Genomic DNA, 130,152 nt, shown 5'->3' on the forward strand with positions numbered 1-130,152 from the left:
CAAGCAGATCCCCATCTCTGACCACTGGAGCCAGAACCTCTCCCAGTTCTTCCCCGAGGCCATCAGCTTCATCGGTAGGTGTCGCGGCGCCCTGGGCGGGGAAGGCGGGGCGGGCGCGTCCAGGTGTGTGCGGGACTCTGGGTGTCATCCTCGCCTGACTGGGTACCTCTGGGCCTGTCGAGGCCTGCGTGCGCCCTGCATGTGCCGGCATGTGCCCATGGGCGCACCCGTGCCTGCCGTGCGTCACCGGAGCCCTCGGGGTTGAGCGGTGAGCCCCCTGAGTCCTGGGCGCGTCGCAGCCTCTGCTGTCCAGCCCGGGCTTTTCGGGCTCCGCTGTTCGGGGCCGAGCAAGCTGGAACATCACCGCTCCAAGACCTCCCACGGGTCCCGCTGGCTCTGCATCACGCCTCAGCACACGTGTCTCTCCAGGATGGGGCTGTCACGGCGCCTGTTCGGGCTTTACTGTGTACCTGAGGGGGCTGCCTCGTGGCCTGCAGCCAGAGGCCTACTCAAAACAGGCAGCTGTTGGAATGAGGGTCCCCGGAGTGCCTGGTGGGGCCCCAGATGGTCCCCGCAGCCGGGGGCGCTGGTGCGGAGCGTGGGGTGCAGAGAGAATGTGAGAGGAGGCTGACGAGGGCCTCCCCCGGGGCGGCGTGATCTGCTCTTTGGCTTAGCGCCCTCTGAGCCCCTCCAGCCCCACCTCAGCTGACTCCGGCTTATCTCCGACCCCCCACCCCGCTTCCTCCTCAGCCAGCTGGAGACCCCCCCTCCACCCGGGCGGCAGGGAAGGGACGCGGGGTGAATGGAGACGGAGGGTTCTCTGAGCCCGGTGCTCCTGCCCAGCCCCCGATGGCAGGGAGGCAGTGGCCAGGGCAGAGTCTCCCGCTGGCGCTGGCGGCCCTGTTCCGCGGAGGGCGTTTTGGTGTCAGCTGGGCTGGGCTAGCTTTAATAACAGGAAGTGGGAGGCTTCGCTGCCTCATCCGCTTACTGGGAACCAAAACTAGGTGCCTGGCTGGGAGGGAGGGAGGGAGGAAGGAAGGAAGCCGAGGCCTGGGGGAGGGGCTGGGGCTGCCCGGAGCTTCCCCGCCCGGAGCAGGAGGGGAGCAGGAGGACCTGGACCCTGGGGCCATGGCCCTGCCTCAGTGCTGTCGTCCCCCCAGTGAGGGAGGGGAGTGGAGGGGGATCCTGGATCCCCCAGGGCTGAGCCTGGCTTGTGGGTGTCTTTATCCTTCTTGAAGACCCCTCTACACCTGGGGAGGGGACAGAACAGAGTATAAGGGGGGGGCACATTACCCCCCAGTTGGCAAGTGAAGGACTTGAGGCCCACGCATCATAGGACTCAGAGGGACTCAGTGGGACCAGACCCAGCACCAGCCCCCCACTGCTCAGCCACACCCTGAGAGAGCTAAAAATAAAGCCAGCGGAAGCGGTTTCGCTTTGGATCACTCGGGAGTGGGTTGGGGGGTCAGGCGTTGCCATATCCTGATGTGTCACCGCCGGGGGCTCGTCTCCGCCACCCCCTTGCGCCCCAGATCTCAAGGTCAGACCACACAGTTCCACTTGAAGCCGAGGCATCTGCCTTCCCCTGCTGCTCTCTCCCCGCCTACTCCCTGAGCCTGGGTTAAGCACCTACTGTATGCTAAGCCCTGGGCACCCTGCAGTGGGGGTGCGGAGGGGAAGCTCTGGCCGGCGCAGGCGTGAGCACCAGAGGAGGGGCCCTCCGAGGACCCGTGGGTCTATGTGCGGGAGTGCACCAGCGGAGTGCCGGCTGTATGCCTGGCTCCTGGGGGGCTCGCAGGCAGGGCGGTGGGGACCCTGAGGGCCCAGGGCTGTCCCTTATTAATCTGTGCCCCTCGTACAGCTGCGGCGCGGAGAGGGAAGGAGAGATGATAAGATGGAGGTGTTCCGTGGCCCGACCAGAGCTGCTGGGCTCTGCTGTGGGCGAGGCAGGCGTGTGGGGGGCCGGGTGGGGGCGGGGCGGGGTTGGCCACACTGGGTCGGCCTCTGGGCCTGCTGGGGGGCGGCTAGTGAGTGGGTGGGCGGGCCCACTGAAGCACACGCCACTTGCGACAGCCCCGGCCCGGCCCTTGTCCCAGGGCCCGGCTGCTCAGAAGCAGGACTAGCTCGCCAAGGGCTGCTGGGCGGGCCCGGCCATGCTCCCTTGGGGAGGGGGTACCCCTGGGGGGCCCCGGGAGGACGAGCTCGCTGTGGTGGGTGCCGTGACTTAGGGGGACTCTGTGTGGCCTGGAGCTGGCCATTTTGCCTCTGTGTCCGTTTCCTCGTTTCTAAAGTCAGCTCACTAGTAGCCGTGGTGCAGACGACCCAAGAGGGTGCCAGGGACGCCCTTGGCTCACTGGCACGACCGCCGTGGCAGCGTCAGGACTAGCCGTGGTCCTCGCGGTCACTCGGGTCCCGGCAGGACCTCTGCGCAGAGAGGGCCCATTCTGCAGATGAGCAAGTCGGAGCACAGGGACGTCCAGTGACGGCACTACCATGTGGTCTCCCACATGGTCACGCCCTTGACCTTTACCCCAGGTGCTGCCCCCGCCCCCCCAGCGGGGGACCCCACCGGGTCTCTCGGGAGTCAGGCGGCGCCCTCCGGTGACCCCGCCGCCCTCTGGGTCCCAGCCCTGCCCGTGGCCCCTTGGAGGAGGCGCCCGCTGACCCGTGCCCGTGTGTTCCAGACGAGGCGCGCTCCAAGAAGTGTGGCGTCCTGGTGCACTGCCTGGCGGGCATCAGCCGCTCGGTGACCGTCACGGTGGCCTACCTGATGCAGAAGATGAACCTGTCGCTCAACGACGCCTACGACTTCGTCAAGAGGAAAAAGTCCAACATCTCACCCAACTTCAACTTCATGGGGCAGCTGCTGGACTTCGAGCGGACGCTGGGGCTGAGCAGCCCGTGTGACAACCACACCCCCAGCGAGCAGCTCTACTTCTCCACGCCCACCAACCACAACCTGTTCCCGCTCAACACCCTGGAGTCCACGTGAGGCTGGGGGCGCGGGTGGGCAGGGGGCCGGGCCCTCCGCAGGGAGCCCGAGGAACCCGGCCATCGCCTGCGCCCCGGGGCCCGGGCCACCGGGCGGCTGGGCCGCCCCACCGTCCTGGGGCGGGCAGAGCCCACAGCTGGCTGCCGCCGTGTGCAGGACCCCGGAGAGGCAGGTCCGGGGCTACGGGGGCCCGGTGGGCTCCCCCCACCCCCAGGGCTCTCCTTCCTGCTGACGCCCGGCCAGTTCGGCGTTTTTTTAAAGACACCCACGGACCCCAGTTTACCTTCCCCTCTTGGCAGGTGAGTCCGAGCTCCCTGGAGCACAGGCGGTGGTCACGGTCTTCTCAGTTTTGTTTTGTTTTTTTTTTTTTAATGAAAAGTGTTATTTTCAGGCACCATGCAACCGTGGATTGTATAAACCAGTATTTCATCCCTTTCTTGATCTTGCGAGAGAGAGAGACGTGTTCTCAGTTCTGTTTTTTAAAAAGCAATTACTGTTGGGGTTTTTTGTTTGTTTGTTTGTTTGTTTCCTTTTTTTATTGGGAAAGACAGACTCGGTGTTGATCTTGACCAAATGCGTTTTGCACACGTGTGAAGCCTCTGTGTCTGCAGCAGGCCCTTTTCGAGGGGGGTGGGCGGCCCGCGCCATCTCCTCGTGGGACCCCTGTCGTGCCCAGGGGCCCGGCCTGGCGCCAGCCTGCAGTGGCCTGCGGTGACGGCTGCAGGTTGTGCCAGGCGGGCCGGACGAGTGGTCTTTGCATTCTCTGCCCTGCCCTGCCTGCTCCGGTGGTCCCTGCAGACTACCCCCCTCAACCCCAGCAGGAGCCGGGCGGCTTTGTAGCTGCCCTGCTGGCACGGGGCCTCGGGGGGGACTGTCCAGCAGTAGCATTAGCCTTCCGGGCTCGGCCCCCCCGAGGGCCTGGGCCCCGGGCCCTTTTCTACACAAACCCACTACTTCTGTCTCTTCCTCTCTGTTCCTTTGTGACCGAGAGCGGAGGCCCCCCCCACCCCCGCCCCCGCGCGTCAGGGGAGGCTCCGGGGGTGGGGGCCTGGCCCCAGCTGTTCCTTCGGTTCTGCTGCCGCTCCTGGCCCCCTGGTCCCAGCGGAAGCCTGCCCCAGTGCCCCCGTCGCCCATGCCGTCCGCCGCCGGGAACCTCGTCCCCCTGGTGCAGCCCCTGGGCAGGCGCAGAGGGCGGGGACGGGCCGGCGAGAGGGCGCGAGGCTCTGGCCCCCGAGGCCCACCACCGGCACCCACAGAACAAAGCCACGGATTCCGTTACCCTCCTCCGGTTGCGTTCCTCCTCCAGCCCCGGCTCTGCCAGGGGGCTGGGCTGCGGGGGCCGGGCGGGCGCGGCCAGGCGGCCCCCCCCCTCCCCGAGCGAGCCGGCGCCGGCCCCGCTGCATCTTACCTCACGGGGTTGTTTCAGGGATTCTTCAAGGCAGCGGGTCCACAACTTGCCACATTCGAGAAATTGACAGAAGCTTCCGTGCTGTACGTGGTTCTCTTTCTCTCTCTTTTTTACTTTTAAGAAGAAAAACCCAGAAAGATGCATCCGCTTTGTGTAAATGAGAGTATGCCAAGAGCGCGGCCAGTTTTGCTTTATGATGTGTTATGAAGGAAAATTTGTGACCCTGCTTATGTACACACACACACACACACACACATACATATATATATATATATATATCCCGGACCAGCTACGGGACTTTGTTTATATTGCAAATAAATATTATTTTTTCTTTAAAGTGAGTCGTGGTGTCCGCCGGGGGCCGGGGGCCGGGACGCTGGGGCCCACGTCCCCGCACCTGTTTTGTGTGAGGCGACGCCAAGGGCCTGCCGGGCACCTGCTCTGACCGGTCAGAGGTGCCCACCACCTGGAGGAGCCGCCACGCCTCTGGTCAACGCTGGGTGTGGGCATTCCTCTGGGCGCGCCCGGCGGGCCATCGGCTTTCTCTGTGGGCTTTGCGGATCAGTGGACGGAAGGAGCTTGGAGAGGTTTCATGGACCGAGGCCCCAAGGACGGGCCCCTGCTCACCCAGAGTCACCGGAGGCTGGCAGCTTAGACATCGCCCGGCTCGGGCCCGGGGCGCTGCCATGCTCCGCCTCCACAGCCCCTGGAACCGGACCCTCCGCTGCTCCTGTGTGTGCGGGGGGGGGGGCGTTGCACATTCATCGCTCTCTTCCCCTGCCCCCGCAGCCTCTGGGACACCGGTGGGACACGCAACAACCTGGTCTGGGACAGGTCGGCCTGCTTTGCTCCCTTGGAGCGAGGTGGCCTCCGACAGGCCCCCAGCCTGAGCCCGTTTCCGTCCGTCCAGTGGGGCCGGTCGCACGCACCTGCCCGGTGCTTTGTGTGTTCACTGCCTGGTCGGCCTGGGCCCCCCGGGGGAGCTGGCGCCCGTGCAGCCCCTCTGGCTCCCGGGGGGAGCCGGCTCCCGGAGCTGGCAAGGAGGCAGAGGGCAGGCGCTGTGAGCAAAGGGGCCTGGGTCTGAGTCCCAGCCGTGTGGGTGCCGGCACCTCGCCCCTCCCGCTCAGGAGGGGGGACCTGCCGTGCGGCCGGCAGGCCTGGGGAGGAGGGGCGGGGGGTGCTTGCAGTGTTGGCAAAGGGGCCGGGGCCACTTTCACTCTTGGGCTTCCTCAGGGCCCTGGTCCTTCTGTGCCAGGGGTGGGAGAGGGGGTGGGAGGCAGGGCAGGCAGAGACTGGGCCTTTGTTCCCTCTCCCCGCCCCGGGTCAGGGCTGGGGAAGCCCTCCGGCGCCGGCCGGGGGCTGGGCCTGGGCGGGCTGAGTAAGTGCCTGGCAGTGCCAGCATGCCCCAGCACCGGATGGAGGGAGGCAGCCCTCGGGAGCGAGGCCACCCCCACGGGGCCCTTGCCAGGCTGGTGGCCTCTCTGACCCCCGGTGTCCTCATCATAGAAGCCTGCACCTCCACAGGTTGCTGCAGCTCCAGTCTGGCGGGAGAGGAGGGCCAGTCCCGTCTGGGGCTCACGGGGACCTGGGGCTAGGCCACGCCCACTCTGGACTGCTGTTCGCTCCCTGGGGTCCCGCTTCTCGCCTCTCTGGGGTCCGTCTGATCTGGCTCATGGCTGTCTTGGAGCTTGTGCCCCACTCCTGGCTCTGCTAGCCCCCCACCCCGGGTCCTGTGCAGCCCAGGACACCTCTGGCTGAGGCCACGGCCATTTCCAGTGCTGGCGGGGCGGCCCAGGAGTGGGCGCTCGCCCGAGGGAAGCTCAGTGATGTCATGTAGGGGGGCAGGGGGGCAGGGGGGCGGGCCCTCCCTTGTCCTCTGATGAATGAATCAGGTGCCACAGCAGCGGTGACTCAGCCAGGCACAAGAAGGGGCTTGCAGCACCCCGGAGCAGTCACCTCGCAGGAGGTGACGAGGAGACCACGGAAGGTGGGAACATTTCCTTAGGGCGGGCCTGCTGGGAACCTGGGAGCAGCCCTTGGGAGAGCCGCCACCCCCACGGCCCCTCCCAGAGCGCAAACACAGCCGTCCCTCGAGAAGGGGCGGGGGAGGGGGTGGGCATCGGGCACAGAGCCCGAGATGGCCCTGGCCCCTCCCCAGCCGCTGCCGCTGCCCGGCACACTCAGACCTGCCCTGACCCTGTCTGCGCGGGGCTGCCTTCCACACCTGAGCAGGTACGCTGGCAGCAGCAGCCCCGGCACACAGCCCTTCACCAAAGAGAGCCTGATGGGGACCCAGGTTCGTCTGGAGGAGGATGCCAGCATAACCTCTGGGCACCCCGGGAGCCTGGGCAGCATGGCGGGGCATCTGGTCTGACCTTGGACGCGTTTACCCTGCTTGTTCTGGGCCTCAGCTGGGCACAGCCCGCTCACTGGCCCCCAGAGGCCTGCTGGGGTCACCCCAACCCGCTCCCAGTGCCCAGCAGACCCGAGTCCAGGGGGTGGTCGGAGCCCTCCCGCTCCCCCCAGCCCATGCGGACGGGAAGAGCGAGGCGCAGAGGGGGGTCACGGGGTGAGACGGTGCAGAGCGAGGCTTCCCCACATCCTCCTCCCCCTCCATCCGGCCGGGGGCCCCTGCCTCGGTCCTGGGAAGAACCAGAGACTCACACATGGCCGCGCACCGCACCCACACACACGGCGCCCTCATTTCCGAGACAGAACGAGCCCACACAGGTCTCCCAGGGACGGAGCCGCCACCTGGCTCTGACTCCAGCCTCCCGTCACCGGGGCGCGGCCTGAGTGAGGTCACCTCCGCCCCCGCAGGGCCGTGAAGGACCATCATCGCCACGCTCCCCAGGGAAGACGGGTCCTCGGTCCCATCGTCTTTGGCTGGCCCGGATGAGCCCCGACAGGCCACAAGGGATGCCAGCCCTTCCCCGGGGCCGCCCACTGCACACCTGCAGGGGCCGGCGCCGGCCCAGCCCCCTCGGGCCCTCCAGGCCCACACCCTCTCCTCTACCCGATCCTGCCACCCCTGCTGCAGGCAAAGGGGCCGCTGAAGCCCCTTCTCCGGGGCTGGACGGGCCGGGGACAGCCGGGTCATAGTCCAGGGCACAGGGTTGGCGGGGTCTGGCTGTCACCAGAAAGATCCCCTGCTGCCAAGTGGAGAACGGCCCGAGGGGCAAGTGTGCAGGACAGGGGACAGGGAGGAGGCCGGGGTGGCCCCTTCGGGGGGACGGTGGGCACCGGCCTCTGTGGCATGGGAGGGCCAGGGGAGAGGAGGACCAGCGAGGCCGGAGCCTCTGGGAGGAGGGGCTTGAGGTGCGAGGAGAGGCCCCGGCTCGCCTGACTCCCTGTCCGAAGGCCAGCCACCGAGCCGAGGAGGACGGTGCGTCTCAGCCGGGGCCTCCGTGGGCTCAGGGTGGCGCCGTAGCCACTGGTCCAACTGTGCCCAGCCCCTCTGTGGCCGGGCAGCCGTCGCTGCCCTGCCCCGTGAACTTGGACCAGCCCGCTCCCCCATGCCGTCCTCGGGTCCCCCATATGCACAGGCAAGAAGTAAGCGGTGGCCCCGAGGGATCTGGCGCCCAGCCCGGGGGTCCAGCTGTGTCCCAAGGGCTGGACAGCCTGGCACTGTAACCCAGGAGCCAGTGCCGCCCGAGTGGAGGAGGCTGGAGTCCAGGGTGGGGGCCTGGGTGGGGGGCCTCGGGCCGGGCCCCCTGAGGACATTTGTCCTGGCCTCACCTGCCCAGGGAACTGCCCCACAGGGGCCCTTGGCCCTGAGGCTCAGAGAAGTTTAGAGTCCTGACAAGCCAGAGGGCCCCCAGGTGAGCCCTGGCCCCTGGTCACAGGGGCACGGGCCACCCCTCTAAGCTGCCGGCCCCTGTCTGGGGACGGTCTGAGCGTGGGTTCAAGGTGTCCTCCCGGGGCCGCCGGCCAGGCCAGGCCAGGCCCGGGTCTGCCCCCTCTCCCTCTGTGTCCTTGCTCGGCCCCCTCCGTCGCTTGTCCCAAGTCCCCCCACTAGCCCTCTGAATCCCTGAGCCCCGCCCTCCTTGCACCCCGACCTCGGTGAGCCGGGAACCGAAGCTGGCTGGGGGCTGCTGCCCTTCCCTTGGGCCGGGAGCCTAGCCCGGAGCAGGGGCTGGGCTTCCTGGTGGGGGAGCGGCAGCAGCACAGGCCCGGTCACTCTGGCCTCGGGTCCTGGAGGCAGGCCCCTGAAGCGCTGTCCGCTGCCCCTGGGAGGGAGGCAGGGCGGGCAGCGGGACACGGCGGCCTATCACCACCCCCGGTCGGCGACTCCAGGGGCAGCGCCCTTCGCAGGTCTGGCCCTTGTGCCCAGAGGTGGCGACTCCGGGGCACACGCCTGGGCTCCGTCTTCCCGGGGGGGCTGCCGAGAGGGAGGCAGGACCCTTGGTCTTGCTGTTCGGCGGTCGCTGTGGAGGAAGCGGAGGCGTCCCTCACGGCCGCCCTGCCTGGGAGCAATGCCGCTGCCAGTTCCGATCCTCGGACACCTCCAACTGTAGTAGGGGCGATGATAACACGTGCGCACACGCCACAGCGGTCTCTCACACACACGTGAGAGTGACAATGACACGTGCACGCTTGTAACAGTAACAACACAAGAGTAATAATAGCGTGTGCACACACGTAACAGTCATAGTAACACACACAGAAGAGTAATAATCTCACACACACACACACACACACACACACACACACACACACAGGGCCCTAGCTCCGGGGCCTGAGTCCCGCTGCCTTGACCTGATAAGCTCACGTCACCCTCCCAGCAGCCCCTGGAGCAGGAGCCAGTCACCCCGGCCAGCAGACAGGGAGCAGCAAGCCGGGGAGGGGCAGGGCTGGGGCCCGGCGCGGGGCTGGCCGACTCCGGAGCCCCTGCTGGCAGCTCACTGCCCGGCCTGAGAGAGGGCGGCCCTGGGCCTCGGAGCCCGTGACTCCGCCCAGTCCTCATGCCACCTGGGCCCCCTCCCCAGGAAAGCAGCATCTGAGGGAGGAGTGACAGCCCCCTTTTTGGAGGGATCGGGCTGCACCCCTGGACCAGACACGGAGGCAGAGAGCTGCCAGCCGCTCGGGTGGCGGGGCGGGGGGGGCGTGGCGTGGGAGGGAACGGCGGGTCAAGGCCGTCCTGCAGTGCACGGGCCGGAGGGGTGGAGACTCAGGGTCCCCCGTGCTGACAGGGAAGGGGCTCTGGGGAGCCCCCCAGAGGAGGGGGCATCTGTCAGCGAAGAACCCCGGCCTTCCCTGCCTCCGGGCCTTTGTATACGCCCCTTCCTCCTCCTGGAACTCTGCGCGTCACCTACCGCCTCCTTCGAGCGGCCGCCTCTGCCTAGCTCAGGGGTGTCCGGCTCGCTTTCACCGGGGGCCACATCAGCCTCGAGGTTGCCTTCAAAGGGTCCAATGTAATTTTAGGGCTGTATACGTGTAACTATTCCTTAAGGGTTAAGCGAGAGCTTGGTGCTGCCCCCGGGCAGAAGCAAGGCGTCGGTCCAGATGCAACAAAGTGGAGAGCCGGATTCAGCCCGTGGACCTTGTGTTTGCCACCTGTGGGCTAGCCCACATGCCTCTTCCTCCAGGAAGCCTTCCCACCCTCCTCCCCCAGCTGGGGCTCTGGTGCCTTCTCCGCACAGACCTACCCACCCTGGAGGCCTTGCCGGCCAGGGTGCTGGTTCCAGCTGGGCATCACCGACCCCTGGCCACTGCCCGGGCCACCTCTGGGCACTTGCCCAGCTCTGGTTGTCAGGCCTGTGACCTGTGCCCACCACGGAGGTGTTGTGTGTGTGTCTTCACATGCTCAGGTGTTGCTGATTCTGCGCCTGCTCAGGCCTGGGTGGTGCCCAGGAGGGGGCACCGGCCACCCCGCCCCCTGCCTCTGTGCCTCCCGTGACCACCTGCCCTCCCTTCGGGTTCCAGAGAAGGGCCCAGCAGCTCCCGTTTATAAATATCTGCCACTGCCACTGCTAAGTGGAGGGGTCTGGAGGCCACGCTAATTGATTAATTAAGCCCTCTCGGTTAATTAGCTCCATCCCTTCAGGGAAAAAAGCTGGAGCCGGAGCCAGAGCCTCCTCGGGGCTGGGGGAGGGTTTAATTGGCCTGGGTCAGGCCGAGCCTGGTGCCAGGTGTAGGGGGGCGGGGGGGGGGACGGGGAGCCGTGGAGGGGCGTGGTGGGGTGTGGAGAGCAGTCCTAGGTGCGGGAGCCGTTCAGGCGACCGGGTGGGGAGGAGGGGGCTGGAGGCCCGGCCTGGACGGGCCTCTCCCGGGGACCCCTGCCCAGCCTCGAGCAGGGGGCACAGGGTGTGTGGGGGCACAGAGGAGTGGAGACCAGACCTGGGCAGGCCAGGCAGTCTCCACTGGGGAGACCCCAGAGGGCGAGGGCCCCGAACGGCAGGCGGCACGGAGCTGGGCTTCCCCCGGACCCGGGCGGCCATGGCAGGTTTGAGGCCGAGGAGGGGCCTGGTCAGGTTTGGCCTTTGCAAAGGTCCGGGGGGCAGCTGCTGGGGGCCGGATATGTCGGGGGCGGGTTGCAGGAGCCGGGTGGGAGCCTGCTGGCAAGGAGGGGGCTTCAGGTGTCTAGAGAGAACCGAGGCCCATTTGCTGAGGGGGCTTGTGGGAGGGGCTGTCCAGCCTGGGACCGGCAGGCCCGCTGGTGCTGCGTGGCCGGGGCCCACCCTGTCCCCCCCCTCTGGGCCTCTCTCTGCTCGTGTCTGCAAGGTGGGGGAGGTTTCCTGAGGCTCCAGCCTCCAGAGGGGAATGTTGCCACAGCACCCCCTGCCCCCCCATTTGTTTCCTTGCCCCGGGACAAAGCACCTGCTTTGCCCCCCAAACTCCCCGTGGGAAGGCGCCGGCCTCTGAGGCTCACACGTGTGTACAGAGCAGAGCCCGGCCCCAACACAGGGCTCCCCATGCGGGCTCCGCTCTACCCTGAGGCCAGGCTGGAGACCGGGGGGCTCCGGGGGGCACCGGGCACCCCGGGGAGGCGGACCTCTGCGCGCAGGCTGCCCCAGGAAGGGGGCGCTGGCTGTGGGCGGGAGCCGGGAACCCTGGCCACTCCGACCGCCACGGGCGGCAGGCAGGGCCGCAGCCTTGGCACCACGCCGGCCCTGGGCTGGTGCTCCAGCTCCTGAGTGGCTGCCCAAGTGGGAACAGGGACCCTTTCATGTGACGCCTCCTCCAGTCACAGCAACTTTGGCGCCGCAGGACAAAGGGGCCGTTTCATCGCTGTCGGGTTGGACCAACAGCCGCCCGCCCGCCCGCTCGCTGGAGCCCCTTGGCTGCCTCCCGGCCCAGCCCGGGCACGGAGGCCGGCCACCGGGCCAGCCCGCCAGAGCCCCGCACCGCTCCCCATCTGGTCAGGCCCCGTGTGTCCCAGAGACCCCCCTGGCCCTCCTCACCTTCCCCTCCGGGCGCAGCCCAAACTGGGTCCACCATGAGGACGCAAGCTCTGCCCCCTGCCCACCCCTCCCACCCCAGCCTCAGTCTCCCGGTCTGAGGGGAGGGGCCAGGTGGGGCGGCCTCCCTGGCTCCACTCCCGGCCGCAGCCCTGAGGGTTTCCACTGGGGCTCCTGCCCCCAGCCACGGCCGGCCCCCATGCGAGCAGAGGGTGAGGGGGGGCCAGCCCAAGGGGTGGGGGAAGCAGAGGAGGCCCCTTAGCTCAGTCCCCCCCAGGCCCCTGCCTAGCCTCTGCTCCTGGCGGCCTTCCGCGGTGCGAGCCAGCTCAAGGCCCTCTTTGCTCGTCCTGGGGTCAGCCTCAGCCCCCCACGGGCGCCTGGCTGCCCGGAGGCCGGGAGGGCAGGGCTCTGCCCAGACTGACGCCCCCCCCGGCACACGGCCCACCTCCACCCCCTTCATTAGAGGGGCTGGCAGCGGAGGCCCTGAGCCCCATGCTTGTTCCGTTGGCCACTTGGCAAGGGTGCGCTGGAGCTTTCTAAGAGGGAGAGGGTGGCTGCAGTCTGGGGTCTGAGGCAGAAGCTGCACCTCCTACCCCCTTGGGCAGAGCTGGAGCAGGGGGCAGCCTGGGAATGTGGGCATCGGGGCACAGGAAGCAAGGGCTGTGGGCAGGGTGGGGCCTGGTGGCGGATGCCCACAGCCATGGCCCGCAGGCAGCCATGGGGTTCATGAGTCACCACCTGGTGGAGGGCAGGTGGCTCGATTGGCCGGGCCCAGGGGCTGGGGGTCGCCCCTGGGCACAGCTGCACAGTGAACGGTCCTCCCGGCCAGCTCAGGAGGGTGCTGCCCTCTGGGCCTGGGACAGCACTTCCAGTTGGGATGGCGGGAGCTCTGCCCCGTCTGGCTCTCTTCTCTGGACCCCAGGACTGGGCCAGATGGGGAGGGGAGGCTCTTGACACTGGGGCAGGGGAAAGCCAGGGGCACGCAGGTTCCCCAGTTTTCCCTCTTCTCGGGTGACAACCCCGAGGCGCACGGGGTGAGGTGGCCCATCAAAGGCGCGCAGCAGGTGAGCGGCAGGATGGACACTCAGCAGGGGGCAGAAGGAAGCCGGCGGCTGGAACTGTCACCGCTGGGACCTGGGCTCAGGGCAAGCACCGGGGTGCTGAGCCACTTGGCAAGGGTGCGCTGGAGCTTTCTGAGCGCACCCTTGCGCTGGGCCGTAGCCGAGCAGGCAGAGTGAGGGCAGCAGGGACGCGGGGCGGTGCTGCCCGGGGCGGCAGGGCCGCAGGGCCGAGGGGTGGGGGGCGGAGCCTGTCCAGACTCTGGGATCCTCCGCCTGGAAAAGGAGGACCGCACTGCAGCCACGCCGGCTGGGCCGGGGTCCCGCACTGCGGCTCTGCGTGGCTTTCCCTCCCACCCTGGTGGGGGTGGGGGGCCAAGGGTAGGCTCAAGATCCTGCACTGGCTCCCTCTAAGGAGAGCAGCCCACAGGCCGCTCCCCTGGGCCTCAGTTTCCCCATCCGTAAAGGTGAGGCAGAATCACAAGGGCTTCCGGGGGCGTCCAAACTTTTGGCGTCTCTGGGCCACACCGGAAGAAGAAGAGTTGTCTTGGGCCACACATTAAATACACTGGGACACATAATCATAAAAAAAAATTAATAATGTTTTACCTAAGTTTACGATTTTGTGTTGGGCCACGTTCACAGCCATCCTCTGGATGCCCCTGGGAGGCGCCAGCGGAGCGGGAGCCCCTCGTTCCGGAGACCCTCCCCCGGTGTCCGGGAGGGGAGACACCCGAGGTCCGCAGGGGTCGGGCAGGGTGTCCCGGCAGGGTCTGGGGCGGGGCCTGGGTGGCCCAAGGCGGGGACACGAGCCCTCTGCGCCCTGTCGCCCCCGAGTGACCGCAGGTTATCTCCGGCAGACAGCTCCTTCCGCCAGCGCTGCCCTCTGGCCGCCGCTTATCTCCCTGACAGACGGCCGAGGTCCTGACGGAGGAAGAGCCGTGTGTCCTTCGGAGCCGCCCTGCCAGCAGGGCACGGCCGGCTGAGGACGCCTTGGGCCTCCTGGTCCGGCCGGTCGGGGACCGGGGTCTGGGCACCGGGAGGCCAGCTGCGCACTGCCGCACCCTCCGGCCTCAGGCCCTTGGGGGCCCTGGCCCTGTCTTGGGGACACTGAGGGCTTGTTCTCGCAGAACACTCACCGTTTTCTCCCAGGGCCCTCACCCCAGCCCACGCCCACGCCCACCCGGACACACCCCCACACCAGGACACACTGGGCCTTGGCCTGGCGGCGGGGAGGGGCTGCTTGGAGCCGTGACCTGCACGGACGCCAGGCGCACCTGGACACAGAACCTGGCAGGGGCTGGACGTCACAGTCGGCGTGGGCAGGCTGGGCGCGGCAGAGCAGGCGGCGAGCCTGTCCCTTCCCAGCTCCGACAGCAGCTTGCACGCTGGCCCCAGAGCCGCAGTGACCGGCCCAGGCGCCCTGCGGAAGGCAGGAGCCTCCAGGGCCTCGGATGGCCTAGGCCTCCGTGGGGAGCAGCTGCGCTCAGAGGCCTGGCAGTCACCCGTCGCCCAGGACGCGGTGTCTCCCCTTCCCTCTAGCTCAAGGCCGAGGGTCAGTCTTCAGTCTGCTGATCCTGCTTCCCTTTGTGTCTTAGCCTGAGCACAGGCAGTCCGTGTGTCCAGGTGCCAATACGGGCACTGTCCATCCCTCCGTCCGTCCGTCCACAGTCAGTTCCTCTGTGACTCGGCCACCCCTGGCTCACAGTGGCCTAAAGACGTATCGGTTGATGAATGAATCTTGGCTTCCCACACATCTGTAATATCCTGGGTTTTTGACCCAAATATATTTCATTGTTGGGTGACGAGGCGTTTCCCAACACATGGGCAGTGTCGTGGCTGTTGCTGTCACCCTGAGGAGCAGCGTGGGGGGCTGCAGACACAGGGACTGGGGTCCGGCACGGTCTGGAGGCTGGGGAAGTAGATTGGAAGGCTGAGGAGGGGTCAGCAAGCAGAAGGGAAGAGGTCCGTTTCCAGGCAGAGAGGACGGCGCGGGAGGGGGCCAGGGGGCCAGAGGGACCGTTAGAGCCCGTTGGGAGCAGGGCCCACAGGGGACCTGGAGAGGGCCCTCCAGCGAGGCCAGGAAGAAGGTGGATTGCAGAGGGTTTTACTCCCCAAACCTGGAGCTGCGTTTGCGGGGACAGCGGAGGACACAGGAGCTTCTGTCCCCTGCTGTCACCCTGTGCCCACTCAGACCGCTGGCAGGGGGCAGGCCTGCATCCGATTCGTTTCTGAGGGCGCAGTGGCCGTGCCAGGGCCAGACCCACGGCAGGGTCTATGCAGAAACCCGCCGAGTGAAGGGGCACCCTGGTCCAGAGGGCCAGCTGCCTGCGCGTCGATGCCCACAGAACGGCCTGTCGGGCCCTGCCCACTGGCTCGCGTTCTTGGCCAGGCCGGGCCACGTGGGACGTGCTGGACAGCAGGCCAGGTGTCCAGGAAGCAGGTGGGTCCCCTCCTCACACTCCCAGGTTGGCCACCAGCTGGGGAATGCCTGTGCCCCTCCCCCCCGTCAGGCACTATCCACCTGGGACAGGTCAGATCCAGGGCCCGGCCCAGCGGAGTCCACCCTGGCCCCAGCCTCGCCTCAGGCAGAGGAGGTGAAGAAAAGCGGTCCAGGGCAGGGCAGGGATCACCATGCAGTGACCCCCGGGGGAGTGGGCAGAGCTGGAGGGCAGCAGCACCACCTCCCTCCCGGGAAGGGCTGCGCTGTGCAGGCTCACCACGGACAGCAGAGAAGCAGAGGGCTCTCCGTCTCAGCAGTGTGCAAGACCAGAAACTGGAGGAGCTCCCGGAGGGTCCTCTCCTCCACCCGGCGGCAAGAACTGCCCCCCCGAGCACGCCTTGCTCCCCTGAGCCCCCAAAGCCACCCCGCCCCATTCCTGGGCTGGGTCGTCCACCCCCCAGACGCAAGGCCCTGCCTGTGGCACAGAGTGGCTGTGCTCAGGGAGGTGAAGCCGGCCTTGCCTTCTCTGCGCTCGGTACCACACAATAACTGTATTTGTGCTCAACATCGACGATAGTTTTCTTCAAAGACAAAAACACGAGAAGTCCCAAACCAATTAGCACAAAGCCTGGGAAGTCACCTCTGTTCCAGAACACACAGACACATCAGCACGCCCCCGCGTTTTCCTCGCAGGAACCCAGGCGATTTCTCCAAAGCCCTGCGGCCGTCTGGAAGGGGCCCCTCCTCGGTACAGCCCCCTACTTTTTTTTTATGTACCAGGAGCCCTCAGGTAGGGCTATGGGCCCAGCTCTGCTTCTGCACACGCCCCCCACCCTCCCCCACGGCCCTGCTCCCCACCCCCTCGTGCCCCTGAGGAAGTCCCGTTCCCCCGGCACGCTGACCAGGCCCCAGGTCTGAAGGAACCAGCGCCCCCACCCCCTTCTCGATGCCCACCCCTCCCTCTCTGCTCCTGGCCTTTGCACCCGCTCTCCTTTCCTCCTGGAACAGTGTTCCCCTCTCTTCCCTGGCTAAGGGCACTTTCATCCTTTGGGTATACCCCTTCTTCCAGGAAGCTCTCCCTGACCTCGCCAGGGGTTCCCACTGACCCCCGTGCACCCCCACCACCAGCCTGCCCACTCTTTCCTGACCCTGCCTGGTCACGTGTCTGTCACCTCCATTGTTGAGACACCTCAGTGTCTCAGGGCCCAGAGCAACGCCTGGCACAGATCATGCACCTAGAAAGTGTTTGTTGAGTGAGTGAATGACCCCCCAAATGCCCTCAGAACTCTGGGCTGGCCTAGACTAGACCTTCTGGTTCTAAGCTCATTGTCAAACCCCAGACGGCACAACTGTAAGCCTGGATGCTGGTCTGGGGATCAGGACCGGGGGATCCCTGCACCCCAAGGCAGGAGGAGCGTGTCTGTGCCCAGAATCCTTTCCCAACACGGTCCTGTGGTTTGGGGACAGCCCCCCCAGAAGCCCTCGTGAGCAGGGAGCAGGGAGAGGAGCTGGGCCTCCGTTCCTCCTCCAGGGCCCCCGCGGGGAGGACAGGAAGCCTGTGGTCTGGGAGGCGAGTGTGGTCTGGGGTCGGGAGGGGGCTCTGGGTGCCGAATGGTGCCACACTCTCAGTGGAGGGAGCGTCCCCTCCCTGGGGACCTGGGGCCTCCGCTCTCAGCACAGGCCACACAGCTCCAGGGTAGCCCCTCAGGCCTGGGCTGGGGTCCCTGGGGAACATGGGGGCCAGCCCATGCCAGGGGAGGCAGGGAGGGACAGGCCTGGGGTCAAGCTTCCTTGGCACTGACTGCCCAGACGGATGTGACCTTGGGTCAGCGGGACCCAAACAGCACAAAGAACTGGCATGGGCCACCAAGCACGAGGGCCACATGGCGAACAGCTCCCCAGGGTACCCCTGCCGGCAAGCCCCGCCCTTGCAGCTGTGCGGGAGCAACCCCGGGGAAGTGGGGGCTGCTGTCATGACCTCCCCAGCAGCTCCGCTCCCCAGCCACCCCCACCCCCACCCCGGCGCCGGCTGCTGCCTGCGCCCAGCCCCAGCAGGACGGGCCACCGGGCCTTTCCAGCCTCTGCACACCTTTCACCTGCTCCCCTGTGGAGCCCTGTGTGACCACCAAGCTGGACGAAGAGCTGCTTCTGCATCCCACGTCCCCTGCCCCCCACTCTGTGACACATGGGCTCAGTGAGAGTGGGACCTGCTCACGGTAACCTCGGTGGCCCAGTGCCCGGCCCAGGGTCCGCTCAGCACAGCCGCCGAGACAGGACAGGCACTCCGGGCTGCGGGGGCAAGGTGACCAGTCTCTGGGCCCCCCGGCCTGCTGGTCTGAGGCCCCGCCCCCCGGGAGGAGCAGGTGGGTGACTGCAGGCGGTGGGCTAGATGGTCGCCATGTCCCTGGCAACGTAACCCCCCTGCCCGGCCTCCCTGCTCCCCCAGGCTGCAAGGCCGTCTGCCCAGGGGTGAGAAAGCAGGGACCGGCATGGGGCTCGGGACCGCAGGGGCAGGCCCCGGGGATGGTCGGTCGTGGCAGCCAGGAGAGGCAGGGGGGCTGACAAGCTGGGACCTTGACAAGGGGACGGGTGACAGGGCCTCGGGGGAGGCGTGAAGGCTTCGGGGGCAGCAGGTGAAGTCCGGGGCCCCCGGCCCGCCTGGGGCTGCACCCGCACCCCCGCCGCGCCCCCTGCCCCCCGACTTGTGCTCGGCTCCGACCGACCGTCTGTCACCGGGGCTGCTGATTCACACGCTTGCCCTGCTTTCCTCTTCCCAGCTAATTATAGCTCCTGCGTGTCTCTCCCCCAGGAAAATCGTCTTAAAAAATATACCCCCAAGCCAGCTGTAATTAATTTGGTGAGCTTCCCCGTGTGCGGTTTAGGCTGACTCTGAGGACAGGAAGGTCCCAGGCGTGGGGGTGTCGGGAGTGGGACGCAGGGCTCTCAGCCCAGCCCCCGCCCCACCCGCCGTGCCCCTGGGGGGAAGTGTAGCCCCAGCCCCGGTCACGGGGACTCCGCTGAGCACTCCCGGGGGCCGGGCACAGTGCCAAGAGCCCAGCTAGGCGCGCTGACACTCGGCCCCCCGACACCCGCCGCAGCAGACCCTGCTGGCCCCGCTCCGTGCGAGAGGGGACCCAAGTTCAGCCCTTGCCAGAAGCTCAGGGTCACGTGGCCGCCCACCGCCGCCTGCCGCCGCCCGCGATGGGCGCAGGAGGAAGCCACAGTGCCGGGAGTTGGGAGCGGGGGAGGCCCGGGCCCAGAGGCTGGAGCAGCGGGGGGCCCGGGGCCGTCAGGACCTCCGGGGACAGCGAACAGGCGGCCCTCGGGCGGGCCCCCTGCCTGCCCGCGGAGTGACAGCAGTCCCCCTGGACCCGGGCCAGGGCCGAGGCTGCAGGTGCTGTCCGGGTGCCTCACGGGGCCCGAGGAGCGGGTGTCGGAGCAGATGGCCGAGCAGGTGTCCCGTGGGGAGAGGAGACTCCATCGGGACGGGGTGCCGGAGCCACAGTGCCGAAAGACTGACATAACCCGGGACTGGACCGGAAGGAGTGGGACAGACAGAGGGACAGACAGAGTCGGAGACCGAAGGATGGAGACAGACCCAGAGAGAAGACAGGGGCTCAGGGTGGAGGGCTGAGCTCAGAGGGGCGGCTGGGGCTCCAGCCCTGGGGTGGCGGCGGCGGTGCCGGTCCGGCCAGGGGGCCAGAGGAAGACCCCGGCAGCAGCTAGCCACGTCTTTCCCGGGTGGTGACGAGCGGTTCGCGTCGCCCGCCTGAGGCCAGAGGACTCCCGCTGGGTGCTGCAGAGCCGCCCGCCCCCTGGCTGCCCGTGTGGTTACCTGTGGGTATGTGTGGGGGGAGGGGCAGGCCCAGAGCTCCCCCGAGACCAGGACACCCGGCAGTCTTCTCTGTGCAGGACAAACCCCCACACCCCACTCCCCACCAGCCATTGGGAAAACACACTCCTAGCAGCTCCCAAGGCTGAGGGTCTGCCCCCTCCTCAGGCTTCTTGGGCAGGTCCCTTAGCCTCGGGCTGGACCACATGTGCCCCCAGACCCCCAGGATGGGGGTGCTGCCCCCCCCACCAAACACACCGGGCCGGTCAGGCCGGGCCCCGGGCAGCGCAGGACGTGCAGACAGCCTCGCTAACCACGGGCAGGGCAGACCGCCCCTGGCTCCTCCGACACCTGACCCGGCCGCGCCTGCCTCGGGCCAGGGCCCCGTGCCCGGGACCGAGAACCAGGCAGCTGTCGGGATTTCCGGCCCAGGGGGCCCCCGGGGCTGACGGCTCAGACGTGCTCGTCTGGACTCTCCCAGCCACGTCTGCCCTCGGCGGGGCCCTGTGTTTGGGTCCGGGAGCGTGTGTCAAGGGAAAGGAGGGACAGACAGCAGGAAGCAGGTGGCCCCGGGTGGCTCTGAGCCCAGACGCCTGGCACGGCCCCCAGGATGTGCCCTGGAGCCCCAGGAAGTGGGGAGGAGGCGGCTGCTGCCCCCTGGGAGGGGGTTCATGGGTGCAGGGGGAAGGTGTGCAGGCTGCTCCTTCCTGGTCCAGCCGCCCCAGGGGGCTGACTGGGCGCTTTGAGTGAAATGCCTGCTTCATGGGCCCCCCAAACAAACCACGAAACCTCGTGTTGTAATGATGTAACGACCCAGGGTGGGGTCTGGAGCCTGACAACGCGGATCGGCCCAGCTCAGGCCCGTGTTCCGGGCGGCGGAGCCTCCGTTCCCGCATCTCCAGAGTGACCGTCGGTCAGCGTCCCCGCCCCAGAGAAGGCTCAGACCTGCTCGGCCGTGCTTCGGGAGGCCCAGCCCCCACCGGGGCTCCAAGCTGACCCCTTGAGGACTCCCCTGGGAAGAGGAGACAGTGGCCCTCAGCCCCCAGCCCCACTGCAACCTGGGACAGACCCAGCTGGGGTCTGCAGGGTGGAGGCATGGAGCCAGGGCAGCTGGGCGGTGGTCCCCCCTGGGCAGGGCTGAGCACCCCTTCTTGGGTCTTGGAGCAGCGGGGATTGCACTGACCGAGTGCCTCCTTGCTCCCACCTGAGATCCCCAGGGCTGTCCCCTAGGGCACCCCCACCCCGGCCCCGGCCCCCTGCCAGGCTGCTCCGACCAGAAGGGAAGGAGCACGCCTGCCCACCCCCACCACAGACCGTTTTTAGCCCCCGAGGAACTCGGCGTCCTCCCAGCAAGGGTGCGTGGGTCGCAGCCGGGTATTAATAGCTCAGCTGGAGGAGGTGACCGAGACTTTCACAGCCAAACCCTGGAGGCTTCACGCCCCAGGAGGGCAGGGCAGCCCTCCGTCTGTCCACGGGGCCTCTGCTGGCTCTTCAGCCGCCTGTCCCCCAGGGGGTCTCGCACTCCCTCCGGCCTGCAGCCCTTCCCACACGCCTGGTTCCCACCTCGGCTGGGTCCCCTCGTACCCACCCCCCGTGGAAGGGGGACCTCTGGGGTCAGGGCGCCAGTGGTGGGTGGGTGCCCTGAGGCTGGCCCACGACCAGGGCCCGGGGGAGACGAGAACAGAGAGGCCTGTGATAAGCCTCTTCCCTGGCACCCTGAGCCTCGTGCCTGCTCCGCCCCCAGCTCCCCCCACCCGAGGGCTGCTCTGTGGCTTGGCCCCAAATACCTGTGCTCGCTGGGCCCAGGAAGGGGGAGAGGCAGCAAGCCTGGCCGGCAGGGCTGAGGCCTGGAAGGGTGCCCGGGACAGTGCTGCACCCCCGTGGGGGGGCTGTGCCACCACCTTGCAGGGGCAGCTTGGGAAGTGGCCTGGGCGGTGACCGGGCCCCAGGAGGGTGCCATTCTGCCGCTGGGCCCCACCCCCATGCCAAGGAGGCGGGAAGAGACCTGAGTCCACACCAGGGGTCCCACACCCCTGCCTCGACCACCCACCCCCACAGCTCTAGCTCATTGCCCCCCCAGCCCCCAGTCTCAAGGACAGACAGAGGCCATGTTGATGCAGCGAGATGCAGACAGAGGTGGTGCCAGCGTCACCCAGGTGTCACAGCCCAGCAGCCGAGGCTCTCGTCCCAAGAGCGTCCAGGCCTCCCGGGCCCGCTCTGGTGGCTCTGGGCTCCAGCTCTGCTCTTGGTCCTTATCGGAGTCAAGTTCAGTCCCCGGCAGTGCATCATAGGCACCCTCTGTCCCTGGTCCTGCCGCAACTCACTTCTAGGGAATAGGAAGTCTGGTCCTGACCTTTGCCCTCTGATCCTGCCTCAGCCTGGTCCTGACCCTGACCCCAGACCCACCTTGGCTCTCCATCCTTATCAGGTTCTGAGCAAGGGGCGCTGCCCTCAGACCCCTGACTCCAAGCCAAGTCTGGGCCTCTGACCGCTGGACAAGACCGAAACCCGCCCCTCTGACCTGGGACCCCCGCTCCAGCCTTAGGCCCAGGTCCGACCTGGGCCCCACCCCCTGACTCCCACCGCAGGCTGCGTCCCGAGCCAGCCCCAGGCCTAGCGGGACCAGACGCCTTTCCCTTCTTGAGCCTGGGGCCTGGACTCGCCCCGGCTCCCACCTGGAGGAGGCCCCACGAGCGGCTCACACACACTCAGCCGCCTGGACCCCGGGTCTGGAGCTCGCTGACCCGAGGAGCGCGTCCCAGCGGGCGGTGCGGCACTCGGGCGAGCAGAGGCTGGAAACGTCTGCTCTTTCTGGGCCGGATCTCGTTGGCTCGGACCGACCGCGCGGGAAGCGGAGCCCGCGGCAGAGGGGAAGAAACACAGACGGGCAGCGGACCCCCGCGCACCGGGACGCCACGGGGCGGGGGGCCGGAGCCCTGGGTAACCTGGGCTGGGACCACGCCCCTGGGGGGCGGAGAGACCCGCGTGCCCACCCCGCCCAGCCTCCGTCCACGAGGCCCCGCCCCAACGCCTGGACCTCGTCGGCTTTCCGGCTGCGGAACGCGTGTCCCGGGCAGCTCGAAGCGGGTTCAGGGTCTGAGCCCCGGCCGTCTTTCCTGCAAGCAGTGTGACTGGGCCGTGCTGCTCAGCCCCGGCCTCCGCCTCCAGGAGCCTCGGCGTCCTCGTGGGGAAGCCGAATGTGACGCTACCTCCTTCTCAGGGTGCCGTGAGGACAGAATGCAGTTGTGGAGGCCGGGCCCCGCGCTCGTGCCGGGCACCTGGCCGACGCGCACAGGAGAGGCTACTGTGTGTCATCGCAGAGCGCGGGCCAGCTGTCCCGCTGCAGGGAAGGGGCCTCCCTCGGCCGCTCCCACACCGGGCTCTGGGGGACACGGTTTGGGAACCCTTGGCCTAGATTCCAGGCTGCCAGAGGGACCAGAAGGAGCACTAGCTGACGATGACGGGGCCGGGACCGCGTGCGATTCGTCAGCACAGAATTAGGTCACGGAATTCTTAAGAGGAGCCACAGAAGCCAAAAAACCCCAGGGCCGGAAGGCACCCCGCTCCCCCAACTCCCTGGGCCAGGGGTGGCGTGGAGCGGCCCAGGAAAAAGGGGCTCCTGCCCCGGGCAGGCTGGGTGCCCGCGTGACTTCGTCCGTGTGCCCCAGAGCCTCCAGAGGGGGCCCTCCAGCTCCACCACAGTCTCCAAATCCCCCATTTCTTGGGGATGTCCTGCTTCCCCACTTCTACTCGGCTCCGGTGTCCCAAAGGTCTGGCCACCCCTAGACAACCCCTCCCCAACACGATGGCCTTGACGGTCCCCTCCCTGGGCCAGGGCCCAGCTGCTGGTATCCTGTGGGGTGAATCGAGAGGACAGACCCCCGCTGGCCTCAGAATCCAGCGCCCTGCAGAGTGGGCCCTGGGCAGCCTGGTGACCACGGGCCCTGGCCCCTCGGGGCCTCCTTCTCCTCCCGAGGGAGGTAGAGGGGTCGGCACTGTAGGAAGACGGCAGGCGCGTGAGCTGGGCGCCCACGGAGCCTTGGCCATTTGACGGCCGTCATCTCCAATTCAGGGACAGAGAGAGGGTCAGGCGACATGCCTGAGGCCATGAGGCCAGGACGTGGCCGCAGAAGGATCCGGCCTGAAGCTGCTGACCTGAGAGCTGAGGTAAAGAGGGTGGTCCTGGAGGTGGGGCGCCCCTCCACGGGCGGCAGCAGAGACGACAGCCAGCACATCCCCCCCACCTTGCGGAGGGTGGCCCAGCCTCCGGCCAGCGGGCCGAGCACCACCCCCGGGCCTTTCCCGCTTGACCTTTCCGGGTGGCTAATGAGGGCCCGGGCACCACTCCGTAATTGGCCTCATTAGGCGGCTGGGACTGCCCAGGGGACAGGGTGGCGGATGCTGGGCCCCGTGGGGACAGGCCAGACAGCCTCCCGTTAATTACCTGAAAAATCAGACAATTAGGCCTCCTGCCACCAGCCTGCCCACGTCCTGCTGGTCCCTAATTACTGACGGCTGCTGAGCAGGCTGGCAGTGACCTGGATTTGGATGGAGGACCGGCCACTGTCACCGCCCCACCCCCACGTCACCTCCGTCCCCGGCTGCACCTCAGGCACGGAGAGCTGGGGCGGGGGGCGTGTCTGCCAGGGACCCTCCCCGGAGGTCCACCTGCCCCCGTCCTGGACCCTCCCTGCCCGCTGTCTCTCCCGCCGCAGGCAGCTCTGCCAGAGAAGAGACGGAAGCCCGGAACCCGCGGGGATGGCTGGGCTTCTGAGGGAGGGGCAGGGACCCAGAAAGGGGGGTCCAAGAGCTGTGGGGGTGGGTGACGTGGCCGTCTCCCCCTTCTGCCCGGCTCCTCCAGGAAATGAGACCTGGACTTCGTTCAGGAGTAGAAACGGCCAAGAAGACTCCAAGCCCAGAGGGTGCTGGGGGCGGGGGCCTGTCCCCGGGGACTGCCCCCTCGCAGAAGGGACACCAGACCTGGGCACAGCACACCCACGGGCGGTCTCCGGCGCACAGAGCGGGGCCTGGTCCGGCGGGGGTGGCCCAAGAAAGCCCCCCAGAGGCAGTGACCTGCGGGCTGAGGCCGCTGGGACACATGGTCCAGGCCTGGGGACCAGCGCGAGGGGAGGGCTGGGGTGGATCCTCCTCCGCTGAAAGCAGAGACAGGGGCAGGGCACCGGGCAACGGGGCTGGGGGGCAGTTAGGCTGGGCCTGCCCCGGAAGCAATGGACAGGGGAACTGGACGGACACGGTGGGGTCTACAGCGAGGCTCAGAGGGGTCAGGCGAGGCAGACGCACTGTCCCCGCTGCCCGGTGGCTGCCGCTGCCACCTCCGTGGATGGGCCCAGAGGAGAAGGGCCGGCCAGGGGCTGTGTGCGTCCCTGCAGGCTGCGGTCGGCAGCCCGCAGGAAGTTCCTGGGCCGCCCCCTCCCTGACCCGTTTCCTTTCCCGGTTCCTGTGCTGAGATCGAAAGTCTCTTCTCTCATTCCCCTGGGGACCTGGGAGAGTCCCCCCGCCACCGGCTCAGAGGGACACGCCCTGTCCGGAGAGGTCCAGAAGCTGGGCCGGGGTCATGCAGCCAGCCGTGCGGAGTGGGCCCCAGGGAGGCACCCGCCCGGGTCTTCCGGGGCAGACGGAGGCCCAGCCAGCGAAACGTGCGCCGCGGCAAAGTGCTCGACCTGCAGACGCTGTGCCATGTGCCACCTGGGGGACAGAGCTCACAGGCCGCAGGGGTGGTCGTGGGAGGAGTGCGGGCCTGGGATGCCAGGCCTGGAGGCTGTGGTGCGGGCCTCGCCCACACCGGCCACCTCCACCTCCTCCTCGAGTGGGGGTCTCCGGACCCCGCACCCCATTCTGAGTCCTTCCAGAGTCCAGGGAAACGGGGAGGCACGCACTCTGCGGGGGACACCTGGAGGCAAAACTGTGTTGGGGCCCGGGGTGCCCTTTCTACACGTGCGCCCTGGACAGCCTTCCCCCGAGCCTCAGTTTCCCCATCTGTCCCACGAGGCCGTAGTGGGGCCATGGAGGAGTGGCCAGGAAGGCTCTGGGAGGGGTCTTTATGGTGCGTGCTGGACCCTGAGACTCCGGGGGGCCGGAGGCCAGGAGCTGAAACACAGCTAGTGGGGGCTGAGGGGAACAGAGCAGCCGAACCCCATCCTGTCCATGCCTCCCCACTGGTCTGGGCAGCTGACAATCACTGCGTAGTTGCCCTGTGCCCCCCAACCTGGCTACCCGGGCACTCCCTCCTGAGCACATCCCTTTGCGGTGTGGTGATCACTGGAGGGACGCAGGGCCTCCGGACTCCTGCCACCTGCTCCCCAGGGAGTCAGAGCCCCGTGGCACACTCACCCGTGGGCACACACGTGGGCGGCCAACCCTGTAGCCCTGACTGCCCACCGCCTCTGCACCCAGCTCGGCTCACCGGTGGGGAGAGCAGGTGGTGCCCCGCACTGCCGACGGGCACTGTTCTCACGGCCCCAGGCCTCCAGGCCCTGCGGGGAGCCCGGCTCACCATCCTCCCGTTCTCACGAAGTGTACTCACGTGGCTCAAGGGTGTACACCTTTCTGAGCAGTCGTGCCCCCTCATGGAGGCTGGCGCCGTGCCTGACACACACAGGGGTCCTCTTAATGCCCGTGGGAGGGACAGCGGACGGGTGGCTGGATGGACAGCCAGGTGACCTGTCCAAGTCCCCTCGCCAGTTGGTAGCAGACGTGGGACTTGAGCCAGGTCCTGGGCTCCACGCACCGCCCGTCTTACCCTGAGCACAGCCTGGCCACTCAGCCAGGATCCCCTTGAGGACGTAAGGGGATCTGAACGCCCCCATCTGATCCCTAACCTCTGGCTGCCCCCCCACCGGCAGCCTGGGTGCCCCTGGCCCGACCAGGGGTGGGGGACGAGCTGGAGGAGGGCCACACTGTCTGGGCCAAGAGAATCCTGCCATTTGTCGTCGCCTCCGGGGTCCAGAGCTGGGCGGAGGGCACAGCAGAGAGAGGAGAGGGAGATGGAAAGGAGCCCATCACATCTCACCGCTGCCACCCAGACGCAGTGAGGGGACGTGAGCGTCCGAACCTCCGGGTGGGAGGCCCTTGGAGGAGGCCGGCCGCTGGTGGGCGGGGGCAGGGCAAAGGGTGTGGCGGGCCAGAGGCAGAGCCTGCAGGCCGCGGGTCCCCAGCTAGCGTCCTCCCACCTCGCCGTGCAGGGTGGGGTCAGCCAGACCCAGGGGGTGCCACCCGCCTCGGGCCCTCGGTCGGCCCCTGAGCTCTGGCAGCAGTTCGCTTTCTCCTGAGGCCCCAATGTCCTCGTGCAGAATCAGGCGAACGGTGAGGTTACAGGAAAACAAAACTGTAGGCAATGTCCCCAGGCACTGTGGGTGCTCCCAATGGCGGCTACTGTGTGTCCCGGTTCTCCTGCGGGGGAGGCTGAGGTCTGGGGAGGGGAGGTGATACCCCAGGGGCACTGGCACCACCAGGACAGGCACTCAGAGCCCAGGGCACCCCCGGGGCGGGGCGGGCAGATCCGGCAGGGACCAACCGGGCGGCTGCACCCTGTGGTCTCGGCTTGGGGTGTGCAGGAGAGCCATTCGCCTCGAGTCGGGCTGGCTGAGCAGGGCTCCCAGCAGCCTTCTCCACCGGCCGTCCTCAAGGGCGAACCTGCCCGCCCCTCCCCGGCCTCCCACCGGCGACCCGCTGCCCGAGAGGCTCGTCCAGGCCACACTCTCAGCCGGAAGCCCCTGCCGAAGGTGGCCAAGCACACATCCTGGAGAGGATGGAGGTCGCCGGGTGGGCGACACCCTCCCGGCCCTCTCTCAGGGCCGCACCAAGGACAGTCTGCTCCCGGGAGATGGCGACATGAGCTGAGCTGCGGGGTCAGCGCCCGTGGCCCGGCAGCTCTCCCGCCAGCGGACCGCAGGCTCCCCTGTGATCAGGGTCACGGGGTCACAGCGTGGCATGTGGAGGCCTGCACCCCAAGGACAGGACTGGAAACCGGTCCTCTCCTGGGGGAGGAGCTAAGCACCAGCAACGCCCCCTCCAGCTCCAAGAATCCCGATGGGTGATCGTGGGCGCCTCACCTGACGGTCTGCAGAGCATGGCACCGCACCATCTCCCAGGCGGGGTCTCGGTGGGCTTCTTGCCAGGGTCTGCGGCTGGGTGGCCTCCAGTGCTCACCCTCCCCAGCATGACCAGGGCTCTGGGGCAGGGGTCACCGTCATCCTCATTCTGCCAAGGCAGGTTGAAGACCCAGACAACTCGGAGCCTTGCCCGAGATCCCACATCCTTGCATGGAGGCGCCAGGCCTTGAACTAGGCTCAGCCTGACCCTTGAGCAGCACCCCTTACTGCTGCCAAAAGCGTGGGAGTCCCGGCCACTTCTCTCTGCTGGGCTGGGGGCCCCCCTGGGGGCAGGTGGCACCTCAGAGGGCCAGGGCTGTGCCAAGGGTATGGCAGGCTTGGGCCTGGAGCTGGGGAGCAGGAGGCGGAAGTCACCACCCAGGACCCCCGTCCTGGCTGGTCCTGGCCCTTCACCCACAGTGCATCAGGCATCTCGGCGTATTGCCTCTTGGGCTTCTGCAAGCACCGCTGGCCCTCCGACAACATGCACCTGCCTAGGACCCGGCCCAGGGCCTCCTGGGCCAGCCCCAGCCCCTACTCTGCTCCGACAGGAGGTCGCAGGAAGGGCCCTCAGAGCCCTGCACAACGGGGGTGACAGGGAGCTGGGGGTGACAGGGAGCTGACGCTGCGTCTCCAGGCAGATGGAGGGGGTGGGGCCGGGGGAGGGCGTCAGCACGCCCAGAAGTCGTGCTTAAGTTTGCACTCACGCAGTTTTCAGAGGGGGAGGCAGGACTCGGTGCCGTGTGGTGGGGGAGAGAAACACGGAGACAGGGACCCCGATCTGAGCCCCTGCCTGACCCACCGCTTGCGTTCAACAGTGCGGGGCAAGTGTGCCCGCCCTGAGTGTATGTGGGGGTGTCCTCCTCCCAACAGGCGTCGTGCTGGACCGAGCCCACTGCCACCGCCCCAGCCAGGCTGGTCCCCCTCCACGCTGCGAGTCCAGGGTCCAGGCTGGCCTTGACCCCAGCTCTGCTCGGAAACTCTGTCCTCAGGGGGAAGACCTGGATAGAGAGGCGAATGAGAGAGGGCCACCTGCCCTCCCCTGCCCTGCACCCTTCCCCCCTCCAAGACTCCTTTTCCGTCTCCTCCCAGGGAATCCCTTTCCGGCTGCTGCAAAGTTCCCCCTCTCCGCCCCCACAGCCCCCCGGCCCCGCCCCCACGCCAGGGCGGGAGCGCGGCAATTCCAGTTATTTTTAGCCGAGCTGCATCCTCCAGGAGCTCAAGTCAAGGGGAAGCCACCCCCGCATCCTCGGGAGCTGCTTGCGGAAAAGGATCGATTAAAACCAGCGCTGCCAGGGCCCGGTGCCAGGCGGGCAGCCGGCGCTGAGACGGCCGAGCCGACACCGGGGCCTCTCACCGGCTGGCTTCCCGAGCTGGGGCCCCGTTGCTGGGGGGGACGTCCCCGCATGCCCCGCACTGCGTACTCAGCAGCTGCTCCTCCGCCCCCCCCCCGGCCCCATCCCCCACCGTCCCTGCCCACGGAGAGCAGAGCATCCTCTGGACACCCCACTCTCCCATCCCTCTCTGGGCAGGGCTCCTCCGGGGTAGGCGGCCTCGGGGAGATTTGGGGGGTGGAGAAGGACCCCATATTGCCTGCCTGGCCTTCTGGCTGGTTCGAGTCTCCTCCGGGGGCACTGCCAGGTGCCCACGGAAACCGTGGGCCCGGCGCAGGTGAGTGTTTGGTGCAGACGGTCCCAGAGCCTCACTGCCAGCTGCCGAGTGGGTAGTGCCCTCCTCTTCCTCCTACAGGTGAGCCTTGAGTGAGCAGCGGCCACCCGGTGTCAAGGCAGGGTCTGAGGTCACTATGCTGGTGAGTGTCAGAATGTGCACCCCAGTCTCCGATGGCAAGCCCTGCTCCTTTAGCCCTGGCTGTGTGGCTCAGTGGATTGCCTGCCGCCTGCGAACCAAAGGTCACTGGTTGGATTCCCAGTCGGGGCCCGTGTCTGGGTTGTGGGCCAGGTCCCCAGTAGGGGGCGTGAGAGAGACCACCGTACACTTATGTTTCTCTTTCTCTCTCCTCCTTAAAAAAACAAAAAGCGTGCTCCTTTAACTCCTAACGGACATACACAGGCTTCACTGTCCGTTCACTGTCCGGCCCGGCCCTGAACCCTCTCTAGGGGAAGACACCCCACCCCCCGGGGATACCCAACCTGCCCGAGAGAACCTCCTGAGAATGGGAAGGCAGGGGCTGGAGCCTCAGGTAGGTACGTGGGAGAATGGGTGAGCAAAGCGGGGAGTGAGGAGACCCCCACAGAAATCCCCCGACAGATACCGAGGGCTTCCGGCGGGCGGGGCGCTCCCGCTGCATCCTCGGTCCAATGCTGCCCCCGTGTGGGCCGCGGGCTCACACTCCCCGCTGCGGAGGCCGCACCACCCCGGGCCGGGAGTGGTGCGGCCCTCCCAGGGAGGACCAGAAGCCGGAGCTGTGAGCCATCCCCCAATTGGCTGCGCCTGCGAGCCTCCGCCTGGACCGCCCGCCCCCTTCCCGGCTGCCACCGCCTTTCCCTCACCCGGGAGCTGCGGATCCCTCTCCTGGGGGGAAGTGAACTTAAGAGTTTATTTGCCAACTCTCCACCCCGTATTGCAACCTCCACCTCCAGCGATTCGACCGTAGCTTGCACACCCCTTGTGTCAGGCCCTCGGGGTCTCTGATGAAACAGTCTGACTCTGATAACCTCGGGAAGGCAGACTCAGAGCGGGGCGATGGGCGTGCGGCTCCATTGATGCTGCAGAGATAGGTACGGGCTGCGAGCGCGGTCCCAGGCAAGGGGGAGCAGTGACGGGAGGGAGGACCTGAGGGGACTTGCCCAGCGGCCAAAGGGGACCAGAACCCGAAGTACTGCCATGCTTTTCAAAGTGGGGAAGATGGTAGGGCCAGTCACACGTAGGAATGACTTTCTCTTTCTTCCTTGTTTCCTTCCTTTCCCCCTTCCTCTCCTCATAAGTGAAACTTGATTATAGAGGCTCTCCTGTAACCTGATTTTATTCATTCAGTCGTAATTTGTGGACACTTTTTCCTGTACAGGAAAATCCTTTGCAATCCCCATTTATTTTACACATTTAAAAACCTTAGTCTGAAAGGGATCAATAGCCCTGACCAGTGTGGCTCCGTGGGTTGTGCGTCATCCCACAAACCGAAAGGTCACAGGTTCAATTCTGGGTCAGAGCACACACCTGGGTTTCGGGCCAGGTCCCCAGTTGGGGCGCATGCGAGAGGCAACCACACATGGGTGTTTCTCTCCCTCCCTTTCTCCCTCCCTTTCCTTCTCTTCTAAAAATAAATAAAATCTTTTGAAGAAGAAGAGAGGTCAGTAAACACCAGCAGATGGCAGAGGAGTCTCTGATGCAAAAGTGGAGGAGAACGAGCCCTCGGTCTAGAGGGCTCCCCCACGCTCTGTGAACGAGCAGCTCTCACCCCATCTCAAGGCCCCGCGGGGTCTGTCTCCGCGTGCCACCCTCTGTGGTGTGGACCTGGGCGCAGCCGAGAGCCGGACTCAGCTGTTTCTTTCTTGGCACCCGGCCACTCCATCAGCATCCGAGCTGAGCCTGCCCCTTTCCTCTTAACTCACACCTGCCAGACTTCCCTCCCCCAGCTCAGGAATGCCCCCGTGAGGTCACCTGCACGTCCTTCCTCCATATCTTCCTTCCCCTTCACTCCCAAACTCTGCACCGTCCATTTCTGTCTCTCTAGGAACCCGCCCGGCCGAGGCATGCCCATCCTGTGGGTGTTTATTAAGCGCCTGTTGTACATCGAGTGCTGTGCCGGGTCATGAGAAAGTGAAGGTGACCGAGCCGGTCCTGAACTCGTGGCACCTGCGCCAATGGACACACCCACAAGTACACAAAGGACATAGTTAGAGTCTGGGAATGTTCTGAGGAGGAAGCAAACAGATTGTGAGAACACTGAGTCTCTGGGGAGATGTGGCAGAGGGTTCTGTCTTTCCTGGCTAGGGTGGCCCAGGGAGGCCTCTCCAAGAAAGCACAGCGCCCAGTGAGTAGGGAAAAGGCGGGCTGGGGGAGGGGCAGCAGGTGCAAAGGCCCCGGAGTGGGAGCAAACTGGGCAGGAAGGGAGGAAGCCCACGGGTGCAGAGAGAAGTAAATGGTTGCCATGGTTAGGAGAGGTAAAGAATTTCCCTCCAGGCCCGGCTGGTGTGGCTCAGTGGATTAAGCACTGACCTGTGGACCAAAGCGTTGTGGTTCAATCCCCAGTCAGGGCACATACCTGGGGTGCGGGCTAGGCTCCCTTGCTGGGGTGGGGGGTGGTGCGAGAAGCAACCACACACATTGATGTTTCTTTCTCTCTCTCCTCTCTGTCTAAAAATAAATAAAATATTTTTTTAAAAGAAAGAAACTCAGCACTTCCAACCTAAAAAAAAAAAAAAGGATATCCAATGCAAGGGGAAGTCCATGCAGACTTCACAGGACATCTGATTTGTCTCAAAAAGCGCGCTCTGGCGCCCCCTGCTGTGTGGGGAATGAACTGTAGCTGGAAGAGGTGGAGACAGGGCAACAGTGTCAGGAGGCAGCGCTTACTCCTGCTAGATGTCAATGGGTGTATCACACCTAACGCATCTAAAAAGAAACGTCTGGATTGGTGACCCACCCCCCCAAAAGCAAAGCAACAAAACCCCTCTCTTTTCCCCAACCTCCCCTATTTCCATAAACAGCATCGCCATTCACCCAGATGTTCAAGCTGAAAACTTGGGGATCACCTTGGCCTCCCTCAGCTTCACCCCAAATCCAGTCTATTCTCTTTCCTCCCTTATTCAGTCCTCTCCTTTTCATGCCATCCCTCTCCCATGGTGTCTGCACCCCCCTCCTCTCAGCCCTCCCTTTTCGGAACCCCTCACAGTCCACTCTCCATGCTAGGGGAACTTTTTTAAAAAAAAATTTTTACTCATTTTTATTTTATTTATTTTTAGAGAGAGGGGAAGGGAGGAAGAGAAACATCAATGTGTGGTTGCCTCTTGAGTGCCCCCTACTGGGGACCCAGCCTGCATCTGACCTGACTGGGAATTGAACCCTCAACCCTTTGGTTCACAGGCACTCAATCCACTGACCCACACCAGCCAAGGCTTATCTATTTATTTTTAGAGAGAGGGGAAAGGAAGGTGAAAGAGAGGGAGAGAGAGATCCATGGGTTGCCTCTTGGAGACCTGGCCCGCAACCCAGACTAGAGCCTGGACCAGGAATCGAATCCGCGACCTTTCTGTTGGCAGGCCGGTGTTCAAACCACTGAGCCGCACCAGTCAGCCTCCTCCCCGGGAGTAGTTTTCAAAAACGGGGATCTGTTACGTCCTGCCTACACATCCCCCTAGTACTCCCTTCTCCTTCAGGCCTTTGGTGAGACTTGGGCCCAAGAGCGTGCTCCAGGAGGAGTGAGGGTGGGGACGGAAAAGGCAAGACCCATAGGGGCCGGGCCGGGCTCGTAGCACCGCCTTCCCATCTGACTAGTGCCCTCTCGGTCTTAGGAACCTTTCTCCCTGGCGCTGGGGGAAGCTTTTTCAGTAGGACTTTCCGGCCTCTGCGACCTGTTTCCCGTGTGGCACCGCGGCCTCTCTCTTTCTCTTCCGGTCTTAGGCGCTTCGAGAGCCGTGGGCTTGGGTGAGTGCTGGTCGCGGAGTATCCGAAGCCATCTGCGACTCCCGAGCGGCGGCGGGGCTCCAGCCTCGGGGAGGACAGGGAGACCGGCTGGGGCTGTGGGGAGCGGAGGCCGCGAGGCGGGGTCAGGGATTGTCGGCTGTCGAGCAGATGGGAGGGAGGGAGAGAACGCGGAATTCTGGAGTGCGCAACCTTGTGGCTGGGGGATGTTGGTTTGGGGGCACCATTGCCGGAGTTTGCGGGGCCTGGAGGCGGGTCGGGCAGGTGGGAGGCGCAGATGCCAGGCATCTTGCTGCAGCCTCCCGGCTTCTGGCCTCGAGTTCTTCCTGACCGGGGCGGCGGAGGGAGGCCCCGTCCCGAGCCCGCAGCCCTGATCGCCGCTCTCGTCCGCCAGGTGCAGAGATGGCCAAGTCCAAGAACCACACCACGCACAACCAGTGTAAGTCCCTCCGGCCCGGCTCCGTGGCAGCCGCAGACCCTGGCAGGGATCACGGGGACCGGGGCGGAGCAAGGGAGCGGGATTCTGCTGCGGCCCTGGGCTGGCTCTGGTTTTAACCGGTAGTACCTTTGGGGGTGTAGACTTAGAAGTCAGGGGTCCACTGGGGCACCCACGGTGCTTTGCAGTCAGTGATGCGGGGTTTCCGGGATCTCAAGAAAACCTCTTTGGAAGGAATGGCTGTCCCAGGCTCGGCAGCTGTGATATTGAGTGGCATTGCTGGGGGAAACCCTATTTTGATCTAATCCCTCCCCGCCCCACAGCCCGAAAATGGCACAGAAATGGCATCAAGAAGCCCCGATCGCAAAGATACGAGTCTCTCAAGGGGGTAAGTGTGTGTGTCTGGCCGCAGCTGCCCTGCCAGGGCCCTGCTGGAGCCTTTCTCACGTTCTGCCAGGCCCACAGGAAAGCTGTATCTGGCCTTTCCCAGCCCTGGATGTAGCCCCTGGTCAGGTGTGACCCGCCTCTCAAAGGCAGTTTGACCACCTCCCTGAGCCAGGGGGTTCTGAGGGATGCTCTGAGAAGGGGGGCGCTGTGGGGGCTGGGGGCTGAGTCCTCTCTCCCTACCCCTGGTCTGTGTTCTGCCGGGGGGATCACCAAGTCTCTGAGCCCTGATTTCTGCGTCTTGGTCTCTTGCTCTATCTCATTTGCTGTGAATCTGTTGTGCCAGGTTTGGTCTTTAGCTCACGCCTTCCTAGAAGGGGTGGGGGGTGGTGGCCCTGCTGCAGGAAATTGAAGCTCTGTCACCTGGGGGCTCGAGGAGGGGTGGCCTTCATGTCGTCTTTTCTCCTGCGCTGGCACTTGAGTGCTGCTGGGCTCTGGGCGCACGGCCCTGAAGATGAGGTCCGTGTACAGCATTCTTGGCGGGGGGGGGGCGGGGGGGGGTACTGGCGTCTCTGCAGGTGAGTCCCCAGGGTTGGTTATTTCAGCATTAAGGTCGGTCCAGTGCTCTCTGGGCCCCCGACAGGCCTCTGCCGAAGTCCGCTGTCTCCTGGGTACCGCTGTGGAGGGGGGCACCAGGGGCAACTTGGGGGCCCATGTGCTGCCCTCACAGGTGCTGCGCCTCTCCTGCCTTCCAGGTAGACCCCAAGTTCCTGAGGAACATGCGCTTTGCCAAGAAGCACAACAAGAAGGGCCTGAAGAAGATGCTGGCCAACAACGCCAAGGCCATGAGCGCACGTGCTGAGGCTATCAAGGCCCTGGTCAAGACCAAGGAGGCCAAGCCCACGATCCCAAAGGGCAGCAGCCGCAAGCTCAGCCGCCTTGCCTACATTGCTCACCCCAAGCTCGGGAAACGCGCTCGCGCCCGCATCGCCAAGGGGCTCCGGCTGTGCCGGCCGAAGGCCAAGGCCCAAACCAAGCCCCAGGCTGCAGATGCGGCTCAGGCTCCGGCTCAGGCCCCCAAAGGTGCTCAGGCTCCCAAAGGTGCCCAGGCCCCCAAAGGTGCTCAGGCCCCCAAAAGCGCCCAGGCCCCTGTGAAGGCTCCGTAGTAGCCTCTGTCCGCCAGCGTGAGGACAGAAGGACTGATGCGCCCCCGGGCTGGGGTCCTCCTGTGGTGTCTGTGCAAATAAACCTGAGGCAGGGTCTGTCCGCCAGCCTGTGTCTGTGATCCCGATCCCAGGACTGGGGCTCAGGTTCAGGTTCAGGTGAGGTCAGTGCCTCCATTTTCTGTGGGAGAGTTTGTCCTCTGGCTGGCTGGCGGGGTGTGTGAGATTGGTGGCAGGGGAAGTAGTTCCCTGGGATAAAAGGGGGGGCGTCTAGTGAGGAGTGGTTGGTGGTGGGCTGGTGGGGAACGGGGGGCACCCGAAACAGCCTCTCGGGCCTTGTCCCTGGTTCGGGAGGGGGAAGGGGTCCTGCTGAAGCACCCTGCACGCTGGCCTGGGGTGTCCCGACTTGGCCACTCGGCGTGCCTGGCTGGCGCCTGCTGTCCCGGCCTGGGCTGGTCCCCGGGGGTGGAGGAGAGACGGGGAAGCGCAGCTGCAGCCGGATCCTGCAGAGGTGGGCGCGCTCCGTCCTGGAGTCTGGAAGTGCGGCGGACGCGCCCTGGCCAGGGGGTGGCGAGCGGGAGCGCCGTCCCATGGCGGGAAGGTTGCAGGTTTTACTCCTGGTTCAGGCACGTACGGGAGACAGCCACTTGATGGCTTCTCTCTGCCTTTCAAAGAGCAGTGCGAGGGTGTTCTCAGGTGAGGGTTTTAAAAAACGGAGGATTTTTGGAGAGCTGGGTGTACGTTGTTGGGCAGTCTGTGCCCGTGTGCAAGGGACCTGACCAGGCCGCTGTCACAGCAGCGGTGAGAGCAGAGGTTTTGCATGGCGCCCCCAGTACCAGCACTGGACGCTCATCTCTGCGGTGGGACAAGACACCTGCAGATCCGGGGGCGGGGGGGATTTACCCTCCTTTCTGAACGCAGGAAAGGCTGGAACTCAGGAATCAGAAGGAGAGTGAGCAGGAAAGAAGGCCCGGCCCGGCCTGGTGTAGTAGCTCAGTGGGTGGGACATTGGCCCGTGAACCTAGAGGTGGTGGGTTTGATTTTCGGTTGGGGCACATGCCTGGGTTGCAGGCCAGTCCTCCCCAGCTGGGAGCGTGTGAGAGGCAACCAACCAATCTATCTCTTCCTTTCTCCTTTCCCATCTCTATAAATAAACAGAATCTTTTTTGAAAGAGCCTGGGGGGCTAACCCACAAGCCACCTCAGGCACCGCAGAGCAAAGGTCGGGTGACCACCCTGACCCAGCGTCAGGGTCAGGGTCCTGTACCCTCCGCTCTGCCAGCAGGTGCTGCTGGGTGGGAGGAGCCTTCGGGGTTTGGCCCTGCACCGACTGGGTGCCTCCCCACCTTCCCATGTAAAGAACGAAGATCAGGATTGTGAGTGAGGCCATGGGGGGCGGGGGTCTACAGAGGGCCCTGGTGGGGCTCACCATTGATTGGTCCCCCAGAGCCTGTCATTGCTGTGGTCAGCGCCGTGCTGCGCACATGCTGCCCTGCTGCAGAGGACCCCGCAGGCCTGACCGGCCCACCTGCTGGAGGGCCGGCGGGAGTCCGCAGGAAGGGCAGGGCCGGTGCTGCCGTGAGGGGGTGGGGAGGCGGGTGGCCCCCCAAGGCTGTCGGAGGAGCACGGACCTGCCCCACACTGAACACGGGAGTTACAGACTTCCCCACGTGGGAAATCTGGGGTATTGGCAAACTTTTTTTTTTTTTTAAGACTTTTATTTTTAGCCCTGGCTGGTGTGGCTCAGTGGATTGAGTGTCTGCCTGTGAACCTGGAGGTCGCCGGTTAGAGTCCCAGTCGGGACGCACGCCTGGGCTGTGGGCTGGGTCCCCAGTGGGGATGTGTATGAGGCAGCCGGTCAGTGTATCTCTTGCACATCGATGTTTCTCTGCCTCTGTCTCTCCCTTCCCCTCTTAAAAATAAAAATTTTATTTTCAGAGGGGAATGGGGGTGGGGGGGAGAAACAGAAGTATTGGTGAACTTTTCTCTCATCACATTGCGTAGTTACCAAGGGGTGCACGGACCTAGGAGCCCAAGCCGAGGCTGCCTGTGAGAGCAAAGATATCAGCCAAACACGTCATTGCTCTTGGGGTCTCCGGCCCTTGGGCCACCCGAATCAATGTCTCAGTGACCCCAGCAGGCATAAGCGGGGCAATGCAGCAAAAACAGCGAAAGCTGCCTCTGGGATTTTAGTCCCAGTTGTGGGAGGGGGTGGAGACTAGGTACACCCGGACCAGAGTAGGGCTTGCAGTCCAGGGTGGGCGGGACCCCACGCCTCCCTGGCCAGCTCTGCGGAGGTTCCGACTCCCACCCTGACTGACCAGCCTGCCCATCCTGGGCAGAGGAGGGCCGTCTCCAGAGACGCCTGGCCACCAGGCCTTTTGGATGCCACAGCCTTGCAGAGCTGGCGTCCCCGCCTCAGGCCCTGCAGGCCTCAAGGGAGCTGGTACGCCAGTGGCTCGGGCCAGGGCAGCCCGCCCACCTGGGTGGCAGTTGGCATTCGACCGTCCACTGATGGACGCTGTGTGGGTGGGAACAGGAACACGTCGCAGCAGCCAGTGGGCCGGGTTACGAGCAGTCCAGCTGGTCGTCACACAGACCTGGGCCTGACCGTGTACTGACAGCTGGGCAGTGCTGCAAGGACTGGCTGGGCGGCTTGGCCATGATCATGGGGCACCAGGCCCTTTTGTCCCTGGGCACTGGGGTCATTTACTGGAACCTGCCACGGGCCATTCTCCCTGTTGGGGCAGTTCCCGGCTCTGGCCAGGGAGGTAATAATGCTCAGTGCTGAGTGGGGCCCTGTCACCCTAATGCAGCTGCGACCCGTGGGGACACTGTGAGGACTGGCACGCACACCATTGAAAGGAAGGAGGTCGGGGCCGGGTCTGGCGCGTCCCCCTCCTAGGCACCTTAGGACAGAAAGCATCGCCTCTCTGCTCACAGGCGTGTGCCGCACAGCCCGGCCAGCTCCCCGGGGCTGCGCTTCCTTTGCCAGCAAAGAGCAGGCCGTGTCTCCCAGGCCCTACAAATAGGCCTTTCCGACCTCAGGCCCCCACACTCGGGTGTCCAGTTCCGGGGGGGGCCCCTGTGCCACCACCCAACCAAACATGGGGTTTGGTACCAGGTGAGGAGTCTGCTAACGAGAGAAATCTCAAGCAGACGCCCCAAGTGACCCAGCCCCAGCCCAGGCGGCGTGTCAGTGCGCCGGTCTGGGTCCTGGGGAGCGCGGTAGAGAAAGCTGTGACTGATCGTTGGACAGCTTTTTAAAATCGGCCCTTTTTAGCCCTGGCTGGCGTAGCTCAGTGGATTGAGCACGGGCTGGGAACCAAAGTGTCGCAGGTTCGATTCCCAGTCAGGGCACATGCCTGGGTTGCAGGCCACGGCCCCCAGCAATCTCTCTCTCTCTCTGTCTCTCTCTTTCTCCCCCTCTCCCTTCCCTCCCTAAAAAAAATAAATAAATAAAATCTTAAAAAAAAAATCGGTCCTTTTTCTTGGGCACATCCGTCTTGTTGCTGTGGCCTCTGTGTCTCCTGTGTGGTCAGCTGGTGACCACACGCACTACCTCCCTGCCACTGAGGCCCCTGGCTGACCACTGAGGGCACCTGTGAAAGCGGGGACACGTGAAACTGTAAGAGCCAGTGCGGGGGCCTGGAACGTGGAGACCGTTGCACGACGTGACTGCTGCGGACCGCCACGCCGGATCCAGGCCCAACACTCCCAGGCCCAGTGGGCATGGGATCCCTCGCCTTGTGCCTGAGACAGAACAGGCAGGGTGGCCCTCGTCGCCGGGTGCAGACCCCCGCCTGGGTGGGGCAGGATGGGCGTGCTGAGTTAAAGGTCGCAGCAGCCTGGGGTGGGCGGTGGTGCCTGGAGCCACGGGGACGGTAACAGCCTGTCCCCAGAGGAAGCAGCATCCCCGTGCCGTGAATGTCCCTGCTGTGAGTATTTCAGCGGCCCCTGTCCACACACAGACTTTATTGTTGGTCAGGGACACTGGCGGGGGCTGGCGGGGAGGCTCTGGGGCCAGAGGCTGGGGGCGTGGGCTCAGCCTTCATCTGGCAGGGCGGGCACGCTGGCCAGGGCGGGCAGCAGCCGTGCGTATATGTCCACCCCACGGAGGAACACGGCCTCGTGCAGCCGCTCGTCGTGGTCGTGCAGCAGCACAGGTGTGCGGTTCATGGGGGAGAAGCCCAGAGCCGGGACCCCCGCCTGCGGGGGCGAGGAGGAGCCGTTAGGGGGAGGGCCAGCGCCCAGGACCACCCCCTGCCCAGCCCACTGCCGGCAGCTCACCGCGCGGAGGTAGCGGCTGTCGGTGGAGGCGGGGAAGATCTCCGGCTCCAGAGTGAGGCTCCTGCAGGGGCAGAGCCTGGTGAGCCGGGGACGGCAAGGCGGGACCGAAGGGGCGGTGGAAAGCAGAGCGGAAGGAGGCAGCTGGGGGAGAGAGGGAACGGGGAGAGGAGGGTGGACCAGTGCGCTCACATGTCCTTGCAGACCCCGCTGAAGGCTGCCCACCAGGGGTCCGAGTCAGCGGTGGATGTCACTTGGGGCTCCGTCCACTTCTGGGGGGAGGCGAAGGACGGCAGGATCAGGACGGGGCTCGCATCCGCCGCTCCCCCAGCACTCACCGACCTGGAGGGCTGGCTGGCCGGCCAGCCCAGCCACAGGCAGGCCCTCCGTCCCTCCCTCCCTCTCCACCCGCCCGCACCCAGCCCAGCGCCCTTCCTCGAGATGACCCTCTGTCCCCGGCCTCTCGGGCCATTCAGGTGCTCCACTCACAGGCCTCAGAGCACGAGGCCCCACCCCCTCCCGGACGCCGTGATTCTGCTTACATGAAAACACCACTCTACAGGGACTTGCCTCGTGTCCCCCCTCCCCACACCCAGCACTGCGAGGACGAAGGCCCGAGTGTGTCCTCTGACTCCCTGGGCGTTGCCCAGCGCCGGCAGCGGCCTCCACAGCCCGTGCTCGTGGGTGAAGAGCAGGCACCTCCCAGGGCCACGGCAATGCCCGGACACTGCTGCGTGCAGGTGCACCCAGCACACACCCTCCAGGGACACCCTCCCCACAAGAGGGCGGAACCTGAGCGAACTCGAAGGTGACCCCCTGGCCAGCCGCCTGGCACCAGCCCCGCAGCTGCTCCTCGAAAGCCTGCGAGGAGGGAGATCAGTCGACCGCTCAGGATCCCCTGAGCCTCGGCAGGACCGAGGACCCGGGCTCCCTCCTCCAAACCCAGGTGGCGGTGGCACCTTCATGTCCACATCCGGTGCCAATCGGAAGTCAAAACCGACGCTCATGGTGGCCGGTACCACATTGAAGGCCACGCCGCCCTCTAGCTTAGTCAGGTTCACGGAGGTCACGGCCCCCAGCTTCAGGTGGGGGTTTGACTGCAGCCTGCAGTGAGTGGGGGCACAGGGACGGGGCAGTGAGGGGACATCCCTCCAGTCCGGCACAGCACCCCCCCCACCCCCGGTGCCCGCCCCTCCCGGCCCGCCTCACCTCCGCCTCTCCTCCTCCCGGAACGCCAGGACAGAGCTCACGACCTTGTGCTGGGAGGGCGAGGGGTCGGGTGTGGCAGAGGCCCCGGGACAGAGCCCCGAGGACTCCCGAACCCCCGCCCCGAGAGCCACCCACCAGCTTCTCGGCAGCGGTGTCCTCAATGAACCTCGAGCCGTGGCCGGGCTTCCCAGTGCACGTGACCCGCACCCCTGGGCAGGTCAGGGGAGGGGGCGACTTCAGCGTGGGAGACGCCGGGGAGGCACTCGGCCCCGGGGTGGGCCTGCCCCTCACGCCGGGCTCCTCTGGCTGGGTTCTGTCCTCGCAGAGCGCACAGCGAGCTCTGGGTGCGGGGCTGGGTGCTGCCCCCAGAAGCTCTGGAACGGGAGGCCCCGGCAGGAAGGGGCTGGGAGGCGGAGGCCCTGGGCTCCCTCCTGGCCTGGGCTCCCGCCTGCACAGTGACCCCTCCCTCCAAACCATACTCACACCAGGGGCTCCGCTCACTGTAGAAGACGGTGAAGGCCTCAGTGGGGTTGGCCAGGCCTGAGGGGGCGGGAAGGGGGTTCAGGGGGTGGAGTGGCTCAGCCCCCTTGCAGCCTCCTCACCCCCGCTGGCCACTCGGCGGCCCGCCACCCCGCTGACCCTCGTCCAGGGCGAAGCCAGCCCTCAGGGCCTTGAACTCGGGCTGCTGTACGAACAGCTCCATGCCTTGGTGACCCCCAATCTCCTCATCTGTAAAAGCAGCAGGGACGTGCGATGAGGGGGCCATTCCCCCAACACACCCTCCATCTCCCTGGAGGTGCCCGTCCCCGAGCCCCTCCTACCGGGCACAAAGGTCAGGTGAATGGTTCTGGGGAAGTGGCGGCCCTCCGCCTTCAGCCTCCTCACAGCCTCCAGGTACCTGAGGGGCGGTAAGAGGGTGTAGGCCAGGCGCTGAGGGAGCCACCAGGTGCTTGGGCCAGCAGGCCGGCGCCGAGGGCCCTGGGCCCTGCTCTGCCGAAGCCTGGCAGGGGACTCAGGGGGAGCCCTGTCCCTGTCTCCCAACTGCTGCCCAATGTCAGGGGTCGAGATGTTCCCCCGCCTTGAGGTCCTCCAATCCCAGCTCTGGTGCTGGGTCATCCCAATGGGCCCGTGGGACACTGGGGGGGCCTGGGGACGGGGGACACTCACTGGATGCTGACACACTTCATGTCCTGGGCACCCCGGGCGTAGATGTAGCCCTCGGCATCCTTGAAAGCCTCGAAGGGGTCATGACTCCAGCACTCCTGGGGGCGGGGGTGGGAAGAGCGCCCGAGCCCCCAGTTCAGTCATCGCTCCTCCATGCTCAGCTGCGGCCCCGCCCGGGAGCCCACCGGAGGGCTGCCAGGTGGTGGTGAAGGGGGCAGGAGAGGGCTGGGGAGGGCGGTGGGCGGCCACCCCCATCGCCGTGTCCCACCCTGGGCAGGAGACGGCTGCCGGGCAATGGCTGCTCCAGTGCAGTGACGACGAGTGAGGTCGAGGGTCAACGCCAGGACCTCGGGGGACCCCCAAGGTGGGACAGGGGCCGGCTCGTCCTTGTCCCCTGCACCGCGTCCCACCCTTCCCGCCCCCGGCACACGCACCTTGAAGACAGGCACCACATCCGTGTGAGAATTGAGCAAGACGGAGGAGAGCGTGGGGTCGGTGCCGGGCCAGCTCAGCACGGTCACCACGAGGCCAGGTGCCACCTGGAGGGGCAGGCGGGAGGCTCAGCGCAGGGCAGCGGGGCGTGCGGGGCCGCCCCACCCCGCACAGGGCCCGGGGCTCACCTCCACTTTCTGGCAGCCCAGGCCCAGCTGGCGGCCTCTCTCCTCAAGGAAGGCCACGGCAGCCCCTGTGGACAGGGGGTGTCTTGGGGCGGCTGCTGCTGCCTCCCCAGGACGCCCCCGGCCCAGGCAGAGCACGGGGGCACATCCGGAGAGGGGGGCAGACCCCCAAGTGGGCTGCTGCCTCAACACTGTCCCACATCCCTCAGAGACACCTGCGTCTCTGCTCCCAGGGAAGCAGGTATTTTTGGCCAATCAGTGGCCCTGTGTGGAAGGCCGGGGGGCAGTCCAGGGTTGGAAGCTGGGGTTACTGTCGCCCTTAAACACGGGAAACGAGCGCAGAGCCAGGAGAGTCACCCAGCACCTCCCAGAGGGAAAACCACAGCAGGAGTTCGGACCCACGCACAGGGATTCCCAGCCACCGAGTTTGACTCCAAGAGGGCCTCGGCCTTTGTCCAGCCCCAGCAGACTTCTGGAGCCTTCCTCTTCCAAGTGGTCCTCTTCCCCGTCTCCCCTCCCCCATCCTCAAGCCCAGGGGAGGGAGGAAAAGTTGTTTCTTAACTAGCTACCAGCAGTAACTTGGAAGAACAGCCTTGGCAGGAAAGGGCCCTTCTCAGCCTGTATGGGCTTGTGAGCAGCCTGTGGACTCGGGGAAGGGCTGGCCGGGCAGAGGCACCACTTAGGGCAGCAGAGCGGGGCTGAGCCGGGTGACGTGAGTCCGAGCCCGGTTTAAAGCTCAGTCCCCGCTCCTGCTGCCACCCCCACCTGCAGTCACCGGAACCGCCGCGTTCTCACCGTAGTCGGGCTCGGGATGGACCGTGCGGATGCGCAGGTACCGACGGAAGAGCGTCACGGATGGGTGCTCATCCTCGCGACCCTCGCTGGCCATGGCGCTGCGCGTGGGGAGCTGCGGGCAAAGCGAGTGGCTGCCTACCCCTCCCGGCCGCCGGACGCGCCACCTGCGCACGCCCTGCCCCCAGGGCGGTTCCCCGCACGCCCACCGGGAGCGGACACCCTGTTTCGGAGCCCCAGTAGTTTCAGGCGCTATGCTGGTCACTTTGAACACACTTCCTTATTTTAGCCCCCCAAGAGCCCCATGGGGTTGTGCCTCTGAAAGCCCGCTGGACAGAGGAGAGAGAGCGCCGAGGCTCAGAGAGGCGCAGGGACAGCCAGGGAGTAGCAGAGGCAGGTCTGAACCACACATTGGATCCCGCCGCCCTCCTCAAAAAATTTCTCCCCGGTTGCCCGGATTTCATGCTAGGGAGCCCCAGATCCCCCTACCCCTCTTCAAGGCCCCCCCCCCGCCCACCTCGCTCTCCTCTCAGCACCCACCCGAAACCGTGAGCCGGACACAGGGTCCTGCGAGGTCGCAGGCTCCGATCGCTCCCAGCCCAGCACGTGGCTGGACCGGAATCGCGGGGCGGAACCGAAAACTGCGAGTACCGGGGTCTCCTCCCGCCCTTGGTTCCAGCCTCCACCCAGTAACCCCAGGCTCGGACCTCGGACGCCGCCCAGGAGCCACCGCCTCCGCCGCTGGCGGCCCGCTGCTGCGACCTAAGAGCTCCCGGCGGGCTTCCACAGGCCCCCGCCCGCCTTGGAGGACACGCCCCCTCCGGGTGGCCCCGCCCCCGGGCCCCCAGCTCCGGGTGGCCGCGTCCCCGGAGGGCGTTCTTTTCCGCAGCCTCCGGATTGGACCAGAAGAGACAGGGACCGTACCGACGCCGCAGCTGGGTTCTTCCGGCGCTGGCCCTGTCCGCCCTCTGCCGCGCCCTGCTGGCTGGCTCGGCCCCCTGGGAGGACAGGGGACTGGTTAATTTTTCCCCCAGCCTGCGAGCTCCAGGAGCCTGGCCCGCCTGCCCGCCGGAGTACGTCCCGGTCGGGGCAACGAACACACCCCGGACTACATGCCACGAATGAAGGAAACAGGGGTGCACAGGGGCTCGGTGACCGCGGGGTGATCGCGGAAACCAGCCGCAGTGAGGGCCAATCCGACAGTGTGTATCCGTGGGCATGACCACGTGTCTGACAATACACGTGTGAGAGGGTGGTGGGGTGTGACAGCCGCTGTGTGACAAAGGATGTCACGGCGAGAAGATGTACTCGTGTGCTGTATGATAGTGTCGGAGGCGGAGAAACTCTCCCAGCAGGTGGCACACGTGACTGCCCCGTGCCAGGCTCCCTGGGTCGTCCGCAGCCACCAGAGAGGGAGGCTAAAGACACAGGTGTCTCACTGGCCACCCAGGGGCAGCACGCAGGTGTAGCTGCTCACTAATGCACCCTGTGCCCGGCTGCCCTTTGTACTCTCAGCCAGTTCTGTCCCTGCTCCAGGGGCTGAGTCAGCTTGGGAAGGGCAGGATTAAAGACTTTAACCTCTGGGTCCATCCCAACCCTCCTGGGGTTTAAGTGTGGGCTGCTGACCCACACATACCCCCGGGGGCAAGCAGGCCCCGGGGGTTCACCAGTAATGCCATGTTAATTGTTAAGCCACACTCTCCACCCCCACCTCCGCACATCCTGCTCCCTTGGGCCACAGACCCTGCATTTCTGATGGACTCAGCTCACTGCCAGGCCCTGGGTGGCCCGCCAATCCCGGCGGTCACGCGGCGGAGGAATACCACCCCTCCCCCGGCCCTGTGCGCTGAGAGCTCCACACACCTGGACTTGTCCAGTCCCAAAGCTGCCTTCTGAGCTAGGTGTTACTATTGATGGGGGAACTCAGAGTTAAAGATTTTAGCCTTAGCTCTAGTTGATAGGCTTAAGTGATTAATGCGTGCGGAAAGCTGTATTACAGAAACTGGGATGACCTCAAGCAATTCAGGACGGAATTGTTGATCTGCAGAAAAAGAAGTCCTAGGAAGATCGCTGTGGGACTGCAACTTTTCTCCCATTCACCTTTTTTTCCAAACCCCTTTCTTCTTATAAAAAGGCCAGCCTGACATGAAGTGTTAAGATGGTTTTTGAGGGCATATAACCTGCCGTCTTCTCGGGTCACGGCGTCTGAATAAAGCACCTGTAAAGATTCGATCCCCGTCTCTGCTTATTGGTTCTGGTATAGACAGGCAGCACGAACGCCGATTTTTCCGGTTTCACTATCCTGTCCATTTTACAGATGAGAAAACCGAGTCACAGTAGGGAGGGCAGCTAGGAAGTAGTAGCCCGTGTCTGTAGCCTCCCCTGGCTGCTGGAGCCTTCCCCCAGCTCCCAGCCAGGAGGCAGTCCCACAGTTGCCTCCCACGCCCCCACCCCCCGGGCCCTCCCCCGCCGCAGCAGCACCAGGAAACAAGATCCGTCACTCCTTGGGCATGACAAACACGCTTTTATTTATTGTACCTGTGAGATGAAATGAGAGGTCCTGCCTGGGCCTGGCCCTCTGGCCTCGGCCGTCCGGTCCCAGGGGCCTCCCTGCTGAGGGACTGGTCCGGATCCTCCAAGCTAAGTGGGCGAGCTCAAGGCAGGTGGTCAAGGAAGGCAAGGAGGACAAGGTGGAAGTCTTTCGGCTTGTGGAGGTAGCAGGCGTGGCCTGCGTCGTGCAGCTTCACCACCGAGTGGTTGGGCAGGTGGCGGAGCTGCCGCAGTGACTCCCGAGCCAGGACACGGTCCAGTTCCCCGTAGAGGATGAGAGTCGGGGTCTGCAGGGCAAGGTGAGGGGCTGTGAGCCTGCAGCCTGGGGCGGGGGGGGGGGCGGCCCTCAAGCCGTCCCCTTAGGGAATCTTCCCCCAAACACCCATCTTGTCCATCCAGACCAGGGGTGGGGCCGTGTGTCCTCCAAGTGGGACCTGAGTCCTTTACCCCGTGTGACAGGGAGCCAGCACCCCTGGAGACCCTCCTCCCAGTACCTTCACCGCCCAGAACTGTTCCTGGGTGTAGTTCTGTGTGGAGGCAGGCGCGATGGGCACGAATCCGTGCAGCTGACGGTGGTCTCGCATCAGGAAGGGCAGGGCATAGCGGCCGCTCAGCGAGGGGCTCACCAGCACGGCATTCTGCACCTCCAGGTCCCGCAGCGCACGCCCCAGCAGCTCGGCCCGCCCCGCCTCTGTGCTGGCCTCCTTTGAAGGCGCTGAGTTCCCAAAACCTGGGAGCGGCAGGAGGCACGGGCTGAGGGGGGCTGGGAAGGAACTCGGGACTTCCGTCCACCACGGTGGGGGACAGGGGTGGGGAGCGGTGGAACACGGCACACGCTACCCTGAATTTGTGCGTGTGTGTGTGTGTGTGATGTCATAGGCCTGCCAGAAAAACATCTCTCATTCGTCCTATTGGCAAAACTAAAAAAGACCGACAACATGCAGAGTTGGGGGAGATGTGGGGACAAGGGCACTTCCACCCATGACTGATGGGAGGGTAAGTCCGGACAGCGGTTTTGGAGGGTGAGGTAATAATAATTGTCAGAATGCGAAAGATGAGTGTCCCTTAACCCGTCAATCGTCCTCGGCAGCCGCCGCACAGAAGTGGTTGCCCACAGGCTCCAAGAAGCGCGCCCAGAGATGTTCCGGCTTCCGGGCCCAAGCCCTTCAACTGACCCCGCGAGCCCCAGTCAGCCCGCATATCCGCCAGCAGAGGGATGGCCAGACAGAAGCCGTCCGTCTGTCCCAGGGCACGCACTGCAGGCAGGAGGGCTGCGGTGCCTGGCATGACCCACGGACGTGGTACAGGGGAGGGGACCGGGCTGCAGACCGGCCCTCGGGGCAGGCAGGGCACCGGTCATGTTCGCAGCCCCCATCACACCCTCCTGCGTCTGCTCTGTACCCCTAAGGCTCTGGCTCCCCAGAACTGCTGGGTGAGAGAGGGAGGGGACTGTGGCTCGAGTCGCTGAGGGCATCGCTCTTGTTCAATTTCTTTAATGATAAGAGCGATAACACAAATCATCAGACAGCTAAAGAAACCAAACGCTCCTGGTTTGTCATAAAAAAGATGGTGAGCTCTCCCCATGCAACCCAGGGAGGCCAGGCAGGTTTTGCTCCGCGACATGCAACAGTCCACACAGATTTACAGGGTGAAAATAAAGGCACAGACCTTTAGCGTAGCCACCTTGTACCACGACCGGCCACTGCTCGTCCAGACTCTGGGGTCCAGATGCCCTCCGGCCACGTCTTGGGGCTTTCCTACCCCGCTAAGCCCTACCCTGCTCCCTCGGACCTGCTGCACCCTGCCCCCCCCAGACCCCGGGGCGGGGGCTCTCACCTGGGAGGTCAAGGGCCACAGCCCGGTAGCCCCTCTGCGCCAGCAGCTGCAGCGTGCCCAGCTGCTCCCACGTGTGGGAGTTAAAGGCTTTTCCGTGGAGCAGCACCACCTCCGCCCTGGGGGCGCACAGGGCAGGGTGGGTCCTGCGGATCTGGCAGTGGCCTGCTTTCTTTCTAGGCTTCTCCCACTGCCCTCCCAGGCCCGGGCACCCCGAGTTGAGCCAGGGTCCCACACAGGCACTCCCTCGGGCCTGGGCCTTCCACTGGTCCCTGAGGTCAGCACCCACCTGCGTGCCCGGTGGAGTGGGAGCACCTCTCGGTAAAAGATGGGGGAGTTGCCAGGAGTGAGACCAGCCAGGATGGTGACATTGGGGTCCCCCCAGAGCCAGGAGGTCTGCTCTGGGGGGCCCGGCAGCCCCACGTAGAGCAGCAGCATGAGCAGCAGGCCCAGGCCCAGCAGGGCTGTCTGGGGCCGGCTCATGGAGGTCTGCACCACGGTCTGGGGGGAGGAGAGGGAGAAGGCTGAGGTGGAGGCTCCATGAGGCCCCGGGGGCCCATCCCCAAACCCCACCCAGAAGGCCTCAGCAGAGGGAAAGCTCGGCCAAAGAACCCTTTGCCCTGCTCCAGGCAAGGGCCTGAGGGTTCACACCGAACTACTCCACGCGCCAGGGCAGCGGTTCGGGCACCCCACTGCGTGAGGAGCGCCTGAGACACCCCCTGGCACCCAGCATGCCCAGTGGCCACAACTATCATTGTGCTGGCCAAGACCACTGCCGTTCACGGAGCCCTCAGATGGCCAGGCCCCGTGCTTGGCCTGCCACCTACGAGGGCCCATGACTTCACACGGGAACACGGGGGAGCAGGTATGATTACAGGTCTGTTACACACGAGGGGACTGAGGCGCAGGGAGGTGGATCCTCTTGTTCAAAGTGCAGGGTGCTAGCAAGCAGGGGAACAGGGATTTAAACCCAGGGCGGGGCTCCTAACCACTGGGCCACACTGGGTTTGCCAAGGAGAAAAGCTCGGGGCTGGGAGGCGATGGACGAACCAGACCTTCCGGGCTGGCGGAACAGCGGTGGTGAGGGTCGCCAGAGGTGGAAGGCTCAGTGTGGAGAGGCCCCCCGGTGAGAGCATGTTTGGAAATGGTCCTTGTTATCACACTGCGCACAATAATGCGAAAGTCAGAGTGTGTTTTACCATTGATGGGAGCTTGTGCTGGAGCTCCAGCCCAGCTGATACGAGGTGGGAGGAGGGCACATGGGGGATCTGGAGGAGAAGTGGGGACACGCGGGTGGGGGTGCAGGCAGGGACAGCCTGAAGCCTGGAGAGACGAATGCCACCCCCACCCCCAGCTTCACGTCAAGTGACCTGCTCCACGGACTCCTCCAGTCCAGGTCCTTGCCAGCCCAGGGGCAGACCTCAGGGCCAGGACCCAGACGGGGATGAGCCAGGGCTTTGAGACTTTGCTCTGCCACTCCCTGGCCACGAGTCTTCAACTGGTGGGTAAAACAAGGAGGATACCCCCGAGGCTGCCGCTCCACGCTGCACCCCCTCCCAGCCAGCCTGAGATTTCCCCGGCACAGTGGGCTTGACCAGGGGCTGGCCTGGCACCACTTCTCGGGCCTGGGAGGGGCACCCCTGCTTGTCCCCAGGTTTCAGTAAACACCTCTTTCCTGAGTGCCACCTGGGCATCAGCCCCAGCTAGGAACTGGGGACCGGACTCCAGCCCCACCCACCTCTCTTGGGATATTTCCCAAATTCCCACCCCAGGCTCCCAGGGCAGGTGGTGACCCAGGAGCTGAGCCCGAGGAAGGTGCTTCTCCCTTCTTTCAGACCAGAACGGTCTCGAATGAGGCCTCCGCCGCGATTGGCTTAAGTTCCCAGTAGAGGGGGATTCTGCGCTGGCCCCTCCTGGTAGTGAGGACTAGGCCCCTTGGACGCCTCTCCCGGTAGGGAGGGGCGCGGATTCGGCTGTTGCCTTGGCAACCCAGGAGGCCGGAGCACGAGACAACTTTGCCCTGCCAGTAGCAGGCAACCAGGTCTAGCTGGGTCCTGGGGCTGGGGCTGAGGGTGGAGAGGTTTCAGCTTAGGTCTTTCACACGCGTCGACAATGACACACGCATGCACACAAACATCGAGTTTTGTCCTCACCCACTTTTCTTTTGCACAAGCCATTCCCTGCACTTAGCATCCTATGTGGCGCTGGCCTGTGCCAAATCGATCCCAGAAATACACGCCCTCAAAACCATGCACACCGCCAGGCACCGGGAAGGCAGGTAGACACACATACACACATGGTTTCGAAATCACGTGCAGACCCTCAGATTTCAAGCACACCGTCATACACAACAATCCTAAAACTACCCACGCACACAAAAAATACACAGGCACAGGCGGACACAGACACACATAGACCCCCAGAAATACACACGTAGGCGCGCAGCTAGTACATACCCTCAAAATCACATACACACAGAAATATACACAGTAGACATACACAGACAACAAGCGGGCGGACAGACCGACACCCTCCAACACAGGCATACAAAAACACTGACACCGAGATCCCCAAGAACACACGCAAATGCGCGCGTGCACAGCACACGGGCACGCGCACACTCGCTGCCCCAGCGCCTGCCCCTCCCGCAGGACTCTGCCCGGGGCGCGGGGGCAAGGGGCGGAGCAAGGATGGCCCGTCCCCGGGCACCCTGCTGGCCTCCTCCCCAGGGACACTCACCGGGCGGACTGAGATAACCCGGCCAGCGGGGCGGGCCCCGCCCACGCGGAACCAGCAGCCAAACAGCCCCGCGACCATGGCGCTGCCTCTCTGCGGGCTCCGGCCGGCACTAGGCGGCGGAGAGCGCGGCCACCGCGGCGCGCTTGCGCAGTCCGCAGTCGCAGGCCTTGTGCCTAGTAGCCTGGTTGGAGTGGGAACTGGAGGCGGCGCCGCAAAGCCCGCAGGCCCGGCCTCCGCGCCCCCGTTCGGATTTTTTGAATTGTTTTAGGCCTGACAGCCAGGGGAGAGCCACCCAGCTCTCCCCACCACAGCGTCTCCACCCTCGGTCTGTAAAGTGGGGTTACGTATAAGGGTTGTTTTAGGGCGTCAGGACCCGCCAAGCCTGCGTCCGGCAGGGAGACTTCGCCGTGTGGTGCACGGATACAGACAGTACCGCTGTGCAGCTCGGCCCCAGCGCTTCCCTGACCCGACAAATACCCACACACGCACTCGGTCAGGGCCCAGGGTGGCCTCTGGGCTCCTTCGGCATCTCCTTATGACACCTGTCCTGTTGGGCGACGTGTGGCCCAAGTCTGCTCTTCCCCAGGCTCAGGCACCGCGCGATGGCCCGGCCTGGCATGGGGAGTCTGGGCGGAGCGTGCAGGAGGAGCTGCACGGCTCTCCTTTATTGGCACCCTGTTTGGTAGGCGACCTCACATCCGTTCCACAGGGAAGGTCAAGGGGCTCGGAGGCGTTGGGAAAACGATCAAGGCTACCTGGCTGGGTACTGGCAGAACCTCGCCCTCAAACCTGTGGGGCCTCAGGGGCAAGCCTGGCGCACGGCTCCGGGGCTCGGCAGTCCAGGCTGCGGATGGGGGAGGAGGAGAGGAGGGCGCGGCAGGGACGTGACTCCAAAGGAATCCTCCTCCTTACGCCGCGCCTTGTGCACGTGGGCAGGTTGCTGAGGGTCTTGGGAAAGCTTTCAGTCCGGTGCTTGGGGCACGTGGGGCTGACGGGCTTGGGGAAACTGAGGCCGCTGGGAGAAGAAAGATGGACTTTGCAGCGAATTGTGGCCAAAAGAGGTCGCCCCAGAGCACGGCCTGACTTTATCCCTACTTCCCCGCCCCCGCCCCTCCCCGTCTCCCCACCCTGCACCCCATTTGCTCCCAGGACTCGCCTGCCTCCAGTCTGCGCGAACCCTCGCAGCTCCCCAGGTATCTATCTGCCCTGCGCCCCCGGCCCTCTCCCCCTGTCCAGTTAGAACCCCCACCTACGCCTAGTTTCTCTTCTCACTCGGCTCCCAGACCCCCTCCCTCGGGTCTGCCCCCACCCCTTCCGCGTGAGCCCTACCAGGCCCTGCGAGCCAGCACCGAGGTCCTCGGAGGGGACAGAGCGAGCCCTGGCGGCGCCCGTTTCCGCGCCCCTGATCGCGGCGTCAGCGCGCTGAGCACCCCGCGTCCCTTGCGGGCGGGAACTCCAAAGCCTTTCTCCGATGAGCGCTCCGGTTTCCGCTTCCAGAAAACGGGTGTTTTACTCCAACCCCCACCCCCTCCTGACTGCGGTGCTAAACTAGGGCCCCTAACTGTGCCTTTAAGAGCAAGGGGTTGATGAGCAAACTAATCAGCTACTTAACATTGCTTGAGCAGCTACCGTGCTTGGTACTAAGTGCTAGGCCGGCCCGGAGCGTTTTACACCCGCGGCCTCATTTAATGCCATCAACCACCTAGGAGCAAAGAACTATTGTATTCTCCCCATTTGCATTAAAGGACACCAATGAGAAAACAATAGTTGTAATGGGAGCCTCCTGCATTGAGTTCTTGCTGCACCCTAGCTTGCTAGTTCCTTTTTGTTAAACTTGTTAATTCTTGACGTAGGCTTTCATGTCCCACATTTCTGGTGAGGAAACTGAGGCCCGAGGCCGCACCATTACGTGAGCCCTCGTGTCCCTCGCCCCCAAGCACGTGCCTAGAGTTCTGGGAGCCTCTGGGTGGTCTGGTTGCTGCTCCCCGGCCTGGCCCGCCCTCCCCGTGGCAACCTTGCCGCTCCACCTGGGCAGCCGTTCCGTGGCTCACCACCCGGCCTTGCCCCGCAGGCGCTGCGCCCGCACGGTGGAGGCGGCATGGCAGGCGTGGAGCAGCACGAAGGCACCTTCCAGGTGCAGGGCCAGAGCCTCTTCTTCCGGGAGGCCCGGCCGGGCGGCGGGCAGGCCGCCCGCTTCTCCGTGCTGCTGCTGCATGGGATCCGCTTCTCCTCCGAGACCTGGCAGAAGCTGGGCACGCTGCTCACGTTGGCCCAGGCTGGCTACCGGGCTGTGGCCATCGACCTGCCAGGTACTTTCTGGGCAGGCCTTTGGACAAGGGTGGTGGGGAACCTCCTTGGGGGCCCGGGGCTGGGGGCCTAGAAGGACTTAGCCAGGCTGGGCCACAGTGTGCACTGCAAGGACCCTCGGGGTTCTCTAGCCTGGACACGGATGCCGCTTGGACACCGCCCGGCTGCTCCAGCCGTTGCCCGGGGCAGTGTCTCTGAGCCTGTGTCTCCTCATCTGTAATGGGACATGGCCACACTCCTGCCGGGGGCTGGCTCTAGAGATTCGTGACGTCACCACCGGGATGATGTGGTCAGCACCTGACCTAAAAATGGCTGCTCAGCCAGTTGGAAGTGACGTATTTTGACAGAGCCACAACCATAGGTTCTGCTGGAAACCCTGAAGGGTGAGGCTGAATGTCCTGGCAGCTTTGGGAGCGGGGCAGGGCCTGGTGGGTGGCTAAGCCACTAGCCATGATCCCGGGGAAGAAAGCCCTAAGCTGGGTTAGGCGAGGCAGGGGCAGCCCCAGATTGCCAGTCACAATAACCTGGACGGGCTGGCCCTAGCCCCTGGTGCCAAGTGTGGCAGGGACCCTGGCTGACCTGCTCTCCTCTCCTCCCCTCTGGCCCAGGCTGGTACAGTTTCAATGCCCAAGTGTGGGCCTCAGGGTCCCGAGGGACTGGTCCAGACTGGCTGAGCTTCAAGGCTACAGTCTTGAGCTAACCTTCCAGGGAAGGTCGGGATTGGCTGATCGGAGGGGAGGTGTGTGTGCAGAGCCCGCCCCTCAGCCGCTGCTCTTAGGGCACGCCCACTGCCATCCCTGGGACAGGTGCCCCTGAGCAGTTCACGTGCTTTTCACAACAGTCTTGAACGGCAGATACTTCTTTTTCTCCCTCCCTCAGATGGGGAAACGGAGCAGCGGAAAGGGCTGAGGGGACCTTCCCAAGATCACACAGATAGCAAACGGAAAATGGGGACTTGGGGGCTCAGCTGTGTTGGACTTCAGGGCCTGATTCTTCCCAGCACACTGTACCGCTGGGGGGGACGGGCACAGACCCCAGGGAAGTGCTCATGCTTCAGGTGCTCGGTCATAGCAGGGATACAACAGATCTAGGCTGCTGTAGGGGTCAGCTCGGGCATACGGCATGCTGCAGAACCTGGCACAGGGAGACTGACGACCTAGGAGGGCTTCCTGGAGGAAGGGAGCCTTTCGCTCTCCTTTTCCCATGCATGGCCCTTGTCTCCTCTCTCCCACACCTAAATCCCTGAAGGTCTGGGGCACTCCAAGGAAGCAGCAGCCCCTGCCCCTATCGGGGAGCTGGCCCCCAGCAGCTTCCTGGCAGCTGTGGTAGATGCCTTGGACCTGGGCTCCCCGGTTGTAATCAGCCCGTCGCTGAGTGGCATGTACTCCCTGCCCTTCCTCACGGCCCCCGGTTCCCAGCTCCGGGGCTACGTGCCAGTGGCCCCCATCTGCACGGAGAAAATCAGCACTGCCGACTACGCCAGCGTGAAGGTACCCCTGTGTGGGAGGCTGAGATGCCTGCCCCTGCCGAGAGCGAGGAAGACTCCCTCTCGGGGCCTTTCCTTATCCGGGGGGTGGGGTCACCACAGGGTGGCTTCTGGGAGGAGTTCAATCACCACCCTCCACCCTTCCGATTAACTGGGCAGATTCCTGTGCCTAGCCTTGTGCTGACCTGTGTGCCGGCAGACACTGATCTACACCTCTGTCCCTTGGGAGCGGCCCCCCACCCCACCGGGCCAGCTTGCCTCTCCCCCCGACTTGGGGCGACCCCAGGGAGAGGCTGAGTGATGGAGAGGCCAGAGCTGGTGCGGCAGATCCCTACTGACCCCACCTCCCTTTCCCTTCTCCAGACCTCAGCTCTTATCGTCTACGGAGACCAGGACCCCATGGGCCAGACCAGCTTTGCGCACCTGAAGCAGCTGCCCAACCACCGGGTGTTGGTCATGGAGGGGGCAGGGCACCCTTGCTACCTTGACAAACCGGAGGAGTGGCACACAGGGCTGCTGGGTTTCCTGCAGGAGCTGGCGTGAGGCCCAGCCCTGCCGCCCCCACTGGGGCTCTCTTTCTCCCTCCCTCCCTCCCTCCCTGCACACCTAACAGGTGTGTGTGTGTGTGTGTGTGTCTGTCTGTCTAGATGCTTGTCTTTCTGGGCCTGTCTGTCTTTTCCTCTTTCTCTTGCAGTGACACACTGAGGAGGTGAAACCAAGAAAAAAAATTCAGGAATCAAGGGATGGGACCTGGTGGAGGGTAACCTGTTTAGATGAGCTTCTCCTACAGGCTGCCCTGCTCTGTTCTCTCCTTCCGCTGCTCTGCCCAGTCGACCCCTCCCACCTCCTCCTTGGCTGCCCCGCAGAGCACTCGCAGCCCCTACCTGGCCTCTAGGCCACAGATGCATACATGCCCACATGCATGCATACACATGTCCCCAAACGTGACCCAACCGCACAGCTACACACACCTGACATGCAGGCTCGGGTGCAGCTTCACACGGCATGCACAGACACCCGTGCATGCGTGTGCTTCCACACAAGCACTTGTACAGGCACCCGTGCCCTCCCAACCATGCAGCACCCCAATGTCTGGGAAGGTGGGGGCCCCAGGGACTGGTCCTTGCAGGAGGTCCTGTGCAGGGTTTAGGGTGAGGCCTGCCCTGAACTCCACTCACCCACAGGTCGCAGCTGACTCCAGATCAGAAATGTCCCCCAAAGGAGAGGGCCGCCCCTTCGACCCTCAGCTTTCCCTGCTCCCCCCTCATTCTGGGTGCTCCCCCCTCCCCCGTTATTGGGCCCGGGTCTTCACAGCCGAGCTTCTTTCCTGCTTCGAGGCTGGGGGAGGCGCGGAGGAGAGTGGAGGTCGGCGAAATAAAGTCATGCAATTAGACCCCCAGGCTTTTGCTGTCTCCAGAGCGTCGCCCCGCCCTGCCCCTCCCCCCTGGGACCGCCGCCGCCGCCCCTCCCCCACCCTGGCGGGACCAGATGGTCCCCCTGCCCTTTGTCCACCAGGCCAGATGGAGGGGAAGGGAGATTGGATTCCCCTCCCCACCCCCACACACCCAGGTGCCAAGAGACTCGGCTGCGGGGGGAGGGGGAGGTCAGTGGGACCCGGCTGAGCGGATTACAGAGGAGAGGGGGGAGACAGATTTGCTCGGGGCCGGGGCAGCGGCAGAGGCTGCTGTGGGGGAAGGAGGGCCTTCCAATAACCAAGCCTCCGCCTACGCTTACCTACACCCCACCGGCGTACTCAGTCGCGCGGCCTCCCTTGCGACCCTAGCCCCCAAAAGAATTCGGGGGGTGGCTTTGAGGGAGCCCTGGGCGGGGTGCCGGGCTCACACGGTTCTCAGGCCCCTCCTCCGGCTGGTCCAGAAACCTGTCCTGGGCGGACGAGGGCCGGGCCTCGCGGAAGCCGTGGGTGGCCGAGGGGTGCAGGTCTTGGTGGGCCGGAGCCCCGCGCAGGGGTAGATGGCGCGGAGCAGGAAAGCGGGGGACCTGAGCCGGAGGAGGGTGGAAGCCCGACTTCCCAGCGACCCGAGCAGGAGCCGGACAGCCCGGGGGCTGGAGGCGGGGAGGAGGCCGGCGTGGGGGTGCAGGGGGCTCCGCAGAGGCGCCGGGCGAGCGGCCGGGCCGGAAGAAGGGACTCTGGAGCGGGCGCAGCGCGGGCGGCGTCGGAGGACCGCGCTTCGGGCCCGATCTCCCCGCCGTGGTCCCCCACTCCCAGGGGCCGGAGGGTCGCCCAGCCCTCTCGGACGCGGCCGCCGCGCGAGGCGCACCGCCGCGCGCGCGGGGCGGGGCGGGCGGCTGCGGCACTGGGGCGACTGGGGCGGGCCCGCCGCGCTGTAATCGGATCCGGGGAGGGGGCGGGGAGGGGCCGGGCCGGGCGGGCTGGGGGGTGGGGGGGGGGGGGGGGCGCGGAGCCGGGCTCCGGGCCGGCCGGGCTCCGCGCCTGTCAAACCCCTCATTGTTCGCAGCTGATGTCACTCGCAGTTGTGAGCGGCCGCCTCTCCCGGGGACAATGTGGGACTGAGCGGCCCAGCCGCCGCGCCACCGCCGCCGCAGGACAGCCCCAGCGAGGTAGGGCGCGCGCCGGGCGGGGCACCGCGGGCCGAGAAGTTTGGGGGTTCGGCCGGGGGCGGGGAGTCGGTGTCTGAGCCCACAGGCCCGGGTCCTGGGTCTGGGGGCCTGGGAGACTGCGAGGAACACGGTCTGTATCCCACACGGGCCCAGGCCTGCACAGGTGGGGGGCGCTGGCCTGCCAGAGGAGCCCCCAACACCGGAGACCCCAGAGTCGAGGCCCTCATCCCACCTGCTGTTTATGTCCTCCGGACCGACTCTGCTCCGGGTCTCCGGCCCCGGGTCGTGGCTCTGCTCCCTCGCTGGCCCCATCTGCCGTCCCCTGCGGTTCTGGCGCAGGCCGCACCCCTTCCCATTCTCTGCAGTCTTTGCTGGGGCCCCGCACACGCCTCCCGCGGCTGTGTGGGGATGGCCGTGCGAGGCTCACAGTGGCCCTGGTGCCCGCGGCGCTTCAGCCCCTCGGCTCTGACCTGGCTGCTTAGCTGGAGTCCTGGGGTTGGGGGGGAGGGGGCTTTGGCCACTCACTTCAGCCAGGCCCTGGGGCCTGCCTGGTCAGAGGAGGAGGTGCTGCCTTCTCACGCCCCTATCCCAGGCCGGCCATCTTGAGACCTGTGGCACCCGGCGCCCCACCCGGCCCAGCACCCTGGGGAGTGGTCCTCCAGGGATGCGCCCAGGGCCGGTTGCATCCCCTCCTCCCAGAGTGTGGGCTGCCGGGCCCCACCCAGCCCAGGGTGGTCACCTTCGCGCCGGACCAGCAGGGCACGTGTCCTCAGGGGCCCTCCTCCCCCCACAAAGCGCTTCTCAAAGCCCCGGACTCCCCAGAAGCTTAAACCTCAACTCACTGTCTCTTGGGGTGGTTCCTGTCGCCCCGGGGCCAGCACCTGGGACCCTCCCCGTTTTCCACCTCAAGGCCCCCTAGCCCCTCCGGGCCCTAGCACCCTCTCAACCTCCAAGGCGCCCCCTCCCAGCCCCCACCCCCTCGGCTTCATCAGCATGCAGGCTCAGGCTTCCCAGACACAAGGGGATTGTTCTTCTTGCGTGCTCAGGGTGGGGGGTTGGGAGCAGGCGGCCCACACACCCTGGCAGGCCCAGGCCACAGGGAGGCTGGCTTCGCCCCGCCCTGTGTCCCCAGACTGGCTCCGTCCACCCTTCCTACTCCCATCGCTGCCCCGCTCCAGCCTCCATCACCCCTTCTTGATGGCGCAGACCTCTTGGGGAAAGAGGTCTCAGCTCCACGGGGGTCCCCTGGGTCTCCCCAGCTCTGCCATTCGCCTGCCATGTAGCCTTACAAACAAGCCCTTTCCCGCCTGGGCCTCAGGTTCCTCTCTGGTGCCGCCCTTCAAGCTGTGACAGGCGGAGCCCCCATTCCTTGTGGGGAAGCCCACCGAGATGTCTCAAAGCACAGTGCAAACCCCCACCCCACTGACATGCCCGGGGAGTCCCAGGACTCCCAGCAGCAGCAAGAACAGGAGCTGGGGTTCCTGAGGAATTGGCCCCTGCACCCTGGGTCTCCTCACTGCCCCCTCAACTGCTCCCCTGAGACCCTGAGCGCCATCTCTGGCCCCTGCCCTCCGGGAGCGCTCTGCGGTGCGGAAAGGCAGGCTCGGAAATGCCCATCTGGGGCTCCCTTGACTTGTAGGCATGTCTTTGGGGGGCCCAGAGTCTTGGGTGGTTGTATCTGACTTGGAAGGTTGGGAAGGGCTTCACAGGGGAGGTGGCACTTGAGAAGGATTTTGACAGAGCTGGGAGGATGGGTGTTTCAAGGTGGCATCCGCCTGGGCAGAGGCCGGGGGACCTGGAGGTGCTAGGCGAGCTTTGCAGCCTGGGGGTGGGGGGTGGGGGGATGGGGTGGCGATGAGGCGAGTGGTTGGCGGGGGCCAGGTGGCAAAGGCCCTTGAGTGCTTGTCTATGGAGATCACCCTTTATTCCTTGGGCACTGGGGAGCCAAGGATGGCTGTTGAGCAGCAGTGGGACCCAGTCTAAGGAATGGAAGCTAGAGACCTTTCTCAATGTGGGTGAGACAGTGAGAGGATGGGTACCAGAGGGTGGGGCCGTACCCCAAAACTGCCCTTTCTCCCGGAGCCCAGTCTGGGCCTGGGTCTGCCTGGTCCTCCCTTGGCTGTGCAGACTCTTGGCGGTGGGGGGCTGGGGCGGTTGCCCGAGGATGTTCGGAGGCGTCTGTTACATTTCTGGCACCAGCTAGGTTGTCAGCGCTCCCCTCCCTGCCCGGCACTGAGGGGTCAGGAGCCCAGGGCTGGCGCCGGTGGGCCCCAGGCTGCTCCCCTGCAGACCCCTCTCGCCGGCTCTCCCCGGCAGTGCTGTGGGTGGGCCTCCCGGGAGGCCGGACGGCTGGAAGGCCGGACGCCGGGTCCCAGGGTGCCGAGGCAGTTCTCGTAGAGGCCTGGCTAACGGGGGGTTGTGAGCAGGAGAAGACCGAGGCTGGGGAGTCAGAACCCCTCAGGGCCTGCCCCCAGGCCCTGTGTCTGGCCCCCGCCCCGCCCGGTCCCCAGCATCCCCCAGCATCCCTGGGTGTGGCCAGCCTGGCTGCCTTGGGAGTAGGTGTGGGAGGTTGCTAGGTTAGCGGCTGGAGGGGCTGAGGGTCCTGGGGGGCGTGAAGGGGAGGACCAGCTGGGAGACTGGCCTGCTCTCCCCACCCAGCCCAGGTGGGTCGATACGCCCTGGATGGTCCAGACGCTGGGCTCTGGCCCGCAGAGCCCAGGGAATCCCCCAAGGGGCGGGCCAGGCCACCCGCATCCCAGGAGCCCTCCCCTCGCCCGGATTGTTCTTGCTCCAGAACAAAGCCTGGGTGGACACTTGATCCCTGAGTGTGGGGGGAGCTGGCTAAGCCCCCAGCCCTTTGATTGGGCAGCTGTCATGAGAGAGAGAGGGACAGCTGGGGGGAGGGGCAGGAAGGGGCAGCCACCATCAGCCTCCCGTCGCTTACACAGCTGTTCCCCCCCCCCCCGCCCCCTCCAGCCTGTGTGGCAGGAAGCCAGGGACAGGGGGAGTGGGCACTGGGTCTGGGGAGGGGGCCTGGGGAGCAGGCAGGGACACTGGAGGCCAGAGGCCTGGTCTCAGTTGGGCTTGTTCTGCCAGGGAGCCCTGCTGACCAGAGGGGGCTGGGCACCCCCAGAGGTGAGCTGGAGGTCACTGTGGCATGAGGTGAGGCTTCCGCGTGGGTGGCCCAGCAGGGACCCAGGGCCCACCAGGCTGGGCAGCCAGTGGCTCCCTAGAGCCCCTTGAGGGCGGAAGGGGGGCGAGGATGCCACACAGGGCTGCGTGTTCGTCCTCAGGGCTGCTAGGAGCACGATTCGGACGACCTCTTGTGGGACCCCTCGGTCTCCCCTAACGATGGGGAAGGTCTCGGGGGCCCTTCCGAACAGGAAGGACACAGCGAGACCAGCAGCGCCCCCCTCGCCCCCGCCCCACGTGCATGCACACACACACACACACACACACACACACAGCACAGGAGGGTCAACCGAGGCCCAGGCCAGGTGCAGGTCTGGCCAAGGTCGCCCTCTAAGCTTGGGGCAGTGGGGTGCTGCTGCAGACCTTGTCTTTTTCAGGGTAGGAGCCCCACTTCTGGCCACATTCCAGCCGTTCTGACCTGTTTCTCCTGGGACTTAGGACCCCAAGAGGTGACACAGAAATGGCGTGGGGGCGAGGTCAGGTCTCCCACTGGTCACCACCCTGAGGGGTTCCTGAGGCCCAGAACATTCTGCAGCTTAAGACCGTGGCTCTAGACAAGTTGTCAGCCCTTTCTAAACACGGCCCACGTCTGCTGGCCAGAGGTCTCAGAGACTACTGAAGCCTGCTCCCCACCTTTCAAGAGCCTCCCCCCCACCCCACCCCTGGCAAAAGAGGACTCAGAGCAGAAGGGACAGACACGGAGAGGCAGACGGGACCTGTGGCCGAGCCCCGCACCCGCAGGCAGGACGCCACGAGTCCCGCCGGCCCAGCCCTCCGTGACCTTGGGCAGCACGGATCCTCCGTGGCCATCAGGTTCCCCCTCTGTCCGGCGAATTCATCCACCCAGCGAACCAGTACGTTCGAGCACCTTCTCCAGCCTGGCCCTGGCCTGAGGTCCGGAGACACGGGAAGGCATCGGCCTTGGGTCCTGGCTCAGGGGCCGCCGGCCTTGGCAGCCCAGGGAGGCAGAAACCACAGCGTCATGGCGAGCTCTTGGCGGGGGGAGTGCCGGCACTGGGCTGGCCGGGGTGCCCACAGAGCACGGTGCCTGTGTCCATAGTTGGCCTCTGACCTCTGGAGAGTCTGTGGGCAAAACTGGAATGGAGGGAGCAGCAGGTGCTGGAGAAGCAGCAGTTAGCTGAGTACTTGGGGGGATAGGGTGGTCACCCCAATATACAGATGAAGAAACAGGCGGGGACATCCCCGCTTCCTAGTCCGTGCCCGAGCCCTGGCTGGCTGGAGGGCTCCGAAGGGGGTATTGGCTAGAGCCCTGTGCCCTTGACCCTCCCGTCAGGGTGGGGGCAGAGGCCAGAGGTGGGCCGGCCACGCCTCCTTGGCCCCGTGCCCTGCCAGGCCGGGTCGGGGGGAGGGCTCGGTCCCGGCTCAGACTTGGCTCCAGCTGGTCCCGCTCCCCATGTTCCCCCTGGGGTCCCGGTCCCCCAGTGAGCCCCCCATCGAGGCTGAGCTGTGGCGGGAGACAGCCGTCGGAGGAGAGGGACTTCCAGGCAGGATTAAGGCTCGGGATTAAGTCCGGGTTTGCAAAGGGCTGGGGTGGGGAGGGCTGGCGACCGGGCTAATCCCCGCAGCTCGTCGTGTCGTCTCCAGCGGCTCCTCTCGCCATCAGTCACCGGACTCGCCACTCCCGGCCCCCCAGGCCCCTTCCTCACCCCTCACCACCCAGTCCGGGGGCAGCCGTCCCTGCATTGTGTGGGTGAGGAAATTAAGACCCAGAGCCCGAATGGCTGGTTCCTGGGCCGGCAGGAAGTGCTGTGGGCCGGGGAGGGGGCTGTCCTGGACACTGGCCCCCTCAGCACATAGGAGGGAGCTCGGGAAACCGCTGGGCAGGCCGCTGGTCCCTGACTGCACCCCCCCACACACTTTCTAGTACTGAGTGGACCCTGCCCGGGGCTGTCTGAGGGGCTCCTGCTTTAGAGGGCTCCAGGAGACAGGGACGGCTTCCCAGGCGGGGCTGCCGGCTCACGCCCCCAAGCCCTTGCTGGGCCGGGGGAAGGCCGGGGCCCAGGAGCCCCCCCCAGAGCCTTGCTACCTCCCCTTCACCTGTCCTTCCCAGACCTCCCGCGGCTCCCCGTGGCTGTGCCCGGGCCAGTCCCCAGGGGTCCTGTGTCCCAAGAGGCCGGCGAGGAGGCTCCCTTTCTCCAGACTCCCAGAGGCCTCCTCACTCACTCTTTCCTCTGGTGCTCGGGAGGGAAGGGTGCTCGTAGAGACCGGGTGCCCGCCGCTCAGGTCCACAGCCCATTTTACTTCTTTTTAAAAAAAAAAAAACACTCATTTTTTTTGTTGTTGTTTTAAAGATTTTATTTACCTACTTTTAGAGAAAGGGGAAGGGAGGAAGAGAGGGAGAGAAACATCCATGTGCGAGAGATACATGGACCAGTTGCCTCTCCCACGCCCCCAAATGGGGACCTGGCCTCCAACCCAGGCATGTGCCCCGACTGGGAATCGAACCAGCGACCTTTCAGATTGCAGGCTGGTGCTCAATCCACTGAGCCACACCTGCCAGGGCTCATTTTACTTCTCATACCTCTTTGGGGCTAGGGCTTGGTTTCCCATCCTCCCCCGGGCTGGGGGCTCAGGCCCAGGGAGGTTCAGTGAGCTGTCCAGGGTTGCACAGCTGGTGAGTTGCACACAGGCACCCCAGGTAGCGGGGCATTTGCAATGCAGGGTCCGTGTCATCTCCCTTCTCTGGGAGCTTGGCTGGCCCCACCCCAGGGTCCCCATGGAAGGGCAGGGGACCCGAAACAGGGCTGGGCTCCTACCTGAGCCCCCTTTCTGCCGCCCCTGCCAGAGCCGGCCAGGCCGCAGCGTGGACGCGGACGCACTCCCAGGCCGCCTCGGCCGCAGCCCCGCCTGGCAGGATGAGCAGCTCAGATGCGGGGCTGGAGGAGGAGCCGGAGCTCAGTGTCACCCTCACGCTGCGGATGCTGATGCAGGGGAAGGTGAGGGGCTTCTCTGCGGGGACTAGGTGGGTGCGGTGGGGGTGTGAAAGGGGCGAGGCGAGGTCAGGCCTGGCCGGCCTGGGGGCGGGGGTGGGGAGGATGGGGAGGGCCCGGCGTCGGTAACCCCCTGACTCCACTCTTGTCCCGTCTGCAGGAGGTGGGCAGCATCATCGGGAAGGTAGGTGCCGGGCTCTGTTCCGTGTGTCCTCTTAAACCCCAGGCCTCCGCCCCCAGCTGCTCAGACCAAGGGCCTTTCCTCTGCTTTCTCCCCTGCAGAAAGGGGAGACCGTGAAGCGGATCCGGGAGCAGGTGAGGAAGGAGCTGGGAAGGGGAGCCAGGGCCCTGGTTTGGAAGGGAGGGGAGGGGAGGGCCCGTCAGTGCCCTGAGAAGGGGGCGGTTTCCGGCTGCTGGGCCTGCGTGTGGGGCGGGCGGACAGGTTGCTGGCGAGGCAGCAGCCCGGCTGCCCGGCGCCTGTCCCGTCCCCGCAGAGCAGCGCCCGGATCACCATCTCTGAGGGCTCCTGCCCGGAGCGCATCACCACCATCACCGGCTCCACGGCGGCCGTCTTCCACGCGGTCTCCATGATCGCCTTCAAGCTGGACGAGGTGTGTGACCCGCCGGGGTGTGGGCCCAGGCCGGGTCCCCGGGAGGAACGGGACTCGGGCTGCGGCTGGGAGGGGAGGACCAGCCCGGGCAGGCAGGGTTCCGGAATGGGTGCGAGCCTGGGGCAGGGGGGCAGCCGGGGCGGCCGGGGCGGCCGGGGCGGCCGGGGCCGACCCACAGTCTTCCCGCCCAGGACCTCTGCTCCGCCCCCGCCAACGGCGGGACCGTCTCCCGGCCTCCAGTGACCCTGCGCCTGGTCATCCCCGCCAGCCAGTGCGGCTCTCTGATTGGGAAGGCTGGCACCAAGATCAAGGAGATCCGAGAGGTGAGGGGAAGCCGCCCCCAGGGGCGGGGGGCCCCGCCCTGCAGCTGTGCCAGAGGAGCTGGGCTTCCGGCCGCCTCTGAGCCTGGGCAGCCCTTCCCTGGGCTGTGGGAGCGAGCCAGAGTGGCCCCTCTTCTCTGCTTGCAGACGACGGGTGCCCAGGTGCAGGTGGCAGGGGACCTGCTCCCCAACTCCACAGAGCGTGCTGTCACCGTGTCCGGGGTGCCCGATGCCATCATCCTGTGTGTGCGCCAGATCTGCGCTGTTATCCTGGAGGTTCTGTTCTGGGGCGGGGAGAGCGGGTGGGGGCTGGGCCCCAGGCCGTCTTGTCCGGCCCTGAGTCCCGTGCAGGTGACACCTGGGGCGGCGGTGGCGGGGCAGGGCGGGGAAGCAGGGCTGGACGGGTAGCTCCAGGACGTCAGATGCATCCCCTGGGGGCTGGGGGAGGGCCTTGGGAACGCAGGGTCCTCGTGAGGTCGGGGGTGTCCTGATAGAGCTGCCCCGTCTGTGCCTTTCAGTCCCCACCCAAAGGAGCCACCATCCCGTATCACCCAAGCCTGTCCTTAGGTACTGTCCTTCTCTCCGCCAACCAGGTAAGGGGAGCAGCAGGGGGTGGGAGCGTTACTGCAGAAGCGGGGTCGAGGTGGGGGAGGGGATGGGAGGAGGCATTGGGGGGTCCAGGGGGAGGCAAGGAGGAGGAGCGACTCTGGCCACCCTGCTCTAACCTGTCACCGTAACCCCCCCTTCCTCCACTTTGGCCCCACAGGGCTTCTCCGTCCAGGGTCAGTATGGGGCCGTGACCCCCGCTGAGGTGAGTGGCCACAGCCCAAGGCACCCCTTCCCCATTGAAGCCTCCCCTGACATCTGACCCCTCTCCTTCGGCTCAGGTCACTAAGCTCCAGCAGCTCTCGGGCCACGCAGTCCCCTTTGCGTCACCGAGCATGGTGCCAGGTGAGCACACCCTTGTGGGAGGAAGCAGGGCAAGCCCCAAGGGGCCGGGCAGCCCCCTGGAGTGGAGGTGGGGAGGCAGGAAGGCCCAGAACCACGCCCCACCCCTCCTCTCCCCAGGACTGGATCCTGGGGCACAGACCAGCTCGCAGGAGTTCCTGGTTCCCAACGACGTGAGCAGGGGACGGAGTGGTTGGAGGGTGGCTAGGGGCCCCCCCCCGGGGCTCTGGGCCTTGCCTGGGGTTGAATTCCTCCCCTCTCCACCCCCGCCCCCCCCACCAGCTGATTGGCTGCGTGATCGGGCGCCAGGGCAGCAAGATCAGCGAGATTCGGCAGATGTCGGGGGCTCACATCAAGATCGGGAGCCAGGCGGAGGGCGCCGGGGAGCGGCACGTGACCATCACGGGCTCGCCGGTGTCCATCGCCCTGGCTCAGTACCTCATCACTGCCTGGTGAGTGTGCGCCGGGGGCAGGGGTCGCGGGTTGCGGGGCTCGGGGCCTCTGTGCCCGAGGAAGACACAGGTAGGGCGGGGAGGCTGGCCTCTGCGGGGGGCTGTGCTCTGCCTCACCCCCTCCGTGTCGCCCCGTCTTCTTCTCCACCTACGCCCCTCTGTCCCCCTCCCCCACGCCTGGCTCCGCGTCCTGGACCTTCGGCCTCCCCGTTGCTCCTCGCGCCCCAGACAATGTCTGCCGTCCTTCCCTCCCTCCCCCCGCTTCCACCGTTCCTGTCTGCTCCCCAGATGCGTCCACCCCCTGTCCCTGCCCGGCTCAGTTCCCTTCTTCTGTCTGTCATCTAACCTCACCCCCGGTTTTGCCCTCGCTGTCTCCTCTCCCCCCACCTCCCCCTTCATCTGCCCCCATATCCCTCTCTCCAGTCTAGAAACGGCCAAGTCTACCTCCGGGGGGACGCCCGGCTCGGCCCCCGCAGACCTGTCTGCCCCCTTCTCGCCGCCCCTGACGGCCCTGCCCACGGCGCCCCCAGGCCTGCTGGGCGCGCCCTACGCCATCTCCCTGTCCAACTTCATCGGCCTCAAGCCCGTGCCCTTCTTGGCCCTACCGCCTGCCTCCCCAGGGCCACCGCCGGGGCTGGCGGCCTACACTGCCAAGATGGCAGCGGCCAATGGGAGCAAGAAAGCTGAGCGGCAGAAATTCTCGCCCTACTGAGGCCCGGCGGAGGCGCAGGCGCGGAAGTAGGCAGGACCGCCGGCAGGGGCTGCCTCCGCACCCGACCCTCCGAGGAGCCTGCGGCCTGGGGTCTCAGCCACCACTAATGCCCAGAAGCATGGACGCCCTGCCTGGCCCCGGTCTGTGGGAGCTCCTGCGCTCAGAGTGGGGGCGTTTCTGGCCCAGGGTCCTGGGAGATGCGGCTGCGCCAGGAAGGGGGCTCTACCCCCTCTAGCTCTGTGCTTGGATGCAGGGAGCATCCTTAGTACCCCCGCTTTGGGGGTCACTCATGCACTCCCCATCCCTTAGGGCTTCCCAGCCTACTGCCCCCTTGTGGGGGTCAGGGAGGAGGGCTGGGGGCGGCTGGGGGCCAAGCTTCTCTCCCCACCTCCCCGCAGACCCCTGCTGCTTCCACTGACACCCTTTTACTGGAATAGACTGGCTGGGCTTGGCTGAGGGCAACCCAGAGGGGGTGCTGCCGGGCCGCTGGGGGCGTCCCAGGGGGCAGGGCTGAGTTCTCAGTAGCAGACACTCTGTACAGTTTTTTCAATCCCTGTTTTTGAATAAATATTCTGAGACCAGGAAGCGGTGAAACATTGTGGGTATTGGCAAGACCTCAGCAACTGGGTGCAGAGGGCCCCAGAGGACCCCGTCTGGGAACCCACCCGCCCTAGTTCTGGGGCTGCAGGGCCCTCTGGGGGACACGTCCGCCCTCCCGCCGCTAGCACCACACTGCTCCCGTGGTTGTCTGGGCGTGTTCGAACCTGATGGAGGAGACCCAGTGGCTTTGTCCAGTCTCTCTTCGGTGCGTGCAGGGAGGTGCTTCTGAGGGCGGTTCACCACCCCTTCCTCCTGCTGCGGCTGTCAGCCGGCCTGGCCCTGCGGCTGTGAGCCCTGAGGACCCTCCTCCTCCTGCCCACCTCTGCCCCTTCCTTGGCCTGGGGACCATCCAGGAGTGTCCAGACCACCTAAGGTGGGGAAGCCCTTTGAGATGGTCCAGAGCACAGATGGGGAAAATGAGGCCTGGGGAAGGGTTGGTCTGCACACGAGGCCATGCAGCAGAGCCCAGAGCCCAGAGCCCAGGACTCCTAGGTCCCAGGAGCCTCTGGGCCTCACCAGGCTGCAGCCTCCCTTATTGCCGTTCCTGAGTCAGAAGCCTCAGGGCACCTGCCATCACCTGTGCAGCAGGCTGGCCGGTCCCCTTTTTAATGCCACCCCCCTTTCTCCGTCCCAGCTCAGTGTCTGATACAGATCTCTCAGGTGGCCTTTGGCATGCTAAGGATCTCGCCTCCAGCCAAACCCGGGTCTTGTTCTGGTGCCTCCGAACGGCCTAGGGCAGCGCCCTCTGGAGGTCCCTTGAGGTGTTGCAGGAGCGCCCGCGGGTGCCAGGTGCGCGGAGTGCAGGCCCGCGGGCGCCGAAGCAGCGCTTGCCGCGCAAGGCGGCCCAGCGCCCGGCGCACGGGGCGCTGCAGCAGGCCGTACAGGAAGGGGTGAGCCGCGAAGGCTGAGTAGGCTACCCAGGTGACGGCCGTCTCGGCCTTCGCGGCCTGCGCCGCGGGAGCCAGGCAGGCACAGCCATAGGGCAACCAGCAGGCTGCGAATTGGCCCACGGCCAGCGCGGGAGCCAGGGCTGCTTTGCCCCCGGGCAGACGCGGCCGGAGGGCGGGTAGGATGGAGAGGCGGCTGTCCAGGGAGTCAGAGCGCAGCCGGGCCCCGCGCGCGGGCGGCGGGGGCCGCAGGGCAGCGCGGCGCGCCACCAGGAAGATGCTGCCGTAGGCGGCGAGCAGCAGGAGGGCGGGCAGCGCGAAGGCCAGCAGCGCCCAGAGCGGACGGAAGGGACCGAGGCCCCCGGCCAGGACGGAGCAGCGGGCCGGGGCCGGGGGCGGTGCGGGCGGCGGCCCGAGCAGGGAGAGCGCGCCCAGCAGCGCCGCTGCGGCCCACACGGCCGTGAGCACCAGGGAAGGCGCAGGCCGCGCCCCGGGCCGCAGCGGGTGCACTATGAGGCGGCAGCGCGCGAGCGCCAGCGCGGCCACGCCGAGCGTGCAGGCCGGCAGCAGCGCGGCCGAGAGGAAGCGCGAGGCGCCGCATAGCAGGGGGCCCAGGCGCTCGCGGCCCAGCCCGGGCGGCGGCGCGGCCAGCAGGCCCAGCGGCATGATGGAGGCGGCCGCCAGCAGGTCCACGATGCACAGGTGCATCAGGTAGAGCGCGTCGTGCAGCCCCGGCGTGCGCAGCACCACGATCAGCAGCGCGCCGTTGCCCAGCAGTGCTGCTGCTTCCACCACAGCCGCCAGGATCCACCCCATGGAGCCTGCGACCTCTGTGGCGTGCAGCCTTGTGGAGTTGGCCATCTAGCGCCCAGGCTTCACCCTGTGCTGGGATTCGGAGGGCGAGATGGAACGGCCCTCCATCCCCCATTCCCACCCCCCTGTCCCTTGCTCCTCTGGCCCCTCACCTCACGGGCCGCCCAGGCTCTGGCTCTGCTGCCCAGGCCTCCATCCTCTTGGGGGCTTGGTCAGCCTCATGGAGGGCTGCAAGGCTGAGGCTGTGGCTCTCCCCGCTGCGCCAGCAGCTCAGCCCTTGCTGGAGATGGTACTGGCTGTCACTCTGCTGTTGCCCTTTACAGCCACACAGCCAGCAAGCAAGGGAGGGGCAGGGCCTGGCACCAGCCCCCTGGGTCCTAGCAGCTGCCGGCTGGAGGCCGGAGGCTGGAGGCCTCCGCTGTGAAAGTGCCTGTGGAGGGGCCCAGAGCAGGCCCGGGCTGGGGTCTAGGGCCAGGACGGTAGCGCGTGGAAGGCGGGAGAAGCCTGGGCTCCCCACTGTCTCCGGAGGACTGCATCCCTCTCCTTCGGGCAGCCTGCCCCACCCTGTGGTTCTCCTGCGTGTGACCGTGGCCCCTGGGCCTTGGGGTGCTGGTTCCTTCCATCATCGCTGCAACCTAAGAGCGGGAGCAGCTTCCTGCTGCGGCTGATCTGTGGGTTCCCTCGCCACCCCGCTTTGTGGCTCAGTCCCTTTCGGGCATCACAGTCCCCTTGTCTGGAACACCTGGAGCGATTTCAGCCTGGCTGACGGGTCCTGGCTGACACGTGCCCTGCCGTGTGTCTTCTGCACAGCCGCCCAAGGTCATCCCTGTGTAAACAGATCTGTGGGGCCCTGGCCCTGCTCTCGTCCCTCCGGGAAAGAGGTTCCCGCCGTCAGAATGAACGGGTCCCCCCAGCACCCTGACCGCACCCTCCTCTTCCTCGCCTCCCCAGCTTGCAGCCATAGCAGTCATCCTGCCGGCTGCTCACACCTCGAGCGGGTTGCCACCCCAGGACCTTTGCACGTGCCCTTTGCTCCGTCAGACACCCTGCCTCGGCACGGAGCAGGGCTCGCCCCTCACCCGATTCAGGTCTCTGCCAGGGAGAGGCCCTCGTCGGCCGGCCGGTGGTCTCCTCTGGGGCCGCGCCCCCTCCTCATCGCCAATCCTTTCCTCCTGCGTCAGTTGTCTTCCTGGCAGTCCCCCCACCCGACGCCGGGTTTCCTGTCTGCGTGTGTGCTTGTTCAGAGCCTGCTTTACTGGAAGGCCAGCTCCCTGAGAGCAGGGACCCTGTCTGTGTCCTGCTCACCCTGGGCCCCTGGGCCCCATCCCAGGCACATGGTCGGCATCAGTGCAGACCTTGGAGGCAGAGACCAGGCTTGGGGCCTGCGGGCAGACTCTCTTTCTGCTGAGATTTAAAGGGCCCCAGCCTAATTCTCCATGATTCATAGGAGAAGGCTGGTGCCCAGACAGGGGAGGAGTGTGTCCCAGATCAGGCAGCTGAGTTGTCCCTGAAACCCAGGTCACCTGCTTCCTTACAGCTTGAACTTGGGTATTGCCCTCTCGGAGGTGAGGAGGGATTTGGAGGGTTTTGTTCGGAAGGAAGAGAGGGCCTTGGCCTTGTCCCTGCTCAGTTAGGCCTGCAGGCCTGGTGGCGGCTCGGCAAGGCCAGGCAGGGAGAGCAAAGAAGACAATGGGGCAGGGACAGCAGGAGGCGGGGACAGCAGGGGGCGGGGACAGCAGGGGGCGGGGACAAAGACTGAGGTGGGCTGGAGAGTGCCTGCTCCTCCAAACGATTTAACTCGATTAAAACACTTTGCAGTTTATCTGTTTATTTATCATTTTTAACTCGCCAGAAGGAATGAATAAAGGCGCTGGCTGGTGTGACTCAGTGGACTGAGTACGGACCTGCAAACCGAAAGGTCGCGGGTTCGATTCCCGGTCAGGGCATGTGCCTGGGCAGCAGGCCAGGTCCCAAGTTGGGGGCGTGCGAGTTGGGGGGTCCTGAGAAGCAGCCAGGAGGTGAGGTGTTTATCTCCCTCTCCTTCTCCCTTCCTTCCCCTCTCTGTCAAGATAAACTAATAATACAATCTTTAAAAAGAGAGAAAGAAATGAAGGAAGGATGAAGGAGAAACTAGGGATGCCGGTTTCCCATGGCAGGGGAGGGCCCCGGGCTGCACACCCCTCTGAGCACAGCTTTTCCTATAGGTTGGACTTCTGGGAACTATTTTAATATTCTATGTATTGAAAAAAAATACATCAGTGAAGATGAGGAAAAGCCCCGAAAGGTGACTCTAAGCAGAAATGAATGATGCAGACAATTGTACTTGAACAACAAAATAATTTGGGGGGGAAGAAAAAAGAACGGACCTACTCGTATCTCAAATGAACAACGGCCACTGCGAAGGGAAGTGAATGGCTAGTCCGAGTAACCCGTGCACTGCACTGTCTCCGCCTCGTCGACCCCAGTGTAAAGGCAAACAGAGCATCTTGCAGAAGCTTCAAGAAAGCACGAGGCCTGCTGAGAATGCGCAGTTCTCGCCGTGGCACGACTGTAGCAATTCCGAATCTCCTGTCGGTGCAGAACAGGGCAAACAGGTAGGCAGGCCGGCGCTGCTGCACGCCAAGGTTCCCCCTGTCAGAGTGTGAACGTGGCTCTGGGGGAGAGTGAGACAGCCGGAGCTGTCGGGTGGGAGCTGGAGAAACGGACGTAGAGACAGCTGTGTGTTTTTGTGCATGTCCGCCCTTCCTGGCTTTTTGCTACAAAGGCTTAAAAGCAGTGACACCCAGGACCAAGAGCATCGCTTCTGTCTGGAAACCGGATTTCAAATACCACTTCCTGCTCTAGGGAAGCTGGGCTCCTGGGAGAAACGGCTGGTCAGGATTGTGCGAGAGGAGCCTGGAGCACCTTTGATGCTGGGAAACAGGAAGTGCTCAGAAGTAATGCAGACAGAGGAGTCAGCTTGAAGGTCCTTCTGCAGGCCACGTCTGGGACAGTCTGAGGCTCAGAGTAAATACGGACACATCGCTGGTTACAAGTAGGGCAGCTGGTCACTTCCAGGGGAGAGACCTGGTGCAGCAGCTGACTTAGGGGATCAGAGTTAGTTCAGGTCACCAACAGAGGGACGCGTCCCTCCTGCCAGAATGCCCCGAGGAGACGTCACACATGTCGGGTCCCCCCAGACGTCAGCAGCCGAATCTGATCCTGACCAGACGTGAGAGACACCGAGACTGAGAGACCCTGTGAGACAAGGGGCCTGCACCCTTCGGGGCTGCAGAGGACGTCCAGTCATGGAGGGAGAAATAAAAAGGCTGAGACAGGTTTCAGACTGAAGGAGAGTAAAGAGACGAGACGAGGAGATGCCCTGGGTGACCCCCGGCTGGGACCCGCGCTGCTCCAGCCCCACATCCTGGAGTCTGGTAGGGCCACCCGGGGCGCTCCCGGGCATCCTTTCCCGAGGGCAGAGCCAGCCCCTGGGGATGTGCAGGTGTGAGACACTCTGATTGGAAGTCATGGGCGGGGCTTGGTCTGCTGGGCCCGTCTGGGCTACCGGACAGGATCGCCCAGTGGGGCCCCCAGGGACCAATGGTTCTGAGCTGATGGTGGAGGTTGCCTTTGAAGGTCAGTGAGCAGAGCAGGTGGGTGTGGCAGTGGTGGACGTGGTTGGACCAGGGTGGGTGGGGCCAGTGTGGGGCTGGAGCTGCCGTGTGCTCTGGTGGGTCACTGTGGGTTGAAGGGGGTCCAGGCTTGTGCGGCTGCAGCACTGAGAAGCCGAGTCTGGGAGGAGCAAAGACAGTGTTTAATGCACTTGCCCGTGCGAGCCTGAAGTTCAGCCTGCGTCGGCGACCACACAGCCTGGGCCGGGATGACGGCCCGGGTGCGTATGGGGTCGGCCCACTCTCACCCTGCACCCCTCTAACTACACAGCGGGAACAGGTGCACCCACGGCCCAGTGATGCTGCCAGTCCATCCCACCCATCAGCTTCAGGGGCCAGACTCTGGGACTGCAGCCCACTAGGGCTGGGGAGGGAGAGGGGATCCCTGTCCCGAACACAGCAGGGAGATGGGGGGCAAGCAGCGGTGACTTGGGGGTGCTAGCCGTGGGCAGGAAGGTGGAGGCTAACAGTCTCTCCCCAGCTGGGCCAGGGCACGGGGAGGGTGCGCAGCTCAGAGGCGCAGCTCCAGCAGGTAGCGCAGGCGGCACTGGCTCTCCTGGTAGATGAGGTACTCGCTCTGGGAGAACGAGGAACAGGTGAACTCGGGACAGGGCGTGGGCTGGCCCTGGGGCACCGCCACTCGCTGGCCATCCAGCTCCAGCTCCGTGTCCTGGGATGGATCTGCCAAGGGGGATGCCAGGGTCACTCACTGGTCCTTGACCTTGACCAGGAAGCTCCGCCCCCCATGCTCTCTGCTTCTGGCACAGGGCCTGCCGGCTGGTTCCCACCTTGCCAACCCCCAAACCACTGCGCAGGCTGGGCTGTCCCCCTGGACTACCCCGCCCCATTGCTCCACCTGGGAAACACCCACTCATCCTTCAATGCGACATGACACCTCTCCTTTGAAGCCCTCCTGGATGCCCAGGGACAGTTTGCTGAGTGGCTGGTGGAGTGCTGCAGCGAGGACCCAGGCTGCTTGTTGCCCCTTCTCTGCTCGCTGCTCCCTGCGGGCGCCCCGGTCCCCCGTCTCAGCCCACTGCCGTGGGCGGGCCTGGGTGGCTTCTCAGGATGGGGCTCACCAGGCTCTGTGTGGCCTCGGGCAATGACACTGTCAAAGCCGGGGGGTGGCTTCTTCAAGCTGGGCTGGTCCGTGGTGACATGGTGCTCCCTGCCGAGAGCCACCTCCCCCAGGAACATGTAGCCGATGCGGTGGTCCCCACAGGACATGCCCGTAACTGGGGGCACAGGGAGGCTCAGGCGGGGCTGCTGGCCCCCCTGGCCGGACTGCCTGGGCACCCCCTCTCTGCCGCACTGTCAGCCCCTCTGCCTGGCTGCCTCAGCACAGACAGGGACCCACTCCTCCTCCTCTTCCTCCCTTAGCAGACCCCCCTTGCCCAGGCCACGCTGCCTCCCGTGTCTCTCCCCCACCCCTGGGCTCCTGGGGCCAGGCCTCTGTACCCCGGTGACTGTCCTCACCACGGTCAGTCAAAGCCTCCCAGTGACCGAATCCGGGGTGGGGTGCTTTTCTCCCTGGCCCGCTTGCTGACTTTGCCACTGGCACCCTTTTCCCCTAGACTGGGCCGCCCTGCGCTGGCTCTCCCAGGGCCACCCTCCCCTCTTTCTTAGGCTCCTCTGCCCCCCTGCAGACCCCTTGGCCTCGGGCAACCTTGGACATGCTAGAGCTTCAGCCCCATCCGCCCTTGGGCCTTGCTGCCTTGTGTGGGTGAGTGGCGGTGGTCTCCAATGAAGGGTCAGCCTGGGCCGGGGCCCAGTCTGGAGAGGTCGCCTCAGGGAGGGCTATGCTGGACAGAAACCTGGGGGTCATTAGAGGTGCCTTTGACCCTGTCTTTCCCACACGCTGCCACCCCACCCCACATACCCCACTCCCGGATTCTCTCCACCCCCACACCCGCGCCCTGGCCTGGGTGCCCTGCCTCTGCCTGGTGATTCCACTGCCTTCCCGCAGCCTCCGGCGCCGCCACCCTGCCTGGGGCTGCAGCCACTGAGGTCCAGCTGCGTCCACGTGCAAACAGGCACCCCCTGCTCTCTGGATGAGGCCCTCTTGTCCCCACGTCCCCAGCCGCTGCCCACACAGTGGCTGAGATTTCCTGTCCAGCTGGGCTTGGAGGTCCCGACCTGCCGCAGCCTTCCAGCCTCTGGGCCACTGGCTGCTTGCTTTACCACGAAGGGTCATCGCTCACCCCATCAGGTCTGGCCGACATGCTCACTCCATCCTCACCGCCTGCTCTAGGAAGCTGTCCCTGAGTCCCCTCAAATCCCAGGACACCCCACTGAGTGCTCTGGGCAGTCACTATTCAAGGGCTCCTCTCCTGGATCCCCCACAAATTGGGTGAACACCGGGCCCAGCCCCCCTCAGTCGCCATGCCCACTGGGACTGGGCCCGAGGAGCCACTCACCGTAGCCTGCGGACTTGCTGTTCTCCGAGGCAAAGTAGATGCCCTTGCCCACGCGGCCACCAGAATGCGGCATGATCCGGAGCCCGCTGGTGAGGATGGCGGCCACCACCGCCACGTTGGTGCCGTGCCACAGCAGCCTCCGGTTACCCAACTTGCAGTGGGCCTGGAACCGATCTTCCTGGGTGGGGGTGGGGAGACACCGGGGAGCCACGTCATGCCATGGGGGGGGTCCTCCCTGCTGATCTGAGGGGCCCACTGGGGCTCTACCTCTGGCCACTCCCACGCTCATTCCCACGCGTGCCAGCCCCAGGGCTGGTGGGAACTGGCAGAGTTTCGGAGATGGCCCAGTAAGGGACACACAAGCCAGGACATCTCAAGAGTCAGGGCAGTGACGGGTGGGCTCTGGGGGCCGTCCCTTACCTCCCCTTCTCGGTTCACCTTCCAGACGTGCTGAAGAGCAGGGCACCTGTAGCTGGTGCCCGTCTGTGTTAAGTAGGTGTGGATCACCTGCGGGGAGAGCGGAAGTGGGGTGCCGAGGGCAAGAGACGTATGGATGAACCCCCCCAGCTCTCCACGAGCCCTAGAGACGCAGGGAGAGGGGACCAAGGGTGAGGGGCTCCCCTGGGCACCTTGAGGGCAGATGGGCAGAGGGGTGGTGGCCACTCTCTCCCCGGCTCCTCCGTGGGGCTCAGCCCACCTTGTACTCAGGCTCCTCTGGGTCCAGAAGCTCGAGCTGGCACCTGAGGAGCTGGTAATCCCGGTCCACTGGGTGTGGCACCTCCTGCACCCTCTCCTCCTCCTCGGGCACTGTCTGCAGGCTCCGGGCCAGCTCGATGTCGGCCAGCACCTAAGGTGACGGGCACTGGCAGCTTGTCTAGCTTGTACACGTGACCTCCCGCCTCTGCTCTCCTTCCCACATGACCGGCTCTGTGGCCACCTGACTTGTCTGTCCACCTGTTCACCACCACCCCATCCATCACAGTCCTGCTCTCTGGGCCTGTCGGCCAGCTGCCCCCCGCACGTCCTTTGCCCAGTGTGATCAGTATCCCCACTGCGTGCCCCCCTGCCAGCCCTCACCAGCAGCATGTCCTTCTTGGCCTGCAGAAGCTCCAGGGAGTTGATGGGCGGGGGCCGGCTGCGGCCGAAGTTGTGGGGAATGACAGTGTAGAAGCGGGAGGACAGCTCCTCCAGGCTGGGGTCCCCAGCGGTGGGGGCTCTCAGGGCCGCCTCCACGGCCTCCAAGGCCTCGAAGCCCCGTGCGATCTGCTGCTTGCTCAACTTTCCCAGGGGCATCTTTTTCACATCTGGGGGTCGGGGGAGTGGGGAGACTCAGCCCCCTGTCGCTCCCCGGGCCTTGCCACCCTGCCTGGCCCCGGCCCTCACCCAGGTTCATGAGGGTCATAGCGTCTGTGAACATGTCCTTGCTGAAGATGTTGGTAATGAGCTTCTGTGTGGCTGCGTCCAAGGAGCAGGGCCGCACCCGCTGAGCCACGGTCCTCACCGGGCCTCCGTCAACCTAGGGGCGGAGCGTGCTCGTAGGGCCCGGGAGCAGGGCCTGACCAAGGCCAGAGAGCAGAAGTCTGTGGCAGTGTGGCAGAGCTGGGCGGGGGCGGTGGCCAGGCGGCTGGGTCCCCGGTCCCCTCCCTCAGCCCGGAGCCCAGCCGCCTCACCTTCACCACAGCCTCCTGGGCCTCGTCCTCGCCCTGCACTTCGATCAGCGTGTACTTGCCGGGATGCGCCACAAAGCGGTCCCGCTCTGCCCAGCTGTTCTTGGTCTTGTCCCGAAACTTCTTCTCAAAGTCCTTCTTTGCATTGTCCAGTGAGTCGAAAGGGCTGAGCTTTGACTGGCCCACCTCGCCCTGCAATCGACAGCCTTCAGGTGCGCGCCCCGCGCCGCGCCGTGCCCACCATAACACCTGCGGCCTCCGTCCAGCCAGGGCCTGCGCCCAGCCCTGAGACGGGCAGCACCTGCAGCAGGGGTGTGGAACTCACTCTCGCTGGGGCCACATCAGCCTCACAGTTGCCTTCAAAGGGTCGAAATAATCTTAGGACTAAGTGTAGCTACTCCTTAACTGTTAAGGAGTTGAAATTACATTCGGCCCCTTGAAGGCAACCTCGAGGCTGATGTGGCCCCTGGTGAAAAGGAGCCTGACACCCCTGACCTGCAGCCTTTTGGCCTGAGAGCTGTGTGGACCCTGGGCAGCAGGGGGCAGTGCTGAGCAGGAAGAGGGGAGGGGAGGCCGGTGGGGGAGGGGCAGGGCGGGTGGGCACTCACCACGCGGCCCCAGCGGTTCCAGCAGAAGAAGCGGTCACCGTCCTCCAGCAGCTGGATGATGTAGAACTTGTTGTTGTTGCTCCCGATGTTGGTCTGGTTCAGGGTGCAGTCATAGTCTCCGTGTACCTGGGCCTGAGGGCGCAAGGGCGGGGCAGGCTGGCATGGGCTGCCCTCGGGTGGGCAGGAGACCCGGCCCCACCCTGACGGGGCTCGGACTGCCCTGGGCTGTCACAGGATTCCCGGGGGGACGAAGTCTGAGGGGATGTGGCTAAATTGGTGCTGTAGAAGGAGATTCTGGAAAGACTCAGCTGTACCCTGGGTCGGGGAATCGAGGGACACATGTTTCTGCCCCGGGGGCTCGTAGGGACACCACCCCACCCTGTGAGGGATCTCAGGGAGACACAGCCCTACCCTGTGGCGTAGGTTTGAGGGTGCATAGGTGAGCCCTGGGGAGACCTAGGGGGTCGGAGCCTGGCTTGAAGGGTGGCAGGAGGGGGCCGGAGAAGCTCAGGGGCCTGCCCTGTGGTCTGAAGAGCAGACACGACCTGCCCGATGGGATGCGATGCAGCCCTGCCTGACCTCGGGGGTCTGGGGAGACCACAGCCAGACTTGGGGACAAGAGCTAAGCTGAACTGGGGAGGGGAGTGGCTCTGAGTGTATTTGTGTCTAGGAGGGAGCTGGCTGGGGACTACAGCTCACCTGGGTCCCGGGACTGCGGCTGAGGGGACACTCGGGGTCCACCCGGACTGCACGCTTTTCTGTGGGTGCGGCCCTGAGGGCCTCAGCAGTGGAGCGGAAGCTGTCCTCCTCTGCCCCCTGCCGTCCCTTCTTCATCTCAGGGCCCTCAGCCTGCACAGCGGACTTGCGCTTGGGAGCCATGGCTGTGTTGGGGGCGCCGAGAGGGGCTTCAGGCTTCCATGGCAGCTGCACCCCACCTGGCTGGTACAGCACCAGCGTGCCCCACGCTGGGTTTGCCTTTAGGGAGCACCCACCGCCACCCCTCCCTCCATGCCACAGTCCCAGCCCCAGACCAAAGCCCGTTCTCTCACCCCGGACACGCCCTTGTGCCCAATAGCAGAGGTAGGGCCAGGACCCTGTCCCGTCTGCCCACTCTGGTCAGGGAGGAGTGGTTCTCTCCCCTCTCTGGTTGTGTGGGTTGTCCAGGGGGTACAGAAAGAGAAAGGAGGGGCTTCTGTCCCACTGATGGCCCCTCTGCCCTCCAGAGCACTCTGTGGGCTCTGCCTGCTCCTCCCACTTCCCAGCTGCCTGGGACTTGGCATGGGTGCTGGGCTGAGTCATCCCAGCAATGGAGGCCCGAGTGGGCAGTGGCGGCCGGGGCAGCACCCCCGGGGCCAGGTCTGTTCCTCCAGGGCTCGGGATCCAGTCACGTAGAAACCCTTCCCGTTGAGCTCAGAAGTTCCGGGCTGTGAGCCAGGGTCCCAGACCAGTGGCCTTGAATTTCCAGTGTGCAAGGGAAGTCCCTCCCCGCCCTGCCCTTCTAAGGGCTGTGGACAGGGTCGTGAGCACTCACCTAGGAGAAGCAGGGACCTGGGAGAGATGGCCCTCGGTCCCCAGTATGAGGATCTCTCAGGGCTGTCCCAGTTCTGGGGCCCTCTCTAGCAATCTGCTGTAAGCCTAGGCGTGACTATGGGAGGGACTTCCTGACAATCGCCAGAGGCGGAGGTAAAGTGGAGTTGTGGTGGAGTAGTATTTCAGCTATGTGGCCACGAGTAGGGTGAGTCAAAGGCTGGGTCAGGCCAGAGCGTGCGGCCGGTCCCACGCATGTGTGGGCACTCCATCGGGACACTGCCAAGGCCCGGAGGACTAACGCACCGTTAGGGCTGCTCCTTCGGCCTGAGGCATCCCATGCGTGTCCACCGGCTGCCCAATGACCTTTGCCCAAGGTGCGGGCACTGCCTTCCTTTCTCTAGTGCTGCCTGGAGGCCCCCGGTGCCCCGTCGGATATCTAGCGCCAGACTTGGTACACCCTTGTCCACGCCCCTGACAGGGTGGGGTCCTGTCCTGCGTCTCCGAACTCCGCATCTCTGGCGCCCTCCAGCGTCCAAGCGGCGAAAACACAGAGACGGACCCCTGTTCGCCCCGCCTTGGACAGCCCCCTAAATAGAGGTGCGCACGCGCTGCAGCTTAGGCCGGAAGAACCCGGAACAGGCTGTTTCCTACCGAGCCCAGCGCGGGAGCGCACGGGAGGTTTAGGAGGCGTGGCCACAGACGTTTACCCTCCGGGTGATTGGGGGCGTGGCATAGCCTACCACACCGCCCACTGGGGCCGTAGGAGGCGGGGCCCGCCCCGCAGCGAGGGCCTATCAGGGCGCGGAGTCTTGCCAGACTTCCTGGGTTCCGCCGCCACGTGAGTGCCCCGGCGGCTGCTGTAACACACACGGTGGTCAGCATGCCGGCGACAGCGGTGGCTCGGAAGCGGGGAAAGCCGGCTTCGGGGGACCGGGCCGGTGCGGGAGCTGGCAAGCGGCGGCGGAAGGTGAGCACTCGTTTTTGAGATCCGGGATCAGGCCTGCTCCTGGGACCACCTTCATCCCCTCCTTCCCCCTCTTCCGCCCCCTCGACCCACGCCGCGACCCTTCTCCCAGGATTCCAACTGGAGTCAGCTTCGCTTCTCTGACCGCTGGCCAAATCCCGGTCTGCCGTTCCCAGTCCCAGGGCTCTCGACTGACCGGAAGGGGCCTTGGGTCAGTGCCGGAGTGGTGGGGACCCCTGACCTGTGAAGGGATCCTTCTCGTATATTTCCCAGGCCGACTCTTCCGGGGACAAGGGCAAGTCCAAGGGCGGCGGCAAGATGAATGAGGAGATCTCCAGCGACTCTGAGAGTGAGAGGTGAGCTCGGCTTTTCTGCTTAGCGGTAGGGAGCGCTCAGGCCCGTGGTGCGTGGACGTCTCCGTGCGTGAGAACCCCGGCCCTTGGCTCACAGGCCTTGGCTCTTTCCTCCAGTTTCTGGTCCTGACAAGCCTCATCTCCTTCCCCGCGGGGTCTGTGTGTGGAGAGGACCCCCCAGCCCCAACTGGAGACCAGGGCGACCTCTCTGGCTCATGGCAGGGAGGCAGGGAGCTGGGTCCAGGCTGCAGTGACTTGGAAGGGGAGGGGGTGCAAGAAATGCTGGCTAGTTCTTCACTGCCTTTCCCATGATTTCACAATGACTGGTCTCCCCCTGGCCGGGGCAGAGGCCAGGCACTGGCTTCCCTTCTGAGAGCACAGAGGCGAGCAGGCAGGGGAAGAGCGAATGAGTGGTAATGGGATGTGTTACCTCCGTGTGTTCTGGGAAGAGACGGGGGGCATTTCAGTGGGGCCTGGAGAGATGAAGAGCCCTGATGGGGAGGCAGGGAAGGCGCTGAGGGATCAGAGGAAAGTGTAGGGCGTAGTAAGTGTGCCAGAACGGCAGGTTCGTGGGGGTGGAAGGCCAGGTGGTGGGTGCACCCAGCTTGCGGAGGGCTTTGAACACCTCCCTGGTCCTGTCTGGGGACAGGAGTGGGGCCAGTGGCAGGGTCTGCGAGGGGGCTAGCAGAGCGTCAGACCGGGCCTTGTGGCACAGAAGTCCTCGTGCCCGGGACCCTGGTGCCTGCCTTAAGCGTTGGCTTTGGACATTCTGCTTCTCCAGCTGACTGTGTGTCAGCCTGACCCTGCTCACAGGGAGACTTAAGATGCCTTGCTTAGTCCCCAGGTTACTGTGGGTGGGTGGGTGGGTGCCAAGCCCTCTGGTAAGCACTTGTAAGCGGCTTTACAAGGTGCTGTGAGATGCCTTAGCTACGGAAGAGTGGATGAGACGGGTTTGCGCTGTGGAGCGTGGTGAGGAATGATGACCTCCAGGCTCTCACCACTCAGGTCACCGACTCGGCCATTTGCAGCAACTGACGGGCCCCAGTTGCCGTTCCTGACTCGAGTTACTCATTTCTTTGCTTTCCTCCTTTCCTTCCTTTTTCTCCTCCTGTTTTTCATTTTCTCATTCAGTTCTAACTTACATGTAGTGACATCCACCTTTCTTTAGAGGACAGTTCTGTGAGTTTGACAGGTGTATACCACTGTGGAGATATAGAACGGTTTCACCACCCTGGGTTTGCGTTTGGTGAGCACCCCCTGCCCACTCGGTAGGAGAGGCCCGACCAGGACCCTGTCCTGTCTGCCCACTCTGGTCAGGGAGGAGTGGTTCCTTCCCCTCTCTGGTTGTGCGGGTTGTCCAGGGGGCACAGAAAGCAAAAGGAGGGGCTTCTGTCCCACTGATGGCCCCTCTGCCCTCCAGAGCACTCTGTGGGCTCTGCCTGCTCCTCCCACTTCCCAGCTGCCTGGGACTTGGCATGGGTGCTGGGCTGAGTCATCCCAGCAATGGAGCCCCGAGTGGGCAGTGGCGGCCGGGGCAGCACCCCCGGGGCCAGGTCTGTTCCTCCAGAGCTTGGGATCCAGTGATGCAGAAACCCTTCCCATTGAGCTCAGAAGTTCTGGGCTGTGAGCCAGGGTCCCAGACCAGTGGCCTTGAATTGCCAGTGTGCAAGGGAAGTCCCTCCCCGCCCTGCCCTTCTAAGGGCCGTGGACAGGGTCATGGGTACTCACCTAGGAGAAGCAGGGTCTTGGGAGAGATGGTCTTTGGTGCGCAGTATGAGGATCTCCCAGGGCGGGCCCCATTCTGGGGCCTTCTCTAGCAATCTGCTGTAAGCCTAGGCGTGACTATAGGAGGGACTTCCTGACAATATTGTGCCAGATGATTCAAGGAAACATATCATGATGCCAGGAAATAGGAAGTGCTCAGAAGTAATGTAGACAGAGAAGTCAGCTTGAAGGTCCTTCTGCAGGCCACATCTAGGACAGTCTGAGGCTCAGAGTAAATACGGACACATCGCTGGTTACAAGTAGGGCAGCTGGTCACTTCCAGGGGAGAGACCTGGTGCAGCAGCTGACTTAGGGGATCAGAGTTAGTTCAGGTCACCAACAGAGGGACACGTCCCTCCTGCCAGAATGCCCCGAGGAGACGTCACGCATGTCGGGTCCCCCCAGACGTCAGCAGCCGAATCTGATCCTGACCAGACGTGAGAGACACTGAGACTGAGAGACCCTGTGAGACAAGGGGCCTGCACTCTTCGGGGCTGCGGAGGACGTCCAGTCATGGAGGGAGAAATAAAAAGGCTGAGACAGGCTTCAGACTGAAGGAGAGTAAAGAGACGAGACGAGGAGATGCCCTGGGTGACCCCCGGCTGGGACCCGCGCTGCTCCAGCCCCACATCCTGGTGTCTGGTAGGGCCGCCCGGGGCGCTCCCGGGCATCCTTTCCCAGGGGCAGAGCTGGGCCCTGGGGATGTGCAGGTGTAAGACACTCTGATTGGAAGTCATGGGCGGGGCTTGGTCTGCTGGGCCCGTCTGGGCTACTGGACACGATCGCCGGGTGGGGCTCCCAGGGACCAACAGTTCTGAGCTGATGGTGGGGGTTGCCTTTGAAGGTCAGTGATCAGAGCAGGTGGGTGTGGCAGTGGTGGATGTGGTTGGACCAGGGTGGGTGGGGCCAGTGTGGGGCTGGAGCTGCCGTGTGCTCTGGTGGGTCACTGTGGGGAGAAGGGGGTCCAGGCCTGTGCGGCCGTGGCACTGAGAAGCCGAGTCTGGGATGAGCAAAGACAGTGTTTAATGCACTTGCCCGTGCGTGCCCGAAGTTCAGCCTGCGTCGGTGACCACACAGCCTGGGCCGGGATGACGGCCCGGGTGGGTATGGGGTCGGCCCACTCTCACCCTGCACCCTTCTAACTACACAGCGGGAACAGGTGCACCCACGGCCCAGTGATGCTGCCAGTCCATCCCACCCATTAGCTTCGGTCCAGACTCTGGGACCGCAGCCCCACTAGGGCTGGGGAGGGAGAGGGGATCCCTGTCCTGAACACAGCAGGGAGATGGGGGGCAAGCAGCGGTGACTTGGGGGTGCCAGAGGTGGGCAGGAAGGTGAAGGCTGACAGCGTGGGGAGGGTGCGCAGCTCAGAGGCGCAGCTCCAGCAGGTAGCGCAGGCGGCACTGGCTCTCCTGGGAGATGGGGTCCTCGCTCTGGGAGAACGAGGAACCGCTGAACTCGGGGCAGGGCGTGGGCTGGCCCTGGGGCACCGCCACTCGCCGGCCATCCAGCTCCAGCTCCGTGTCCTGGGATGGATCTGCCAAGGGGGACGCCAGGGTCACTCACTGGTCCTTGACCTTGACCAGGAAGCTCCGCCCCCCATGCTGTCTGCTTCTGGCACAGGGCCTGCCAGCTGGTTCCCACCTTGCCAACCCCCAAACCGCTGCGCAGGCTGGGCTGTCCCCCTGGACTACCCCGCCCCATTGCTCCACCTGGGAAACACCCACTCATCCTTCAATGCGACATGACACCTCTCCTTTGAAGCCCTCCTGGATGCCCAGGGACGGTTTGCTGAGTGGCTGGTGGAGTGCTGCAGCGAGGACCCATGCTGCTTGTTGCCCCTCTGCACGGCCCCTTCTCTGCTCGCTGCTCCCTCCGGGCGCCCTGGTCCCCCGTCTCAGCCCACTGCCGTGGGCGGGCCTGGGCTGCTTCTGAGGCCTGGGACTCACCAGGCTCTGTGTGGCCTCGGGCAATGACACTGTCAAAGCCGGGGGGTGGCTTCTTCAAGGTGGGCTGTTCCGTGGTGACAGGGTGCTCCCTGCCGAGAGCCACCTCCCCCAGGAACATGTAGTTGATGGGTTGGTCCCCATAGGACATTCCTGTAATTGAGGGCCGCAGGGAGGCTCAGGTGGGGCTGCTGGCCCCCCTGGCCCGACTGCCTGGGCGCCTCTCTGCCGCACTGTCAGCCCCTCTGCCTGGCTGCCTCAGCACAGACAGGGACCCACTCCTCCTCCTCCCTTAGCAGACCCCCATTTGCCCAGGCCACGCTGCCTCCCGTGTCTCTCCCCCACCCCTGGGCTCCTGGGGCCAGGCCTCTGTACCCCGGTGACTGTCCTCACCACGGTCAGTCAAAGCCTCCCAGTGACCGAATCCGGGGTGGGGTGCTTTTCTCCCTGGCCCGCTTGCTGACTTTGCCACTGGCACCCTTTTCCCCTAGACTGGGCCCCCCTGCGCGGCTCTCCCAGGGCCACCTCCCCTCTTTCTTAGGCTCCTCTGCCCCCCTGCAGACCCCTTGGCCTCGGGCAACCTTGGACATGCAAGAGCTTCAGCCCCATCCGCCCTTGGGCCTTGCTGCCTTGTGTGGGTGAGTGGCGGTGGTCTCCAATGAAGGGTCAGCCTGGGCCGGGGCCCAGTCTGGAGAGGTCGCCTCAGGGAGGGCTATGCTGGACAGAAACCTGGGGGTCATTAGAGGTGCCTTCGACCCTGTCTTTCCCACATGCTGCCACCCCACCCCACATGCCCCTCTGCCGAATTCTCTCCGCCCCCACACCCGCGCCCTGGCCTGGGTGCCCCGCCTCTGCCTGGTGATTCCACTGCCTTCCCGCAGCCTCCGGCGCCGCCACCCTGCCTGGGGCTGCAGCCACTGAGGTCCAGCTATGTCCACATCCACGTGCAAACAGGCACCCCCTGCTCTCTGGATGAGGCCCTCTTGTCCCCACGTCCCCAGCCGCTGCCCACACAGTGTCTGAGCTTTCCTGTCCAGCTGGGCTTGGAGGTCCCGACCTGCCGCAGCCTCCCAGCCTCTGGGCCACTGGCTGCCTGCTTTACCACGAAGGGTCATCGCTCACCCCATCAGGTCTGGCCGACATGCACACTCTGTCCTCACCACCTCCTCTAGGAAGCTGTCCCTGAGTCCCCTCAAATCCCAGACACCCCACTGAGTGCTCTGGGCAGTCACTATTCAAGGGCTCTTCTCCTGGATCCCCCACAAACTGGGTGAACACCGGGCCCAGCCCCCCTCAGTCCTCATGCCCATTGGGACTGGGCCCGAGGAGCCACTCACCAAAGCCTTCTGACTTGCTGCTGTCCGAGGCAAAGTCGGTGCCCTTGCCCACGAGGCCACCAGAATGTGGCACGATGCAGAGCCCGCTGGCGAGGATGGCGGCCACCACCGCCACGTTGGTGCCGTGCCACCGCTTACTTAGATCTTCCAGTTTGCAGTGGGCCTGGAACTGATCTCCCTGGGGGGGGGGGGGCGAGAAATGGAGCCACGTCATGCCCATGGTGGGGTCCTCCCTGCTGATCCGAGGGGCCCACTAGGGCTCTACCTCTGGCCACTCCCATGCTCATTCCCACGCGTGCCAGCCCCAGGGCTGCTGGGAACCGGTCAGAGTTGCAGAGATGGGCCAGTAAGGGACACACAAGCCAGGACATCTTCCTAAGTGTCATGGAAGTGACAGGTGGGCTCTGGGGGACATCCCTTACCTCCCCTTCTCGGTTCACCTTCCAGACGTGCTGAAGGGCAGGGCACCTGTATTTGCTGCCCGTCTGTGTTAAGTAGGCGTGGATGACCTGCGGGGAGAGCGGAAGTGGGGTGCCGAGGGCGAGAGACGTATGGATGAACCCCCCCAGCTCTCCATGAGCCCCAGAGATGCAGGGAGAGGGGACCAAGGGTGAGGGGCTCCCCTGGGCACTTTGAGGGCAGATGGGCAGAGGGGTGGTGGCCACTCTCTCCCCGGCTCCTCCGTGGGGCTCAGCCCACCTTGTACTCAGGCGCCTCTGGGTCCAGAAGCTGGAGCTGGCACCTGAGGAGCTGGTAGTATCTGTCCAGTTGGTGTGGCACCTCCTGTAAGTTCTCCTCCTCCTCGGGCACTGTCTGCAGGCTCTGGTCCAGCTCCATGATGGTCAGGTCCTAAGGTGATGGGCACTGGCAGCTTGTCTGTCCACGTGACCTCCCGCCTCTGCTCTCCTTCCCACATGACCGGCTCTGTGGCCACCCGACTTGTCTGTCCACCTGTTCACCACCACCCCATCCATCACAGTCCTGCTCTCTGGGCCTGTCGGCCAGCTGCCCCCCGCACGTCCTTTGCCCAGTGTGATCGGTATCCCCACTGCGTGCCCCCCTGCCAGCTCTCACCAGAATACTGGCCTGCAGAAGCTCCAGGGAGTTGATGGGCGGGGGCCGGCTGCGGCCGAAGTCGTGGGGAATGACAGTGTAGAAGCGGGAGGACAGCTCCTCCAGGCTGGGGTCCCCAGCGGTGGGGGCCCTCAGGGCCGCCTCCAGGGCCTCCAAGGCCTCGAAGCCCCGTGCGATCTGCTGCTTGCTCAACTTTCCCAGGGGCATCTTTTTCACATCTGGGGGGCGGGGGAGTGGGGAGACTCAGCCCCCTGTCGCTCCCCGGGCCTTGCCACCCTGCCTGGCCCTGGCCCTCACCCAGGTTCAGGCGGGCCATAGCGTCTGTGAACATGTCCTTGCTGAAGATGTTGGTAATGAGCTTCTGTGTGGCTGCGTCCAAGGAGCAGGGCCGCACCCGCTGAGCCATGGTCCTCACCGGGCCTCCGTCAACCTAGGGGCGGAGCGTGCTCGTAGGGCCCTGCGAGCAGGGCCTGACCAAGGCCAGAGAGCAGAAGTCTGTGGCAGTGTGGCAGAGCTGGGCGGGGGCGGTGGCCAGGCGGCTGGGTCCCCGGTCCCCTCCCTCAGCCCGGAGCCCAGCCGCCTCACCTTCACCACAGCCTCCTGGGCCTCGTCCTCGCCCTGCACTTCGATCAGCGTGTACTTGCCGGGATGCGCCACAAAGCGGTCCCGCTCTGCCCAGCTGTTCTTGGTCTTGTCCCGAAACTTCTTCTCAAACTCCTTCTTTACCTTGTCTAGTGAATTGGTGTTGCTGGCGTTTGTCCGGCCCACCTCGCCCTGCAATTGACAGCCTTCAGGTGCGTGCCCAGTGCTGTGCCGGGCCCACCATAACACCTGGGGGCCTCTGTCCAGCCAGGCCTTGTACCTATCACCTGAGATGGTCAGCACCTTGGCTTTTCAGCCTGAGTGCTGTGTGGACCCTGGGCAGCAGGGGGCAGTGCTGAGCAGGGAGGGTAGACGGGAGTGAGGGAGCAAGATGGGCACTCACCACGCGGCCCCAGCGGTTCCAGCAGAAGAAGCGTTCACCGTCCTCCAGCAGCTGGACGATGTAGAACTTGTTGATGTTCCTCCCGATGTTGGTCTGGTTCAGGGTGCAGTCATAGTCTCCGTGCACCTGGGCCTGAGGGTGCAAGGGTGGGGCAGGCTGGCGTGGGCTGCCCTCGGGTGGGCAGGAGACCCGGCCCCACCCTGACGGGGCTCAGACTGCCCTGGGCTGTCACAGGAGCCCCTGGGGGACAAAGTGTGAGGGGATGTGGCTAAACTGGGGCTATGGAGGGAGATTCTGGAAAGACTCAGCTGTGCCCTGGGTCGGGGAATCGAGGGACACATGCTTCTGCCCCAGGGGTCTTGTAGGGACACTGCCCTGTGAGGGATCTCAGGGGGACACAGCCCTACCCTGTGGCGTAGGTTTGAGGGTGCATAGGTGAGCCCTGGGAAGACCTAGGGGGTCGGAGCCTGGCTTGAAGGGTGGCAGGAGGGGGCCGGAGAAGCTCAGGGGCCTGCCCTGTGGTCTGAAGAGCAGACACGACCTGCCCGATGGGATGCGATGCAGCCCTGCCTGACCTCGGGGGTCTGGGGAGACCACAGCCAGACTTGGGGACTTTGGGCTGTGTGACCAGAGCTAAGCTGAACTGGGGAGGGGAGTGGCTCTGAGTGTATTTGTGTCTAGGAGGGAGCTGGCTAGGGACTACAGCTCACCTGGGTCCCGGGATTGTCCCTGAGATACACGGGGTCCACCCGGACTGCACGCTTTTCTGTGGGTGCGGCCCTGAGGGCCTCAGCGGTGGAGCGGAAGCTGTCCTCCTCTGCCCCCTGCCGTCCCTTCTTCATCTCAGGGCCCTCAGCCTGCACAGCGGACTTGCGCTTGGGAGCCATGGCTGTGTTGGGGGCGCCGAGAGGGGCTTCAGGCTTCCATGGCAGCTGCACCCCACCTGGCTGGTACAGCACCAGTGTGCCCCATGCTGGGTTTGCCTTTGGGGAGCACCCACTGCCGCCCCCTCCCTCCATGCCACAGTCCCAGCCCCAGACCAAAGCCCGTTCTCTCACCCCGGACACGCCCTTGTGCCCGATAGCAGGGGCAGGGCCAGGACCCTGTCCCGTCTGCCCACTCTGGTCAGGGAGGAGTGGTTCCCTCCCTTCTCTGGTTGTGTGGGTTGTCCAGGGGGTACAGAAAGAGAAAGGAGGGGCTTCTGTCCCACTGATGGCCCCTCTGCCCTCCAGAGCACTCTGTGGGCTCTGCCTGCTCCTCCCACTTCCCAGCTGCCTGGGACTTGGCATGGGTGCTGGGCTGAGTCATCCCAGCAATGGAGCCCCGAGTGGGCAATGGCAGCCGGGGCAGCACCCCCGGGGCCAGGTCTGTTCCTCCAGAGCTCGGGATCCAGTGATGCAGAAACCCTTCCCGTTGAGCTCAGAAGTTCCGGGCTGTGAGCCAGGGTCCCAGACCAGTGGCCTTGAATTTCCAGTGTGCAAGGGAAGTCCCTCCCCGCCCTGCCCTTCTAAGGGCTGTGGACAGGGTCGTGGGCACTCACCTAGGAGAAGCAGGGACCTGGGAGAGATGGTCTTTGGTGCGCAGTATGAGGACCTTCTGCCAATGTCCCAGTTCTGTGTGCTCCTTTGGCAACACTCTCGAAACCTTAGGCGTGATTATGGGAGGGACTTCCTGACAATATTGTGCCAGATGATTCCAGGAAACATCTCATGATGCCAGGAAATAGGAAGTGCTCAGAAGTAATTCAGACAGAGAAGTCAGCTTGAAGGTCCTTCTGCAGGCCACATCTGGGACAGTCTGAGGCTCAGAGTAAATACGGACACATCGCTGGTTACAAGTAGGGCAGCTGGTCACTTCCAGGGGAGAGACCTGGTGCAGCAGCTGACTTAGGGGATCAGAGTTAGTTCAGGTCACCAACAGAGGGACGCGTCCCTCCTGCCAGAATGCCCCGAGGAGACGTCACACATGTCGGGTCCCCCCCAGACGTCAGCAGCCGAATCTGATCCTGACCAGACGTGAGAGACACCGAGACTGAGAGACCCTGTGAGGCAAGGGGGCCTGCACCCTTCGGGGCTGCAGAGGACGTCCAGTCATGGAGGGAGAAATAAAAAGGCTGAGACAGGTTTCAGACTGAAGGAGAGTAAAGAGACGAGACGAGGAGATGCCCTGGGTGACCCCCGGCTGGGACCCGCGCTGCTCCAGCCCCACATCCTGGTGTCTGGTAGGGCTGCCCGGGGCGCTCCCGGGCATCCTTTCCCGGGGGCAGAGCCGGCCCCTGTGGATGTGCAGGTGTAAGACACTCCGATTGGAAGTCATGGGCGGAGCTTGGTCTGCTGGGCCTGTCCGGGTGTCGGGCCCCCAGGGACCAAAGGTTCTGAGCTGATGGTGGGGGTTGCCTTTGAAGGTCAGTGATCAGAGCAGGTGGGTGTGGCAGTGGTGGGCCTGGTTGGACCGGATTGAGGGGACTTGCGGACACTGCTTTCCTTTCTCCAGGGCTGCCTGGAAGTCCCCGGTGCCCTGCCAGATACCTAGTGCCAGATTGGTACACCCCGGTCCACACCCCTGACTGGGAGGAGTCCTGTTCGGGACTCGGAACCCCGCATCTCTAGCGTCTCCGAGCATCTGAGGGGCGAAAACACAGAGACGGTCCCCTGTTCGCCCCGCCTTAGACATCAGCTAAATAGCCGTGCACTGCACTGCTGCTTAGGCCGGAAGAACCCTGAACAGGCTGTTTCCGCTGAGCCCTGCGCGGGAGCGCAGGGGAGGTTGAGGAGGCGTGGCCACAGGCATTTATCCAATGGGTACTTGGGAGCGCCCAAATAGCACCAAGCGGCCCAATGCGGTTGGAGGAGGCGGGGCTCGTCTGATGTTTGGAGCCTATCAGGGCGCGGAGTCTTGCCAGACCGCCGGGGTACCGCCACGTGCGTTCCCCAGAGGCTGCTGAGCGTGCGTGGTCAGCATGCCAGCGCCAGCAGCGCGTTGGAAGCGGGGAAAGCCGGCTTCCGGGGTGCGGGCCGGCATTGTCCTGCTCCTGGGACCACTGTAATCACACCTTCATCCCCTCCTTGCCACCTCTCCGCTCTCCCGGGATTCCAACTGGAGCCAGCTTCGCTTCTCTGACCGCCGGCCAAATGCTGTACAGTCTTGCCCTGGAGCCGAGGGCCACTGACTTTCCCAGTTGCAGGGCTGTCGACTGACCAGAAGGGGCCTTGGGTCAGTGCCGGAGTGGTGGAGACCCCTGACCTGTGAAAGGATCATTCTCCTATGATTCTTAGGCCGACTTTTCCGGGGACAAGGGCAAGTCCAAGGGTGGCGACAGATGAGTGAGAAGATAGATCTCTAGCGACTCTGAGAGTGAGAGGTGAGCTCGGCTTTTCTGCTTAGTGGTAGGGAGCGCTCAGGCCCGTGGTGCGTGGACGTCTCCGTGCGTGAGAACCCCGGCCCTTGGCTCACAGGCCTTGGCTCTTTCCTCCAGTTTCTGGTCCTGACAAGCCTCATCTCCTTCCCCGCGGGGTCTGTGTGTGGAGAGGACCCCCCAGCCCCAACTGGAGACCAGGGCGACCTCTCTGGCCCATGGCAGGGAGGCAGGGAGCTGAGTCCAGGCTGCACTGACTTGCAAGGGGAGAGGGGTGCAAGAAATGCTGGCTAGTTCTTCACTCCCTTTGCCACGACTTCACAATGACTGGTCTCCCCCTGGCGGGGGCAGAGGCCAGGCACTGGCTTCCCTTCTGAGAGCACAGAGGCGAGAAGGCAGGGGAAGAGCGAACGAGTGGTAATGGGATGTGTTACCTCCGTGTGTTCTGGGAAGAGACAGGGGGCATTTCAGTGGGGCCTGGAGAGATGAGGAGCCCTGATGGGGGAGGCAGGGAAAGGCGCTGAGGGATCAGAGGAAAGTGTAGGGCGTAGTAAGTGTGCCAGAACGGGAGGTGGGGGCATGGAAGGCCAGGTGGTGGGTGCACCCAGCTTGCGGAGAGGGCTTTGAACACCTCCCTGGTCCTGTCTGGGGACAGGAGTGGGGCCAGTGGCAGGGTCTGCGAGGGGGCTAGCAGAGTGTCAGGCCGGGCCTTGTGGCACAGAAGTCCTCGTGCCCGGGACCCTGGTGCCTGCCTTAAGCGTTGGCTTTGGACATTCTGCTTCTCCAGCTGACTGTGTGTCAGCCTGACCCTGCTCACAGGGAGACTTTTTAAAAATATATTTTATTGATTGTGCTATTACAGTTGTCCCACTTCCCCCCTTCACTCCCCTCCACCCTGCACACCCTCTCTCACTCACATCCCCCCTTTAGTTCATGTCCATGTGTCATACTTATAAGTTCTTCAGCTTCTACATTTCCCACACTATTCTTATCCTCCCCGTGTCTATTTTCTACCTACCATCTATGCTACTTATTCTCTGTGCCTTTTGCCCCATTCTCCTCCCTCCCACTCCCCTGCTGCTAACCCTCCACGTGACCTCCATTTCTGTGGTTCTGTTCCTGTTCCAGTTGTTTGCTTAGTTTCTTTTGGTTTTGCTTTAGGTGTGGTTGTTCATAATTGTGAGTTTGCTGTCCTTTTACTATACATGTTTTTTTATCTTTTCTTAGATAAGTCCCTTTAACATTTCATAACATTTCATAAAATAAGGGTTTGGTGATAATGAACTCCTTTAACTTGACCTTATCTGAGAAGCACTTTATCTGCCCTTCCATTCTAAATGATAGCTTTGCTGGATAGAGCAATCTGGGATGTAGGTCCTTGCCTTTCATGACTTGGAATACTTCTTTCCAGCCCCTTCTTTCCTGTAAGGTCTCTTTTGAGAAATCAGTTGACAGTCTGATGGGAACTCCTTTGTAGGTGACTGTCCCCTTATCTCTTGCTGCTTCTAGGATTCTCTCCTTCATTTTTACCTTGGCTAATGTAATTATGATGTGCCTTGGTGTGTTTCTTCTTGGGTCCAAGTTCTTTGGGACTCTCTGAGCTTCCTGGACTTCCTGGAAGTCTATTTCCTTTGCCAGAATGGGGAAGTTCTCCTCTATTATTTGTTCAAATATGTGTTCAATCTGTTGCTCTTCCTCTTCCCCTTCTGGCACCCCTATAATTTGGATGTTGGAACGTTTAAAGATGTCCTGGAGGTTCCTAAGCTTCTCTTCGTTTTTTTGAATTCTTATTTCTCCATTCTTTTCTGTTTGGTTGTTTCTTTCTTCCTTCTGGTCCACTCTATTGTTTTGAGTCCCAGTTTCCTTTCCATCACTATTGGTTCCCTGTGCATTTTCCTTCATTTCTTTTATAGTAACCTGCATTTGTTCATCTAATTTTCAACCAAAATCAACCAATTCCGTGAGCTTCCTGATCACCAGTATTTTGAACTGTGCATCTGATAGATTGGCTATCTCTCGGTCGCTTAAAAGTTCTGGGGCTTTCATTTGTTCTTCTGTTTGAGCCATCTCTCTCTCTCTCTCTCGCTCTCTTTTTTGTTTGGTCTGGTCGCTCCTGTTACGGTGAGGGGCGGAGCCTTAGGTGTTCACTGGGACTGGGCACCCCAGTCGCTAGATTTTGACGTTGTATGTGGGGACGGGGCCGAGAGGGAACAGTGGCGGTAGCTCCGTTCTCCTGGGACCTCAGTCCCTTCCCTGGGATCCTTGGTTGCTCGCTCTGCCCTGGTCCACAATCGCCGCCTCACTGGGTCCACCAGCTGCCACCTGTGCACTCAGGGTCCACCCGCTGCGCTCTTGCGCGCCCCAGATGCCTTACGCGCCCCCGGTTGCCTTATGCGCCCAACTATCTCTGCTCTCCGAGCCGCGACCCGAGCCTGGCTGCTCGTCTCCGCCCCTCCTACCGGTCTGGATGAACGGGTCTATTTCAATTTCTTGGCTGTCCGACTTCCATTCAGATAAATTCTCTGTCAGTTCTGGGTGTTATTCTGCCTCTAAATTGTTGTTGTTCCCATCTTGGTTGTGCGCGGAGGTGCGGTGCATCCACCTATGCCTCCATCTTGGCCGGAAGTCAGGGAGACTTAAGATGCCTTGCTTAGTCCCCAGGTTACTGTGGGTGGGTGGGTGGGTGCCAAGCCCTCTGGTAAGCACTTGTAAGCAGCTTTACAAGGTGCTGTGCGATGCCTTAGCTACGGAAGAGTGGACGAGACGGGTTTGCGCTGTGGAGTGTGGTGAGGAATGATGACCTTTGGGCGCTCACCACTCAGGTCACCGACTCGGCCATTTGCAGCAACTGACGGGCCCCAGTTGCCGTTCCCGACTGGAGGTACTCATTTCTTTGCTTTCCTCCTTTCCTTCCTTTTTCTCCTCCTGTTTTTTGTTTTCTCATGCAGTTCTAACTTACATGTCGTGACATCCACCTTTCTTTAGAGGACAGTTCTGCGAGTTTGAAAGGTGCATACCACTGTGGAGAAACAGAATGGTTCATCACCCTCCGAAATTCCCCCTGCTCTTTCATGGCCAGGTCTCCCCACCCCCGACTCGTAACCACTGTCCCTAGAGCCTCTCTTCTCCGGTACGTCATGTGGGTGCAATCACAGAGTGTATACTTCCCTTAGCTTTCTTCGGAGTTCTGTCTGGTACGTGTGGACCCCTACACGGGACTGGTTAGTCTGGGGAAGCTGAGTAGAAGTTCTGACCTTGGCTGTGTAAAGGGCTGAAGGTAGTAAGGTCTCTGGAGCGTGGTCTGGCCTTGGAGCGCCAAGGTCCTTTCTGGGAGAGGCACGGGCAAGGTCAGGGTTGAGTCCTGGAGACCAGTCGGGGCGCCCGACAGGGGCCAGGTATCTGCAAGCATGTGATCGGGGGCACGGGCTGCCCTGGGTTTTCTGCTCCTGGGCACCTGCGATCCTCCCGCAGCCCCCGGGAGCCAGTCAAAGGAGGGCTTGCCGTGCCGACAGGAGCGTGCCAGCGGGTGCAGGGGCCTGGGCTTGGAGGGAAGGCGGGAACTTCACCGGCATCGGCTCAGGCAGAGCCCAGTGAGGGCCCCCGGAACCCGGTCCTGAGGACAGAGGATGGTGCCCACGCGGCAGTGAGGTGGCCAGACGCCGTGTGTCTGCCTCTCGGGTCTTGGCCTCGGACCCGGGCTGGCTGCTCCCCAGTTGGGGCGGCGGTTGTGCCGGGAGCTCCTTTCCCGCGCTGCAAGGGGGGGTCCCCTGTTTCCTGTCTCGGGCCGACCTCGGTCTTTGCTTCCCCTGCTGTTTGATGAGCTCGTCCTCTATCCTTTTATTCAATTTTCTTAAGATTTATAAATTTAGTTTTAGAGAGGAGAAGGGAGAGAAACATCAACGTGTGGTCGCCTCTAGAGCGCCCCCTGCAGGGGACCTGGCCCACGACCCCTGCATGTGCCCTGACTGGGAATCGAACCGGCGACCCTTTGGTTCGCAGGCCGGCACTCAGTCCACTGAGCCACGCCAGCCAGTGGACTATCCTTAAAAGTTCTCCATCCTTAAAAGAGGGAGAAAGGACCCATCCTGTGGCCTTTGGGGCAGCTGACAGTGTCTTCAGTTGTCACGATGGTTGTGTGACGGGCGTGGGTTTCCAGGGGCCAGCGTTCTCCTTCAGAGTTTTGTGTGTGCGGCGGCACGTGTGTCTGCTCACTCTCAGGGCCGCCGTTGAGGCGTCCGAAGCCCTTTGGGTGTCTGGCTCTTGACACACGCCCTGATTTTTCTCGGGAGCCAGTAGAGCCTTCGCTTCCCCCGCGGAGCTGAGAGAGCTCGCAGCGGTCCCTTTGGGTTTGGGCCTGTTTTCACGCTCATGACAGGCAGTGGGCGGGCCCTTTGCATCCTGCACGTGGAAGCACTGGCCATGAGGGCTGGCAGGGCGAGCAGCCGGGGCGCGTGGTCCTAGAAGCCACAGGAGTGGGGTGAGCACCCTCAAACCCAGTCCCCCCCCCCCCGCTCCCGGCCCACAGCCCAGCTCCTAGGAGGGCAGAGGAGGAGGAGCAGGAGGAGCTGGAGGAGACCGCGCAGGAGAAGAAGCTGCGCTTGGCCAAGCTCTACCTGGAACAGCTGAGGGAGCAAGGTGAGCCCGTGCGCTGGGCCGGGGAGGGGCGGGGCCTGCGCCCAAGCCTGCCTGGGCCCTGGCTCCTGCCCCTGCTGGGGGGACTGGCGCAGGTTCCCTGTGCAGGTTGCCGCGGGGGCTGCTGGCGCTGGCCGCCCTGTGGGAGTGTGGCCGGAGCCCTAACGGGCTTTAAGGGGACGGCCAGACCCTCAGGGGGCCTCAGACAGATCTGACAGGCAAAGGCCGGCCGTGGGCAGGAACAGACATCAGGCCCTTCCCCCTCTGCCCGAGGAGGCGGCCTGAGCTTCCCGCAGGACAGCACCCAAGTGTGTGGGGCCCAGGACAGGGGTGGTGGGGTGGGGGTGGGAAGGGAAAAGTGGGGTCCCGGCCCGGGTTGACCGGGTCTGGTCTGCCCCCCACAGAGGAGGAGAAGGCTGAAGCCCGGGAGTTTGCGGAGGACCAGGTGGCGGGGCGCCTGAAGGAGGACGTGGTGAGTGCGGCCGGACGGCGCTGGGGGAGGGGTGGGGGTCCGCCTCGGGGGGCCTCACGCCTGACCTCTCCCTGCAGCTGGAGCAGAGGGGCAGGCTGCAGAAGTCTGTGGCGAAGGAGGTGAGTGGGCAGCGCACTTGGGGTGAGATTGGAGGGAACTGGGGTCCCTTCTCAGTTGGTGGCTGATGGCTCGGCCAGGCACTCAGGCTGTGGGGTCTCTGAGAACATGGCGGGCGCTTGGACAGGCAGGGTCAGCTCAGGGCTTGGTCCCCTTGCAGCCCTGGGTGGGTGCGTCTGGGCGGGGGGGCGGTGGGCCTCCCTGCCCCAGTCGCAGTGACCCCGCCTGTCGGCCCAGATCCAGGCCCCAGCCCCGGGCGACATCCGAGTCTTGCGCGGCCACCAGCTCTCCATCACATGTTTGGTCGTCACCCCTGACGACTTGGCCATCTTTTCCGCCGCCAAAGACTGCACCATCATTAAGTGTGAGTGAGTGCCTGGGGGTGGGGGCACTGGTCTGGGAGGAAGGAGGGGTTGGCAAGCTGAGCCCCGGCGGGGAAGCTTCTAGAGGCAGGTTTGCTCCCTTGGAAGTGTTTCTGGGTGACAGTGGGTGCCTCTGCCCTGGAGCAGGGCTTGTGAGCTTCCTGTCACTGTCATCGGAGACGAGTGAGCAGAGGCAGGGTGGGGACTTAATGGGGATCCGTGCTGCTGGTGGGCGGCTGGGCGAGGGCGCCCGAGGCTCGCACCGCCCTGGGGCTGAGCTCCGGGCCCTCCGGCTCCGGCCTCCTCCCCCAGGGCGGGGACACGAAGCACCCGAGCCACTGGCCCCAGAGCACTTTCCTCCCCTTCCCTCTGGGCTTCCTGGCTGCCCTTCCGGGTCATAGCTTCCACTCACCGGGCGAGGCGGCCTGCCCAGGGGCTCCGAGCGGCTGCGCCGGCTCCTCTGACCTGGGCCCGGACTTTTCCCGTGGCCCCACGCTGCCCTCGGCGGGGAGGTCGCCAGCCCGCCCTGCCCCGTCTTAGTGCCTCTCTGCTCCCGGTGTCAGGGAGTGTGGAGAGTGGACGGAAGCTTCACGTGATCCCACGAGCCAAGAAGGGTGCGGAGGGGCAGCCCCCGGGCCACAGCAGCCACGTGCTCTGCATGGCCATCTCCTCCGACGGCAAGTACCTCGTAAGGCGTGGTGGGCCCTGGGGGCGGGGGAGGGGTCCGGGCACTCAGTGGGTGCCCGCCTGTGGCCACTGTCCTCCTCCCCGCAGGCCTCGGGCGACCGCAGCAAGCTCATCCTCATTTGGGAGGCCCAGAGCTGCAGGCACCTGTACACCTTCACGGGACACCGGGATGCCGTGTCGGTGAGCAGCGGGGCCTCCTCGGGCAGGCGTGGTCCGGGCTTGGTGCTGGGCCCTGGGGGTGGGGCGAAGGGGGCAGGGGGTTGCCGTCCTCAGGGAACCTGCGCTGTGGTGTCGCGAGTGGCACTGTGAAAGTCACGAGCGGGGTAAAGGGATGGGAGGGGGTGGGGCCTGAGCCAGCTCCCCCAGGAGACAGGGAGGCCTGTGACAAGTCAGCAGCTGCTCGCGGGCAGGCGGGCTCAGGGCGGGGCTGGGGGTGGGGTGGGGGGGCGGCGCCCTGTGCCAGTGTGGCCTGCTTTTCAGGAAGCCCCCTCTGGGCCTGACCTCCGGGCCGCGTGCTGTAGCCCAGGCCCCCCTGCCCTCTCTCCGCACCCCTAGGGGCTGGCGTTCCGCAGGGGCACCCACCAGCTCTACAGCACGTCCCACGACCGCTCTGTGAAGGTGTGGAACGTGGCGGAGAACTCCTACGTGGAGACGCTGTGAGTGCGCGCGGGGGAGGGTGTGCGGGTGCGTGCGTGCGTGCGTGCGAGCGAGTTCGTGGGTGACCCCGTGCGTCCCCTCTCCAGCTTCGGGCACCAGGACGCGGTGGCCGCCCTGGACGCCCTGGGCAGGGAGTGCTGCGTGACGGCGGGGGGCCGCGACGGGACCGTGCGTGTGTGGAAGATCCCTGAGGAGTCCCAGCTCGTCTTCTACGGCCACCAGTAAGGCCGCGGCCGCGCCGGGCAGGGGGCCCATGGGCTGGGGGGGGGGACCCGGGCCGTGCCCCTCACTGCCCTTTCCTCCAGGGGCTCCATCGACAGCATCCAGCTCATCAATGAGGAGCACATGGTGTCGGGCGCAGACGACGGGTAAGGGCTGCCCCTGGGTGTCTCCCGCCACCGCGCGGCTCCTGCGCCCCCTGCTAAGAGGCAGGGGCAACCCCCACGTGTACGTGAGGACACCAGGGGCGAGCCCGGGCGGCTTCGCCTACGTCCCATGGCCGGTGGGCACTGGGTCCCCTCCCACCGTGCGGCCTTTCTGCCCCGCCCCTCACGGACGCTGCTCGCCCCTGTCCCCAGCTCTGTGGCCCTGTGGGGGCTCTCCAAGAAACGGCCGCTTGCCCTGCGGCGTGAGGCCCACGGGCTGCGGGGGGAGCCGGGCCTGGAGCAGCCCTTCTGGGTGTCGTCGGTGGCGGCCCTGCTCAACACAGACCTGGTGGCCACAGGTGAGTGCCCTGCGTGGCAGCGAGGGGCCCCCCCGGGGGGGGGGGCGGGCGGGGGCGGCGCTCACTGTCTCCCCGGCCCCCAGGCTCCCACAGCTCCTGCGTGCGGCTCTGGCAGTGCGGCGAGGGCTTCCGGCAGCTCGACCTCCTCTTCGACATCCCCCTGGTGAGCGGCCTGAGCGCCCAGCCCGTCGGGCCGTCCGTGTCTTCTCTTCACAGCCCAGCTCCTCGCTGGGGCCTGGCCGGAGCCCTCCCTCCGTCTTCCCCCTCTTCCCCCTCTTCCCCTCCTCCTCTGCTGCCCTGCCCTGCCCTGTGTGCTGGGGTGCTGGGCGGGGAGCAGCCCGGGCCCGTGTTGGTTCCGTGTGGCTGGGGCCAGATGGATGCGAGGGCGTGCCACCTTGGGTGACCTCGGAGAGTGGCAGGTCTGTCAGTGACACGGGGTCCCCGGGGCCCCACAGCCAGGAGCCAGGCCCTGGGCCACACCGACAACCTAGGCGTTTGTGGCCTCCTTAACCCTCCCGAAGCTTCCCCGTCCCACCCGCGTGGAGGCTGAGGCCCTGAGGGGTCACGGGCTGGCCCAGGCGGCAGGAGGTGGGGCAGGGCTTGAACCCAGGTCTGGGAAGGCCAGGCCCTGGATGGTGGTGCTCAGGCTGTGGTGGTGGTGGCGGCGGGGGGGTCTGTTCTCACATCCTCTGCGTTGTCCCCCCTTTCTCAGGTGGGCTTTATCAACAGCCTCAAGTTCTCCAGCTCTGGGGACTTCCTGGTGGCCGGGGTGGGGCAGGAGCACAGGTATGGGGCCCCCTGCATGGTGGGGGGGAGGCGGCACTTGGTTGGTGGCTGGGCGGGAATGGGGGGGTGGGACGGCAGGGGGGCGGCTGCGCTGGCCTCAGCTTCTCCCTCACCCCCGCAGGCTGGGCCGCTGGTGGCGGATCAAAGAGGCTCGGAACTCCGTCTGCATCATCCCTCTGCCAAGGGCCCCGAGGCCCGCGGCCGCGGGCTCCTGACACCACCCCCCCTTTATTTAAGTTCTTCCCAGGCCATGCCCGCCCTCTTTGTATTAAAAGTCTCCTCTTTTGGGCCGTGTCTCCTGCAGCTTCTTGGGTGGGTGGGGAGGGAGGAAAGGAGGGGGCGGCAAGGACTGTGGGTTAGAAAAGGCCCGGGGAGGGTGGCCTGAGGCTTCTTATCCTTTTCCAGGAACAGGAGGCTGGAGCCGGAAGCCAGCTCCTGGTCCCTGAGTGTCCTCTGTGGCCTCACTGGGCCAGCTCCCTGCCCTCTGCTCCAGGCTGGGAGGGCTCAGAAGCTGCTGACCCCTCACCCAGAAGCCCCACGCATGTCCAAGCATGTGTAAGGGCGGGCTGTGGGTCCGAACTGAAACGAAGACAGCCAGGCCTCCAAATCAGGCTGGCCAGGCTGCGTGACCTGTCCCAGCAGTGACCCTGCCTGGTACACGTGTCAGGAACGTGGGGTCTCCTGATGTCAGCAGCTGGGTAGTTCGCTCCTGCCTGGGGCGGAGGGGATGGGGAGGCGGAGAGGCAGCTGGAGGTGCCTGTGGCACCTGTGTCTCCCCTGGGAATGACGTGTGTTAGGGACTCTGCCCTTACAGAACATCGCAAGCAGTGTTACAGAACAGAGGGGGGGCCTGGGATGATATACTATTATCGAAAGGAACCGCCCAGGTTCGTTATGTCCGCTGCCTTATAGGGAAGGCGTCTCTCAATGCCAGAGATTCATGAAAAGGAAAGGAAATGTTTATTTAATGCTGTACAAACTTAAAGTAGTGCCCTAATGTCTTCATCAAAATCCCAAAGTCCCACATCTACAAACATCCACAAACACACAGTCCTTCCCCCTATGCCCAGTCTGGGGTACTGTATCTCAGGGAAAGAAACAGAAGTCTGTGGCTCAGGCAGCCCCCAGTTCTTCCCAGTAATCCGTCTCAGCTGGTAGGCCTCCCTCAGTTCCCGGCACCATCAGCTGTGTCGCCGGGATCTCTACTAAAGCCGGGTGGTGGTTCCCCCTTCTAAAGCTGCGGGGGTCCCCACTCTGGCAAAGCCGAGTGGTGGTTCTATGCTAAAGCTGCAAGGTGATTCTCTCTCGCGGGGCTGTGGGAGTGCCCACTCTGCCAAAGCTGTGTGGTTCTCCTCAATGGCTGCCGAGTCTGGGTTTAAATCCCCGCGCCAATCTTCCTCTGCAGCCCCATTTCCGACTCCGCCCACAATTGGCTACACCTGCCAGCACTCTCATACCCTTCCAGCTTTACTGGGTTTCCATCGTGAGTCTGGGCAGGCGTGGCCCCATGTCATGGAGCCAGTCTTCTCCAAGCTCCCATGCAGGCGCTGCAACCTGCCCCCCAGTTATGTCTTGGTGGGGAAGTTACTTCCACCCCCCTGGCTCAGAGCATGGCCACAGCTATTTGAATATCTATGTCACCAGTTAAAGTTTATAGATACGTTAAATGACCACACCAGAGGGTAGCTGCAAGGCTGTTGCTATGCAAAACAGCTCTCAATGGCCCTGCTCCAAGTGTCCCTTCCCCAAACCCACACCTGTGGCGGGGTGGGGGGTGGGGGTTGAGGACATCCTAATATTTCCTGAACACCCTGAGTTCTGGGCCCCATTCCAAATCCCTATTTGGGGCCCCCCTCTCAGCTGCACCCTGTAGCAGCAGCACGGAAATGCCCCTAATAGGTGAGCCCATTTCCTACGGGCACGTCCCAGGGAGAAACTAAGGCTGGAGAAGGTGTGGCTTCAGCACTGAAAGGTTGCCCCTATGGGGCTTCAGTGCTCCACCGTGGCCAGCCGAGGCCGCCTTGCTGCAATGGGGCTCCTGTTCACTTATTCCAGCTGCCGCAAAAGACACAGAGTAGACCATTTAACCCTCTTGTTTAAGCGTACATTTCAGTGTGGTAAGTTTATTGACCTTGTGCCGTGGGCCTCGGGAACATTTTCATCTTGCTTCCTCTGCAACCCTAGCCAATGAGAATGTCCCCCACCTCTCCAGTGCCTGGTAACCAATCACCGCGCTCCTCTCTGTTTCAACGACTTTAACCGCTTCGGACGCCTTGTGTGAGTGGAATCATAGTGGTTGTCTTCGTGTGTCTGGCTGGTTTCACTTAGCGCAGCATCTTCAGGGTTCATCCTTAGAGAGGGGAAGGGAGGGAGAAAGAGAGGGAGAGAAACATCAATGTGTGGTTGCCTCTCACGTACCCCTTACTGGGGACCTGGCCCTCAACCCAGGCATGTGCCCTGACTGGGAATCGAACCGGTGACCTTTAGGTTCGCACTCAATCCACTGAGCTGCACCAGCCAGGGCTGTTGTCTTTTGATGAACAGTTTTAGTTGGAATGAAGTCCAGTCTATCAACATTTCACACTTAGTGCTTTCTCTATCCTAAGGAATCTTTGTCAACTCCAAGGTCACAAAGTAATTCTCATGGGTTTTCTTCTATAGGCTTTATAGTTTCAGCTTTAGTTTTTGTTTAGGCCTATGACAGATCTTGAGGGTTTGTTTTTTGTTTGTTTTTGTTTTTTTTGTCTATGATGTTAGGTAAGGGTTAAGATTTTCCTTTCCATTAAAAAATGCATTTCCTTTCTGAACTGAATTTTCTTGGTACGTCAAAAAATCAATAGACTTTGTAAATGCGAGTCTGCTTCTGGCTTCTCTGTTCTGTTTCATTGATCTGTCTCTTCTTACACGAGAGCTGCATTGCCTTGATTACTGTAACTCTATAATTTTTCAAGACAGTAAGCCATTGTCTTGAAGTCAGATGATGTAAATCCTTCAACTTTGTACTTCTAATCAAGAATTTCCCAACTGCTGCCCTGACTGGTGTGGCTCACTGGATTGAGCGCCCACCTGTGATCTGAAAGGTCACTGGTTCAATTCCCAGTCGGGGCGCGTGTCTAGATTGCAGGCCAGGTCCCTGGTTGGGGGGGTGTGAGAGGCAGCCACACACTGATGTTTCTCTCCCTCTCTTTCTCCCTCCCCTCCCCTCTTTCTGAAAAATAAATAAAATATTTAAAAGAGAAAGAAAAGAATCTCCCAAATATTTATGGATGTATGGTACCATTGTGTCTTTTAATTTTGGGGAGTGCTTTTTATTTTTAAACAGCTTTGTTGGGATATAATCCACATGCCATGTAGTTCACCCGTTTGAAGTGGACAGCTCAGCGGAGTTTCGTGTATTCACAGACAGGTGCACACAACACCGTGACGCAGCCACCGGCCGGCGGTGACCGCGAGCACTGCAGATGACTGAGGAAACGAAGGAAGTACACGCGGACTGCCGAGTTCCATGGAGGAAGTGGAACGGGACGGCCACTCTCTCAAGGGGGGAGGGCCCCAGCCGCTGCCTGAGTAGGCTTGTACTAGGTTCTCAGGGTAGGAGTACAGATACAGTGTGTTGATTACAGTCTGGCAGGGAAGATCAAACAAGTAGGTAACTTTCAAAGATCTAAAAGGCCTCATGCTGAGTTGGGGTCTTATCACCTAAAAAACTGCAGGACCTAAAGGGCTAGTTTCATTTCCTGCCCGTGCCTTCATCTTCTAATTAAGAGCACCCTCCAGCAAAGTAGGCTTCACAGGGTTTTGCATATTCCCTGCTTCAGGTCTAATTACCCCGGGAGGTCTCCTCTGCCTCCCGTCTGGGCTGCACCGCCCCTTGTCAATTGCCACAGGCCTGAGTCGCACAGAGGAGACAAAGGCAGCCAGGAGATTTGGATTTCTCACGGGCAGAACAAGGACTCAGGCTTGTCAAAGCCGAGGGGGCGAGGGTCGATCACTCCCTCTTTTCCACAGCCCCCTGAGTCTCTCCCTGAGGGCCTTCCCATGTGATCGTGCCTGTCTTAGATCCATCCTCCTCTGAGGAATGTTACCTGTCATTGGCTAACCGACCAAGCCATGCGGGTCAGACATGGAGCAGGCAGCGCTCACACTGGGGAGACAGACTCGTCTCCTTAGTGTCTCTCACTCAGCCTTAGCTATGGGGGGTTGCAGCTCCTGAAACCAGGTAGGGTGGACCCCAACACCACCACGGGTACCTTGCATGGCTTGTTAGATTCCCGTATTAGTATTTTGGATAGACATCTTTGGAAGCTTTTATGTGAATCACTTTCAAAAAAATTTAGACATTTTATTTCACTTTCTTGCCTTATTGCACTGGTTAGGACCTTCAGTACATTGTTAAACAGAAGTGGTAAGAGCCTTTCTGTTTTACGTCCATATCTTTTTAAAAAGATTTTATTTATTTATTTTTAGAGAGGGAAGGGAGGGAGAAAGAGAGGGAGAAAAACATCAATGTGCGGTTGCTGGGGGCCGTAGCCTGCAACCCAGGCATGTACCCTGACTGGGAATCGAACCTGCGATGCTTTGGTTTGCAGCCCACGCTCAATCCACTGAGCTACGCCAGCCAGGGCTATGTCTATATCTTTATTTTTTTAATATTATTATCTTTGTAGGATTCTAGCTTGGCTCCCCTCTCCACAAGCCCCCCCCCCGCCCCATGTTTTAGTACTTTACAGTGTTATGCCATTTTCTTTTTTCTCTTTTTTAAAGATTTTATTTATTTTTAGAGAGAGGGGAAGGGAGGGAAAAAGAGGAGAGAAACATCAGTGTGTGGCTGCCTCTCGAGTGCCCCCTGCTGGGGAAACTTGGCCCACAACCCAGGCATGTGCCCTGACTGGGAATTGAACCGGCAACCCTGTGGTTCACAGGCCAGCACTCAATCCGCTGAGCCACACCAGCCAGGGCTAACTAATCATCTTTATGCACCTTTACATCATTGGGCCGGGATTTCTGGTATCTCGCTTCTATAGTCAGGGCTTTCACCATTTCCAGCAGAAAACAGCGGACAGATTTTTGCATTTTCCTTGGAGAGGGCTCAAGTATTGGGAGCCACCCTGGTTCCTGAGTCATAGCCGCCCTTATGACATCATAGGTCTCCCCCCTTAACTCCTTCTGCCCAGGCCACGGCTAGAGTAACACAGACCTGAGGGGGTTTGAACCATCTACCTCCAATCCATGTGGGAGCAATGGTGAGAGACGGACGCCCAGGCTTTTCTGGGATGTCTCCGTAGACCCGTCAGGATGAGGGGACACCTGGCACCTGCATCCTCTGGGGAGCCCCGGAGGCGGGCCAAGGGTGGGGTACTGAACCGAGGGCGGGGGAGAGGAGCCTCACTCTTTCGTGCCTCTCCCCTGCCTGCCGACCGCAGGAGGTGGGCCAGCCTGAAGAAGTGGAACGCTCTGCAGCTGAGCCTCCGCAGGAGGAGGAGTCCCTCGGCTCATCCTCGTCATCTCTGACCTCGGAGGAGAAGGTGGAGGTAGGCAGGGGGAGCCCTGACCCGGGCACATCCGGCCCTCGTGTCCTGGTGCTTGTGGCCCGTGTCTTTGGTATGGTCCAGCGCCAGGAAGGGGAGTAGCCTCGTTCTCGTCTGCCCTCTTTCCCCACCTATTTTTCAGGCTGACCAGCCCAAGGAGGCCGAGGCGAAGGGCGTGGGTCACGCTGAAGAGAGCCCCAGAGAAGTATGACCCCACCCCGGACCCTCAGGGCTGGGGCCGGAACCCGGGGCGGGGGGAGGTTGTGTCTGGGAGATGGAACGGCCAGTGTAGGGGGTGCTGGGCGTCGTCAGTGGCGTGTGTGTGGGTGAGCTTGTGCCTGCATGTTGGCACACGCATCTGCTCGTTAGCAAAGGTTTCAAGTGTGCAAGTCAAGAGAAGGGAAGGCGTGGAAGAGACGGGAGAGAGGGAGCGCTCCGGGGTGAGGAAACCGTTAGTGCGACGGCGTGCAGAGCGAGAGAGCCCCTTGTGAGTGAGTGGGCATGGAGCCAGAGACCGGAAGGGCAGAGCTGGCCAAAGGGGCCGCTCCTCCAGCGGGTGGGGGGCGGGGTCTGAAAGCAAGGGTCACGGAGCCTGGTGAGGTGAGCACGGTGACCCTGCCCTGGGCTGCTCAACTGGATCCGCGCAACACCGGGCAGCCAGGGCAGATGGAATCCCATTGCACAGATGGGGACTCCGAGACCCAGAGGTCAGTGTGACCCTGGCCAGGGGCCAGGGAGGGGCAGAGACGGGACACCCGCTTGGGCTTCCGGGGGCAGGGGGTGCCCTGCCCAGGGCTCCTGAGGTTGGAAGAAGGGGTGAATGTTGACAGGTCCCTTCCCGCAAGCCCCGGGCCTGAAGCCTGAAGGGGCTCGGGGGTGGGGGTGGGGCGACCATGCTCTGAACATCTTCTCTTTTTTCTCACAAGATCCCGGGAAATAAGGAAGATCAGAAAAATAAGGAAGATCAGAAAAATAAGGAAGATCACAAAAATAGGGAAGATCACAAAAATAGGGAAGATCACAAAAATAAGGAAGATCTCAAAAGTAAGGAAGATCCCAGAAATAAGGAAGATCCCAAAAGTAAGGAAGATCACAAAAGTAAGGAAGATCCCAGAAATAAGGAAGCTCCCCAAAATAAGGAAGATCCCAAAAACAAGCCCCTCCCTGGTAATCCGGAAGTGGTCAAGATCCAGGCCTGGTGGCGGGGCACCCTGGTGCGCCGGACGCTGCTGCACGCGGCGGTCAGCGTGACGGTCATTCAGCGCTGGTGGAGGTGGCTGCAGGCCTCGCGGCTGGAGCGGCGGCGGCGGAAGGCGCTGGAGACCTTCGCCCAGAAGGAGTGGGCGGCGGTCAGGCTGCAGTCCTGGGTCCGCATGTGGCGCATCCGCCTGCGCTACTGCCGCCTGCTGCACGCCGCCCGCGTCATCCAGGGCTACTGGAGGTGCCACACCTGCACTTCCCGGGGCTTCGTTAACGGCCACTACAGGGTCATGGCCAACCAGCTGCATCTCGAGCTGGAGATCGTGCTGGGCTCAGAGCCTTGCTTTGTGACAGAGTGTATTCCCCTCCCAATAAAGCAGTGAAGCGGTCTTTCCCCAGCCTCGCTCTGCGGGATGAGCCCCGGGAGGTCAGGGCAGAGGCGGCAGACAGGGAGCGACTCACAGGCCAGCTCCAAGGAGTCGGCGAGGGTCATCTGAGCCCTCGAGTCCGAGGAGAGGGGCTCTGAGCCCTCGTCCAGACTGAGCAGAGGCTGGGATTGAAGGGCAACGCCCGAGCAGGTAGGAGAGTTGGGGGTGCAGGTCTGCCGAGCCGGCCACCTCAGGGAGCGGCGTTCTCGTCTGGTCCACCTGGCGCGTCTCGCCAAGGATCATGGCAGCCTCGAGGGTAGGTGGTTGGTAGTGGCCGTGGCAGCACGTTTGCCGGGAATTCACCCACCTGGGTCTGGCTGTTCGGGGCTTGTTCTCCCAGCCCGTGATGGACAGGAGGCCCCCCCCCCAGCTCCGGGATCCTGGCTCCCGTTGGCCCGCCCCCATAAACTCGGGGTAAGGAGAGGCCAGAGGGAGAGGCAGGCCGCCCCAGACTCGTGGCTGGCAGATTTGATCAGCAAGGGAAGTTACATATGGCGCTTGTTTGGGGCCACAGGACGAGTGGACCTCCACACCCGCCCACCAGGAAGAAGTTCATCGCAGAGAGGCCTTAACTGGGTCCAGTTCCCGAGCACCGTCCAGACGGCCTCAACGCCGCGTCAGTGCCTCCAGGCTGAGTCCTTGAAGATGACTCTCAGTGCGGGAATGGGGGCCGCGGGGGGCGGGTTGCGTTCTACAGACGGGAGGGGTAAGGACCCCAGCTCACAGGTCAAGCGGGGGTCCCATCCTCTCCATCCCCTCCTCCCGCAGCTCCCTGCCCCGCTGCGGGTGCTGTGGCCTCACCCTTGGCCTCCGAGTCAGAATCTGAGGCCCGAACTGGAGGCGATCAGAGCGCAGAGCCCTCATTCCCCTCCACACCTGTCCCTCCTGGCCCGGCAGCCCCGACCCGTGCACACCTGCACCGCTCGCTACCGCGCCGAGCACTGTAGGCCACTGTAGCACACCCGTCAGTACCTGTGCCTCTAGACGCAGAAAGTGTGCAACAGTCAAAATCCAGCGTAAAAGATAAAAGGGATACGCATTGTCAAGGGTGCGCACTAGGCACGCGGTCGGCGGGACCAGAGGCTGCCGTGGACGAGTCGGCGAGCGGGCCCGGAGGCCGTGCACCTCTGCAGACTGCTGGCGCTGTGCTCCCAGGCGGCGCTGCTCCCCAAGCAACGCGCGGTGACGTCAGACGCAAGAAAAAACGATGCCATCCACAGATGCGGTGAACCGGACACGCCGGAGGCTGCTGCCTGCTGACTGTTTGACGGCCGACATTTTTTATACGCAGGAAGAGTACACTCTACAATAACGATAAAAAGCACAGCATAGAAAACACATACACCAGTGACACAGTCATGTATTGTTAGAATCAAGTATGAGGCACTGTGCACAGTTGCCGGGGCTACACTTTCGCAGCCGGCAGCGCAGGGGGTTCGTCCGCACCGGCACCAGCACGAGCACGCACCCCGGGGGGTCACTGGGGATGGGAGGGGCTCAGCTCCGTTATAGTGTCGTGGGGCCCCCAGCGGGAATGCGGTCTGCCATCGACGGGCTCACAGCTGTGCAAGGACGTGAGCATTTGCGCCCGACGGGGGCGCTGCTGGGCCGTTTGCGCATCGGAACGCTCGCCGGGGCCTGCGGAGGCTGCAGTCGAGTTGCAGGGTCGTCTCCCCCTCCCCCCTCCCCCGCCTCCTCCCCTTCCCTCCCATCGGCGCCGATCCCAAGGACGTGCCCTAATAAACGTCCTGGACACCCAGCTCCGAGCCAGAGTCCCTTTCCCTGGAGACCCCAGGCCGAGACGACGGGGGCTGGAGGTTGTCTGGGGAGGCAGGCGATGCGATGGGGCTTCGAGGCAGGGTCGTTCCCTTCGTCAGTCACCATCCGCCTGCTGGGAGTTGGCGCACGGGGACGGACGGGACCGTTTGAGGCTCTTTCCCAGCTGTGGCCTGGGACGGCCTCCGGAGGGCAGGGACACACCCGCCGCCGTGCCTCGGGGGTGTTTAAAGGCGTGGGGGAACTGACCACAAAGGACGGGTTGGGTGTCTCTAGGCCCCATCGAAGCTCTAGGACAAGGTAACGAAAGGCTTGGCGATGTGATAGGCAAGTGATAGGCGATGAAGATCCCCGTGCGAACGCCAGGGGGCGTCCTCCTAGCCTGTGAAGGCGCTCTCATCCAGGCTGGAGGGGCGGGGCAAGTGGGGGGCAGGCCCAGGGCCTGCGTCGCTGAGGGGTCAGCCTCTTAAGAAGGGTAACTCTCCCTGGCTGGTGTGGCTCAGTGGATTGAGCACAGGCCTGCGAACAAAAGTATTGCAGTTCAATTCCCAGTCAGGGCACATGCCTGGGTTGCAGGCCAGGTTCCCAGTAGGGGTCGCTGGAGAAGCAACAACACATTGATGTTTCTCTCCCTCTCTCCTTCCCTACCCCTCTAAAATCTTAAAAAAAAAAAAAAAAAGGGTAACTCTCCACCAAGGTAGGGTGCTTTGCCCAGATAAAGGCTGGGGGGGTTGTTTGGGTAGGTGGCCCACCCCAAACTAGCGCCCCCAGGCCCCCCTGAACCCTTTGAGTCTGGGGCAGCACAACCACCTTCCCTGCGCGCACAGGTGGCAGTGGGAACGGACAAGGGGACTCTGAAGACACGGTGGCTTGCGAGCCACCAAGGCAGGGAACCTAGACTCTCAAGCAGCCCGCCACGGTCGTGGCCCCAGCCCCTCTCAGCTCACAACCGGGGGCTTCTGGGGACCCCTGGGGGCCGGCAGACGTAGAGGGAAACGTCCGAGTCTGCTTTATGGGTTCTTAGGCTGAGTGTGTGTGTGTGTGTGTGTGTGTGCGCGCCACCCTCCCAAACGGACGGCCACTGAACTGCAGCCTCCCCCAGGGTGGCCGTGCAGGGCAGCGCGAGGGGCAGGCCCTCCCCGGGCAGGGCTTCCCATGGGCCTGGGGTAGGGTGCACCCTGGCTTCTCCGCACTGGCGAAGGGCTCGCTGGCCCGCTTCCCAGACACACCGATGGCTGATACCGTGAGCACCCACCCACGCGCTTTCAGCACTTTCTGTTTCCATGGGCTTCGTAAACCTGTCCAACTAAGCCTTTTCTTTTTTTTAATTTTTAAAGAGAAACTTTTTAAAACTTTTCTTCTCTTTATTTTATGACTTTTAAAAAAGATCTTATTTATTTTTAGAGAGGGAAGGGAGGGAGATAGAGAGACAGAAACATCAATGTGTGGTTGCTGGGGGCCGTGGCCTGCAACCCAGGCATGTGCCCTGACTGGGAATTGAACCTGCGACGCTTTGGTTCACAGCCCGCGCTCAATCCACTGAGCTACACCAGCCAGGGTTTTTTTTTGTTTTTTTGTTTTTTGCTCCATACATATTTTCACCACCATCAGCTCTGTCGCAGCCTGGCTGACCCCACTTCGGGGTGCACCGAACGAGCGTGTTCCCAACTCCTCAAACGCTTGCCTCTGTTTCACACGCGCTGCCCACAGGGCCTGCGTGCTGCAGCCACGCCGGGCAGGGCGGCCGCCCCTCGGATGCGCGGCCGCTGGACTGGACCGGCGACCTCTGCCAGCTCCTTGAGCGCCAGGGAGAACCGCTCGGAATCGCTCGGCCTGGTGTTAACTGACTGCTGATCGTGTTCCCAGCGGCTCCAGCGCTTGGTGGGGTTCTTGTCCCGGAAAGGCTAATAGCGTTTGTTTCCTCCAGACACGTTTTTTCCCCCCCCAGCTGCTACAATGAAACACGCTTTAATTAGCTCACTGCTAGTAAACATCTTTTCTCGCTCAGCTGACAAAGGAGCAGTCCGGAATCAGCTGGCAAATCCCTTCTCTTTTTCTTTTAAGATTTTATTTATTTATATTTAGAGAGGGAAGGGAGGGAGAAAGAGAGAGAGAGAGAAACATCAATGTGTGGTTGCTGGGGGCCGTAGCCTGCAACCCAGGCATGTGCCCTGACTGGGAATCGAACCTGCGACACTTTGGTTCGCAGCCCGCGCTCAATCCACTGAGCCACGCCAGCCAGGGGGTCATTCTCGTCCTTTGATTTTCACGAAGACGCGCTGCGATGAGATTCAAAGCTCAAAAGTCCCACCGTTCACGTTCATTGCTCTCCTGTGGGCCAGGAACATTGCGGACCCCGTAGCCCCAGACGTGCACGTGCCACACTGCGCTCCCCTGAGCACAGCCGAAGTGTCACTGCGCCGTGAGCGCAGCGCTTCGCCGCTGTCCGAACAGCAAGGCATTTCGAGCCCACTGCCCCCTCTCGGCTGGGTTTGGCATGACCGGCAGGCACCGGCGCCCAGAAATAAGCTTCAGCGCAGCAGTGCGCGCGGCGCCCAGAGCACCGGCAGGTTGGGGTGCTCCGCTGCACGCCCCGCCCCCCCTCGCCCCGCCCGCTGCTGTCTGACGTCGTCTGGCGCTGGGCGCCCTGACAGACTCTGGGGCGGGCAGTCGCAGGTGTCTTGTGAGTCGGCGGCGAGGGGTACGGCATCGGGCAGGGAAGAAGCTGACCCGCCACAGACTGACCGCAGACCCCCGCCCCATCCTGCAGGAAGCTCGGCGGTGGGCCGGCTCTTCCAGAACCGCTCCGCATGCGCGCGAGGGGCCTGGGCTTTGTGCCGGACTGCACGGGTTTGCCAGGCCGCTGGGACAAGGCCCCGTGGATGCTGGGACCGTGGAGCGCAGCCGAGGGTCCGCTCACAGCCCCGCGGAGTGGGAGTCCCACGCCAGGCGCCGGCAGGGCCGTGTGCCCTGGGAAGCCTGACGGGAGGGTCTGTCCTCGCTTCTTTCCAGCTGCTGGGGCTTCGCCGTGGGGGGCCCCGGTCGATCGGACAGAGGCGTCATTCCAGCCCCCCCTTTCAGCGCACCTCTGTGCGGCGTCCAGCTGGTGGCCCCTGTTTTCACAGGGACACCCGGCAGACGGGACCAGGACCCACGCTCATCGCCTCGTCTTAGCCTGCCCGCGTCTGCAAACACTCCCTCTGCAAAGAAGGCCCCGATCTGAGCTTCTGGGGTTAGGACTCTAAGATATCTGTTTTGGGGGGTGGGAGGGCCCCTTTCAGCCCACTGCTCCCATCATAAGCCGGTCCCGGTCGCAGGCTTTATTTACCTCAGGAGCGCACATGAACTTGACCAGATCTCTTCCCCGTGGCCAGACGCAACCCCAGCGTGGGGCCCAGCGGCAGCCACGAGGACAGGCCCCCTGCATCCACATCCACACCCACACGGTCGCCACGCCCCCCCTTCTCCGCGCTCGGACCGACTTGCTCTTCGAGGTAAGTTCTCACCATCTAAGAACAGCGTCTTCAGGACTCGAGTGGGTCTGAGACAGTCCGGGTGGGACTGGGGTTCCCAGCAGCCCCTACCCGCATCCCCAGGGTCACCCACCTGGGACACCCCAGCCCCCGAGCCTCTTTCCTGTCCGAGACCCCCCCCCCCCGCCCCACCCCGCCTTCCTGAGCCACAGGGGCCTGCCTTCTTCCATGCAGCCAGCTTCTAGAGATTCGGGATGGAGGCGTCTTGGGTTTTTTTTCTAGAAACAGTGGGCATCAGGAGCATCCGGAAAGCGTGTGGATGGAGCTTCGGAGTGGGCAAGGCCGGGAGCACACGCCGGCCCCTGCCCCCTGGCCCCCGTGACTGAGGAGCCGTGAGACCAGGGTGAGCCCAGTGGGGTCCCGCACCGCCGACCCCTCCCCCGTGAGGGGGGTGGATGTTGTCGCTCTGTTGCCTGGGCCGTGGACGGCAAAGCGTGGCGACGGGGCTGGACCCTGGGGGACTGCTGGGGCTTATTGGGGGCCTGGCTTCCTGTGCCTCCCTGTCCATGCGTCGTACCCCATTATTTCTCCCATTCTCTGGTTTACTCCCGTCTGCCCCACCCCCTCACCCCGTTGACTTCACACTGACACCCCTGCAGCCTGAAAACCCCCTCGTTCACTCTACACCTTGCAAACATTGGCCCCTTGCAAAGGGGCCAGTGCCTTCCGCAGTGACCCCTGGGGCTTCAGAATGACCGGTGGCTCAGGGGCCCGGGGCAGGCAGAGGGGAGGCCCTGCTCACCTCCTGGCTGTGACCTTGCAGCCTTCAAGGGAAGAGGAGGGCAGGAACGGGCTTGAGACCCCCAGAGCCTGAGCTGGGGGTCCTGGCTGGTCCGGGGCGCTTCGCAGGCGATCTGGCCTGCGTGCGCCCTGCTCTGCCAGGGTGACGGGGTGCCCTGCAGAGAGGCAGACCCAGGAGGTTCGCCCGCAGCAGGGGCGTGTACTCCGTTCCTCCCGTTGTGCGAGTCTCCGCCGCTGCTCGCTGCTCATTTTTGTGCCTATTTTGTGCCTATTTCCCTAATTCCCGCCCCCTCTGAAAATGATGCCTTTACGCCGCGTGCATACATTGAAATCCATCGAATGGATAGCAGCCAGGCCCCGGCGAGCACCGTCACAGACCTCCGTGTCCATGGCCCGGGGCCTGGGGCGGCCTTTGGAGGCCGAGCGCTGGCCACTCTGGCAGGAAAGGCAGGACAGGGCTCCTGGGTTTTCCTGAGAAGGGCCTCTGCTGTTGGAACCGTCGTGGCGCCCGAGTCACAGGTGCCCTTATGACATCACGGCTCTCCCCCCCCCCCCCCGCCTCCTCTCTTGCCTCCAGAGCTGTGGCTGGAGGAGGACAGACCTGAGGGTGATGGGACACCTCGCCCTTAACCATGGGTAACTTGGCACAGACCTGAGGGTTTGAGCACCAGCCCGAGTCCTGGGCGTTTCCCGGGCCATAGGAGACCGCCAGACGCCCCGAGCTCCCTGGGAGGGCAGTGCCCATCTCACAGCCACCTCCGGGGTGAGCCTCCCTCTGTGTCCGAGGCCCTCGGACAGGCCAGGTGCTGGGTGAGGGCTTGACGTGGCACCTAGGACGGGGGCAGGTGTACTTCCTCTGCTGTTTTTCTCTCTGGACTCTGATTACGAAAGGGTGGATAATCCATCCCTCCAAGTTGTACTCAAAGGCAGTGATGAAATCCCACTGACAGAGCAGAGCTGGAAGGAGCCAGAGCCAGCAGCAGGGACTCCAGGCACACCCTCCCCGCCCTCCGTGGGCAGATGGGTCCAGGCTCTGCCGTGTTGGGGGGAGCCCTGACTTGGGACGTCTCTGACCCTTGTGGTCCAGGGGAGCGACCCAAAGGTCTGGGACGGTGGGACTTACTGTCTGGAGGTGCTCCAGTGAGGGGAGGGGGCACCTACTCCACTCCACCAGGACAGGAGGCGTGAGCCCAGGGCGAGCCAGGCCAGCCAGGACGGACAGCCACCGAGCACGGGGCTGGAGGAAATAGGGACCGAGTCCTCTCTGGCTGCCCTTTGCCCCGAGTTTCCTTCTCAGGCTCGGAGGTGTGTGTGTGGCCGAGGCGTGTGGTGGTGCCAAGGAGGGGCCAGACCCCGCAGGGCTGGGAGCTATGAGTGGGGGCTGCGTTTGGGAGTGCCACGGCCAACGTGCAGCAACGTTGGGTCTACAAGCATGCATCTGTGTGCTCCCACGTGTACCTGTGTGTGCATGCCAGTGCACGTGGAACTCTGTGCTGATACGTTAACTGGTGGTTACGCGCTTCCTCGGGTGTGTGAGGTGGAGGAGTCGTTGGATACTGCAGTGGGGCCGTGGGGGGACCGCAGGCCGTGGGGCTGACCTGACGTCGGAGGTGAGAGGGCAGGGGCAGCCGAGGGCGACACTTCCCGGCGGACGGGGGGAGGGGACTGCAGGGAGGAGACACGGGCCTCAGGTCGGAGGTCAGGCCCGGGCGGAACGTGTGTCTGCTTCCCCTCTCCCTGGTGGTGCGTCTTGTGTGGACTGGCCCACCGCACGCACGTGACAGTGGGTGGCTTTGCACACACAGGTGCGGCTCCATTTCACAAACGGAGACCCCGAGACTCAGGGGAAAGGTGGTGGGTCCATGTCCATTGCTCACAGAGGGGCAGAGCAGGGCGCTTCCTCCGTTTCCTGGGCCCAGCTGTTGCCAACGGCTCTCCTGAAGAGTCGGAGGGAGGGGTGGCTGTGGCTACGGGGTCAGGGCCCCTTCCCGGCACACTCCAGGGCAGAAACGTGTGTTTCCCAAGTGCCCCATTTTCTCTTTCAAGGCTCCAAAAGCATTAAGATCCTGATGTCGCCACCAGAAGCGGCCAAGTTCATCCAGGCCTGGTGGCGGGGCACCCTGGTGCGCCGGACGCTGCTGCACGCGGCGCTCAGAGCGGCCATCATTCAGCGCTGGTGGAGGCGGGTGCGGGCCACGCTGCTGGAGCAGCGGCGGCGGGCGGCCCTGGACTCCTGGGTGCGGGAAGCGTGGGCGGCGGTCAGGCTGCAGTCCTGGGTCCGCATGTGGCGCGTCCGCCAGCGTTACAGCCGCCTGCTGCACGCCGTGCGCATCATCCAGGGCTACTGGCGCTGGCACAACTGCCAAACCCGCGGCTTCGTTCAGGGTCTTTACGACATCAAGGAAAACCATCTGAATCTTCAAGTAGAAATCTCGTTGGGCCCAGACATCTGCAGAATGCAGCAGTGCACAGCCCTTCCAATAAAAGAATGATCAGGTCTGCGAACCCGCGGCCTCAGCTCTGTGAGATGCACGTCGCAGAGGCCCCTGAGCTAATGAGGGCAGATCCCCGTGTCCCAGGCCTCGGCTCCGAGGGGGCGGCAGGGGTTGCGCGGAGGGCTGAGATCGGTGCCGATGGACCAACAGTCCGGAGATTGATTAGCAATGTCTGCCGTGGGTAGGATCGTTGGGGACCCCAAGTCAGCCCACCAGACAGTCCTCCTAGGGGCACTCTGACTCAGCAGTTTTGTGACATCTTCTGCTCCCCTCCCCACACTCTTTAAAATGTACTGTTTTAAAGTTGGGATACAATATACATAGCTTAACATTTGCCCTTCAACCATTTTAAGTCAACAGCTTAGTGACGTGGATAGATGTATTTGTTGTGAAAATGTCACCACCACCCAGTTCCAGAACTTCATTCATCTTGCAAAACTGAAACTCTATCCGGGAAACTCTGGTAACCCCCCCCGCCCCCGCCCCGCAGCTCCAGGAGTCTGGCTGCGCCCGCCCACCAGCAACACCACACCAGTCCTCACTGACCCGTCTCACCGAGCACTGCTCGTGCCAGAATCAGAGGCGCCCACTCCTAGTTTTTTAACCAGAGAAACTGCAAAACTTAAGTTCTCTCTCTCTCTCTCTCTCTCTCTCTCACACACACACACACACACACACACACACACACACACACCACTTACACAGATTATACAACTGCACGGCAGGTTCACGGGGAAATCACCCAAAACTGGAGAGAACTCCGAAATCCTTCCACTGGTAAAAAAAAAAACCTCCTGTGACATCCGGAGAGCGGAAGGCCGCTCAGCAAGGAAGACACCACCGCGGAGAAGCCTCAGGCTCACCATTCCGAGCGAAAGAAGCCGGATGCAAAGGTGACAGGCTGCTGACTGTCACCACCTCTGTAGGGTGGGGTAGGGCCAGACGCAGACCAGAGGTCGCCAGAGTCCGGGGGTGGCGGCGTCGACCGCAGAGGGTCACAGGGGCACTGTGCTTCCTGTGGTTCGAATCTCAGTTATTGGGTGACTAGACATATTCTCCGGTGCTGAAGAAGTGTGGTTTGTATTGAAAGATAATATCGAGGTTATAATTTGTGAAGTTCTCATCTATTGAAGATACATGCTAAAGTGCTTATGGGTTAAATAATACACTTTTTGTGGTTTTCCTTTTTTAAAGATGACATATTGTTGAGCAATTATCTTTTAAATGTATTTCACTGAACTTATCGGGGTTCGTGAAATAGGGTGCGAGTGTGCGATGCCATAATATGTCACCCCCATATTGTGCTTCACACTCACCGCCCGTCGTCCGGTCTCCCCAAAATTGGGCAGGCCGGCGAGGAGGGGCAGTGCCCTCTGGAGCCCGATGGGGAGAGGAGGCCTGAGGGAGAGCGGACAGGTTCCCGTGGGGCTTGGCCGTTTGGGGTGCGGGGGATGTCGGTCAGCCGGTGGCGGTGGAGGGAGAGGGTCCCGGCCGGAGCGGGGGGAAGAGAAAATGGCAGGAACAGAGGCGGGAACAGTGACAGCATCGTTGCTGGGAGGAGCAGCAAAGAGCTGGGGCAGAAATGGGTCAAGCCATATTTTCTTTTCTTTTTTTTCAAATTAATTTATTTCTTTTTAGAGAGAGGGGAAGGGAGGGAGGAAGAGAGGGAGAGAAACATCAGTGTGTGGTTGCCTCTCACGCGCCCCCTACTGGGGGCCTGCTACCCAGGCATGTGCCCTGACTGGGAATTGAACTGGCAACCCTTTGGTTCGCAGGCTGGCGCTCAACTCACTGAGCCACACCAGCTGGGGTTCAAGGCCATCTTTTCCAAAGATGGCAGAGGCAGGCACCAGCGATGTGGAGGTCAGGGCTGTGCGTACAGGGCCAAGCACCTGGAGATGGCAGCAAGGTCACGGAGGGGGTGGCCCTGGATGGGACCACGGGGTTCCCTGCTCCTGGAGTGCAGGCCTCGAGTGTGGGCGAGGCGGAGCTGGGGTGCAGAGGGAGGCGGCGGGAGGGCGGAGGGCCAGTCCGCTCCCAGGTCTTCTGTCAAGTGTGCGGTGACAGACACCGTCGCTAAGTTCACGGGGAAGGAGGGGAAGGGGACCCTGGCAGGGCAGGTGGCGTGATCTCGGTTTGGCAGACTCAGGGCCCGGCGCAAGTAACGCCCCCCCCCCCTTTTATTACAAAATCCTAAGCGTGTCATTCTGTAACATCACAACATCACACTCAAACGCACCCTGTGACACTTTGGGCGAGACGTGCAAATTAAAACCACACATTACTACACCCATTTTATCACCCTGCCAGCTAACACTCAGGCAAGCATGCCTCCTGCCAGGCCCTGTCGAAGGCGAACTTAGCAGAGGAGTGCGCTGGCGCTGGGTCCGCCCGTGGGAGATCGGCAGCCAGGAGTGGAACCGAGATGCACCCTGGGCGGGGGGTGGGGTGGGGTGGGGTGTTCGCTCTAGCCACGCCCCCTCCTGCAGGCGCAGAGCGGGTGATTGGCCGAGTTCATCCCACACCTTTGCGGGGGCGGGGCGGGGGGGGTCAGGCTGTGCAGGGCGGAGAGGACCGTCATTAACCCCAGTATCCGAGCTGGGCCAGAAAGGTGCCAGCGTAGGTCAGGAGGGGTGGCGGCAAGAAAAAAACGGGCAGGGTCCGCGGTGCGGAGGACATAATCCCATCGAGAGAGACGTCCCGCCGGGGGTGCGTGAAAGGGACACAGGAAGGAGCGAGTAAAGCACTCGGGGAGCGGAGGGAACTCCAGGAAAAGTGACTTGGGTGGTAGCGTGGTGACGGGTGACGGCACGGTCTAGAGCCACACCGTCCAATGGAATAGCTCGAAGCCGCCGATGGCTGTTGCACTTGAACTAATGTAAATGAAATTGAACATTCCATGCTTTAGTTGTGCTGGGCGTAGTTCCAGTGCCCCACCGCTCTGTGGGAGCAGTCGCTGCCATAGTAGCACAGCTACGGAACATCGCAGAAAGTTCTGTCGCACGGCGCTGCTATATCCTGTAACCACGGGGGTGCGTGGCTCGCGGGGGGAGCCGAAGAGGTTTGCTAGAGGTAAAAACGAAGGAGATCGGAGGCTCATCTCAGCCCACGGCGACACCCCCAGCGACGGAGACAGGAGTAAGGGTTTGGGGGCGTCAGAGGGAGCCTTTCCGTGCACAGCCCTCGGGGAGAGGAAGTGCCGTGGACCCCTGTTTTCTGCTTGTTCCCACGGTAACCAGCACACCAGGTGTCCGTGACCGAGGCCGGCCTCCTGCCCTCCACCCAAGGCGGTGTCGCACTGCTCCCGGAAGTCAGCCCAGTGCTTGCCAGAGACACCTTGCCACCAGCATGCAGGACCCCAGGCTAACAGGGGAGAGGCCTGCAGTCCATTGCCCTGCGCGGAGGACCCCGCGCAGCCTTCAGGAGGACTCTGTTTCCGGGTCCCGGCGGGGGAGTGGGCGGGGCAGGGGGAAAGGGGTGGGGCTTCAGCTCTGGCCTGTACCGGTGCAGACCGGGACCTCAGCTTCTGTTCTGACAACGGAGTCAGAGCATGTGGGGGCTGTCGGTTCAGGACAGGGTCCTGAACAGGCGCAGGGGGCGCCTTCCCTGTTTTGTTTTGTTTTTTTTCCCCAGGAAGAAGAAAGAGGGGGCGGCCCGGCCCACTCTCCTGAAACGTCCCTTCGCCGGAGGAGACCACGGAACACACCAGGTCAGGTCAGACCTTTTTACTGGGGACACGAGCCCTCAGGGGTTGGTGATCTCGATGTGGAACTGCAGGTGGGTGGCCGTGACGACGCAGTGGCCCCGGAGGAGCGCGCAGGTCTGGCAGTCGTGGCGGTGCCAGTGGCACTGGATGACGTAGATGGCGCTCAGCACCTGGCAGTACCGCCAGTGGACGCGCCACATGCGGACCAGAGACTGGAGCTTGACCACCGCCCGCTCTCGGACGACGTAGCTCATCAGGGCCAGCCTCCGCTTCTGGCGCATCTTCCTGGCCAGCATCAGCCGCCACCAGCACTGGATGGCCCAGGCCCGGAGCGCCGCGTGCAGCAGCGTCCGGCGCACCAGGGTGCCGCGCCACCAGGCCTGGATCTGTATGGCTGCTCTTACTTCTCTTTTCGAAACTTTCTAGGCAGAGAGAAAAGAGACCTGTCAGGACACGTCCTGCCCACCCACTTCCAGGATTTCCTGGAAGGGGTCCTGGGTGCTCTTCCTCCTCAGCCCTACTTTGGAGAGCTCAGAGGCGTGAGCTAGATGGGACTGACAGCCCAGGCCCTGGTGGGGCGCCCTCCTCTGCAAGCTGCGGGCACAGGGCCTCGCTCTCTGGGTCCCAGACCCCTCCACCTAATGCATCACAGGCGCAGGGGGCAAAGGAGAGACCATGAGCACCAAGGAGGGTGCCTCTGGCAGGTGCAGGCCTTTGGTGGGCACACTCCATCTCAGAGGTGCTCAGGGGCTTTGCAAAGCTTGGCCTCCTGATGCCTTCGCCTGCGATTCTCTGCTGACTTGAGCCCCGCGGTGGGCGGGGGTGGGGCCCGGTCCCCGCTGCCACCACAACAGGTTTAGCTTCCCTGCTGGGAGCAGGAGCGGAGGGCCCTCCCACACCTTGAACATTCTAATTCCGAGGCCTCCCTGGTCGCCCCCAGCCCCACGCGTTTGTTCTCTCGGCTCTCTCTTCACCACCACGGTCGGACCCAGGCCCCCGGGAGGCCCTGCCGAGAAGGAACTGGAGGGAAAACGAGCCAAGGCGGACTCGACCCCTGGGGATGTCAGGCCCTGGGGACCCCGAAGGGGCACAAGTCCGTCCGCCTCAGGACACGGGTGTGAGTGGCGTGCACCTCTCTCAACTACACGGGGACTCACCTTTCGTTTCCTTTTCATCTTCACCACTTCAATTATTTCCTCTTCCTTGACTACAACTAAAATAAGATTGCCTTTTGTCTGTCACCATAACAAAACAAGAAACGGATGGATGAGTTAGGACGCAGTGTCTCTCGAGGGCTCTGACAAAGACACCCACGGCCTCCGCATCCCGGCTTTTCCAGAGACCCCCCGAGTCTGAGGGCCGGGGGATCCTACCCACCCCTGGCTGGCCTAGGAGGTCTGGCTGTGTCTCTTACGCAAAATCGAATCCCCATGCTCGTCTTTAGATGTTTTATTACCCTTGATTTCTCTGCTTCCCAAGGTCTGGCATGAGTAATAGTAGGGAGAGAGCTGTGAGTTCACAATGGCATTGTGACTCAAGGGTTGAGCCTTCCTCACCGGCCAGCCCTGCCTACTTTCCCTCCTGGCAGAGGGGTAGCAGGGCTGGGTACGCAGATTGGGCACGTGAATGCCCTCCCACACCGGGGCTCTCCTCCAATCAGGCCCGTCCCCGTCCCTCTCCTCACCAACCACGGGGGAGAGTGGCTGGGATCCTAGCCGTGTCTTCTCCGACTTGGCACCTCCTGTCTGCCCTGGAGTCAGTTTCCGGCGCCCCAGCACGCTGCAGGAGACAGAGAGGCCAGACGGGTCGAGAGAGCCGTAGCATGAAGAAGGCTATATTACAGGCCTACTGTAAATAACCAGGTAGATTCATATCCGAATCTTTAAACACTTACCATTTTAGAAATTTCAAATGTGACAAGTTACTCAGCGCTATGCTTGAAGGTAGAAATGGCCGTCAAGCCTTTCGGGGTGTTCTGCGGTGGGGTTCGGACCGGGTGCACGGATCTTGTGGGGAAAGGCGATCATCAGCATTTGGAGTCCCTCCTAACAGCGTGGACTGTCCCTCTGTTCGCTTAGGAATTCTTTTATAGCTTTCTTAAAAGTCTTTCAAATTTTGTGTATAAAGAGCTTTGTTCTTTTTTTTTTAGATTTTTATTTATTGATTTATTTTTAGAGAGGGAAGGGAGGGAGAAAGAGAGAGAGAGAGAAACATCAATGTGCAGTTGCTGGGGGCTGTGGCCTGCAACCCAGGCACGTGCCCTGACTGGGAATTGAACCTGCGATGCTTTGGTTCGCAGCCCGCGCTCAATCTATTGAGCTACACCAGCCAGGGCAAGAGCTCTGTTCTTGAGATACAATTCTTGCCTTAAAACTTACCATTTAACATTGTGCAATTCAGTCATTTTTAGTATATTCACAAAGTTAGGCAACGGTCACTGTAACGGGGTGTATCCAGGACAGCCCCCCCCCCCCGCCCAAAAGAAGGATTTGAAACGAGGTCCAGAACTCGGGATGTCCAGGAATGATAAAACACAGGATGTCCTCACCCCCACAAGTCTGGACGGGGGATGGGACACATGGAGCGGGACCACTGAAAGTTATTTTGTGTGTCAACAGTTGGCCAGCTTGATACCTGATATGCCAAAATGGTTATTTTGCATGTCTATAACCGCTGACTAGCTTCACAGGTGTTAAGTGGCTGTGACTGGGCTCTGAGCCAGGGAGAGGGGAGTGGCTTGGACCCACGATGAACTGGGAGGCAGCTCCCCCTGGGTCCAGTCCGGCGGGAGAGCTTGGAGATGGTTCACTCCACACCTCGGGGCCACACCTGCCTGGCGAACTGTGGCAACCCAGAGAGGCTGGAAAGATCCGGGAATGCTGGCAGGTGTAACTGACTGTGGGAGGAGTTGGAAATGGGGTTGCAGAGGAAGGTTTCCGCTGAGATTTAAAACCCACGCACGGCAGCCATGCGGGGCTACCATATGGTTTTGGGGCTCCCTTTACCATGAGGCTTAGGAAGCAAGAGAGATGACGCAGGACTAGGAATGGGGACCCCTTGCAGGGGAGGAAAGGGGTGAAAGGACTCCTGCTGGTGGGCCAGGAGAAGGTGCCACACGGGTTTGGGCTAAGAACTGGAGACCCCGGCCACACAGCTGATGGGGCTGGGAACCGCAGGAGACCTGCCGGCTGAGCTCAAATGACCGACAGGAACCGGAAGGAGTGAGCTGCGGACTTCTCTTTGTTTTTCCTGAGATATGGTACCCAAGACTGGCCTTGCAGGGCAACGAGGGAAGGAAGAACTGTGTTTGTGGGTGTTTTAAGGGACTTTGAGTATTTAATGGCGACATGAAGTCATTACTCTAAACCTGTATAACATTTTTTTAGATTTTATTTGTTATTTTTAGAGAGGGGAAGGGAAGGAGAAAAGAGGGAGAGAAACACCAATGTGTGGGTGCCTCCCTCGCACCCCTTACTCAGGACCTGACCGAAACTCGGGCATGTGCCCTGACTGGAAATTGAACCCGTGACCCTTTGGTTCACAGGCTGGCGCTCAATCCACTGAGCTACACTGGCCAGGGCTAAACCTGTATAACTTTTGAATAAATTGTTTCTTTCCTTGTCACCAAACTCTGGCATTGAGAGCCACGATTTTAATTCCTAAGGGCAACGGGCAAGGTGAACCTGGTACAGAGGGACCCCGGGAGGGGGGGTCCATTTGGTTACAGTGTCTTGCCTCCCCCCCCCCACGGGTCTTCCTGGACTTCCTGGAAGTCTGTTTCCTTCACCAGATTGGGAACATTCTCTTTCATTATTTCTTCAAGTAAGTTTTCAATTTCTTGCTGCCGTTCTCCTTCTGGTACCCCTATGGTTTGGATGTGGGGACGTATCAGGTTGTCTCAGAAGTTTGTAGGTCTCTCTCCACTTTTTTGGATTCTTGTTTCTTCATTCTGTTCTGGCTGGATGTTTATTTTCCCCTTTTGTTCCAGATCATTGCTTTGAGCCCTGGGTTCCTTCCTGTCGCTGTTGGTTCCCTGACTATTTTGCCTGATTTCATTTTGGGTGTCTTGCACCTGTTTTCTTTTTTCAACTTTTCGACCAAGCTCAATCAGTTCTGGGAGCACTTTGATTACCAGGGTTTTAAATTCTCCATCGGAGAGGTTGGCTATCTCCTCATCGCTTAGTTCCCTTTCTGGGGTTTTGCTCTGTTCTTTCATTCCGGCCGTATTTCTTTTTCTTGGTGCACCTGTTAGGTTGTGAGGGGGCGGGGCCTTAGGCACTCACTCGGGCAGGGCAAGTGGGGGAGGGGCCAGGAAGGGAAGGACACAGCTGCCCTGCTTGGCTGGAGCCCACTTCTCAGAAAACTCTCGTGCGAGACTGGAAGTGTCTCCCACCCAGGCGACCCACGTGGTGGTCCGCAGTCAGCTCTGCGTCTGTGTCACCCGCGGCCAGCTCCGCCCGCACCGTCCGCCGCCTCGCTGCGGTTTTTCTGAGCAGGCCCCGCCCCCACGGCCTCACTGCGGGGTCTTACTGGTCTGGTGGTTCTGGTTGATTTTTTCCCTTCATTCCTTGGTTGTCGGAGTTCCATGCAGCTTGATTCTCTGGCACTTCTTATTGATTTTAGATTGGTTGTCACCCTCTTTTTGGTCGAGCGAGGAAGTGAAGGGTTTCTACCTACGCCTCCATCTTGGCCAGAACCTCCCTAAAACTGGTATTCTAGGCTTATGAAATAATAAAAGATATATACTGGTCTCTAGTTCCAGTTGCTGGCACAGAACTCCTAAGACTCTTGCAATTTCTTAAGGCATAAGAGCACAAGAAATATCTGTTGTTTTAATAGTTGTTCTTTGACCCCGGATCCTGACAAAGGGCTCCTGAACCCGTGTAATTTCCTGGGCAATAGGAGTGTCTTTCATTGTAACAGGGCGATCTGGGCGGGCTCCCAGATGGGCCTTAGGTGTGGGCTGGCCACGGGGAAGATGAAGCCAGAGTAGCAGCTTGGAATTTTCATCACCCCCTTCCCAAACCCCTATTCTGTCGAGAAGGAAAAGGAGTTGAAAATGGAGTTTCCAGAAGTGGCCGAAAGGAGGCGTTTTGTATGCGTCCTAAAGAGACAGACAGGAGAAAGGGTCCCCAGAGGGAGAAAGTCTGTCCAGGAAAGTGTGTCCCTGCCCTGGCTGGCGTAGCCCAGTGGATTGAGCTCGGGCTGCAAACCAAAGCATCGCAGGTTTGACTCCCAGTCAGGGCACATGCCTGGGTTGCAGGCCATGACCCCCAGCAACCGCACATGGATGTTTCTCTTTCTCCCTCCCTTCCCTCTCTAATAAATAAATCTTTAAAAAAAACTTAAAAAAAAAAAAGAAAGTGTGTCCTTGTTAGCGAGCCGCTGGTGAGGCCCGTGCCCAGCCTGCACGGAGGCTGGTCTCCTGCGCCCCCCGTCCTGGGCCCCGTCCTGGGCTGCGCCGTTCCCGGGGCAGCATCTGTACATCCCACTCCGGCCCAGGGGCTGACAAACAGAAAGCTCACGGGTTCCAAGCCCGGGCTGGCCCGATGGCAGGCTGCCACAGCATGGCCACGGGGACAACTCTCATAGGGGGTGGTGCTGTCTTCGGGTTTTTAAGCCCCCAAGCCCTCCCAGGGGCAAGTTCAGGAGGCCAGGATGGTGCTGGGTCTGTGGAATGGGACACCTGGCCCAGCGTAAATGAGGACAGTCTCAGGTGGCAGTTTCTGGGTCAGTGGCATGTGGTCACTGCTGGTCCAGACCAGGGGCCCTAGGCACTGAGGGGCAGGGGACAGGGGAGGGTACCTGTATGGAAATGAAACCTTTCCTCCAGTATGGGGGGAGGGGCTGGGGCCTGACGCTTTGGGATCCCCACGCTGTGGGAGTCACGGAGACACACCAAGCCTGGCCAGGCATTTATTGGGCCACTGAGCCACCTCTGCAGTATGTCAGATGGATAAGATCTCAACGTGGAACTCCAGCCCTTTGACAGCACCCGCGGGCTGCTCCTGCGGCCCGTCCCTGACCTGGAGGGGGAGAGAGCACCTGGGCGCCTGGAGGGCGCAGAGAGTGCTGCGCACTTGGCGGTAGCGCTGATGGCACCGGCACATGCGGACACAGGACTGCAGCCGCACCGCCGCCTGCTCCTGGATCACGTAGACCTTCAGCAGGATCTGCTGGAGCTTCTGCATCTGCTGCCGCAGCAGCGCCCTCCACCAGACCTGAATCACCCAGGCCCGGAGGGCGGCCACCAGCAGGGTCCGGCGCACCAGGGTGCCACGCCACCACGCCTGGATCTTGACAGCCGCCTCCTCTTTTGTTGTCAGGTATTGCCTTGCAAGTATCTGCGAACCAAGCAAAGCAGAGGACTCCCAGGGATCTGGTCACCACCCGCCACAGCCCTGCCGACCACTAAGGCGCTCTGACCTTCTCTCAGCCACTGGCCCTTCCCCTGCTGGTTCTGAGGGGCTAGGGCACCTGGGGGTGGGGGGCTTTGCCTCCACTTGTGTTTTGTCTGTGGCTGTGACCACATCTGCTCACCCCTCAGGCACTGTCCTCATCTTTCAAATGGGGATATATGAAGGGAGACCCCCCCAAAAAAGGAATTATCACCTGGTGGGTGGCCCCCTGTGGTACTGGCTCCCCCTGCTAGGTGAATGTTCTCGAAACCCACCTGGATCAGTGCACCAGCTGGCGTTGTTGTGAGAGGCTGAGTTTGGCCTCAGTGAATTTATTTTGAAGACTCAACACATTTGCCCATTTCATGATGGGTGAGTTACGAGTGCACCTGCCCACGTGTGCTGAGTGTTTGGAAGTTTTTGACCAAAAAACTGCACGACTCCTGTGCTCTACCCTCCCTATGCACTCAATCTTGCCCCAGGTGAATTTTTTTGTTTCCCAGATGAGAAAAGGGACATGTTTTGCCCATATGGAAGAGATGAAACACTAAAAGGCATCAAAATCTAGGTTCAAGCCCTGGCTGGCGTAGCTCAGTGGATGGAGCGCGGGCTGCGAACCAAAGTGTCACAGGTTCGATTCCCAGTCAGGGCACATGCCTGGGTTGCAGGCCATGACCCCCAGCAACCGCACATTGATGTTTCTCTCTCTCTCTCTCTCTTCTTCCTTCCCTCTCTAAAAATTAAAATAAATAAAATCTTAAAAAAAAAATCTAGGTTCAGAAACTGTTTTGAGCCGTGGAAAAAAGTCCCGACGGGTATACTGTATCAAAGGGAGCGTACTTGAAAGGTGGCTGAAGTTTAAACATGTCAGAGTAAATACATGATTTTTTAAATAAATCCAGGTTTTTGGGTAGCCCCCTCATACTTGCCCTGTGGTCCTCACAGCTCCGTGGGATTGCTGGACACACTCCCCGGCCCCGCAGAGCCGGCCCGGGTGTGAGAGCCACCTCCTGCCACGGCCCCTGGGCGTCTTCCCTCACCCCCCTCTCTCGACTTGCCCTGCTGCCTCTCAGTCACCCCCACAACCTTCTCGGACCAGGCCCCCCTCCAGCCTTCCAGTTCCCTCTGTTCTGGTCCCCCCCGCTGGTCGCCCCCCCTCCCCAGGCTGTCTGCACCCCAGCGTCCGTTGTCCTTCCCTGTTAGTACACCCTGCTGGGGGGGGCGCGTGTCCGGAGACAGGAGCGCAGTGCTGAGCTGACGCCGGTGGGACCGGGGACGGACCCTGCACTCCCAGGGGGTCTGGGGTCCCTCCTGCGCCTGGGCCCCACCTACCTTCCTGCTGCGTCGTCTCTCCTGTCTCCGCCTCTCCCGTTGGACCTTCTCCTCCTTCTCCTCCACGTCTTCCGGGTCGAGCTTCTGGGATCAGAGCGCAGGCAGAAGGCCCGAGTGAGGACCAGCCCCAGCCGAGGCTCCGGTTCCCCACCCTCCCCTTCCTCCCGTGAGGTCATCTGGTGCCCCCTGGTGCCCCTCGCCACCTCCCCGCCCTGGGGCCGGCTCCCGCCTGAGTCTTACGTAGCACGCACAGCCCATAGCTGGAGGGCGGGGGTTCCGGTGGTCACACTCCTTCTAGTTGCTGCTCGGCTGTGTCTGGCCGAGGCTGGAGGGCGGTTGCGGAGGGGACAGCAATGATGTCACAAGGGCACCTGTGACCCAAGGACCAGGGTGCCTCCGCCAGGCTCCAGGTGGTTGGATGAAGAGGAGACGCCTGCGCGTCTCCCTCTTGCCAGGGAGGGACCAGAGTCTTCGGGGGAACCACAGCCCCTGCGAGTCTGTCCTTTTCCCAGGCTGGACCCCTGGACCTGGCCCACCCACAGGGCCCCCTGCGGTCAGCCACTGAGGAGGGCAGGTCTCCGTGCAGAGGGAGGTGCGTGGGCTGCAGTGCCCCTCCTTGGCGGGTGGGGCGGTCCTTCCTCAAGTGGGAACAGTGTGGGCACACCGGGGCAGTGGAAGGGGTCTTGGAAGGGTCCGGCGGAGCTCTCTCAGCCCCCCACGCTCCTCCCTCCGGCTGCTGTGACCCTGTCCTTCCGTGGCCACCTGGCGGCACTTCACAGGCCAGCGCATGTTCCTTAAGACAAAGCAGGCCCTTCCATCCCGTGTCTGGGACTCAGCATGCTGGGGGCGTTTTCCAGACACAACCGTAATGGAGGAGGAGACAGTGCTGCCTCCCCTGTGGGCTCCTCGGGGCGGGGGCGGGGGGGCAGGCAGTGGTCCTATTTTAAAGATGCACGGGCTACCCCAGCCTGCTTCCAAAGCCAGTGCCTTCTGGCTGTTTCCAGCACCCGTTCCCAGCTGCGCTCACCTCTCTTAGGGGGGTCTGCAGGCCGCTCCCTCGGACCTCGGTGACAGTCCAGTCAGGGGGGCCTCTTCCTTGCAAGGCACCATCTACTTCCCCGCAAGGGACAGGAGCCCTTAGCTCCCCTTCTCCCCCTCTCGTCGTCCCAAGGCGTCAGGTGCCATGGAGAGCCGGTCCCGGATAGCGGTCAGGCAACAGTGACCGTGCGAGTGCTCGTGACAGCCCCGCGCCCCTGGAGCACACCCCGGCTCCCTCTCCTGGTCTGCGTGACTTCGCCTGACTTCCCAACGGCACGCACAGGGAGCGACCGCACCGAGCGGGTCCCTGGGAACTCGCGACCCAGCGGCAGCGTGGCTCCCTTCTCCTCGCCGCCAGGGCCTCCGTTTCTCAGCCACCCCGCGGGCTGTCCATGCGCAGCAGGCCCTGCTCCCCACGCACGCCCCGCCGCCGCCGCCGCCGCGGGAGGGGTCGCTTAGGGAAGGCGCACAGAGGCGGCCTTCTGAGTCACAGGTCAGAGGGTCCCCCTCCATGCCGCTAGGTACCCCCAGACCGCTCTCCCCGGCGGCAGCGCCGTCCGACCCCCGCCCATCACTCCCGGTTCTGCGCTGCCCGAACGGCGTGCGCTCGCCGCGCTGGTCCGCGCCTCTCTGCCCGGGTACTGAGCCGACGGGGCTTCCTCGGGGCGCGGGGCTGCAGGCGCTCTGGTCCGGCACAGACCCGCTCTGGCCGTGGGAGCTGGGGCGAGTCTCTGTTTCCTGGGGGGGTGGGGGGCGGGGTCCCTGAAGACCGCAACACCCTTCCTCCAGCACGGAGCTGGGGCGGGGCCGCGCAGGCCAAGTCCAGGGACGGGCCCCAGCTCCCAGGACGGCAGCACCTTGGCCATCGGGTCACTGCCTGACCCTGTGCTTGTCCGAGTCTCCTATTCGATCGCCACGGTCCTCTCGCAGGTCTTCCCGGATGGCCCTTCGCTGGGCAGACATTGTGCAGACACTCCGTCTGCCTGATGCCTGTTTTGTTTCGGTGGCATCTCTTCACTCGGGGATCTGTCCACGCACCCCTCTCTCTAAGTGGGCTTCCGGCGGGTTTGAACAGGTGTTTTCCCACCCAGGGTCGCAGGCTTTTCTATCAGCTTCCGGCCTGTTTCCGGCGGAGGTCTTCCCCGAGTAACCCCTGGCGGGGTCGTGAGCCTGCGAGCGTGTCTCTCTCTTCGCTGGGGCCAGTCCTCATCTGACAGAGCGCCTCCGTGTCTGTTCCGTAAGGAAAGAAAAGGTGCCTGGGTGTGACCAGGCAAAGACTTGCAAGTCTACTTTCAAACTGGATGGACGGTTTGGCTTGGTTCGGAATTCCAGGTTAAAAATAATTTTTCTTTAGAATTTTGAGGACTTTGTTCCACTTTTTTTCTGGAATACAAGCGCCACTCCGATTTCCGTGGGCATGGGTGTTATCTGCTCTTTCCTCTCTGGAAGTTTCAGGGTCTTCCCCCTAACCCCTGAGGGTCCGAAGCCACCGCTGGTTGGATGGACATTGGTGTGAGAAGTGAACACACCATTCCATCCAGGGCTTACATCTGTGGCTTCGCTGTGGTGCAAATCTGGCTTTCTGAAATGGGCTGTCCCACCGCCTCGGGAGGGCTCCCTCCCCAGCCGCCCCCAACCCCTCCCCAGCCGCCCCCCACCCCTCCCCAGCCGCCCCCCACCCCTCCCCAGCCATCCTACATCCCCCCCAGCCGCCCCCCACCCGCCCCAGCCGAGGACTGGTCGTTGTCAGCTGCACCAGAAGGGAGGTATCTTTCCCCCCTACTCTTGTGCTGGGTCTTTGCTTCCTTAGTCTTGTAGTTTAGAAATTCCTGTCACCCAACTCTGGAAAACTCTGTTGTCTGAGTTAAAGAAACAATCATGTCTACCCTTCAATGTTCTCCTATTAGTAATGACAGTAATCCTATTAGATTATAGATCGATCCTTTACGTTTCCGGCATTTTCTAACTCTGTCTTTAGTTCTACATTTTGGAAGATTTTCTCCATTTTTTTTTAAATATTTTATTTATTTACTTTTTAGAGAGGGAAGGGAGGGAGATAGAGAGAGAGAGAAACATCAATGTGCGGTTGCTGGGGGTTATGGCCTGCAACCCAGGAATGTACCCTGGCTGGGAATCGAACCTGGGACACTTTGGTTCCCAGCCCGTGCTCAATCCACTGAGCTACGCCAGCCAGGGCCAGATTTTCTCCATTTTTAAAAAGAGTCTTAGTTTTCGCCCTGGCTGGCGTAGCTCAGTGGATTGAGCGCGGGCTGGGAACCAAAGTGTCCCAGGTTCGACTCCCAGCCAGGGTACATGCCTGGGTTGCAGGCCATAACCCCCAGCAACCGCACATTGATGTTTCTCTCTCTCTCTCTCTCTCTCTCTCTCTCTCTCTCTCTCCCTTCCCTCTCTAAAAATAAATAAATAAAATCTTTAAAAAAAAAAAAGAGTCTTAGTTTTCAAGATCACTTTCCCATCCTCTGACTATCTCTGGTGGTCAGAGCACACGGCTCCTGTTTCACTGACCTGTTTGGGTCTCTCATCAGCCTAAGAATATTACTTATGGTTGTTAGTTTGGTTTTTGTAAATCTTTACAAAAAGATTTTGTTTATTTATTTATTTTAAATTGCAACATAAAACATTTTATTTAAATTTATTTTTAGAGAGAGGGGAAGGGAGGGAAAGAGGGGGGAAATCACCAGTGTGTGGTCGCCTCTCACACGCCCCCTACTGGGGACCTGGCCCACAACCCAGGCATGTGCCCCGACTGGGAATCAAACCTGTGATACTTTGGTTTGTAGGCCTGCACTCAATCCACCGAGCCACACCAGCCAGGGCTGTTTGTTTATTTTTAGAGAGAGGGGAAGGGAGGGAGAAAGGTAGAGAAACATCGATGCGCGAGACTTACATCAATCCGTTGCCTTTTGCACACACTCTGACCGGGAACTGAACCTACAACCCAGGTCTGTGCCCTGACCAGGATTCGAACCTGCGACCTTTCGTTTGGTCGTTGACACCCAACGAACTGAGCCACACCGGTCAGGGCTGTAAATCTTTTTCTTCGGTCCCCAGTATTGTCTCTGTTTCTTTTAAGCCCCCTCTTTTTCCTGTTTCTGTTTTTATCTCAGTCTTTCCTGTGAGAAGCTTTGGGCAAGTGTTAACGGCCCGTGGTTGTATACGTGTGTGTAAGAGGAGGGTCCTGAGGTGTGGAAGGGGCGCTCGGTGTGCAGGGCAGGGGGGGTTGGTGCTCACTCACGGGTGCCGTTCAGTGTGGGTTCCTGAGGGAGAGTTGGGAGAGTTGGGCAGTGCTCCAGTGGGGGACCCTAAACGTCGGTGTTCACTCGCTTTATGCTTTGGAGCTTACGGTGTGCTGCATTAGTGGCTCTAGAGTCACACCTTTTGTGATGGACTTTGCAGTTTCTTTTTTTTTTTTTAAGATTTTATTTATTTATTTTTAGAGAGGGAAGGGAGGGAGAAAGCAAGAGAGAGAGACATCAATGTGTGGTTGCTGGGGGCCGTGGCCTGCAACCCAGGCATGTGCCCTGACTGGGAATCGAACCTGCGATGCTTTGGTTCGCAGCCCACGCTCAATTCACTGAGCTACACCAGCCAGGGCCTTTGCAGCTTCTTCCCACCAGGAGTGGGATCTCTCTCCCTGTGCCTTGGGTTCGGCTATGTGACGGGCTGTGGCCAGCAGCGTCGGGTGGAATGATGACATGTGAGTTTGTCCTCGGCTTTGAAAGGCTCTGCCCCTTGATCGGTGCACTCTGGTGCTTCCACCATTGCCAGGCGGAGAAAACACCCAAGCAGCCTGCTGTGGGCGGCGGAGGAGGAGGAGGAGGAGACATGCGTGGAGGAAGCTCCCCCAGCCACGCCACCGCAGATGAACACAGCCTACTTCGATCGTACTCCTGGCCACTGAGGCTGGTTTGCAGGGCTGGTGCAGCGATACCTGACCCACTCCCCGGCGAGGAAGCCCGGAACCCGGAGTCAGAGGGGAGCACGGGGCT

The 130,152-nt window shown here is 63.2% G+C and overlaps 13 protein-coding genes across 26 annotated transcripts in view; 7 read left to right on the forward strand and 6 right to left on the reverse strand.

Moving 5' to 3' along the window:
- DUSP7 (dual specificity phosphatase 7) overlaps positions 1-4,731 on the forward strand; it is a 7,308-nt gene extending 2,577 nt beyond the window's left edge. The window contains exons 2-3 of the mRNA XM_045857410.1: positions 1-74; positions 2,685-4,731. The exon at positions 1-74 is cut by the window's left edge and continues 361 nt beyond it. Coding sequence (XP_045713366.1) covers positions 1-74; positions 2,685-2,992 — 382 coding nt within the window. The 3' untranslated portion in view covers positions 2,993-4,731. The remainder of the gene's footprint in view (positions 75-2,684) is intronic.
- Positions 4,732-32,756: 28,025 nt separating this feature from the next.
- RPL29 (ribosomal protein L29) lies at positions 32,757-34,931 on the forward strand. The gene is made up of 4 exons (XM_045857361.1): positions 32,757-32,848; positions 33,240-33,284; positions 33,605-33,669; positions 34,421-34,931. The coding sequence occupies exons 2-4, from the start codon at positions 33,248-33,250 to the stop codon at positions 34,829-34,831; spliced, it is 513 nt and encodes a 170-aa protein (XP_045713317.1). The 5' UTR covers positions 32,757-32,848; positions 33,240-33,247; the 3' UTR covers positions 34,832-34,931.
- A 3,851-nt stretch (positions 34,932-38,782) lies between these two features.
- Positions 38,783-43,749, reverse strand: ACY1 (aminoacylase 1). Of its 3 annotated transcripts, none has more exons than XM_045856997.1 (15): positions 43,604-43,749; positions 42,900-43,011; positions 42,108-42,172; positions 41,922-42,026; positions 41,491-41,585; positions 41,145-41,221; positions 40,963-41,052; positions 40,825-40,863; positions 40,459-40,532; positions 40,324-40,373; positions 40,074-40,218; positions 39,907-39,975; positions 39,307-39,386; positions 39,118-39,178; positions 38,783-39,036 (listed from the first exon to the last, which is right to left on the reverse strand). In XM_045856997.1, exons 2-15 carry the CDS (start codon positions 42,991-42,993, stop codon positions 38,872-38,874), a joined length of 1,209 nt encoding a protein of 402 aa, XP_045712953.1. In that variant the 5' UTR covers positions 42,994-43,011; positions 43,604-43,749; the 3' UTR covers positions 38,783-38,871. The 3 variants fall into 3 exon arrangements, with proteins under 3 accessions (XP_045712953.1, XP_045712952.1, XP_045712954.1); XM_045856996.1 differs by having other exon boundaries at positions 40,807-40,863; XM_045856998.1 differs by having other exon boundaries at positions 40,807-40,863; positions 43,437-43,647.
- A 1,654-nt stretch (positions 43,750-45,403) lies between these two features.
- On the reverse strand, positions 45,404-56,787 carry ABHD14A (abhydrolase domain containing 14A). Of its 6 annotated transcripts, XM_045857003.1 has the most exons (6): positions 51,348-51,548; positions 50,774-51,033; positions 47,569-47,780; positions 47,283-47,398; positions 45,941-46,176; positions 45,404-45,733 (listed from the first exon to the last, which is right to left on the reverse strand). In XM_045857003.1, the coding sequence occupies exons 3-6, from the start codon at positions 47,760-47,762 to the stop codon at positions 45,551-45,553; spliced, it is 729 nt and encodes a 242-aa protein (XP_045712959.1). In that variant the 5' UTR covers positions 47,763-47,780; positions 50,774-51,033; positions 51,348-51,548; the 3' UTR covers positions 45,404-45,550. The 6 variants fall into 6 exon arrangements, with proteins under 6 accessions (XP_045712959.1, XP_045712962.1, XP_045712961.1 ...); XM_045857006.1 differs by lacking the exons at positions 50,774-51,033; positions 51,348-51,548 and adding an exon at positions 56,624-56,787; XM_045857005.1 differs by lacking the exons at positions 50,774-51,033; positions 51,348-51,548 and adding an exon at positions 55,546-56,101.
- Positions 50,718-55,204, forward strand: ABHD14B (abhydrolase domain containing 14B). Its single transcript, XM_045857007.1, has 5 exons — positions 50,718-50,781; positions 51,168-51,211; positions 52,090-52,327; positions 53,574-53,815; positions 54,175-55,204. Exons 3-5 carry the CDS (start codon positions 52,117-52,119, stop codon positions 54,352-54,354), a joined length of 633 nt encoding a protein of 210 aa, XP_045712963.1. The 5' UTR covers positions 50,718-50,781; positions 51,168-51,211; positions 52,090-52,116; the 3' UTR covers positions 54,355-55,204.
- On the forward strand, positions 56,218-66,162 carry PCBP4 (poly(rC) binding protein 4). Of its 2 annotated transcripts, none has more exons than XM_045856999.1 (13): positions 56,218-56,391; positions 62,390-62,540; positions 62,695-62,718; positions 62,817-62,849; positions 63,029-63,145; positions 63,337-63,468; positions 63,613-63,741; positions 63,984-64,058; positions 64,223-64,276; positions 64,353-64,416; positions 64,534-64,586; positions 64,696-64,865; positions 65,289-66,162. In XM_045856999.1, exons 2-13 carry the CDS (start codon positions 62,460-62,462, stop codon positions 65,575-65,577), a joined length of 1,221 nt encoding a protein of 406 aa, XP_045712955.1. In that variant the 5' UTR covers positions 56,218-56,391; positions 62,390-62,459; the 3' UTR covers positions 65,578-66,162. The 2 variants fall into 2 exon arrangements, with proteins under 2 accessions (XP_045712955.1, XP_045712956.1); XM_045857000.1 differs by having other exon boundaries at positions 64,232-64,276.
- Positions 66,163-66,354: 192 nt separating this feature from the next.
- GPR62 (G protein-coupled receptor 62) lies at positions 66,355-68,151 on the reverse strand. The gene is made up of 2 exons (XM_045857445.1): positions 68,030-68,151; positions 66,355-67,949 (listed from the first exon to the last, which is right to left on the reverse strand). Exon 2 carries the CDS (start codon positions 67,923-67,925, stop codon positions 66,834-66,836), a length of 1,092 nt encoding a protein of 363 aa, XP_045713401.1. The 5' UTR covers positions 67,926-67,949; positions 68,030-68,151; the 3' UTR covers positions 66,355-66,833.
- A 1,600-nt stretch (positions 68,152-69,751) lies between these two features.
- LOC123830458 (protein mono-ADP-ribosyltransferase PARP3-like) lies at positions 69,752-78,298 on the reverse strand. Of its 4 annotated transcripts, XM_045856693.1 has the most exons (12): positions 77,754-78,297; positions 77,272-77,365; positions 76,922-77,103; positions 76,223-76,354; positions 75,618-75,806; positions 75,331-75,463; positions 75,025-75,251; positions 74,645-74,794; positions 74,368-74,454; positions 73,948-74,125; positions 72,610-72,765; positions 69,752-72,211 (listed from the first exon to the last, which is right to left on the reverse strand). In XM_045856693.1, the coding sequence occupies exons 3-12, from the start codon at positions 77,099-77,101 to the stop codon at positions 72,042-72,044; spliced, it is 1,602 nt and encodes a 533-aa protein (XP_045712649.1). In that variant the 5' UTR covers positions 77,102-77,103; positions 77,272-77,365; positions 77,754-78,297; the 3' UTR covers positions 69,752-72,041. The 4 variants fall into 4 exon arrangements, with proteins under 4 accessions (XP_045712649.1, XP_045712651.1, XP_045712650.1 ...); XM_045856695.1 differs by lacking the exon at positions 77,272-77,365 and having other exon boundaries at positions 76,922-77,161; positions 77,754-78,298; XM_045856694.1 differs by lacking the exon at positions 77,272-77,365 and having other exon boundaries at positions 78,056-78,297.
- A 203-nt stretch (positions 78,299-78,501) lies between these two features.
- On the forward strand, positions 78,502-98,255 carry RRP9 (ribosomal RNA processing 9, U3 small nucleolar RNA binding protein). The gene is made up of 15 exons (XM_045856697.1): positions 78,502-78,719; positions 78,990-79,072; positions 94,056-94,165; positions 94,567-94,634; positions 94,712-94,753; positions 94,989-95,115; positions 95,677-95,801; positions 95,888-95,980; positions 96,356-96,456; positions 96,544-96,678; positions 96,763-96,825; positions 97,036-97,181; positions 97,265-97,344; positions 97,894-97,967; positions 98,089-98,255. The coding sequence occupies exons 1-15, from the start codon at positions 78,633-78,635 to the stop codon at positions 98,180-98,182; spliced, it is 1,428 nt and encodes a 475-aa protein (XP_045712653.1). The 5' UTR covers positions 78,502-78,632; the 3' UTR covers positions 98,183-98,255.
- Positions 81,840-87,481, reverse strand: LOC123830457 (protein mono-ADP-ribosyltransferase PARP3-like). 3 transcript variants are annotated; one of them, XM_045856689.1, is made up of 11 exons: positions 87,234-87,481; positions 86,886-87,122; positions 86,176-86,307; positions 85,776-85,964; positions 85,488-85,620; positions 85,191-85,408; positions 84,816-84,965; positions 84,539-84,625; positions 84,117-84,294; positions 82,783-82,932; positions 81,840-82,370 (listed from the first exon to the last, which is right to left on the reverse strand). In XM_045856689.1, exons 1-11 carry the CDS (start codon positions 87,462-87,464, stop codon positions 82,201-82,203), a joined length of 1,875 nt encoding a protein of 624 aa, XP_045712645.1. In that variant the 5' UTR covers positions 87,465-87,481; the 3' UTR covers positions 81,840-82,200. The 3 variants fall into 3 exon arrangements, with proteins under 3 accessions (XP_045712645.1, XP_045712646.1, XP_045712647.1); XM_045856690.1 differs by lacking the exon at positions 82,783-82,932; XM_045856691.1 differs by lacking the exons at positions 81,840-82,370; positions 82,783-82,932 and adding an exon at positions 83,389-83,496.
- A 5,007-nt stretch (positions 98,256-103,262) lies between the features above and the next one.
- LOC123830708 (IQ domain-containing protein F1-like) lies at positions 103,263-105,078 on the forward strand. The gene is made up of 4 exons (XM_045857236.1): positions 103,263-103,322; positions 103,391-103,498; positions 103,638-103,700; positions 104,422-105,078. The coding sequence occupies exons 1-4, from the start codon at positions 103,263-103,265 to the stop codon at positions 105,076-105,078; spliced, it is 888 nt and encodes a 295-aa protein (XP_045713192.1).
- Positions 105,079-113,242: 8,164 nt separating this feature from the next.
- Positions 113,243-113,665, forward strand: IQCF5 (IQ motif containing F5). Its single transcript, XM_045857444.1, has one exon. It carries the CDS (start codon positions 113,243-113,245, stop codon positions 113,663-113,665), a length of 423 nt encoding a protein of 140 aa, XP_045713400.1.
- Positions 113,666-117,412: 3,747 nt separating this feature from the next.
- On the reverse strand, positions 117,413-118,806 carry LOC123830835 (IQ domain-containing protein F2-like). The gene is made up of 3 exons (XM_045857449.1): positions 118,789-118,806; positions 118,507-118,609; positions 117,413-117,777 (listed from the first exon to the last, which is right to left on the reverse strand). Exons 1-3 carry the CDS (start codon positions 118,804-118,806, stop codon positions 117,413-117,415), a joined length of 486 nt encoding a protein of 161 aa, XP_045713405.1.
- Between the last annotated feature and the right edge of the window lie 11,346 nt (positions 118,807-130,152).

This window comes from Phyllostomus hastatus, unplaced genomic scaffold (genome assembly GCF_019186645.2).
Source record: "Phyllostomus hastatus isolate PE091 unplaced genomic scaffold, TTU_PhHast_1.1 phas_scaffold_129, whole genome shotgun sequence".
Taxonomy (NCBI): domain Eukaryota; kingdom Metazoa; phylum Chordata; class Mammalia; order Chiroptera; family Phyllostomidae; genus Phyllostomus; species Phyllostomus hastatus.

What these genes read in the sequence shown, in the direction of transcription:
- RPL29 (XM_045857361.1), top strand. Translation starts at nt 33,248, where the DNA reads ATGGCCAAGTCCAAGAACCACACCACGCACAACCAGT. An exon ending in CCACACCACGCACAACCAGT is followed by an intron (nt 33,285 to 33,604) that starts GTAAGTCCCTCC and finishes CCCGCCCCACAG; the next exon opens with CCCGAAAATGGCACAGAAAT. An exon ending in GATACGAGTCTCTCAAGGGG is followed by an intron (nt 33,670 to 34,420) that starts GTAAGTGTGTGT and finishes CCTGCCTTCCAG; the next exon opens with GTAGACCCCAAGTTCCTGAG.
- ACY1 (XM_045856996.1), bottom strand. Translation starts at nt 42,993, where the DNA reads ATGGCCAGCGAGGGTCGCGAGGATGAGCACCCATCCGTGACGCTCTTC. An exon ending in CCATCCCGAGCCCGACTACG is followed by an intron (nt 42,173 to 42,899) that starts GTGAGAACGCGG and finishes CCCTGTCCACAG; the next exon opens with GGGCTGCCGTGGCCTTCCTT. An exon ending in ATGTGGTGCCTGTCTTCAAG is followed by an intron (nt 41,586 to 41,921) that starts GTGCGTGTGCCG and finishes CCCCGCCCCCAG; the next exon opens with GAGTGCTGGAGTCATGACCC.
- ABHD14A (XM_045857001.1), bottom strand. Translation starts at nt 50,096, where the DNA reads ATGGTCGCGGGGCTGTTTGGCTGCTGGTTCCGCGTGGGCGGGGCCCGC. An exon ending in GGGTTATCTCAGTCCGCCCG is followed by an intron (nt 47,781 to 50,018) that starts GTGAGTGTCCCT and finishes TCCTCCCCCCAG; the next exon opens with ACCGTGGTGCAGACCTCCAT. An exon ending in CCACTCCACCGGGCACGCAG is followed by an intron (nt 47,399 to 47,568) that starts GTGGGTGCTGAC and finishes GTGCGCCCCCAG; the next exon opens with GGCGGAGGTGGTGCTGCTCC.
- ABHD14B (XM_045857007.1), top strand. Translation starts at nt 52,117, where the DNA reads ATGGCAGGCGTGGAGCAGCACGAAGGCACCTTCCAGGTGCAGGGCCAG. An exon ending in TGTGGCCATCGACCTGCCAG is followed by an intron (nt 52,328 to 53,573) that starts GTACTTTCTGGG and finishes AAATCCCTGAAG; the next exon opens with GTCTGGGGCACTCCAAGGAA. An exon ending in CCGACTACGCCAGCGTGAAG is followed by an intron (nt 53,816 to 54,174) that starts GTACCCCTGTGT and finishes TCCCTTCTCCAG; the next exon opens with ACCTCAGCTCTTATCGTCTA.
- PCBP4 (XM_045856999.1), top strand. Translation starts at nt 62,460, where the DNA reads ATGAGCAGCTCAGATGCGGGGCTGGAGGAGGAGCCGGAGCTCAGTGTC. An exon ending in TCGCCTTCAAGCTGGACGAG is followed by an intron (nt 63,146 to 63,336) that starts GTGTGTGACCCG and finishes CTTCCCGCCCAG; the next exon opens with GACCTCTGCTCCGCCCCCGC. An exon ending in TCCTTCTCTCCGCCAACCAG is followed by an intron (nt 64,059 to 64,222) that starts GTAAGGGGAGCA and finishes TCCTCCACTTTG; the next exon opens with GCCCCACAGGGCTTCTCCGT.
- GPR62 (XM_045857445.1), bottom strand. Translation starts at nt 67,925, where the DNA reads ATGGCCAACTCCACAAGGCTGCACGCCACAGAGGTCGCAGGCTCCATG.
- LOC123830458 (XM_045856695.1), bottom strand. Translation starts at nt 77,101, where the DNA reads ATGGCTCCCAAGCGCAAGTCCGCTGTGCAGGCTGAGGGCCCTGAGATG. An exon ending in CCCAGGAGGCTGTGGTGAAG is followed by an intron (nt 75,464 to 75,617) that starts GTGAGGCGGCTG and finishes CTCCGCCCCTAG; the next exon opens with GTTGACGGAGGCCCGGTGAG. An exon ending in AGGTGAACCGAGAAGGGGAG is followed by an intron (nt 74,126 to 74,367) that starts GTAAGGGACGGC and finishes ACCCCCACCCAG; the next exon opens with GAAGATCGGTTCCAGGCCCA.
- RRP9 (XM_045856697.1), top strand. Translation starts at nt 78,633, where the DNA reads ATGCCGGCGACAGCGGTGGCTCGGAAGCGGGGAAAGCCGGCTTCGGGG. An exon ending in AGCGACTCTGAGAGTGAGAG is followed by an intron (nt 79,073 to 94,055) that starts GTGAGCTCGGCT and finishes CCCGGCCCACAG; the next exon opens with CCCAGCTCCTAGGAGGGCAG. An exon ending in GACACCGGGATGCCGTGTCG is followed by an intron (nt 95,981 to 96,355) that starts GTGAGCAGCGGG and finishes CCGCACCCCTAG; the next exon opens with GGGCTGGCGTTCCGCAGGGG.
- LOC123830457 (XM_045856689.1), bottom strand. Translation starts at nt 87,464, where the DNA reads ATGCCAAGTCCCAGGCAGCTGGGAAGTGGGAGGAGCAGGCAGAGCCCA. An exon ending in GGCACAAGGGCGTGTCCGGG is followed by an intron (nt 87,123 to 87,233) that starts GTGAGAGAACGG and finishes GTGCTGTACCAG; the next exon opens with CCAGGTGGGGTGCAGCTGCC. An exon ending in GGGACAATCCCGGGACCCAG is followed by an intron (nt 86,308 to 86,885) that starts GTGAGCTGTAGT and finishes TTGCACCCTCAG; the next exon opens with GCCCAGGTGCACGGAGACTA.
- LOC123830708 (XM_045857236.1), top strand. Translation starts at nt 103,263, where the DNA reads ATGAGGGGACACCTGGCACCTGCATCCTCTGGGGAGCCCCGGAGGCGG. An exon ending in CCTCGGAGGAGAAGGTGGAG is followed by an intron (nt 103,499 to 103,637) that starts GTAGGCAGGGGG and finishes CCTATTTTTCAG; the next exon opens with GCTGACCAGCCCAAGGAGGC. An exon ending in CTGAAGAGAGCCCCAGAGAA is followed by an intron (nt 103,701 to 104,421) that starts GTATGACCCCAC and finishes TTTTCTCACAAG; the next exon opens with ATCCCGGGAAATAAGGAAGA.
- IQCF5 (XM_045857444.1), top strand. Translation starts at nt 113,243, where the DNA reads ATGTCGCCACCAGAAGCGGCCAAGTTCATCCAGGCCTGGTGGCGGGGC.
- LOC123830835 (XM_045857449.1), bottom strand. An exon ending in TCCCCGTGTAGTTGAGAGAG is followed by an intron (nt 117,778 to 118,506) that starts GTGCACGCCACT and finishes CGAAAAGAGAAG; the next exon opens with TAAGAGCAGCCATACAGATC.